The sequence below is a fragment of the Lynx canadensis genome, chromosome B2 (assembly GCF_007474595.2).
Source record: "Lynx canadensis isolate LIC74 chromosome B2, mLynCan4.pri.v2, whole genome shotgun sequence".
In the NCBI taxonomy this organism is placed as follows: domain Eukaryota; kingdom Metazoa; phylum Chordata; class Mammalia; order Carnivora; family Felidae; genus Lynx; species Lynx canadensis.
Window position 1 is genome coordinate 115,346,046 of NC_044307.1, and position 144,179 is coordinate 115,490,224.

The 144,179-nt window shown below is 37.3% G+C and overlaps 2 protein-coding genes across 8 annotated transcripts; one reads left to right on the forward strand and one right to left on the reverse strand.

The window, feature by feature from the left end:
* The first annotated feature begins 3,053 nt into the window (after positions 1–3,053).
* On the forward strand, positions 3,054–23,784 carry RNF146 (ring finger protein 146). 3 transcript variants are annotated; one of them, XM_030316289.2, is made up of 3 exons: positions 3,054–3,155; positions 13,006–13,113; positions 21,508–23,784. In XM_030316289.2, coding segments are annotated over exons 2-3 (1,071 nt in total). In that variant the 5' UTR covers positions 3,054–3,155; positions 13,006–13,111; the 3' UTR covers positions 22,577–23,784. The 3 variants fall into 3 exon arrangements, with proteins under 3 accessions (XP_030172149.1, XP_030172151.1, XP_030172150.1); XM_030316291.1 differs by lacking the exon at positions 3,054–3,155 and adding an exon at positions 3,408–3,427; XM_030316290.2 differs by lacking the exon at positions 3,054–3,155 and adding an exon at positions 5,067–5,214.
* Positions 23,785–25,228: 1,444 nt separating this feature from the next.
* On the reverse strand, positions 25,229–78,744 carry ECHDC1 (ethylmalonyl-CoA decarboxylase 1). 5 transcript variants are annotated; one of them, XM_030316292.1, is made up of 7 exons: positions 78,124–78,237; positions 77,401–77,637; positions 70,092–70,313; positions 66,075–66,217; positions 63,599–63,651; positions 61,866–61,946; positions 25,229–25,663 (listed from the first exon to the last, which is right to left on the reverse strand). In XM_030316292.1, exons 2-7 carry the CDS (start codon positions 77,414–77,416, stop codon positions 25,255–25,257), a joined length of 924 nt encoding a protein of 307 aa, XP_030172152.1. In that variant the 5' UTR covers positions 77,417–77,637; positions 78,124–78,237; the 3' UTR covers positions 25,229–25,254. The 5 variants fall into 5 exon arrangements, with proteins under 5 accessions (XP_030172152.1, XP_030172154.1, XP_030172156.1 ...); XM_030316294.1 differs by lacking the exons at positions 77,401–77,637; positions 78,124–78,237 and adding an exon at positions 78,480–78,744; XM_030316296.1 differs by lacking the exons at positions 77,401–77,637; positions 78,124–78,237 and adding an exon at positions 78,251–78,354.
* Positions 78,745–144,179: the final 65,435 nt, after the last annotated feature.

The window sequence follows — 144,179 nt, forward strand, 5'->3', positions numbered from 1 at the left end:
GTACATACAACCAGAGTTAGGAAAGCCATGCCTCACTTTACAATCAAACTGTAAAATTGTGACTCAATGGCTATTTTGTGTTGTGTTATATCCCACGAATACAATTGTCATAATTCAGTTGTAACTTCTGGGGCTGCAGGAGGAACACGGAGAACTAGTCAAAGAGCAAGCACTGATTATCACATTAGGTAAAAGAAAAACACAAGTAAAACTGTCTACTATACTATTACTTACAAAGGAATTTCTACTGGGAGAGTATATATTATTTGATTACTGTAAGTAGGAACAACATCAAATGGTAGGACAGAGACCAAGCTATGTATCAGCTCTTGGAGCAAAATCTCCAATTGAGATGGAAAAGTTTGTGTTCCAAAACTTCCCCTTGGCTTTATTTGTATTCATCTGCTAGCTATAATGCTGCATTTCTGAATCTGGTTTGTCCTGTTTCCAGACATATGAAAGTTGCGTCCACAGATGATTGCTGGCATGTAGGAAGAAATCTAGCTTAGAGTGGGGACATGAAATTGCCCGAGACCAGTGTTCTCAAACTTTTTGGTCTTAGGATCCTTTTATACTCTTAAAAATTATAGAAGACTCAAAATTAGCTGTTGTTTATATGTGTTCCTTAGAAACTAAAATTGACAACTGTTTAAAATATTTATTGATTCATTTAAAAATAATAACCCTCTTAAGTATAAACATAGCACATAAATATTTTCTGAAAAAACAAAAAAACAAAAACCCTCTATTTTCCCAGAAAAGGCTTAGGGCATTATCTTATGTTTTGCAAATCTCTTTTAGCCTGACTTAATTGTTATAGTCAAATTCTAATATTTCCTTCTACATTTAATCTGTTGCTACATCACATATTATGTAACCTCTGGAAAACTTCACTGTACAAGGGGCCAGGGGTATGGGTTGGGGGGCGACTGAGTGAACCAGGCAGCTAGAGTCTTAGTATTATTATCAAAATAATTTTCACCTCTGGAACCCTCTGAGATCTCAAGGGGCCCCAGGGAATACTAGAAAACACTTTGAAAACCACTACCTTAGACTAGTTACATCAATGGTTTTCAACAAATTTTTCATTGTAACACATAATTTTCCCATGTGTGTTTTCATGGATGTCTTTAGATATTAACTAAACAAAATGAGTATTTTTATTATTAAACAAAGCAAATAACATCAAACAACTTTGAGTGTTGGGGCAATACTATGGGATGCCTATGGGGTGCCTGGTATTCATAAAAGTATTTTCTGCGCTCGTGGGAAACAGATAATGCATTAGGAATAATGAGCACTTCCTAACAGTCTGTTGCAACTCCTTTATCTCTGATTCAATGAAGCAAAATAGAATGCTAGTGACAGTAACATTATTACAGAGATACCCTGTATCTGTTAGGCTCTGATTTATTTCTTTAAATCACTTGAAAGTTTGGGTATTTTAACAAATACTGAAAACCAGTCACTTTCAAAACATTTCTGACCACGGTAAGAGGTGCTGTACTGTATTATTCATAGATAGAAACCCACCACTATCTTTCAGGTGGCTGGTGGAAACTGGGTGAATAGTATTGTACACATCCAATTCTCTTTATATGCAATTGCTGACAAATAACAAGTTTGTATTCATTTATATATTATTTGAGATATAAATGTGTATGCACATATTCATTCCTTCAACATATATTTAGAGAGAGTTTCTCTAATGTGTCAGGCTCTATTTTTGGCAGTTAGGATACAAAAGAAAACACAAATTCCTGCCCTGGAGAAATTTATGTTCTAGTGTGCAGAGACACACAATAAAGATGAGTAAGCCAACTAAATCAGACTTTAAGTATTAGAAGGAAAAAAGTAAAGGAGGAGAATAAGAAATACTGGGAATAGGGGGTGCCATGATTTAAAATAGGACAAATAAGAGAGAGGCAAACCATAAGAGACTCTTAAATACAGAGAACAAACTAAGGGTTGAGGGGGGTAGAGGCTGGGTTAAATGGGTGATGGGCATTAAGGAGGGCACTTGTTGGGATGAGCACTGGGTGTTGTACGTAAGTGACGAATCACTGGGTTCTACTCCTGAAGCCAAGACTACAATGTACGTTAACTATTTTGAGAATAAAAAAAATAAAATAGGGTGGCAAGTAGAGGAGTGACTGAAAGGATGGCTTTGGGGAACAGAGAGAGGAAGGAGCACAAACAGGGGAGGGCTAGAGAGAGAGGGAGACACAGAATCTGAGCTGTCAGCACAGAGCCCGACGCGGGGCTCGAACTCACGGACCGCGAGATCATGACCGAAGTTGGCCGCTTAACCGACTGAGCCACCCAGGCGCCCCTAGTTTTAGATTCTTACGCTGCTTAATCTCTCCCTCCAGCTCCCCTATGCTCTAATCTAAGAAAAGTGGGTCCAAAAGGAAATTAAGATCTATTTTTTTCTGATTAAATTGCTCAACCTTTCAGATGGTGAATAAAATAGAACATCTTAGAAGGCCCTTTTTGTTGTTGTTATTGTTAAGAGAACAAGTAGTACTTTGCCAAATACTCTGTACCCCCAAATCCAGCTAGGCGCTCAACCGCTTTTTCTGGATCTTGCAGCGGGGTTTCAGAAAAGCACCACCTGCTGGTCCTACATGCGTCTTACTTCCTCGGCGCCAAACTCGTGGGCCTGCATTCTTTCAATCTTCAGCACCTAATTACAAGTAAAGTACAATACAAAGCAGTTAGAACGGCCAGGGCAGTGAAACTACAGGTCTCCAAAGGCAAGAAAAAGCAGGTATCTAACAGCTCGCTCCACGGTTGGGTCGTGGGGAAACAGGACGCAGAGGGGGTTGACACAGGCTCCCCGGTGCAAGGCGCTACTTCCGCCCCGCGCGGCCCCGCCCCCGCGACGCGACGGGAGGTCACGTGACAGCCGCGCGCGTTCCCGGCCGCTGCGGGCTCCGAGGCCGAAGAGAAAAGACTGCGAGACGGCCGCGGTTGTGGCTAGAGGTGGGAGTCGGGGTGCAGTCCTGGCGGGGAAGGGTGAAAGTCAGCCATTCCGGGATCCTAACCCGAGGAAAGGCATAAAGGCTTGCGGCGTCACCTCCAGCCGCGACGCTGTCTGGGTCGGCCCTTCGCTCCGGGCCTGAGAGGGGCGGCGGCGGCGGGGTCAGGGGCCGGTACGTAGGTGGACGCCCTTGGGCCAGCGCGGCCGCGGGTCTCTGCACCCAGGCGGGATGGAGCAGTTCAGCCTTTCCCGCCGCCCCCACCTTGGCTGCTGTCACAGGCAAGAAGACTGTGACGGGCGCTGCGTAGTCCGCGGCCGTCGCAGCCCCTGCCCAGGGCGACGGCCCAGAGCTGGTCACGGTCCGGGTGCGAGAGGCGGAGCAGCGGCCATTACTGCGCAGCCTCTTCCGCCGGGGACCTCTTCTCCGCCTTTGGTGGCAGCCAGGTTTCTCTTCTCTCCCCTTGGCGGTGGTGTCAGGCCTCTACGGGGGGACCTTTTGGCCTCAAGATTTAGGGGCGGCGATGGTTTGAAGGGTTTCGTGCTCCCTGTTTCCCGTGTGGAGGCCTCTACCCTGGCCCTGGGTCAGATCGCAGCCAGGGCGTAGAGTCCCTGCATTTTGTCTTTTTCCTGAGTGTGTTTTGCGGCTTCCTTCTCTTCCCTCTCTCCTCCTCCTGCTCAGTGTCTGGGTCTTGCCTAATAGGAAGAGCATTCCCTCCACCTTGCCTTGGTTAAACCCAGCGCTGCATAGTTTTCGTTGTTTTGATGGTTATTAAAGCATCAGAACAATGAAGAGATCTCTTGATACCCGTGAAGCCAAAACAACAACAACAACAACAACAACAACAACAACAACAGAAAACCTCAGGGCATCTTAAAAGCGGAGGCTGTTGGCTTTGTTCTGGTTGGTGGGTGCGAGTTCTCTCTCTATCCCCCAACCCGTCTAAGAGTAGGGGTCTTCCATTGTTGTCGCTATTTTATTTGCCGTAGGCGTCTAGAGAAGGTTGCAAAATTGTTTTCAGTTTACACATACATTTTGGCAACTAAAGCTTTCTCTTGTTAACCATTTCGTATATGTTTTTTTTTTCCCTTCCCTGCGTGCCGTTTTAGTGACAGTCTTCAACTTTCGAAAGTACTTACATTTTGTTTAAATAATATTTTTGTAGTATTGGAACAGGGTGGAATTGACGGAAGAAGAAAGCCAAGAAATGATAGAAAAAGCGTTGTCTTTGTAGCTTGACATTTCAGGTGCATCGCCACACTCCTTCCCCTCCAGTGTGTATACTTTTTAAATAGGATGTGAAAGTATAACATTGGCATTGAAAGCAGTGTATAATTACAGAAATTGGAGGAGTTAGGATTTTTTGTCTTTTGAGCAAATGAATCTATATTTAGACTCTTAAAAAGACGTGGAATATAGGACACCTGAAGAAAATGACTCGCAGAAATAACAGGACTTGTAATGTTGGCTTTGCTGTTTTCATGACCAGCAAATATTTTCTTGAGTGTCCGAGTTTCTAAAAACACATGAAAACAGGTCAAGTAATTCTCTTTTTAAAGAGAAAACCAGGAAAGTGAAAGCCATACTAGAAATAGATTTTGGATGTGTTTGTTTCAGCCTTGTGTATCTTAAACTGGAGCATTTTGTTAAGCCTGCTCTTTGATTTAGAATTTATGTTTGAAATGGGCCAATATTAGTTGTGGGCAAAATGAAAATAATAGTAAACATTTGAAGGTTTTTGTTATTTACTGGTTGTTAAAAACTTGGTAGATTATAATAACCAAGGAAACTATCTTTCCAAATAGCTGGTCATTATTAGAAGGAAGAAAAAGGAAATGGCGTTTTTTTTTTTAGGAGACAAGTATTAACTGGTAAGGTATTTTGTTTCAGTTTCCACCAATTTGAATGGTCAGAAGAATACGGGAGATTTTTTTAAAGGATCCAGAAATTATTTTTTGACTGAGTATAAAAGAAAAAGGTTGTATTCCATGTTTGTTTGTTTGTTTGTTTTGCAAATACTAATGTATTTAGAGAATATTATTTTATGTATTAGCACTTGACTAGCATGAAATGCCTTGACACGCTGTCAGGTGGATATTTGAATTTTTTTTTTTCCAGTGTCAGTAACAGAGGGTGCTGACCCTTCTTTCCATTCCCCCTGCTTGGTACCTGGTTGTGGCTAAGGAACCTGCATGTGTGAAACAACAGGCTGGATTAGGAATAATCTTTGTGGGTATGAAAACCATTTTATTAACATTCTACTGCAGCCACCTGTGCTTATTTATGGACTATTGAGTGTGGCTTATTACCTTTTGGATTAATTAAAATAAAACCCGTTAAATGCCTGTTAATTATTTAGAATTACAAAAAAAAAAAAAAAAGATTAGGGTGAAATAACTAAAACAATGGAGTTATGACTTGACCAAGGTCACACGTATAATTAGCAACAGTGCCTTTCTCATTTACAAAATGGCTGCAGGCTATGAAGCTTCTGTTTGCTAAGATTAAAAGAACATATTTGTTCACATTCATATTTCATGTTTTGTTTAAATTAAAATGCAAAGCTCACATTTGGTTGGGGAGGAATATAAAAATTGAATGCTTGACTGTGAAGATTGTGAAGGTCATAGGTTGCCATACAGAGATGTTTTAAGGGAAGTGCTTAACAATAAGGGAAATGATTCTTTAAAATAGTGTAGAGTCAAGTATTAGCCCCCATTTGGTTGAAATGAGTTTTGACGGAAGACTTTTGTTTCCCAGTATGACCTGTGCTTTCTGTAAGCTCAGTTTTAGCAGGCCGATGAGAGGGAAAGCTAAAAATGGAAACATTAGGGCATTTAGTTACCTCTCTCAATTTGAGACTCTTAAATATGAAGATGTAGCTGCTAAATTTCCACACTATTCCTTCTTTTACTGGTTTTTGCTTTTCCTTGCTTTTTTTTAAATTTGTATACCAAAAGTTGGGAGGTTTGAAGTATTTTTTTCTGTCACTGTTAGCTTTTATATAGAACATTTACTGTTTTGTGTATTTTGCATAAAAAGGAGTAAAAATATTTTATTAAACATTAGCTCTTAGTAATTGGAAAAATACAGGAAGTCTTCAAATCTTTGGTTAAAATACCAAATACAGTTAATGTGCTTATCTTTTTCTTTGATTAGTTATTTAAAAAGACAGTCATTTATATGAATCTATTATGTGGGGGAAAAAATGTGTTTTTTTGACTTTGTCACTGACTTGAGAAAATGGAATTGTAATCCTAAAATATTTTCAGAGAAGATAACCGCATATGCAAATAAGGAGTGTGAATTTGTTGAGTGGTCACAAATTATAAATAGTATGGTATTACTTCATTTTCAATTATACTTATTTACTGTCTGGTTGAGTGGGTAAATAATTTAAATTCACTGACAATCCTAAATTCTTACATATTTTTAAATTTAGTGTGTCACCTTTTTTTTTCCAGAATTGTTAAGAGGTGGGAATATGTAACACAGTTTCAAATCTTTTCTTTCTTTATGTTTCCTTCCTAATAATTCTTTTCTGTATAAATTTTCACCTAGAGAAAGAACCTTAACCCATTAACTAATTGGTATTTGCATATTAGAATACTGTGGTAAATTTTACTGTAGTAATTCATAAATTATATTGAGTTTGGCATATAATTTACAAATCATTCATTGCAGTGAGATTTATGTATGTTTGAATTATTTATGTTTGCCAAATTAATTCTGGCGTATAGTTAGAATTAACACTATTCAATCTTACATGTTTAACTGAAAGTAAAATCCTCCCCCGCCCCTCATTTAAAAAAAGTCTTTGGTTTCAAATGTAGAAGTTTTCTGAGGACTACTACACATGACTATTCTGAATATTACATGCTGTGCCCTATGTTGTGCCCATTTGGCATTATAATTCTGAGGTTATAGTGGATGGATCAGTTTGGCAGAATTATTGTCACTGAAACCAGTCAATTTTGATTACAACAAACTATGCAATTTTCTTTTTTATCTGTACCAGCAGAGGTGTGGGTAAACTAATATGGAGTTATTTTCTTTATTCAACGATTCTGATAGTAAATTACCAGTTTTGTATTTTTAAAAATTGTTAAAAAGCAAAACATTCTAAATCGGCATTGCCTAGTTATGGTACCCACTAGCCCCATGGAGCTGTTGAGAACTAGATACATGGTTAGTTTGAGTTGTGCTAGAATTTTAAAATATGCACCAAATTACAAAGAATATACACACACATAACAATGTAAAAAACACATGAATAACTTCTTTATATTGAATACATGTGGAAATGGTAATGTTTTAAATATATTGAGTTAAATAAAATATATTATTTAAATGAATTTTACTTGTTTCCTTTTTCTGTCCTTAATGTAGCTAATAGAAAATTTGTAATCACACAAATGTGGCTTGCATCATATTGTTATCTAACAGCATTATCTAATGCTATTCTAGACCTTTTCTCTGAGATATAGTACACTGAAGAAAAGATTTTTTTAAAGGTACCCTTGGGAATGAATTGCAGCTCCCCAGTATTGATAGCTTTGTGATTTGGGATTAATCCTTACGGGCTTGGGTTTCCTCATGTATAAAATGTGTATAGTCCTATCTCACAGTTGTTTTGAGGCTATCTAGAGCTTCATGAACTTTAGTATGCATATGAGCCACCTGGAGATCTGATTCTGTAGGTATGGAATGGGGCTCCAGATTTTTCATTTTAAGGGACTCCCAGGTAAATGCTAGTATAGTTGGTTGGGAACACAGTTTGCATAGCTAGGATCTAGAATACTACATAGATTTTAGTTTATTTTCCTTCTCCCAAGCATTATTATCCATTTAGAGTCCACCTGGAAAATTATCCATGGGATATAGGAATTGGAAAAGTCACTGTAGCTTGCAAGATTTACTTAAACCGGTTTTATTCTTGGGTTTTTATCTGCATTCTGGAGATTCATTGACAGTGAACAAAGCCTAGGTAAACGGTGTGCTTGGCAAAAGATATAAAGATGATTCTAATCTTAAATTTGTAAATGTAACTTCCCTGTGTTATGTTTTAAGTTCTTGAAAGAAATGATTAGAACTTGGGTATCTTTATATTTTTTGTGGCTGGATGCCTTGTTCACAGAATTGAAATGTTGTGTTACGTGAATTAATTTAGTTTTTCAATATTTTATTTCTCTCAGTGGTTATTTTAGGAAGTTTTTCCTTCATCCAAGAAATAATCACTTCAAGTCAACAAAAACTGATTGGCAGATTACTAGCCATTCAGAGATAGAAAACAGTCTTTATCATTAGGGGGCTCATGGTTTAATAGAACAGTCGAAAGCAAACAAATAATTTCAGTGTATATATGATAAGTTTGGTAATAGAAGAATGTACAAAATATCGTGGAGGGAACCATTTTGGGGACGTAGTCAGAAAAAATGGTAGTAGCATTCATAAGCTATAGAAGAGATAGATTATACCAGAGGAGGAAGTACACAACTACAAAGGGAGGTTTAGAGAAATATGAATAATTTGGTGTAACTATATTTTTAATCTGTGAGAGTGGTGGTGAGAGAGAAGACTAGAGAGAGATTGAGGTTTCAGGTCATTAAAGCCTTTGAATGCTGTTCTTAGGAGCTTTGCCTTTATGGTATAGGCTGGAGAGCTAGTATAGGGTTTTGTGTATGGGAGGCCCATTTTGCCTTTTTAGTATATCATTCAGAGGCTTAGTGAATACATTTGAGGGGTTTTACTGAAGCAAAATAATCAGGCTGAACAGTCGTTCAAGTAAGAGATGATATATGTCTAAACCAGGGCACTAGCAATGGCAAGAGAGTAGAGGATTCCGAAGGTGTTTGGGATAGAAGTTGACAGAATTTGGTGCAGTTAGTTGGATAGAGGATGAGGAAAAGAATTTTCTGTTTTTCTTCCTCCCATCAGCATTTGTTGGTTAAAGCATGGAAGCTGAGATGTCACTTTAAGATTCATTCAGAAAAGGGGTTTGTAGAGAATGTGCAGATGAGAGATGTGAGAGAGCCAAGGATTCTGTTAATAAGTTAAAATGGTGGAGCTCCAGAATGGGCAGGAAAGGAATTGAGACTGGCACCTGGATAAAGAAAAGGAGGCTGGCAAGAAACTGGAGGTCCTTGTGAAATTAAAGAACAGGTGTGGGAATGAGAGCATAAGTTAGCTGGGAACACGTGAGTTTGTGATCCAAGAGTGAGATTAAGATTTTAGAGAGGCAGCAGTTTAGGTGGCATCCAGTTCCAAATGTTACACATCATACTTCGTTGCTGGAGGGACAAGGAGGTGAAGTTCATTGAATGTAAGATTTTAGGATTTGAAAACAGAACAGTGTTTCTCACTGTTCTACCTGTATTCGAGGGACTACCTGCATCACTGTCACTTGACATGGGATTCTTGGGCTTAAACCCTTCCATGTCTACTGGCAAAGAGGATGATGAACAGTGAAAATTAAGTCAGTGCCTTAAAGGTTAAGGAGAACTGCTGTTAGGGGATTGTATAGTCAGTGGTAGAGACTTCAAAGAGATAATGTTTTCATTAAGAGTGATGATGTTAGAATGTTAGAATGTTTCTTCCTGTCCTGTGTGTGCAAATGGGCAGTTTCTGTTTTTAGTAGCCTGCAAGAGAGACACGGAGTCTCCTGTGGTGCCATGAAAGTTGTAGGCACCTGGAAAGTAAAGTGAAAGGGTTGGGGGGTAGGAGTGGTGATCAGGACAATGGAGTCTATTTAATGTAAAGACTCAGTTTCCAAAGTCTGTAAAACAAAAAGTCAGGTAATTTAGGAACTCTTTTTTAACAGTTGAAAATCCTCTGGTTCTGAAAAGATTATTGTTTGTTCTGTTAAACATTTGGTGGGACAAGCTGGCTTGTATTTAAAGGCTATGTATTAAAAATATTTGTCTTCAAACACTTAAACTCCTGTGTATTATGAAAGGCACATGGAACTGAAAGAATTCAATTCTTTATTGTGAGGTTTACCTAACTCTTTCGTCATCATGTATACTTGATTCTGAGTTCTGTGTAGTATGATGTGCCTCCTGCACTGGGTATTGTGAAGTGGAATGAACACTTACTAAATGAGAAGAAAGAGGATTAATAGCTGAGATGATGTTTTGTTTGTTTCTTCTGGATTCCCTGCATAAGTTTGGCTTAATGTTTGTAAAGTTGGATATACATAGAAGCAGCAGGAGGTCCTGGTTAATGTGATGGCCTAGTCTCTTCACACATGACTTCCTTGGAAAAAGGCAATGGCTATGGAATAAATTCCATATGGACTTTTTTGTCCACATAGAACTTGTCTCCCTTTAAAAATTTTTTTATTGTGGTAAAATATAAATAACGTATACAAGTCAGTACACTTTTAAGTGTACAAGTCAGTGCCATTAATTACATTTACAGTGTTGTACAACCATGACCACTGTATATTTCCACAACTTTGTCATCATTTCAAACAAATTCTGTATCTATTAAGCAATAACTCTCCCATTTGTAGCCCCTAGTAACTTCTCTACTTTCTGTGTCTGACTAATTTCAATATTTCATGTTAGTGGAATCACAGCATTTGTCCTTTTGTGTCTGGCTTATTTCACTTAACATAATATTTTCAAGGCTTATCCATATTGTAGTATGTATGAGAACTTCATTTCTTTCTGTAGTTGAATAATATTCCATTGTATTTGTACCACATTTTGTTTATCCATTCTTCTGTTGTTGGGCACTTGGGTTGTGTCCAGCTTTTGACTTTTGTGAATAATTCTGCAGTGAACGTTGGTGTACAAGTATGTGTTTCAGTCCCTGTTTTCAATTATTTGGGGTATATGCCTGGGAGTGGAATTGCTGAATTATATGGTAATTCTGTTATATGGTAAAACTTTTTTGAGGAACCAGCAAACTTCACAGTGGCTCCACTATTTCCCATTCCCATCAACAATGTACAAGGGTTCCTGTTTCTTCATATTCTCACCAATGTTTATTATTTCCTTTTTTTTAAATTTGTAGCCATCCTCATGCATGTGAAGTGGCAATACTTGTGGTTTTGATTTACATTTCCCTAATAACTAATGCTGAGCATCTTTTCATGTATTCATTGGCCATTTCGATATCTTCTTTGATGAAATGTCTGTTCAAGTCTTTTGTCCATTAAAAATATTTTTTTCTTTGTTGAGTTGTAGGCATTTTTTTTATATATTGTGGATATTAAACCCTTATCAGTATATGATTTGTAAAGATTCTCTCCCATTCTGTAGGTTGAATTTTAACTTGCTTGACAATGTCCTTGTATGCCCCAAAGTTTTAATTTTGATGAAGTCCACAATTTATCTTTCATTTATGTATCTGTTTTTTTTATTGCTCATGCTTTTGGTGTCATTCATATCTAGGAATCCATTATCAAACCCAGGTCATAGATATATATCACTCTATTTTCTTCTAAGGGTTGTATGGTTTCACCTCGTATATTTAGATTGTTGGTCCATTTTGAGGCAGTTTGTGTATATGGTGTGAAGTAGGGGTCCAACTTCCTTCTTTTGCATGTGGTAAATCACTTGTCCTAGCATGTGTTAAAGAGACCGTTCTTTCCCCCCTTGAATGGACTTGGCACCTCTTTAAAAATCAGTTAGGCATAGGTGTGCCTGGGTGGCTCAGTCAGTTAAGGGTCTGACTTCAGCTCAGGTCATGATCTCACAGTCTGAGTTTGAGCCCCACATCAGGCTCTGTGCTGACAGCTCAGAGCCTGGAGCCTGCTTCAGATTCTGTGTCTCCCTCTCTCTCTGCACCTCCCCTGTTCACATTCTTATCTCTCTGTCTCCGTCTCTCTCAAAAATAAACATTAAAAAAAATTTTTTTTTTTTTAAATCAATTAGCCATAGAAGTATGAGTTTGTTCTGGACTGTCTCTTCTATTGGTGTATTTGCCTTGTTCTTATGCCAATACCACATGGACTTTGTTACTGTTAGCTTTGTAGTAAGTTTTGAAATTGGCATGTGTGAGTTCTCCAACTTTGTTCTTTTTTAAGATTGTTTTGGGTTATTTTAGGCCTCTCACAATTTCATATAAATTTGAGGATTGGCTTTTCCATTTCTGCAAAAAAGGCTGTTCGAATTGCCATAAGAATTATGTTGAATCTCTGGGCACCTGGGTGGCTCAGTCAGTTAAGTGTCAAACTTTGGCTCAGGTCATGATCTCACAGTCTGTGAGTTCAAGCCCCACGGCGGGCTCTGTGCTAACAGCTCAGAAGAGCCTGGAGCTTGCTTTCGATTCTGTGTCTCCCTCTCTGCACCTCCCCTGCTGGCTTGCACACACGTTTCTCCCCCCCCCCCAAACTAAATATTTTTTTAAAATTTAAAAAAAAAGAATTATGTTGAATCTATAGATCAGTTTGGACAGTACTGTCATCTTCAATCTTCCAATCTGTTATAGTTGTCTTTCCATTTATTTAGCTCTCCTTTAATTTCTTTCTGCAGTGTTTTGTAGTTTTCAGTGTACAAATCTTTCCCCTCCTTGGTTAAGTTGATGCCTAGGCATTTTATTCTTTTAGATGCTTATAAATGGAAGTCTTGAGCATTCTGTAAAATGCTTTTTTGATTTCCTTTTTGGATTGTTGACTGCTAGATACAGAAACACAGCTGACTTGTATGTTGAAGTTGTAACCTGCAGCTTTGCTAAATTTTTTATTAACTCTAGTAGTTTTCTTGAGGATTCTTTGGAATTTTCTATATAGGAAATAGAAATAGTTTTATTATCTCTGCAAATAGAAATAATTTTACTTCTTCCTTACCAATTTGTTTGCCTTGCATATCTTTTTCTGGTCTTAATTGCTCTGTCTAGCACTTCCAATGCTGTGTTGAATAGCAGTGGTAAAAGCAGGCATCCTTGTCTTGAAATTTTTTTCATTTTTAAGATAAGATTTGCCACTGAATTTTGTTAAATGAAAGGATCATATGTAAGTGACTAATTTTATTGATCTTAATCTTTATAGAAGTTGACGAAATAATTTCTTTTGCAGCACAGAATGAACCCACAGTGGAAGAGAAAATACTGCAAACTGTTTGACTGCTGGTGAAGATGGTCTTTTATTTTTGTGACAGACAACTGTGGGATCTGTAATAGAAATGTAAGTGTGGCATCGTGGTTTTTCCCAAGGATGCAGTAAATTAAATGGACTAATAAAATGCACTAAGCCAAGTATATGTCATATTTAGTTCTAATTATAAAAAAAAAAGAGCATTTTGTATTGACTTTTAGATATTTTATTGAGGTAACAATTTTTTTCTCATTAAATAATTGCTAATGTAGATATCCAGAAATCTCATCAGGAAAAATTTCTGTAAAAGTGAATGAAACTGAAGACAAAAGAATTTGCTTATAGAATGCTAAAAAAATTTGGAAAGATCTCCAGGTCTTTTAGGTTCTACTTCTTTACATAGTACAGTATAAAACCTTGGTTTGCGAGCATAATTTGTTCTGGAAACATGTTTGTAATCCAAAGCACTTGTATATCAAAGCGAATTTCCCCATAAGAAATAATGGAAACTCAAGATGATTGGTTCCACAAGCCAAAAATATTCATATAAAAATGATCACAATACTGTAATATAATACAAAATAATAAAATACAAAATATAAAGAAAAATAAATTAACCTGCACTTACCTTTGAAAACTTCCATGTCTGGTGTGAGAGAGACAAGAGAGAGGAGGGCTATTGTGTAGGATGACTTTCACTGTCACTGATGGAATATCACTGCTATCTATTGGCTCAGTGGAATCTTTTTACAGTACAGTATTAATACACTCTTGTCATATACTGTGTTTAATGTAACTGGCAATAAGGCAGCAGAGGAAAGGGTCTATATCTGCAGGCAGCCTGACCTAGAATGAGGCAAAGCATTCCTAAGCTTACTCTTGTATGGAAAAGCAAAAGGACTGTCCATAGATGCTTTGAAGTGACAAAAAATACACTAGTGCTAGTTGTGGTCACCTTCTAATGTTCTGAAAAATCACTTACTTCTGCCAAACACCACAGCCTGGGACCAAGCATGGGAGATGATCACCCACAATCCTGCAGTGAGAGAGAACTATTGGCTCAGTTGTGATCATGTGACATTAGGCATCACGTACTAATATTGCAAGACATTGTTCATTTATAATGATTTATTAGAAATGTTTGCTTGTCTTTTATATCTTTTTATATTTTTTATTTAATCCTGTTTATATGTTATCTGTCTATATACATATAATATTGTTTAATCTTGTAGGTCAAATATTGTAGGTGCTGGCCATCAAGGAACTAGACTATGGTCTAATAAGTGAGACATAATTTTATAATTATTAATTATAATTTATAATTATTAATTAAACAGTGAGAAAAATGCCATATTGAGGTAACAATAAAATGCTTTTGGAACTTAGAGGATTTAGTCCACCTGAAGGGCTCAGAGTAAGCAAAAGAACTTTTGGCTTGGTCTTAAAGAATAAATAGAATTTTAACAAGCTGAGAAAATTAGGAAGTATTTTTCAAGCCAAGGGAATGAGGGAGGGGCACAGTTGCCCAAATATCAGGGCATCTTAGGAGAGTCAGGAAGCAATCCTGTGTGGCAAAGTGGGGTGGGGTGGGGAGAAAGAGACTTCAAAGTTAGTAAAGGGAGTGAATGTTTGTTTAGTCCCTACTATTTTGCTAGGCGCTTATTGGGTATTTTACTTGGATTATTAGATTTAATCATTATGAAAAATGGTAGTAGCTCATTTACTGGTGAAGACGTAGAATTAGAGAGATGAAGTCATTTGCCATGGCTTGGCATTTTCCAAATTTCTCTGAGAATTATCTCCTGGAGCACTTGTTAAACACACAGATTTTTAGGCTTTAACTCAAATCTGTACTCATCAGCTAATTCTTACTTTCACGGAAGAGTTTGAGATATGCTCTTCTAGGTTAGTGTAGTGAGAAGAAATGACGGAGCCAGGATTTTAACTAAGTCTGTTTTACTCTAAAGGTTATGTCAATGTATTTGAAAGCCAGTGCTTAGGAATTTGGAATAGATTATGTAGGCAGTAGAAAACTATTGAAGATTGGAAAGAAGACTAATTTGACATGGTTGAACTGAGAAAAGAGAAGGAGAAAGGATTGAAGTCTGAGAGACCACTTGAAAGGTTAATATTTTGTACAAGCGTGTGTCCAAGAGGCCAGAATTAGGGTTATAGGCTTTGGGAATGAAGGGGACACTTTTTTTTTTTTTTTTTTTTAATATACAGTGCAATGTTGTTCTCATCACCACAAGGGCCCTCCTTAATACCCATCACCCATCTAGTCCATCTCCACCTGCCTCCCTCAGTTTGTTCTCTATCGTTGAGTCTCTTGTGGTTTGTGTCCGTCTCTTCTCTCCCCCCCACTTTTCCATATGTTCATCTGTTTTGTTTACTTAAATTCCACACAGGAGTGAAATCGTATGGTACGTTTTCTCCGATTGACTTACATCACTTAGCATAATACATTCTAGCTCCAACCATGTCATTGCAAATGGCAAGATGTCATTCTTTTTGATGGCTGGGTAATTACTCCATTGTATGTATATGTACACCACATCTTTATCTTTTCATCAGTTGATGGACATTTGGGCTCTCAGTAGTTTGGCTATGGTTGATAATGCTGCCGTAAGCACTGTGGCGCATGTATTCCTTCAAATCTGTATTTTTGTATACTTTGTGTAAACACCTAGTACAATTGCTGGATTGTAGGGCAGTTCTATTTTTAGTTTTTTGAGAAACCTCCATACTGTTCCCCAGAGTAGTTGCACCAGTTTGCATTTGAAGGGGACACATTCTAAATAAGTTTCTGTCATGGAGAAGTGAAGTGGCCAAGGAATAAGGGAGCATTGAGGATGGATCTAAGTTTTGTCCAAGATCGAAAACAAAGGACAAGGACGCAGGTTTGGGTGAACAGATAACTTTGGTTTTAGTCATGTTTGATATCAGGTCCTTGGAGAATATTGAGGTAGATTTTTTGAATACAGATTGGAAATATAGTTGGAATGGTTCTGGATATTAGATTTTGAGAATCATGGTGGTATATCTATAATTTTGAAATCTTAAGTAGATTGTCTAGATATAGAATGCAATGGGGAAATGGGGCCACCCATAGAACCTTTGTGAAGAATACTGGTACTTAAGGGCAGCTGGAGAAGATAGAAAACAATGAAACAGAAAGGAGAATTGGGAGAGAGTACCATCAAGGAAATGAATAGTATAAAGTTTTAGAAAAATAGTTGCTGGTCATTATCGTTCAGTGCAATGGAATCAAATACATTGAGACCAAAAGAGACCATTAGACTAAAAGCATGGTAGTTGATTTTGAAATTTAAGGATAGAGAATATTAACCAAAATCTTGAGGGAATTGGGATGGTATTAACAGAAGTTGAGGAGTCAACTTTGAAAACAACTAACTATACCCCAACCTGAGCCAAGAGGAATGATGACAAGGTAGAGTGAAGATAAAGATAAACTGTAAGGATTCACTCTTACCTAATTTCTTAATGATAAAGGAATCTGGGACATTTCTTAAGAGATTGGAGAAAATTGTCTACAGTCTTTGGGAATAGGGGAAATAAAGTTGTTTTGACTGAGTAAAAAATTATTGATAGGAGGCTTGATAGTCTCTGGGAAATCAAAATAGCTAATTGTGTGTGGTGCTCACAACTTTTGCACCATACATTTCACTATAAAAGTAGATATATGCCATGAGTTTAATAGTTAACTTTTTTTAAGTCCTCTCCTTGGTTGACCCTTGTTTTAGACAAGTGTCTCCCTTGTGGCTTTTGTGGTGGTGGTGGTCTCTTTATTCCCCATCTCTCTCTGACATTTCTTAACATCTTTTGCAGGCTCTTTTGCCTCACTTGTAAATCCTGAAATACTCCAAGGTTCTGTGGTTGGCCCTTCTGTCTGCTCTCCCTACAAGTTTAATTTGGGTGTTCATTCATTTTCATGTCTTCAAGAATATATACTTTTTTTTTTCCTAAGTAGTGATGAGTATTAGCCCATTTCTCCATTTTGTCTTATGAATAGAATCAAAATGGATGGATGACTTTCTTTTTTGTTGGGTTTTGGGGGGTTTTTTGTTTTGTTTTTGTTTGTTTTGAGAGAAAGCCTGTGTGTGCATGAGCAGGAGATGAGCAGAAGGAGAGAGAATCTTACAGAACCCAAGCCTGACACTGGACTTGCTCCCATGAACCATGAGTTCATAACCTGAGCCAAAATCAAGAGTCAGACGCTCAACTGACTGAGCCACCCAGACACCCCTGTTTTCTTTTTCTTAATGAGGCTTTAAATAAATATGGAAATATAAAAAAAAAAAAAATTCAAGAATTTCATTGACAACTAGGGCGCCTGGGTGGCTCAGTCAGTTAAGTGTCTGACTTTGGCTCAGTTCACGATCTCACAGTTCGTGAGTTCGAGCCCCATATCGGGCTCTGTGCTGACAGCTGAGAGCCTGGAGCCTGCTTTGGATTCTGTGTCTCCCTCTCTCTCCGCCCCTCCATCACTCATACACACTCTCTCTCTCCCTCTCTCCCCCCTCTCTCCCCCTCCCCCCTCCCTCCCCCCTCTCTCTCTGTCTCAAATAAACATTTAAAAATTTAAAAAAAGAATTTCACTGACAACTAATTTCTTTAACCTAAATTGAAAGGGATGTAAGAAGATACATATTATTTGTTCTTCCATTCTGTAGCTAATTTTAATTCTTTTTGTTACCAAAAAGTTAAGTGTAGCAATAGGACCTGATGAATTAAAAGAGGTTTTCAAATACAGTTTTATACTTTCATTTAATGTATTCACTTTACAATAATTTTGAATTGAACATGAATTATCCCCGTTTTACTAAGGAGAAAGCTGAAGATTCAGAAGCATAGCGTATGATTTTTTAAAAACCTCTTACAGGTACATTAGGTGCAGGTTATATTTGGCAGAATTGAAAGTAATGTACATAGACTCTTACCAAAGTGTAAGGTTACCTGGAGCAGATAAAAGTATTCTCATTCTTTTGCCAAATGTAATTGAAATATGTGGTACTCTGTCTCTCACTACTTTGGGAAGTACTAAGATATTTTGTATTTAAGAAATACATATGAGTTGTGGAGAGCCTAACAAGATGTGGTATGCACAGTCAGTTCTTTTTAGGGGAAATAGGTGAGGAGCATTAATTGACCAGTTGAGAAGCAGGAGCTTTCACTTACAGTTTAGATTGTTAAGTTACAAGGTCTTTGAAGGTGAGAGTTTATCTCAAAATACTTTGAAGCTTCTATAAGTGCCTAACATATATGAAGAGTTCATATTTGGTAGAACTTACCATAGGTTGGGAAAAAGTTGTACTTTATGTAACTAGAGTTTCTGGTAAAGGAGTTGATTGGAAATGTAATTAAAAGTTGAAACAAAGTTTGGAAATCAGATATTTCATAGTGATCGTTTCTTTCTGTTGAGCTTATGCGTTGCTTCCTTTTCTATTTAAGTACGGTCTTTTCAACAACTTGCCGTCATTTTGAACCTTGCCTGTTGAGGAACCAAGGACACAGAAAAGCAATAAGAGAATGGATTTTTGGACAGATAGGATGTGATGAAAGTCTAGGAGCATTGTTTTTGAAGTTTTGATGAGCATAAACATTTTTAATGACTACTCTTGTAACCACTGTGCCCTTTTTTGAATGCTTGATTTTGGAAAAAAGCGTAGATCCATATAGTGATAAAATTTGAAATATTCCTTGTTTAAAACACAGAATCAAATGGTAGAGATTGTCACTCATTTTAAGCAGCAGTTAATTAATGGTTGCCAATCACTGTGAGATCTTTTACCTCTATTTCTGTTTACTAACTACTGGTCTACTCCCTCTATCATTTTCTCTCGTCTTTGAAATATCTATGGTTTCCTAGTACCATGGGATAAAATAAAATCAGATGTTTCCTTAGCAGGGCACAAAAAGATTTTCATGTTTGGCTTCTGATTACTTTTACAGCTTCATTTTACTCTTCAGTTGCTTATTTGACTCGGTGTTGTGCACATGTCTCTGCCTTTAATCTTTTCCACTGCTCTGCACTCCAAACTTTCTGGCCTATATCCATCTTCTCATCTGCCTCTCATTATTACTTTTAATAAGTATCTAACACTTTACTGCAAGAATTAGGCCATATTGTGATTATTGCTTGCTTGCATTAATGTTTTTTTTATTTAACAAAGTAGGTGTGTTTCTTTAGATCCATCAAATACTCAGCATTATAAATGGACTATAATAGTTTTTAAAAAAATGCTCATCTGAATAAGGCAGAAATTAACAAATTTTACGTCAGTATTTAAGCCCTATACATCCAGTTTGAAAAATGTCCCTTTTTCCCCCCTCTCCTGCTTTAGGACAACAATATTCAAGTCGTTTTCTCTTGGCTTTAACATTTGTGGAGCTTTAGTGAATGAAGCTTTAGTGAACACTTAGTAAAGTGTTTTGTGGGGTCTTTTTGGAGTTTTTTTTAGCTATTCTCACCTAATTTTTATAAACTGATTTGTAGGTAAGGAAATTTAGACTGTGGGTTTAACTGAGTGCTGAAGAGTACAAAATAAGGGAGAGGGAGACTCTGGTTTTTGGAGTTCTTATCTAGGTTGGTTTCATTGTATAACAGTTGCCTTAATTCAAGTTATCCTTTCTCCCTTGGCCATCTGCAATTTTTCATTATAGTTTTCAGTATGCTGCTTCAGGGCTGATCTTTAAGTGTACTAACAGAATTTTTATACATTCCCAAGGTATACACAAGTAAATGCTTTAAAAAAAAGTTTATCAATCAGATGGTTTAACTTAATGTTATTTAAAGTAAAATAAAACCCAAAAACATGTTTTATAATATGGTGTATTATATTCTTCTTTGAAAAACCTGTTCATTTCCTTAGCTAATATTTGAGTGTTCTCTATCTGCCTGGTCTTGTATGAGAATACAGAGACGAGCCAACAGTGACCTGTTTCCTGCCCTTAAAAAGCCCACCTGCTTATGGGGAAGACTGACATTAACAAAATAGTCACACACATAAATGTAACATTGCAATTCTGATAAGCGCTAGGAATGAGAAATACATGCTAGTAAGCAGTTAAAAAGAAATAGGGTGATTTGACCTAGTCATGGAGGGTTTCTCAGGAGGGCTATAAGATGAGTAGTAGTTGGTCCATGGGGGATATGGGAGGCAGGAAGTGAAGAAATGTTCATACAGAGAAAAAAACCTTTTATTGGAGGGAGTAGCCATTGTGGCTAGAAGCTTGATCAAGGAGAAGTTTAATATATGAGGCTGGTGGTGGGGTGGGGACCATTGCACATAGATCCTGGTCTTTATCCTAAAATCAGCTTTTTAAGCAAAAGAGGTAAGGCTGGACCAATTACAAGGCATATTCAGTAATTTCATAAACAGTGTTTACTGGGTGGCGAGGGAAGGGTAGAAATGTATAGTAGATGGATTCAGGAGATGCTTAGGATAAAATTGATAAGACCTGCTGATGTTTTGGATGAGAAGACGTGGCGAAGGGCAGTTTGAATGATGAATTTCTGGCTTAAAAAAGCAGATGAATAATGGTGTCATCAGGAGTGGGGAGCTTTTAGGGAGTAAATAAGCAAGGAACAGATCATGTGTTCAGGGGTTTTTGCCCTCAAAACTTCCAGGAAGAATTCTAAAATAGACAATTAGAAATCTAGATCTAGGGCTGAAAGGAGACCTGGGCTGGTGATACCAATTACTGAGTCATTTGTTTATAAGTAACTGTTGAAGCCATGGGTGTAGATGAGATCATCTTGAACGAGTAAGCAAGAGCATATGGTTTAGAAAAAGGCAACAAGGACAGGCCATCACAAGAAGAGTGCTTCATGGAGGGGAAATGAAATGACTGGTTTACCAGTGTTTTTAAATATACAGCAGGAGTAGAGAAGTTCTAGGATTTCAGTTTTAATCTTTATTTCATATGGTCTACTTGTCAGGTACCAAAGTATGTTAATATATGGCAGCATTTGCAAAGCTACCACTTAGTAATATTGTAAAGGGCTACAAAATTGTCACCATCTGTAATTGTAATCTAAATTACTTTTAGCCACTTTCTCTGTGCTTTCTACACTGGTTGGAAAAGTCAGTCTAGAATGGAATTTACATTTTTAAATCTTTGCATTTACTTATATCTCATAAGTTCTGTGACTGAATAGAAATGGTATATTTATTTAAAATCTATACTTTGGTTGTATTTATTTTTGGCTTAACATTCCCTTTGTGCCCCTTGCCCCCCCCCCCCCCCCCGCCAGTGTAAAAATTAATGACCTAACAAAATCAAAAAGTTTTTTTCTACACAAGTTAGATTTTTTTCTCTTTTATTTTGTTCCTCATTGTCTGGTATGTAGTACACATATACAGTAGGTGTTTAATAAGTGTTTTTCTGAATTGTTGAATTACAATATTAGAAGAGTTGAAACAGTTTTAATATCACATGTATTTTCTCTCATTTTCTTAGGATGGCTGGCTGTGGTGAAATTGATCACTCAATAAACATGCTTCCTACGAACAGGAAAGCGAATGAGTCCTGTTCTAATACTGCACCTTCTCTAACTGTCCCTGAATGTGCCATTTGTCTGCAAACATGTGTTCACCCAGTCAGTCTGCCTTGTAAGCATGTTTTCTGCTATCTGTGCGTAAAGGGAGCTTCATGGCTTGGAAAGCGATGTGCCCTCTGTCGACAAGAAATTCCCGAAGATTTCCTTGACAAGCCAACCTTATTGTCACCAGAAGAACTCAAGGCAGCGAGTAGAGGAAATGGTGAATATGCATGGTATTATGAAGGAAGAAATGGGTGGTGGCAGTATGATGAGCGCACTAGTAGAGAGTTGGAAGATGCTTTTTCCAAAGGTAAAAAGAGCACTGAAATGTTAATTGCCGGGTTTCTGTATGTTGCTGATCTTGAAAATATGGTTCAATACAGGAGAAATGAACATGGACGTCGCAGGAAGATTAAGCGGGATATAATAGATATACCAAAGAAGGGAGTAGCCGGACTTAGGCTGGACTGTGACGCTAATACTGTAAACCTAGCGAGAGAGAGCTCTGCAGATGGAGCGGACAGTCTATCAGCACAGAGTGGAGCTTCTGTTCAGCCTCTAGTGTCTTCTGTAAGGCCCCTAACATCAGTAGATGGTCAGTTAACAAGCCCTGCAACACCATCCCCTGATGCAAGCACTTCTCTGGAAGACTCTTTTGCTCATTTACAACTCAGTGGAGACAGCATAGCTGAAAGGAGTCATAGGGGGGAAGGAGAAGAAGATCATGAATCACCATCTTCAGGCAGGGTACCAGCACCAGACACCTCCATTGAAGAAACTGAATCAGATGCCAGTAGTGATAGTGAGGATGTATCTGCGCTTGTTGCACAACACTCCTTGACCCAACAGAGACTTTTGGTTCCTAATGCAAACCAGACAGTATCTGATCGATCAGGAACTGATCTGTCAGTAGTAGGGGGTGGAACAGTGAGTGCTGGTGTCAGATCTAGAAGGCCTGATGGACAGTGCACAGTAACTGAAGTTTAAATAAAAAACTCTTCAAGGTTAAAATGGTTATCTGTAAATTTATGCCCACATAACATTATACTCATCCCTAGTAGTGCATTTTGGGAGTTGGGGTGGGAAGGGGTATGGGGAGGACAGACCTGTAATAAAAATGTTTAACATGTCTCTGTTGAGGAATTTATTTAATATAAGGAACTCGGGCGTTAATAGTTGAGAGTTGTTTAGTAATAACCCAGTTTTTTTGAGGTCTGTTTTATAGGTTTTTAAAATTTCTTCAGTTCTTTTGGCCAGTGTGTGTGTATTATCTGTGCATTAACAGTCCTCATCTTATTCTTGCATTGTGTCTTATTTTCCTGCATGGATTGACGTAAAACCATTACTAAAATTTGGCACCTATGAGATGTCTGGTATCAGTATGAACAGGAAGCTTAATTAATATGAAAATAGATGTGAATTTGGAATTTTAAAATAGATGAATAACAACTATTAAATAGTAAAGTTACTGAAATGGAAATGTAAAGAAAACAGTTAACTTATGTTTCAGAATCTTGTAACATACTTCATGGCGTTTCCCATAGGCTTTGCTGTCTAGTCCTTGTAGTTTGAGGTTCCTCTTGATCTGCATTTTTCTTTTTGATTACAGAATTTATAATTTAATAAATACTAGAGTTTATCAAAAATAATTTGTCTGTTGTTTGAGTCTGGAAAGAGGATGGAAACATTTTGACATTAGTGGCCAAAGGTTAATAAACAGGTGATGGTTTGGAGTGGTGGTATTCAGCTTAGTCACCTGCTTGAAGTTTGATTTATTCATAAAGAATAATTAAACAGAATCTACAAGCAATTGCACGGTATAAGTGTGTATGGAATTAAATCTACAGCCCGTGAGACTTAAATTTCTTACATAACTGGTAGTGGAGACCATACTAGATTTTCCTTGCCAGTCTTCATTAGTGGCCTGACACTAATGGATTAAATTGTATTATTTGTAAACAGCCTTAGTAGACACAAATTCACTTCACACAAAATGTAGACTCTATGGCAAGATAGGAAGTCCTGGGTTAACTTGGAAATCCAGAATTTGGTTCTGAAAAAAGGTAGTGTGAGTTTTAGTGTTGTAACTCAAAACAGTAGGATCATGTTGAAGCCTATGCACGTTACTTTTAATATGTTTTTCAAGTATGAATTGAATGTTACAAGAGCAAATAAAAACTGCCACTACTTTGAAATTATCTTTTATCCCTTGCTGTGATAGAACTGGGACTTCATTCCTCGACTTACTTTTAAAGCCTGTGTCATTGAGATCATAAAAGTTTGAGCTGTGCATTTTTATTAAGTGTACTTTCAAAATAGAGCTAGTTCTAAAAAAGAAAGGTTAGCCACTTTTCAGAAAAAAATAGAAATCTGATATAAAATGCGAATGTAACAGTGATGCATCATGTGTCCTTTTGATGTCAGGACGTTTTGATGTAAAGTTAAATTGTATTACTGTGTAAACTAAACAGTACTACTTACTAGTTCGGAAATCCCAGGGCATACAAATGCATGGCCAATTTTGTAGAGTCAGTAGACTTTCCACATGATGGCTATGGTTGTTTAGTAGATCATTTAAAATAGAAACTACTAAAATATGCAGTAAGGCTCCAAATTTTGTAGGGTGGTAAGGTGGGGAGCATTTTTATTTAAAAGAACCATAGAAAAAAAAAGCCATTCCCCAAATTTTATTATTTAAAAAAAAATTTAACGTTTATTTATTATTGAGAGACAGATCGTGAACAGGGGAGGGGCAGAGAGAGAGAGGGAGACACAGAATCAGAAGCAGGCTCCAGGCTCTAAGCTGTCAGCACCAGAGCCTGACGCAGGGCTTGAACTCACAAACTGCAAGATCATGACCTGAGCCAAAGTCGGACGCTTAACCGAGTGAGCCACCCAGGTGCCCCAATTCCCCAAAATTTTTAAGTTTATTTATTTATTTTGAAAGAGGGAGAGAGAATCCCAAGCAGGCTCTTTGTGGACAGGGGGCTCAACCTCAAGAACTATGAGATCATGGCCTGAGCTGAAATCAAGAGTTGGATGCTCAACCAACTGAGCTACCCAGGCATTCCTCCAGTTTTTAAACATTCTTTTATTTTTTAAGTAATCTCTATATCCAACATGGGGCTCAAACTCACAACTCCAAGATCAAGAGTCACATGCTTCACTAACAGAGCCAGCCAAGCACCTCTCCCCAATTCTTTACCTATTACCGCTGATAAAGGCAGAAGAAAATGATCATACCTTTTCTTATCTTGTTCCCTGACCCCTCTTCCACTTTTGTTCTTTAGTGCAAATTTCACTGTTATTTTTGTAAATTATTTCCAGATAAGACTGAACAGACACCATGAAAAATAACCCAGGAATAGGTTCTGTGGAGAGGTTTTTCCTCTCAAAAACTGGTCTTTTGTTACAGGCTAAGAACTACTATGGAATTGATAATTTTTAAGCCAAAAGTGTTGTATATTTTAACCAAATGTTCTACATTACTTGATAATTACCCAAATATACTGAAAACTAGGTCAATGAGTTCAGATATTAAAAAATTATTAAATCAAATACTAAGTGTAGCCTTCGAAGTAATTCTGGTATTCCTAGTTAATATTTAACTTTATAATTATTAATTTATTGGAGTTTTTCTTGTAGTACGTCATATTTTAAAAAAATTATTTATCAAATTTTTGTCTCCTAGCAATAGCCTCTTTATTTGCAGGTCCCCCCCAAACTGTTCCTAAAAGGTCTCTTTCATTCTGTAATGCGTCCTCAAAACAAAGCTCTTTACCTGAAGAAACAGATTTTTTCAAAGCTCTAATTACTTCTGGTGGCCCTTTGATAAACTGCTTTAGCCACTCTTGTGCCTCTTCTAGACATTCAGTTTCATCTGAAGACTGCAAGACCTCGTCAACCATTCCTATGTTTAAAGCTTTTTTTGAATCCAGTTTGAGGGCCCCACTTAATACTTTGAGAGCTTGTCTACTGCCGATTATTTCAACTAGTCGGGTAGCACCGCCCCAGCTTGGTATTATACCCATCTCTTTGTGGACAAATCTTATCTCACTCTCTGGCGTCATTAATCTGCAAAAGAAAAAAGAAAAACTTAATTGTAACTAAGTATATGTAACTGTAAGTATATGTGCTTTACTCAAAGTATTATTCATTATCTGATCTGAAATGTCCATGGATCTTTATAGGTCGGTAGATCTGTTATATTAAAAACTAAAAGTTCAAACTATCTGGATAAGTATACAGTTCAATTTACTACATAGTACTGAATATTTCCCTTTGAAAATAGTATCAGCAGTTTCACTGTGCTTGCTTATCCTTTACTTTGCAAAATAAGAATTTAGTTTTTATTTCTAAAAGCCCAGATTATCTTTTAAAAGTGAATAGTGGCCTAATGAGAAAACCTGGATTAAGTAAAAATACTGGAGTAGGAAATGTCAGGGTCATACCATGGGAAAAAGAAAAAAAAAAAAAGGTGCATAATAAAAGTAAGGTCAGTAGTTGTCAGGAAAACATTGGTTCTTAACCCAGCATCTGTATACAGCCTTTGAGCAAGTATTTACTAAGCACCACCTATGCCAGGTTGTCTAGGTGTGGGACTACAACAATGACCAAAATAAAACCCTGTGCTGAGTTTACATTTCTGTTAGGAGAGAAAGATACTGAACGATATAGAACCAGTGGGGATAAGTGCTATAAGGAAAAAATGGGGCAAGGGACTACACAATGAGGATATGGATGGAAAAAGCATATGAGGTACGGTAATATCCATTTTACAGAGGGAAACTGAAGCCACCTAGAGATGAAATAAATAGCTCACTCAAGGCCATGCCACTGTAACAGCCAAAATTTAAACACAGGAAGGTTAGCTCACTATGTGTGCTCTTAACCTCACAGTACACAGGGAAGCGAGACTAGGATGGAAACAGATGCCATTAAGAACGCTGACAGTGGCTTGGGTTGAGTAGTGAATTCCTATAGCAGGGATGCATTTTCCCCAAATGGGGTTTTTATGAATTGGGTGATTAAGAAACAAAGTGGAACAAGAAAGGGAAGTATTAACACAAATCAGTGGACACAGTAAAAGGCTTCATGTTTGCCAATTAAATATGTGTACATTAGCAGAATGCACAAAGCTATACTACATAGGAAATGCTGTATGTGAGTTTTATTTTGACTGCATACTTCAATGAGCTTTCACTGTTAAAACCTCTAATTTGGAACAAAGATCATGTCTGAATTGTAATTTTTTAAGAAAAATTATTGCTTTCAAACTACTCCCTACATAAAAGAAGACCTTACATTAGTTCTGCTTTCCAAAGTGTAAATGCTCAGCTGCAGGTGTTCTGGTTCTATTAGCACCAAGAACAACAGACTCTTAGTCTTTGACTCTTTCATCAGGAAAAATATTCCAGTAAATTCTCACAAAAGCCTATTTAGTAACCCACTGGGAAAGAGAACTTTCTCTTCACAGCTGTGAATTCCTACAAGGGAAAATCTGCCTCAATTATGAACAATTGCTTTTAGAGGCAAACAGCCCTGAAAATAGTTTTCAATGAATTTAAATGGGAAGAAGGAACAAATCTCCTAAGAATCTGAATCTAACCCCAAAACTGAGAGTACTTGCCTTGTTGTAATAAACAGAAAACAATGTCAAAAATTAAAATGGAATAGAAATCATAGGAATAATGTCTAATAGTCTTAGAGATAGGAATGCTGTTAATCCTGAACACAACTCGGGGCACTTGGATGGCTCAGTCGGTTGGGCATCTGACTTCAGCTCAGGTCATGATCTCACAGCTTGTGAGTTCGATCCCCTCATCGGGCTCTGTGCTGACAGCCTGCAGCCTGCTTTGGATCCTGTGTCTCCCTCTCTCTGCCCCTCCCCCGCTTATGCTCTGTCTCTTTCCTTCAAAAATAAACATTAAATTAAAAAATTTTTTTAAAAATACTGAACACAACTCGATAAAACTTTTCACAGCATAAATTGAGTACGTCATGGTTCTAAATTATATCCTAGAATTGACACGGATGTTGGCTCAACTGTGCCTACAATACAGAAAAGGATTATGTCGGAAATAAATTCATTTAGATTCAGCTGAACATATAAAAGTTGGTTAAAGCCTGAATGTTAGGAAAATGTAGATGAGTTTATGACAATAAAAGTTATTATCTATGTAAGCTTGCTTATATTTGGAATTCTCTGCTTCTAAAGAAGAATCCAACTTTATACCATGTATTTTTTTTTCCTTTGCCGTATCTTCTTACAAGGTGAGGTATGCCATTTTGAATCATATTTTACAACTCTTAACAAATCTTGAGGTAATCTTTGTAAAACCTACCTGTTGTGATCAAACTCTGACATCCACTTAAAAAAAATTTTTTTTAATGGTTATTTTTTGAGAGAGACACAGTGTGAACGGGGTAGGGGCAGAAAGCAGGAGACACAGAATCCGAAAATAGGCTCCAGCCTCTGAGCTGTCAGCACAGAGGCTGAGGCGGGGCTCAAACTCACAAACCATGAGATAATGACCTGAGCCAAAGTCGGAGGCTTAACCGACTAAGCCACCCAGGCGCCCCAATATCCATTTTTTACACATGCCTAGGATGTGTTTGTGTACTGATATACATTTGAAGTTTATTTATTTAGAGAAAGCACAAGAGCATGTGCAAGCAGGGTAGGGACAGAGAGAGAGAGGGAGAGAGAGAATTTCAAGTGGGCTCTAACAGCACAGAACCCAAGGTGTGGCTTAAACTCATGAGCAGTAGGATCATGACCAGAGCAGAGATCAAGAGTTGGATGATTAACCAACTGAGCCACCCAGGTGCCCCAACATTTAATATACATTAGTAAATACTACCAAAAAAACTATTGGCAAAAGAACACAAGGTAGTTTAACAGAAAGAGAAATACGGAACATTCAGATGATAACCTACACAAGACCATTAATCCAAAAATTAATGTTTAAACATAAAACTTTAAATGTTGATAACCATAACCTACAAAGAAAATGTCCAATCAACAAGATATATCCAAAAATAGAAACAGCTTCCTAATCAACCTTACAGGATTATACACTAATTAATTACTTCTAGAATGTAGATGCAGTTATTCCACCTGTTAATGTAATTTACTGCAGGGAATAATCTACATGGAAAACTGGAAGACCTAAATCTTAAAATTCTGATGAATTACAGCAGACTCAATTTATAAAATGACATTAAACTCCTTTATTTTGACAAAAGAATTAAAAATATCTTCTATTAGTATAATTATTATTGTCAGTGTTCAAAATCTCCTGTGACACAGACAGGAGATGAGGAAATTAATCAAATGTAGATACACTCCTCATTACTGTATGGCTGCAACAGTAAACTACCCGTAACGAGAAAAACTAACACCGGTGGCAGGTGTTACAAAGTCAGTCTTGACACCTGAAAGGACTGTTCAATGTGCTAGTACTTTCTAATAAGTTGCCTGTTAAGTTCCAGGCCTTTGAACAAATGTATTCAAGAAAAACAATTTTAAAACAATTAAATTTTTCTTAAGTTTTTTAGTAAAAGTTATACATTTTAAGAACTGTTTGTTTCTAAATAACGGTACTTTTAATGAACTCTGCAATAAAGAATTGAGAAACAAATAATTGTGTTGGGAGACAATTAGGCTTTGATGTGAAGTGCATAGACTTGAGCCAGACTGCAGGCTTTACCAATAGACTGGTTGCATACTACACCCTGTAAAATACAGCACAGAAGTCACAGTATAAAAAGGATGAGGAAGATTAAATTACTTAAAATCCCTAGGCTTTGGTATGCTTGTTTATAAAATAGATATGATAATAGTACTTATGCCATAGAATTATTATGAATATTAAGTTAATATACGAAATGTGTTTACAATATGTATGCCACAATTCATTTAAATAAAGTCCTAGAGGAGTGACTGTGTTTGTGATTTTTTTTTAAGTTTATCCATTTTTTGAGAGCACACAAGCGGGAGGGGGGGGCGGGGGGGGGGCAGGGAAGGGCAGAGAGAGAAGAGAGAAAGAGAGAGAAAGGCTTGATCCCACAAACCATGAGATCATGACCTGAGCCAAAATCAAGAGTCAGAAGCTCAATCAACTGAACCACCCAGGCACCCATATTTGTTTAAAAAAAAAAAAGTGTGACATCGGCCTCAGCCACATCCATAGTAGAGAACAGTATTATTTATACTTTAGAATATAAATGTTGTTTATATTTTGTAGCCTCACAGTGCCTGACATATATTAAACTCTATGTGTACTAGCTTTTATTAAGTTGGTTGCATTGATAGGTCACTACAAATGACAGTAGTGTTTCTGCTAGTAAAGTAGTATCATGTTTCCTGGATGAAAATGACTTGACCCTTAAAGTACTGAAAGTAAAAGAACTATACTATTATACCATGAAGCCCAGCAAATGATGGTATACTATCCTTCCTCAAATCTGTTAACAAGACTACAAAATATATACAATTATTTTAAAGGTTTTATTTTTTTAAGTAATCTCTACACCCAATGTGGTGCTCCAACTCACAACCCCAAGATCAAGAGTCACACACTCCCACTGACCAAGCCAGCCAGGTGCCCCTATATTACAATTTTTATTTCCAGATAAAGGTAGAATAACTGTGTTCTACTATAGATAAGGCTGAAGCAAAAGACTCCAAGTTGATTTTTTTTTTAAATAGACATATATCTAAGATTAGCTTAAGGAATACTGTGTAATATAAGTAAAAGCATAAATATTTTAAAGTTTTAAAGAAAACATTCATATTACAAACTAACATGATGTCATAAATTTAAAGTTTGGAATCATCAATTTAAATAAACTTTGGTCTAGTACCATAAACTGCTAGTCCTTTGACAGTGCATATTAAGAGCCAAAGCCAATAAAGCAAATTGTGGTGACATGTGCAAATGTGGTATGTAAAACGTATATAATTAGCAACAGCACCTCTGATCACAATACTTTAAAGTCCAGGCTTGACCATAAGCACTTGTTTGCACATGTACTTATCTTCCTGGCACCTTCTCCCTCCTACTTTCTACCTGATCTCACATCTCTTGACATATTATGGAAAAGAGAAGGCAAGAACCCAAAGATTCTCCCCTATTTTCAGGATTCCTACCCTCGGGTGACTGGCCTCATGAGGCTCCATTTATTTTATGCAGAGACAGCCTGAATAAGAAAGTATATGGTTGAATGTGTGAATTTCTGTATTCATGTGTGTGAAAATATTTTGGGACATCAACTCTGATTTTAATATTCAGTCAGTAATCTTAGCCTGCTCAGAGGTGAATTTTCTTGATATTACAGGATCTAAAGAATTTCCACATAATAATGTTGGTAACTACAAAACAAGCTAACACAGGCAATGTGACTGCTTCCGGAGGTAGACATCTCATATTCAGAGAACAGGCACTGCCACATCAAAAATGGAGTTTGCTTTGTAATTATTCTGAGATCTGGGATATTGCGTGTGTGTGTGTGTCTATGTGTGCATTTGTCTCTTTGCAAGTGGGTGCATGTTATGTATAAATATTTTGCGTTTTATTTAAGAAGAGGGTTACTACCTACCTAGCTCCCTTGGGACAAGCATGCTTACAGCTCCCTTTCTTTGTAATACGCCTTGAACTAATGGGTAGCAGCTAGAAATGCTAATACTTTGGGTTAAGGTTTATTTACATTCATGAAAACAATGTTAAAGAATGGAAACAAATTAGGCAGACTCTAAACTGCATAGGTGAGAATTTTATTTCACTAGGGAGATATAGGAATAAAAATGTTTTTCATTCTGTATAAACAGCTAAATCTTTGATCTTCCAAAGAACACCAGGAAAAGAAAATGCAGACAATTCACACATACACATACACATACACACACACACACACACACACACACACACACACACACACAAGTGAATGTGAAAATTTATGTATTACCAAAAACCTTTAAAATTGCAAATTCAAATTTAATTTTTGATTATCAAAATTAGAAAAGCTGTTTTAAAAGATTATATTCATGGGGCACCTGGGTGGCTCAGTCAGATAAGCGTCTGACTTAGGATTTCATCTCAGGTCATGATCTCATGGGATCAAGCTCTGCATCATACTCTGCACTGACAACGTGGAGTCTGCTTAGGATTCTCTCTCTCCCTCTCTCTTTGCCCTCCCCTCCTCACTCTCTCTCAAAATAAATAAATAAACTTAAAAAAAATTATGAAAAATTAAAGATTATACTCCTATAAGACAGGATGCTCTCAAACAGACACACATATACAGCTGGTATTAATATAAATTGGCAGAATCTTTCCTGAAGGATAACCTGGCACTTTGGATGAAAAAGTTAGAACATCTTCATATCCTCTGATTAAGTACTTGAACTATTTGCAGGATTTATTCTAAGGAAATAATCTGAAATGTGGAAAAGCATTATTTATAAGGTAATTATCATAGCATGTAATCATAATAGAGAAAAGTTGGAAACAACCAAAGCAGAATATTTTAGTACATCCATATTGATGGAATATTTTATACTTATTAAATTCATGTTTTCAAGCATATTTAATTTAATAATACAGGAACACTACATTTTATAAACTATATACCATGTGATCCTAATTTTTTTAATAGAAAATTAATGTCTATTTTAAAAAGACATGAAGAAATCACACCACAGCATTAATGCTAGTTACCCTTGGATGATGACAACTTTAATTTTTTACTCTACACATTACTATATTTTAAAGATAATCTAGAATCTTGTTATTCAATGTGTGGTTGTGTGGGCCAGCAACATCAGCATCATCTCAAGGCTTAACCTCAGATCTATGAAAACAGAACTGTGTAGTTTAGTAAAATCCCCAGGTGATTCATATTTACTAGAATGAGCACATATCCTGTTATAAACAGAAAGCACATTTTTAAAATATCGCCTGTATTATTTACTATTGATGCTATAACACAAATTCAGTGGCTTAACACTAATTACCTCAATTCTACAGGTCAGAAGTCTGGGTAACCATGGCTCAACGAGGATCCACTGCTTAGTCTCACAAGGCTGAATCAACATGTAGGCAAGACTTGCTTTCCTTTCCGGTGTCTCTAGACACTAATATACTTCCAAACTTTGTCAGACTGTTGGCCAAATTAAGTTCCATGCAATTTTAGAACTAAGGCCCCTATTTCTGTGCTGGTTTTCAGTTGGGGAATTGTTATCTGCTAAACACAACCTGCATTTCCTTGGTTTGAGGTCCCCTTTCTCCATCTTCAAAGACTTTTCATGCCTCTCATCTCTCTGACTTTCCATTCTGCCTCATGTCTTTATTTTTTAAAGGCTCATATGATTAGATTGGGTCCACCCAGATAATCCAGAATAATCTCCTTGTTTTAGAGACTAAAACCTTAATCACAGCCACAAGTTCTCTTCTGTCAAATGTTAATACATGAACAACATGGGTGTTAGGGGTGCTGACTCCACACAGTCAAAACTCTATGTATAACTTTTGACTCCCCCAAAACTTAACTCCTAATAGTCTACTGTTGACCAAAAAGCCTTACCAATGACATAGTCAATTAACAAATATTTTGTATATGTATTATATATTTTCACAATAAAGTAAGCTAGAGAAAAGAAAATATTAAGAAAACCATAAGGAAGAGTACATACATTTACAGTACTGTGAAAAATCCAGGTATAAGTAGACCCATGTAATACAAACCCATGTTGTTCAAGGATCAACGTGTAACAAATTCTGAGGAAAAACAAAATGTGGGCAGACATCTTGCAGGGGGAAGTGCTGCTATTCTGTCCACTACATCACCTAAATGCATAATAGAAGTACTTAGCCTGACTTTCCTTTCATTCCACTGTGCTATTAATTTTCCAGCCCTCACACATTTTTCTTACAGCCCTGCAACAGGTGGCTCCCACCACCATCACCCACTTCTCACCTTTCACCTTCTTTTGCTAACTATCCGAGGATTCTTTTTGTTCCATTGTTCTAGTTGTTAGTGAGTAAAGACTCTATGGGGAAAACAGTCTCCATTAGGAAGAAAAAATAAGGGGTCCCTAGGTAGCTCAGTTGGTTAAACGTCAGACTTCAGCTTAGGTCATGACCTTGCAGTTCATGAGTTCGAGCCCCGCAACGGGCTCTGTGCTGACAGCTCAGAGCCTGGAGCCTGCTCTGGATTCTGTGTCTCTTTTGCTCTCTCTCTCCCCCTCCCCCCCCTCGTTTGCTCGCTCTTTCTCTCTCTCTCAAAAATAAATAAATGTTAAATTCTTCTTTAAAAAAGGAAGAAAAAATGAGGATTTGCTGGAACTATAGCATTACTACTTTTAGGTGAATGTTAAAAGGACTCTAATACCTGTTAAGGAATCCAGATTTCAGAAATGAAGACACTACACCTACAAAGTTCCAGAACCCCAAACAAGACTTTTTTCTCCAATATTAACTTAGTGAAACCAGAATATAAAGGCATGATTGGTTCTCTGCTATCACTTTAAAGAACAACATGTTACAGAAATCTAATTAAGGCCTGACTGAATGTGGGGGAAAAAAAGGTATATATCACAGTTAATGCAATATTAATTCCTGTACTCTGTTAAGAACTTTTTCTAATTACAAAATATTTCAAATACACAGAAAATAACACACTCATGTACCCACCACCCAGATTTTAAGGATGTTAACATTTTGCCACACTTATTTCTGAACTCTATTCTCATCCCTTTGCCTTCTCTTTCTGACTTCTTTCTGTCTCCAGCAGCAGCTAATATCCTGAAATTGGTGAGAATCATTTCCATGCACAATTTAACTTTTTTTTGAGAGAGAGAAAGTGGGCATGTGAGGGAGAGGAGCAGAGAGAGTGGGAGAGAGAGAATCTCAAGCAGGCTCCACACTGTGCAGAGCCCAACATGGGAGCTTGAACCCACAAACCATGAGATCATGACCTGAGCTGAAACCAAGAGTCAGCACTTAACCAACTGAGCCACCCAGGTGCCCCACAATTTAAATTTTAAGAAATACTCTATATATTAATCAAATAGTAAACTTCTGCATGAAGTAATATTTCCATTTTATGTCTAGTATCTCAAAATACAGTGCACCCTGACTACCCAACACTGGTCTTAAATTGGTCAATATCACTTTGGCAGGTAATGTCTATATTGAAAATGAATTCATCAGACTATCACATTGTGATTACATGAACCATTAAGATATTTCAATTAACTCTGTCTACTCTGATTTCTCCCTTCCATTTGATGAAGGATCTTTAGGACTGTTTCCTATTTTTAGCTATTATGAATGGTACTGCTATGAACATTCTAGTATGTGTCTGTAGATAAACAACTGTAGGCATTTCTACTGCATTTATACTACATTAGTTATCTATTGCAGTTCTGTAGGTTAAAGTCCAACAAGACTCACTAGTTTAACATCAAGATATCAGTAGGACTACATTCCTTTTGGAGGCTCTAGGGGAGAGTCCATTTCCTTGCCTTTTCTAGTTTCTAGAGCCTGATCACAATTCTTGGCTCATGGCCATCCTCCTCCATCTTCAAAGGTTGCCCTGATGGGTTAAACCCTTCTCACACTGCATCAACTCTGATCTTGCTTCTGTCAGTAAACCTCCTTTTCTGACTTAGAACTTTTCAGCTTCCCTCTAGCATTTTTAGGAACTTTGTGGTTACACTGGGCCCAGTCCCCCAGGATAATCCCCCTATTTTAAGGTCAGCTGAGTATCAACCTTAAGTCCATAATCCATCAGCAACTTAATTCCCCCTTGACATATAATGTAATATAATCACAGGTTCCAAGGGTTAGGATATAGACATTTAGGGAAGGCCATAATTTCTATCAACCACATATACACAGAAATAGAATTACTGTGACATAGGGTATGTGACATTCAACTTTAGTAGATACTGGGCATTTTCCATTGTACCAACTTACACTCCCATCAGTAGTTTCTGAGAGTTGCAATTGATATATTCCATCTTTTTCATTTTAGCTTTTCTTATGGGAACACAGTGAAAAGTAGTGATTCTAATTCAGTTCTTTAATGGCTAATGAAGTTCAGTGCTTTTTAACCTTTTTTTTTTTTTTTTTCTTTTGGCTATTCAGATATCCTCTGAAAAGTCAGTTCAAGTTTTCTGTCCATTTATTTTAACTGGGTTGTCTTTTTTTTTTTTTAATGTTTATTTATATTTGAAGGGGTGGGAGAGAGAAGACGGAGAGACAGAGACAGAATCTGAAGCAGGCTACAGGCTCTGAGCTGTCAGCACAGAGCCAGACGTGAGGCTTGAACTCACAGCTGTGAGATTATGACCCGAGCTGAATGAAGTAGGACGCTTAACAGACTGAACCCAGGTGCCCCTGGATTGTCTCTCTTATTGCTTTGAAGGGGTTCTTTACATATTCTAGCTATGTCTTTTGTAAGATATAAATATTGAGATAATCTCTCACTCTGCAGGTTGCATTTTCATCCTCTTCGATATGTTTTTGATAGAAGTTATGTTTTTGATTAACCTTAATACAGTCTAATTCATCAATCTTTTTCTTTATGGTTAGTGATTATTGTGTCCTGTTTTAGAAATCTTTGACTACTTCAAGACCAGATATTCTCCTGTATTCTTTCAAATAGCTTCACTGTTTTACCTTTCACTTTTCTACCTGCAATTCATCTTGAATTGATTGTACACATATATATACACTCACTAAAGAGACCATTCCTTCCTTTTTTAAATTTTTTTAATTTTTTTTTTTTTGAGACCATTCTTTCCTAACGCACTAAAAGTGTAACATTCCTCTTTGATTAAATAACCATATATTTTGGATCTGTTTCTGAACTCTACTGGTCAATTTTTCTACCCTTGTATGTACAAATAGCAGACTGTTTAAATTACTTTAGTTTCATAACAGGTAGTTTAAACTTTGCTCTCTGGTATTTTAAACCTTCCAACTTTGTTCTTCATGACCACTTTAGTTCTTTGTACTCTGCATTTCCATATGAATTTTAGAGGCTGTCAATACACATACACACACACACACTCTCTCTCTCTCTCTCTCTCTCTCTCTCACACACTCACACACCAATTTGCTGGAATTTTTACTGGAACTACATTGATTATGTGGATTATTTTGGCAGAGAACTGAATCTTTACAACATTGAGTCTTTTATTCCATGGACATGGTATATTTCTATTTCACTATTTAGGTCTTAATTTCTCTCAGTAATGTTTTCTAGCTCTCAATGCAGAATTCTGACATACCTTTTGTTTTGACTTGTTCCTAGGCGTTAGGTTTTTTTTTTTTCCTAATGCTACTTTGAATGCTATTATTTTTTTAAATTTTGTTGTTTATTTGTTTGCTACTTGGCATATAGAAATGCTTTGATTTTTATTGACCTTGAAGCCAACAAACTTACAAAATTGACTAATTCTAATACATTAGCTATATATTCATTTGGATCACAATGATGTCATATGTGAATAAGATTTTATTTCTTATAATTCAATCCTTACAACTTCTTTAATTTGCCTTAGTGAACCGTCTAGGATACCTAGTATAATGGTGACCAGAAGTGGTGACAGTACTGTCCTTGTTTCTGATGTCAGAGGGAAAGCTTTCAATATTTTTATCATTATGAGATGTTTGCTGTAGGATTTTTGTAAATGTCCTTTATTAGACTAAGAAAGTTCCTACCTAGGGTGCTAAGAGTTTCTATCATGAACAGATGTTGAAATCTGTGAAATGCTTTTTCTGCATCTGTCAGATTGTAATGATCTGTGTCCCTTTGTTGTTGTTGTTAATATGGCATATTAAACCAACCTTGCATTTTAGGAATAAACCCCTTGTAGTCATGATGCATTATCATTTTTATCATTTGACTAAATTTTTTAATACTCTGTTTGGGATTTTTACATTTATGTTTATGAGATTGACCTATAATTTGCTTTCTTATAATGTCATTTCTAGGTTTTGGAATAAATATTACACTCATTAAAAGAGATAGGAATTATAACTTCTTCTTTTCAGTGAAAGAATGTATGTAATATTGATGTTATTTCTTTCCTAAATGTTTGGAAAACTCTACTGATAAATCTGCTAAGTTTTAAAAACTAAAATTTCAGGAGTTGGTCTGGAAGATAAATGGCTGCCAAGTGATTCCTAATCTCTCCACACATCCTCCCCCAAATTACAAAATTAGCAAGGAGTGAAAGAAAACCATGCCAACAGGATTACTCAGAGACAGAGAATACTACATCTTTGATATTATCAGGTACGGAAATAAACACCAAATTACAAAAACGATTTCCTGCTGCCATTGAAAGCCGATGGGCACAAAGTGATAAAGAGGGGGCTTAAGAAATCCATGTAAAACAGGAGAGGGACATGGAAGACTTTGAGGAAGTACAGTCAAAATCACCCCCAGAATGAGAAAATCTAACACTGTGTTCTAAAATACTGAGTACAACTTGGGGATTTGGTGGTTCACAGGACTGGCTATAGAAAAGTGAGAAAGGCTAAAATTGATAGTTTGAATAAGCACAGCTTCCAAAGAAGACCCAGATAAGTAGAGAAGAGGTGAAACCCTCAGAGAAATAAAAGAAAAAAATTAGAGGGGAAAAATAAAGATTCTGTAAAAACAAAAGAGATACAAATCATGCCAACTCCTCTCCCATTTCCACTGTATCACTAATGCATCCATCCAAAACTAAACTGTGAGAAGCTGGCACTCTCAAATTAGGGATCCTAGCCACAAATTATTCAGAAATAGAAAATATCAAGCTAATTGTATAAAAAGCTACTGTAAGAATAAAGCAGAACATGTAAATTCAAACATTTCAGCTGATGAAAAGCACCTCCCTCCCTGAGAAAACCCATGAAAGAAAAATGGTCATTCCAAACTGAATTCAGTATCTTCAAGTAGCACAGTTGCATGAAAAAAGGAAATTTAAAAAACAGGACTAGAAATGGACCCACACACATACCAAAAAAAAAAAAATAGGGGCTGGGAGATAAAATAAATGAAAGTTGACTGAACTCAAAAAAGAAATAAAAGACAAGAATAAGCGTAAATAAAAATTTAATACAGGACATTGAAGAAAAACAGGAAAACAACCAAGAGAATGAAATTCATTAAAAAAAGAAAAAGGAGTCAGAGAAATAGGCAAAGAAGACATAATATATGAATAACTGGAAATGAAACAACAAATATTTACCTATTGAAAGGGTTCATTCAATACCTGGGGAAACTGACTATAAAGAATCAATTCTAAGACTTATCCTAATAAAGCACTAGACTTCATAGACAGAGAAAACTCAGGGCCTCCAAGCAAATAACAAAACTAAAGAACTTACAAGAACAAAAGAATTATAATGCCACTAGACTCATTGAAAGCAAAAAAGTACCAAACCCAGATAGTTTCACAGGAAGATTTTACCAAATCTTTACAAACCATGTAGTTCTGATGCCACATATATTGTTTTTGAGATAGAAAATGAAGAAACACCCCAATTCTTTTAATGAAGTATAACACTGATACCTAAATCTGATATATATAGCACAAAAAATGAAATTAGAGCAATATTATTTAGGTATATTGTAGCAGGCAGTCTCTGTGATGATCCCTAATGATCACTGCTCCCCCCCCCCCCCGCCCCCCGCCCCAGTGTTTACACCCTTGTGTATGTAATCTTCTCCACTTGACTGGACTGGACCTAGTGACTCTCATCTAATAAACAATACAGTAAAGACATGGGATGTTCCTTTCCAGGATTAGGTTACAAAGACTGTGGGTTTCTATCTTATCTATTCTCTTTCTCTCAGAACCCTCAATTTGGAGGAAACAAATTTCCAGGTTGTAAGTAGCCCCATGGCAAGTCCAGGCAAGCCCAAGAAACTGATATCCCCAGCTAATAGTCAGTGAGGACCTGAGGCCTGCCAATAGCCACTTGAGTAAGCTTCAAATCAATCTTGCCTCAGTTGGTTCCTGGGTATCTTGATTATAGCTTCATGAGAGACCCTAAGCCAGAGGCACCCAATCAAGCCACACACATACTCCTGATCCCTAGAAATAATAAATGTTTATGTGTTAAGCTGTAAGTTTTAAGGAGATTTATTACTCAACAATAGATAACAAATACAAATATCAAAGCAAAAATCCTATTATCAAATAGATTTGAACACCATATTAAGAAAATCATACACTCTAAAAGGGGCTTATACTTTAACTGGTTAGAAATCAATTACTATAATTAATCATATTAATAGGTATAAAAAGAACCATTTATCTTCATAGATGCGGAAAAGTCCTTGGATGAAATTCAGTACCTCAAAACTCTTGAAAAACTAAAAACGGAAGGAAAATTCTTCAGCATGAATCTATATACAAATATAAACCTCAATCCTAAAGCTAGCATCTTACTTAAAGGGGATACAATAGAGGTATGTCCACAAAGGTCAGGAACAAAGCAAGGATGGCAAATCTCTCACTACTGTTTAATATTGTACTGTAGGTATTAACCATAACAATAAGAATAAAAAACTATCAGAGAAATAATAATTGGGACAAAGCAAAAGTATCTCTGTAGTGCAATTAGAAAATTAAAGAATCAGGGGCACCTGGGTGGCTCAGTCGGTTGGGTGACTGACTTCACTCAGGTCACGATCGCACAGATTGTGAGTTCGAGCCCCACGTCAGGCTCTTTACTGACAGCTTAGACCCTGGAGCCTGCTTCAGATTCTCTGTCTCCCTCTCTCTCTGCCCCTCTCACATTCTATCTCTCTCCTTCAAAAATAAGCATTAAAAAAAAAAAAAGAAAATTAAAGAATTGATAAAACCAAGTCAACAGAAAAATTCAGTTTGCAGCATATAAAATTAGCATAAAAATAACCTTCATCCAATAGACAAATAAGAAGTTAGATGACATAAAGGAAGAGAAAACTCAGTTTGCAACGGCAACAAGAGCAAAATACTTTGAAATATACTTACACTTAAATATTTTTTAAAATCTATTAGAAAATTATAAAACTCCCCTAAGAGACATAAAAATGGACTTAAATATTAAGACATCTCCTGTTCTTAGTATGTGTCTCAACATTATCAAGATGTCAGTTCTCTATAAATTAGTTGATAAATTTAATGTTAGTCGAATAAAAATATCAACACCTGTTTTTATTCTGGAGGTAGACAATTGATAGGACATGTCCAACAGAAAAAATAAACATGCAAGAATAGCAAGGAAAATAATGGAAAAAAAAAAAAAAAGCTATGAGCAGGGACCAGCCCTGTTATCAGACATTAAAACATATTAAAAATAATTAAACATACTTAAAAATATATAAAAATAGTACATGAATCCTGGTACATGAATAGTCAAACAGACCAATGGAACAGAACAAATCTATTATCAACAGATGCAACTACAAGTGGAAATCTAGTATATGCTAATATCTAGTATATAGCATAAGATAAATCCAGTATATAATAAGTATATGATATGACAGTTATATCCACAGAAGGCCTTTTTAAAGAAATAGTATTGAGACAAATGGATAGCTATTTGGAAAAAAAGAGAAAATAAGATTCATTACTCACTCCATAAAAACAAACTAAAAAATGGATTAGATATATAAATATAAAACACAAAACTATACAAGTAATAGAAGAAAACATGAGTGAATTCTTCTATAGCCTGAACATACAGAAAGGCTTTTTAAAAAGTACTCAAATCCAAATGGAATAAAAAGATGGATAAACACGATGACAATAAACACTTGCATGGCAAAAACAAACAACAAAACATAAGCAAAGTCAAAAGACACAAAGACAAGCTGGACAACTATATAAAAAATATATCATCAAAAATAACAGATATCCTTAATATTAAAGAACTTAGGAATGCCTGGGTGGCTCAGCTGGTTAAGTGGCCAACTCTTGGTCTTGGCTCAAGTCATGATCTCACAGTTTGTGAGTTCAAGCCCCAGGTTGGGCTCTGTGCTGATGGTGTGGAGCCTGCTCAGGATTGTCTCTCCCTTTCTCTGTCCCTCCCCAGCCTGCTCTCTCAAAAATAAATAAGTAAACTTAAAAAATAAAGAACTTATAAAATTAAGGGAGAAAAAGCCAAATATCCTATAGAGAAATAAGCAAAACATGAATAATTCACAAAAAAGATATAAAAATGGTTCTTAACCATATGAAAATGTGACCAATTTAACTTTAAGAGAATTATGCACGTTAAAACTATGCTGAAATACTACCCTCACTCATTAGACTAACAAAAATTCAAAAGCTGTTTAACAGCAGCCTTTGCTGGCAAGGCTAAGTCAAACAGACTATAGAAAATGTAAGGATGGTCTATTCCCTATGGAAGTGAATTTGGCAATATCTAATGAAACTAAACATTCATTTAACCTTTGATTCAGCAGTACTTCTAGAATCTATCCTTAAGATATAACATTAATAACACCGAAAAAGTACACACAGTTATTCATTACAACAGAGTACATATTAAAAACATAAAATTCAATCAAGAAGGACAGGAAGAAAAAAAAAAAAAAAACACTGAAAACTGAAAACAAAAACTAAATGAACTAACATTTCAAATGAATAACATAACCACATTGAAGAAGGAAAAACATCAGGGAACTAATTTAAGTAACTTCTGAACACAGTGCAGTGCTTTATGTATCTGTGTATCTGTAGTCTAGGGAAAAAAAAAACAAACACAAAGAGGCAAATCTTGAACTCTTTTAGGTAGTTTCACTTTTCATAGTGGTATAGACACAACAATTCTAAAACTACCTCATATAATAAGATCAAGCAAATGAATAAATATGGTGATGTTACTGGGAGCCAGGGGACCAGTGGTGCAGGAGATACAATATGGAATGGGAGAAGACCAAACTTTGTGAGAACAGACTACACTGGGAGATATCAAGGATAAACTCATGATCTCTAATAAATAAATGGATTAATTAATGTATGTCCTAGCTTTGTTTGCTAAAAAAGTCCACAAACAAAGATGCCAGTAGCAATGAGAACACCAGGCATCTAGATCTTGGTTTTTAAAAATTCTATTCCCTACTTTAAAGAACCAGTGCTGGGACGCCTGGGTGGCTCAGTCAGTGATCTCGCAGTCCGTGAGTTCGAGCCCTACATCGGGCTCTGTGCTGAACTCAGAGCCTGCAGCCTGCTTTGGATTCTGTGTCTCCCTCTCTCTCTGCCCCTCCCCTGCTCGCTCTCTCTCTCTCTCTCTCAGAAATAAACACACACACACAAAAGTACCAATGCTAAAAGTAAGGAAAGAAGGAAGGAGGGGAAAGGAGGGGAGGGAAAGAGGAAGGGAGAAAAGTACTCCTATGGGACATGCCTGAATCTAGGGTCAGGTAGAGGAAGATATAAGATGCCTGTACTCAGAAAGTTAAGGAAGTACTCAAACCAATGAATGAATGAATGAATGAATGAATGATGGAGCACATCAAAAGGATATGTGAGCCAGCTTAAAAAGCTCCCCGCTGGCCAAATCCGGGACAATTTAAGCACCAAAACAATCAAGGACAGTAATGAATCATAAACTGCTGAAAATGAGGAAATCTATTATCCCATACTGATGATAAATATACACACACAGACACACAACACACATGTAGAGAATGGGATAAAGGAGAGCTTTTCTTTAGAGTCAAATGACAACTGATACATACCAAGGGAGTGACAGGGTCAGAAAAATACAAATTAGCAACCATCATAGTAAAGATGGCTTGGGAAAGAGTAATCAGAGAACGCTAAATCTAGTGGAGAAAGTCTGGTGAAAAACACAGTATTAGACTTGTCTTAAAGCATCCCTCAAGGATTATTTATTAGTTTGCAAGGCAGGAAAGAGCCATCTATAGTGGAGAAACCAAACACTTTGGACAGTATGATCAAAGTCAGCATCACTAATGATGGGCAGAAAAACCACTTGTATGCATCTAGATGTGATACCCTGAGAATACAACATCACTTTTGCAGAGATAGTATCCAGGGACACATAACCTGAATCAAATGATGAGAAAATATCAGAAATCCTCAAGATGAAAAAACAATCTATTAAAAAACAAGCAAAACCTGGCCTGTTTTCTTTAAAATGTCAATGTCGGGGTAGAGGGAAGATGGCGGCGTAGGAGGACGCTGGGCTCACCGCGCGTCCTGCTGATCACTTAGATTCCACCTACACCTGCCTAAATAACCCAGAAAACCGCCAGAGGATTAGCAGAACGGAGTCACCGGACCCAAGTGCAGATGAGAGGCCCACGGAAGAGGGTAGGAAGGGCGGCGAGGCCATGCGCGCTCCACGGACTGGCGGGAGGGAGCCGGGGCGGAGGGGCGGCCCGCCGGCCAAGCAGAGCCCCCGAGTCTGGCTGGCAAAAGCGGAGGGGCCTGACGGACTGTGTTCCGACAGCAAGCGCGACTTAGCGTCTGGGAGGTTATAAGTTAACAGCTCTGCTCAGAAAGCAGGAAGGCTGGAGGACAAAGGGAGGGAGAGCTGCTGAGCCCCTGGACGACAGAGCTCAGTTTGGTGGGGAACAAAGGCGCTCGCCAGCGCCATCTCCCCCGCCCATCCCCCAGCCAAAATCCCAAAGGGAACCAGATCCTGCCAGGGAACTTGCTCGCTCTGCGCAAACACCCAACTCTGTGCTTCTGCAGAGCCAAACCTCCGACAGCGGATCTGACTCCCTCCCGCTGCCACAGGGCCCCTCCTGAAGTGGATCACCTAAGGAGAAGCGAGCTAAGCCTGCCCCTCCTGCCCCCGTGCACCTTGCCTACCCACCCCAGCTAATACACCACATCCCCAGCACCACAAGCCTGGCAGAGTGCAAGTAGCCCAGATGGGCCACGCCACCCCACAGTGAATCCCGCCCCTAGGAGAGGGGAAGAGAAGGCACACACCAGTCTGACTGTGGCCCCAGCGGTGGGCTGGGGGCAGACATCAGGTCGGACTGCGGCCCCGCCCACCAACTCCAGTTATACACCACAGCACAGGGGAAGTGCCCTGCAGGTCCTCACCACTCCAGGACTACACAAAATGACCAAGCGGAAGAATTCCCCTCAGAAGAATCTCCAGGAAATAACAACAGCTAATGAACTGATCAAAAAGGATTTAAATAATATAACAGAAAGTGAATTTAGAATAATAGTCATAAAATTAATCGCTGGGCTTGAAAACAGTATAGAGGACAGCAGAGAATCTCTTGCTACAGAGATCCAGGGACTAAGAAACAGTCACGAGGAGCTGAAAAGCGCTTTAAATGAAATGCAAAACAAAATGGAAACAACGACAGCTCGGATTGAAGAGGCAGAGGAGAGAATAGGTGAACTAGAAGATAAAGTTATGGAAAAAGAGGAAGCGGAGAGAAAGAGAGATAAAAAAATCCAGGAGTATGAGGGGAAAATTAGAGAACTAAGTGATACACTAAAAAGAAATAATATACGCATAATTGGTATCCCAGAGGAGGAAGAGAGAGGGAAAGGTGCTGAAGGGGTACTTGAAGAAATTATAGCTGAGAACTTCCCTGAACTGGGGAAGGAAAAAGGCATTGAAATCCAAGAGGCACAGAGAACTCCCTTCAGACGTAACTTGAATCGATCTTCTGCACGACATATCATAGTGAAACTGGCAAAATACAAGGATAAAGAGAAAATTCTGAAAGCAGCAAGGGGTAAACGTGCCCTCACATATAAAGGGAGACCTATAAGACTCGTGACTGATCTCTCTTTTGAAACTTGGCAGGCCAGAAAGAATTGGCACGAGATTTTCAGTGTGCTAGACAGAAAAAATATGCAGCCGAGAATCCTTTATCCAGCAAGTCTGTCATTTAGAATAGAAGGAGAGATAAAGGTCTTCCCAAACAAACAAAAACTGAAGGAATTTGTCACCACTAAACCAGCCCTACAAGAGAGCCTAAGGGGGACCCTGTGAGACAAAGTACCAGAGACATCACTACAAGCATAAAACATACAGACATCACAATGACTCTAAACCCGTATCTTTCTATAATAACACTGAATGTAAATGGATTAAATGTGCCAACCAAAAGACATAGGGTATCAGAATGGATAAAAAAAACAAGACCCATCTATTTGCTGTCTACAAGAGACTCATTTTAGACCTGAGGACACCTTCAGATTGAGAGTGAGGGGATGGAGAACTATTTATCATGCTACTGGAAGTCAAAAGAAAGCTGGAGTAGCCATACTTATATCAGACAAACTAGACTTTAAATTAAAGGCTGTAACAAGAGATGAAGAAGGGCATTATATAATAATTACAGGGTCTATCCATCAGGAAGAGCTAACAATTATAAATGTCTATGCGCCAAATACCGGAGCCCCCAAATATATAAAACAATTACTCATAAACATAAGCAACCTTATTGATAAGAATGTGGTAATTGCAGGGGACTTTAACACCCCACTTACAGAAATGGACAGATCATCCAGACACACGGTCAATAAAGAAACAAGGGCCCTGAATGATACACTGGATCAGATGGACTTGACAGATATATTTAGAACTCTGCATCCCAAAGCAACAGAATATACTTTCTTCTCGAGTGCACATGGAACATCTCCAAGATAGATCATATACTGGGTCACAAAACAGCCCTTCATAAGTTTACAAGAATTGAAATTATACCATGCATACTTTCAGACCACAATGCTATGAAGCTTGAAATCAACCACAGGAAAAAGTCTGGAAAACCTCCAAAAGCATGGAGGTTAAAGAACACCCTACTAACGAATGAGTGGGTCAACCAGGCAATTAGAGAAGATATTAAAAAATATATGGAAACAAACGAAAATGAAAATACAACAATCCAAACACTCTGGGACGCAGCGAAGGCAGTCCTGAGAGGAAAATACATTGCAATCCAGGCCTATCTCAAGAAACAAGAAAAATCCCAAATACAAAATCTAACAGCACACCTAAAGGAAATAGAAGCAGAACAGCAAAGGCAGCCTAAACCCAGCAGAAGAAGAGAAATAATAATGATCAGAGCAGAAATAAACAATATAGAGTCTAAAAAAACTGTAGAGCAGATCAACGAAACCAAGAGTTGGTTTTTTGAAAAAATAAACAAAATTGACAAACCTCTAGCCAGGCTTCTCAAAAAGAAAAGGGAGATGACCCAAATAGATAAAATCATGAATGAAAATGGAATTATTACAACCAATCCCTCAGAGATACAAACAATTATCAGGGAATACTATGAAAAATTATATGCCAACAAATTGGACAACCTGGAAGAAATGGACACATTCCTGAACACCCACACTCTTCCAAAACTCAATCAGGAGGAAATAGAAAGCTTGAACAGACCCATAACCAGCGAAGAAATTGAATCGGTTATCAAAAATCTCCCAACAAATAAGAGTCCAGGACCAGATGGCTTCCCAGGGGAGTTCTACCAGACGTTTAAAGCAGAGATAATACCTATCCTTCTCAAGCTATTCCAAGAAATAGAAAGGGAAGGAAAACTTCCAGACTCATTCTATGAAGCCAGTATTACTTTGATTCCTAAACCAGACAGAGACCCAGTAAAAAAAGAGAACTACAGGCCAATATCCCTGATGAATATGGATGCAAAAATTCTCAATAAGATACTAGCAAATCGAATTCAACAGCATATAAAAAGAATTATTCACCATGATCAAGTGGGATTCATTCCTGGGATGCAGGGCTGGTTCAACATTCGCAAATCAATCAACGTGATACATCACATTAACAAAAAAAAAGAGAAGAACCATATGATCCTGTCAATCGATGCAGAAAAGGCCTTTGACAAAATCCAGCACCCTTTCTTAATAAAAACCCTTGAGAAAGTCGGGATAGAAGGAACATACTTAAACATCATAAAAGCCATTTATGAAAAGCCCACAGCTAACATCATCCTCAATGGGGAAAAACTGAGAGCTTTTTCCCTGAGATCAGGAACACGACAGGGATGCCCACTCTCACCGCTGTTGTTTAACATAGTGCTGGAAGTTCTAGCATCAGCAATCAGACAACAAAAGGAAATCAAAGGCATCAAAATTGGCAAAGATGAAGTCAAGCTTTCGCTTTTTTGCAGATGACATGATATTATACATGGAAAATCCGACAGACTCCACCAAAAGTCTGCTAGAACTGATACATGAATTCAGCAAAGTTGCAGGATACAAAATCAATGTACAGAAATCAGTTGCATTCTTATACACTAACAATGAAGCCACAGAAAGACAAATAAAGAAACTGATCCCATTCACAATTGCACCAAGAAGCATAAAATACCTAGGAATCAATCTAACCAAAGATGTAAAGGATCTGTATGCTGAAAACTATAGAAAGCTTATGAAGGTAATTGAAGAAGATTTAAAGAAATGGAAAGACATTCCCTGCTCATGGATTGGAAAAATAAATATTGTCAAAATGTCAATACTACCCAAAGCTATCTACACATTCAATGCAATCCCAATCAAAATTGCACCAGCATTCTTCTCGAAAATAGAACAAGCAATCCTAAAATTCATATGGAACCACAAAAGGCCCCGAATAGCCAAACGAATTTTGAAGAAGAAGACCAAAGCAGGAGGCATCACAATCCCAGACTTTAGCCTCTACTACAAAGCTGTAATCATCAAGACAGCATGGTATTGGCACAAAAACAGACACACAGACCAATGGAATAGAATAGAAACCCCAGAACTAGACCCACAAACGTATGGCCAACTCATCTTTGACAAAGCAGGAAAGAACATCCAATGGAAAAAAGACAGCCTCTTTAACAACTGATGCTGGGAGAACTGGACAGCAACATGCAGAAGGTCGAAACTAGACCACTTTCTCACACCATTTACAAAAATAAACTCAAAATGGATAAAGGACCTAAATGTGAGACAGGAAACAATCAAAACCTTAGAGGAGAAAGCAGGAAAAGACCTCTCTGACCTCAGCCGTAGCAATCTCTTACTCGACACATCCCCAAAGGCAAGGGAATTAAAAGCAAAAGTAAATTACTGGGACCTTATGAAGATAAAAAGCTTCTGCACAGCAAAGGAAACAACCAACAAAACTAAAAGGCAACCAACGGAATGGGAAAAGATATTTGCAAATGACATATCGGACAAAGGGCTAGTATCCAAAATCTGTAAAGAGCTCACCAAACTCCACACCCGAAAAACAAATAACCCAGTGAAGAAATGGGCAGAAAACATGAATAGACACTTCTCTAAAGAAGACATCCAGATGGCCAACAGGCACATGGAAAGATGTTCAGCATCGCTCCTTATCAGGGAAATACAAATCAAAACCACACTCAGGTATCACCTCACGCCAGTCAGAGTGGCCAAAATGAACAAATCAGGAGACTATAGATGCTGGAGAGGATGTGGAGAAACGGGAACCCTCTTGCACTGTTGGTGGGAATGCAAATTGGTGCAGCCACTCTGGAAAGCAGTGTGGTGGTTCCTCAGAAAATTAAAAATAGACCTACCCTATGACCCAGCAATAGCACTGCTAGGAATTTATCCAAGGGATACAGGAGTACTGATGCATAGGGGCACTTGTACCCCAATGTTTATAGCAGCACTCTCAACAATAGCCAAATTATGGAAAGAGCCTAAATGTCCATCAACTGACGAATGGATAAAGAAATTGTGGTTTATATATACAATGGAATACTACATGGCAATGAGAAAGAATGAAATATGGCCTTTTGTAGCAACGTGGATGGAACTGGAGAGTGTGATGCTAAGTGAAATAAGCCATACAGAGAAAGACAGATACCATATGTTTTCACTCTTATGTGGATCCTGAGAAACTTAACAGAAACCCATGGCGGAGGGGAAGAAAAAAAAAAAAAAAGAGGTTAGAGTGGGAGAGAGCCAAAGCATAAGAGACTCTTAAAAACTGAGAACAAACTGAGGGTTGATGGGGGGTGGGAGGGAGGGGAGGGTGGGTGATGGTTATTGAGGAGGGCACCTTTTGGGATGAGCACTGGGTGTTGTATGGAAACCAATTTGACAATAAATTTCATATATTAAAATAAATAAATAAATAAATAAATAAATAAATAAATAAATAAATAAAATGTCAAGTCATGAAAGACAAAGGCACGCTACAGAACTCTTCCAGATTAAAGGAAAGTGATGAGATCTTGACAACTAGCTGCAGTACATGAACCTGCAATGGAGGAAAACAATGCTACACTGGACATTATTGTCAGATTGACAAAATCGGTGTATAGATAGTATATTAGATAAAAGTATTGCATCAAGGTTAAATTTCCTGCCTTTGACAACAGTACTGTTGTTATGTAAGACCGTATTCTTGTTCTTAACAATATATATAGTTATGTGTGTGTCTCTGTGTGTGTATGTGTGTAAAGGATTAAAAGGGCAAGATATTTGTAAACTACTCTCAAATTTCTCAGGAAAAATATGCACACATACATATATATATAAACATACATACTCATATAGGAGAGATAGAAAATAAAAACAAAACATTAAGATGTCAAAAATTGGTAAATCTAAGTGAATGATATAGGGAAATTCTTGGTATCACTCCTGAACTTTTTCTGTAAGTTTGTAATTATTTCCAAACCAGAAAAAACAACAAAAAACCCAATTCTAGTTTCTGTCTTGCACCAAATTCAATAACAAAAATTAAATATTAGACATGTCATTAAAATATTTACATGCTTACTTGATAAAAATTGATGCTAAAAGCCAAGCAGTTGGACTTTGTCATTTTCTCTTTTCTAGGGTAGTTTTGAGGGATTTTTTCTTTTCTCTTTCTCCTTTCCACCCTTTTTTGAATGAGGTGGAATAAGACAGAAAGTAGAATAAAGGAATGAGTGTTCTAAGTACCTCCTAAAACACATTCTGGAATCTTGAGCTTAAAACCAATCTAAGAAACCATATTATAATTACACTTAAAATAATGTTTGTATAAGTGAAACTTTATCAGTTTGTCACACATAGGAACTATCATTATTAAAGTTTTCTAAAAAGTATCTAAACAAAAGTTTAAAAACTAAAAAGTTTACAAAAGTAACTAAGAATAACAAGGTTACCAATTTTCATTGGTCCTCAAAGAGGTGAAAGGTGAGAACTATATTCTCTATTCCAAGCCGATATGTTGTGGGCAGAATGATCCCACAAAGATGTCCATGCCCTAACCCCTGGAACCGGTGCATGTGTACTTTACACAAGAAAAGAGACTTTGCAGATGTAATTAAGATTACATACATTAAAAGAGGGAGGTTATCTGAATGGGCTCTTAATTTAACCACATGAACTCTTTTTTTTTTTTTTTTTTTCCAACGTTTATTTATTTTTGGGACAGAGAGAGACAGAGCATGAACGGCGGGAGGGGCAGAGAGAGAGGGAGACACAGAATCGGAAACAGGCTCCAGGCTCTGAGCCATCAGCCCAGAGCCTGACGCGGGGCTCGAACTCACGGACCGCGAGATCGTGACCTGGCTGAAGTCGGACGCTTAACCGACTGCGCCACCCAGGCGCCCCCCACATGAACTCTTAAAAGCAGAGAACTTTCTCCAACTGGAGTAAGGTAAATGAGAAAAATTCAAAGTATGAGAGAAACTCAACCCTCCACTGCTGCAGGGAGCCACATGGAAAACATGAGAAGGAATGCAGAATGCAGACATCCTTTAGGAGTAAAGACCAGTCCCTGGCTGATAGTCAGCAAGGAAAACAGGGACATGGGTCCTACAAGTGCACAGAACTGAAATCTGCCAGTTGTGATCAGGATGAGCCTGGAAGTGGATTCTCCCAGAGTCTCCAGTCTAGCCAACATCCTGATTTGGGCCTTGTGTGACCAGCTTTACAGAAACCAGTTGAGCCTAGCTGGACTTCAGGCTTCTACATTTGTGAGATGACAAACCGATGCTGTTTTAAGCCACTAAATCAGTAGTAATTTGTTATGGCTGCAATAGAAAACTAATAACGCAAATAAGTATTTTCTTAATTTATATTGCAATGTAAATATTTTAATTAGTCAAGACAGATTAAAAAATTAGAAGCAAATCATTTTATCACAGTTCTAGCTTTTTATTCCCTACATCAATTTTGTAACTAAAAAAGAAATATAATCTCTGATGACCAGATTCCAAGCACTGAGGAATGCCAATTTTTAATTCATAATGCTTTGCTTTTAAAAATGTTTTTAAGGGGTACCTGGGTGGCTCAGTTGGTTAAATGTCTGACTTCTGATTTTGGCTCATGTCATGATATCACAGTTCGTGAGATCAAGCCCCACATCAGGTTCTGTGCTGATAGTGCAGAACCTGCTTAGGATTCTCTCTCCTCCCTCATTGCCCTCCCCCCCTCAAAGTAAATAAATGAACATTTTTTAAAATGCTTTTTAAAAGCCATTTTTTCTAAGAATGTTTTATATGAAAATTATGACTCAGTTGAGTGCAATTTAATATAAGGGTCTACATATGCCAAGTAGACCTGAATGTTTCTGAACTATTCTGAAATATTAATTTGTTATAAGTATCAGCAACGGGTGCTTACAGGGTTGGGAGCAGAGGGCAGGATAATGCTAGAATGCTGCATGAGCTAATTTCTTTGGAGTATTCACATCCAGTGTATCTCTCATCTTCTGAAATATTTCCCATGGTAATAACAGCAACAGGGACGAAAATCTTAGTTGAGTGAATTCTAGGCAATTCTCCAGGGTAAGAAAGTTAAACAAGCTAAACATATAACCCTAAGGAAGGAACTTATCTTTTAAAAGAATGCTATGAAAGCTTTTGGTGTTCTTTTGGAACACATAGATATTTTTAGAATAATAATTAAAGCAATTTGTCATACAGAATAACTGACAAGGGTCTGATAAAGTTGGGAGGAAAATCAGCTATACACTTATACTGACTTACGGCTTCCTTGTAACTGTGGCCAGTAAGGTAATTCAGTATGCAATACTCTCTATTAGCCTCTAACCTTTAAGAACTTTTGTTCTCGGTGTGTAGGTTAAAAGGGGCTGAACAGCTGAAGACCGTGCTTTTCAAAATTCTATTGTGAAGGATCAGTTTCTACCATTTGTTTTTTAACTCCTTGTCAACTGTGAATCAACAATTTTGTAAAATGAGGTAAAACTACATTACTAGAAAAATGAAACAAAATCCTAAGGCATACAAGTTTCTTGGGTGCTAAACATGTTTAATGAATGGCTCAAATGAATGCAATTTAATATGAGGGCCTGTATATACCAAGTAGTTGATCCACAAATGAACATGTCTTCATTGGCAAGGTGAATGTAGCAGGTATATTACTAGATTTATCTGATGAGGCCAAGACCCCAGGACACAGAACACTTCCTTCATTTAGGGGACAGTAAACAAGGCAAACTAGCAGTACTAAAGGACTAAGTAGTCTGTGATTGTTTTCCCTGTGATTTTGCCTTTTGTCCTAAACCCTAACTACACCCAAACACAGATCAGGAATGACTATGAAGGATAATGCAAAAGTCTAAAAAATGCTTAAAGATGAACACCAGGCTCTACATGAAAGAGTGCACTATTTCCAGAGGACATCTATAAAGTTTAATTTGTACTTACTTTTACGTAAAGGCTTTTTAAGTATAATAATGCACATTCACATATAGCTTAGAATTCCTTAAATGTATTAAATTATATAAACATGTACTTTTAAATATGTTACATATATTATATAATTACATATTTGAATTATGTATTACACAAATACCTGTATTTCAGGATAAAGTGAGAAAAGTATTTAATCCTTTCACACATAGAACATTTTAAATTAATCTCACATTGTCCTTTATAAAGCCAAGACCCTTCCTCCTACAGAATCAAATGTAGTATCCTAATGCAATCTGCACTGATGACAGCAGAGGGCACTGTCATACGAAATGGCCATTTTTCACAGTACACACGATTCCTCCCCAAACAATTGCTAGTTTTCAAAGAGGCTAAGATCTTTATAAATTGTCTTATACACCAAAACTATTTTAATATATATATTTATGTGAATACAAAGTGATCTATTTCAACTGATAAATTGGAACCTGAGTCATGAATTATAAAAAAGAAGAAAAACTAAATAATTTAATACTTTACATAAATAAACTTACTCTTTCCTAATACTATTTCTATTACTATACGATGCCATTTATACTAAGTTCAAGAAAAAAATAAAATAGAACATATCAGCTACAGAAGAGTTAATTTCCTTAGGAAATAAGGAAGGTATGAAGTAATTTGATTAAAAAAGAGAAAATAATTATAATAAATATAAATAAAATATATATTTATTTATATTTTTATATATTTATATATAATATATATTATATAATATATTATTGATTGATTGATATATTAATTATATATTTATTTATTTATTTATTTTTATTTATATAAATATATAAATAAAACTTAGGGTAACTGTTGCCCCTACATGGAAATGAGGGGGCTGTAACTTAGAAGGGGCATGCAGGAGAGTTCAGGAGTGCTGACAATGTTCCCATTCTTGACCTATATCATGGTTACATAGTTTTCCATTTTATAATAAGTCATTAAACTCAATATTATGTTTTATATAAACAAACTCAAAATATGTGAAGGCCATGGGGCGCCTGGGTGGCGCAGTCGGTTAAGCGTCCGACTTCAGCCAGGTCACGATCTCGCGGTCCGTGAGTTCGAGCCCCGCGTCGGGCTCTGGGCTGATGGCTCAGAGCCTGGAGCCTGTTTCCAACTCTGTGTCTCCCTCTCTCTCTGCCCCTCGCCCGTTCATGCTCTGTCTCTCTCTGTCCCAAAAATAAATAAGCGTTGAAAAAAAATTAAAAAAAAAAAAAAAATATGTGAAGGCCTTACCAAAATTACATCAGTAGTCAGAAGAAATATACAACACAGGTAATGATAAAGTGAACAGCATACCTGTAGAAATATATACTTCAAAAACAGGGGTTCTAAACCAAGGATCCATGGATGAGATTTTATGCAAAATTTCCTCAAAGATAGGGTTCCTGGCTTTCATTACATTCTCAAAAAACTAGAAGAACAATGTGCAATGTGTAAATATCATCTGGGTATGAATACAGATCCAGTTATTTTATAAGCAATTAAGTTCTGAAACTATTCAAATGACACAGAATAAAATATATCTAATATAGGAGAATTTCTGGTTAAAGAAACAATTTTCTTCATTCATGAAGTTAAAAATTCAGATGTGCTTAAACGCATAATAATTTGTGAAGTTATGATACGTAGAAGCAAAATGCATGAAACAATAGCGTGAGGACAGGAGAAGGAAATAGGAGTATATTAGTATTCTAGTATTTGATGTAAGGTAGCATAATACTATTTGAAGGTGGACTATAAGTTCAAAATGCATCATATTAACTCTAAGCCAACCAGTAAAAAAAATGTATATATGTATGCACATGTATTTGTGTGCATATACAAAAAGAGAAAATATTTTTCAGTATTTTAGAAATATATATATTCCTATATATGACAGACACTACAATTCAAGAAATTCATATGTCTTGGTTTTCTGTTTCATTTTTCTAATAATATATTTTACTAGGTATTTATATTTATATATATTTGTATAGGTATATGTTTATATATAGGCATATCTTATTTTATTATGTTTTAACTGCACCTTGCAGATACTGTGACCTTTACAATTTGAAGCTTTATAGCAAACTTGCCATCCAGCAAGTCTATCAGCTCTGTTTTTCCAACAGCTTTGCTGACTTTACATCTCTGTGTTGCATTCTGGTAATTCTTGCAGTATTTCAACTTTTTATTCATTACTGTATTTGTTATGGCAATCTGTGATCAGTGATTTATGTTGCTACCGTAATTATTTTGGGGTGCCACGAATCATGCCCATATAAGACCGCAAACTAATTGATAAATACTATGTGATCTGACTACCCACGGGCCATTCCCCCAACTCTCTCCGTCTCCTTGGGCCTCCCCATTCCCAGAGAGACAATTGCTAATTAATAATCCTGCAATGGCCTCTAAGTGTTCAAGTGAAAAGAAAGAGTCTCATGTCTTTCATTTTATATCAAAAGTTAGAAAGCTTAGTAAGAAAGGCATATCAAAATCTGAGATAAGATGACAGCCTTTTACAGCAGTTAGCCAAGTTATGAATGCAAAGGAAAAGTTCTGCAAGGAAATTAAAAGTGCTACTTACTGAAAACACAAAGATAAGAAAGCAAAACAGCCTTATTGTTGATATAGACAAAGGGTTTTTTTTTTTTTTAATTTTTAATTTTATCTGAGAGTGAGCCCAAGCAGGGGAGAGGGGCAGAAGGTGAGGGGACAGAGGGAGAGAGAGGCAGAGAGGCAAAGAGAGAGAGAGAGAGAGAGAGAGAGAGAGAGAGAGAGAGAGAGAGGAAAGAAAGAGAGAGAGAGAGAGAGAGAGAGAATGAATCTCAAGCAGGCTCCACACTCAGCACAGAGCCTGACACAGGGCTCGATCCCACAACCCTGGGATCATGACCTGAGCTGACATCAAGAGTCCAACGCTCAACCAACTGAGCGACCCAGGCACCCCAAGATAGATAAAGCTTTAGTAGTCAGGATAAAGATCAAACCAAACACAACACTCCCTTAATCCAAAGCCTAACCCAGAGCAAGGCCCTAACTCTCTTCAATTCTAAGAGGTTTGACAGAAGGGAGAAAGCTACAGAGGAAAAGTCTGAAACTAGCAGCAATTGGTTCATGAGGTTTAAGGATAAGCCATCTCCATAGCATACAAATGTAAGATGAAGCATCAAGAGCTGATGTAAAAACTGAAGCAAGTTAGAAGATCTAGCTAAGATAATTAATGGAGGTGGCTACATTAAAACAATTTTCAATGTAGACGAAACAGCCTTTTATTGGAAGAAGATGCCATATAGGGCTTTCGAACCTAAAGAGCTTCAGAACTTCAAAGCTTCGAAGGACAGGCTGACTCACTTGTTAGGAGTTAATGGAGCTGGTGACTCTAATCTGAAGCCAATGCTCATTTACCACACCAAAAATCCTAGGGCCCTTAAGAATTATGCTAAATCTACTCTGCCTGTGCTCTATGAATGGAGTAACGAAGCTTGGCTGATGGCACATCTATTTACACCACAGTTTAATGAATATTTTAAAACCCACTGTTGAGACCTACTTCTCAGGAAAGAAGATCCCTCTCAAAACATTACTGCTCATTGACAAATACAGCCGGTCATCCAAGAACTCTGATGGAAATTATGGGATTAATGATTTCATGCCTACTAACACAACATCAATTCTGCAGCCTATGGATCAAGAAGTCATTTTGACTTTCAAGTCTTATTATTTAAGAAATACATTTCATACATAAATCTAATGCTGCCATAGACAGTGATTCTTCTGATAGAGCGTGGCAGAGTAAATTGAAAACCTGGAAAGCATTCACCATTCTACATGCCATAAAGAACATTAATGATTCATGGGAAGAGGTCAAAATGCCAACATTAACAGGCTTTTGGAAGACATTAATTCCAAACTTCATGGATGACTTCAGTGGACGAAGTCACTGCAGATGTAGTGCAAACAGCAAGAAGACTAGAATTAGAAGTGAAGCCTAAAGATGAATTGCTGCAACTCATGATAAAAAAAAACTTGAACAGATGAGGAGCTGATTCTTACAGATAAGCAGAGAAAGTGGTTTCTTGAGATTGAACCTATTCCTGGTGAAGATGCTTTGAAGACTGCTGAAATGGTATAGTGATTATTAGAGATAAAATACGAATATAAAAAATAATCTAGAATGAGGCAGAAAAGTAAGAAAGACGGGACAAACAGAAAACAAACACCAAAATGATAGATTTAAACCCAATTATATCAATAACAATGAATATATATGGTGTAAACACTCCAATTAAAAGACAGAGATTGTCAGACTGGTTAAAAAAAAAAAAACAACACTCAAATATATAATGTCTACTAACTACATATAGCATAGGTTAAAACGAAAGGAAACTGGGGGGTACGCCTGGGTGGCTCAGTGGGTTAAATGTCTTGAATTCTGCTCAGGTCATGATCTCACAGTCCATGAGATTGAGTCCTGTGTCAGGCTCTGTGTTGACAGCTCAGAGCCTAGAGCCTGCTTCAGATTGTGTTTCCCTTTCTTTCTGCCCCTCCCCTACTTGTGTGCACACTCTCTCTCTCAAAAATAAACATTAAAAAAAAATAATAATAAATAAATAAATAAATAAATACAATACAATACAATACAATACAATACAATACAATACAATACAATACAGGAAAGCCTGGGTGGCTCAGTTGGTTAAGTATCAGACTCTTGGTTTCAGCTCAGGTTGTGATTTCACAGTTCATGGGTTTGAGTCCCACATCGGGCTCCACACTGGCAGTGCAAAGCCTGTTTTAAGATTCTGTCTCCCTCTCTCTCTGCCCCCCCCCACTTGTTCTCTATCTCTTTCTCTCAAAATAAATAAACATTTAAAAGTAAATGAACAGGGGCGCTTGGGTGGCTCAGTCAGTTAAGCATCCAACTTCGACTCAGGTCATGATCTCACGGTATGTGAGTTCGAGCCCCGCATTGGGCTCTGTACTAAGCCTGGAGGCTGCTTCGGATTCTGTGTCTCCCTCTCTCTCTGCCCTTCCCCCACTCATGCTCTGTCTGTCTCTCAAAAATAAATAAATGTTAAAAAATAAATAAATAGATAGATAAAATGAAACGACAGAAAAAGATATACCACAGAAATGTTAATCATAAGAAAGCTGGGATGACTATATTTACATCAAACAAAATAGATGCCTGATTAGATCCTGGACTTGAAAAAAGACATTAGTACAACAATTGAAAAACTTCCAATGAGGTCTATAGATGAGTTAAAAGTTTTGTAACAATATCAATTTCCTGGTTTAATAATTGTACTGTGGTTATGTATGATATTAACATCTGGAAAAACTGAGTCAAAGTTATATAGGAATTATCTATGTAAATTTTGCAACTTTTACATAAGTCTGTAATTATTACAAACTGAGAGTTAAAAATATTTTAAAAATTAAAAATCTCAGCTCTTTGAAAAACACTAACAAAATAAAAAGGCTGAAAGAATATTCACAATACATCTATTTGACAAAAATATGCTATATATTTGACTTATGTAGACTTTTACCTATAATATATAGTAATAATATTACATAATATGCATAGAAAGCCATACTACTGAGCAACAAAATGAATAAACCACCAATAATATGGAATAACACAGATGAATCTTGAAAACAAACTGTAGTGGGCGCCTGAGTGGCTCAGTTGGTTAAGTGTCAGACTCTTGGTTTTGGCTCAGGTCATGATCTCACGGTTTTGTGAGTTCAGGCTCCGTGTCGGGCTCTGCACTGGCAGCATGGAGCTTGCTTGGGATTCTCTGTCTCTCCTTCTCTCTCTGCCCCTCCCTGACTCATACTGTCTCTGTCTCTCTCAAAATAAATATATAAGCTTAAAAAAAAAAAAAGAAAAGAAAAGAAAACAAGCTGTAGTATATCCATGCAATAAAAAGCTTTTCAACATTAAAAAGGAATGATGTAGGGGCGCCTGGGTGGCTCAGTCGGTTAAACGTCTGACTTTGGCTCAGGTCATGATCTCACGGTCTGTGAGTTCGAGCCCCGCATTGGGCTCTGTGCTGACAGCTCAGAGCCTGGAGCCTGTTTCAGATTCTGTGTCTCCCTCTTTCTCTGACCCTCCCCCATTCATGCTCTGTCTCTGTCTCAAAAATAAAGGTTAAAAAAAAAATTAAAAAAAAAAGGAATGATGTAGTGATACATGATACATAACTGATAAATCTCAAGATAATTACGCTGAATGAAGGAAGCCTGACACACACGCAAGCATACTAAATGAACCTATTTATATAAAATGCTAAAAATAAACCAAAAAAACAAATCTAATTTAGAGTAAAAAGGTGATCAGTGTTTGCCTTGGACTAAGGTGCTAACTTCCTGGGAAATGGTACATGCAAACACGTGGGGTTGGTAAAAATGTTCTATATCTGGATTGTAGAGATGGTTACACAGTATAGAATGGAAATTATGCCACAACAAAAGTGATTTAAAACTTCTTAAAATGAAGGCTAAAAAAGTCTTTGATTAAAAAATATACATCTTTAGGTATTTTTAATTATAGGTTTTTTCTTTTTGATGAGTATCTTTTATATTACCATGACTATTTTCATAGCATTTTAGTACAGTAGATAGATTATAAGATTTAGCTTATATACTTTAAGAATCTGAACTTTGAAAAAAAAAATAATTAAAAATATATTTTTTTTAATTTTTTAAAAAATCTGAACTTTAGGGGCACCTAGATGGCTCAGTCAGTTATGTTTCCAACTTCAGCTCAGGTCACAATCTCGTGCCCTGCGTCGGGCTCTGTGCTGACAGCTCAGAGCCTGGAGCCTGCTTCAGATTGTGTGTCTCCCTCAGTTCTGCCCATCCCCTGCTCACACTCTGTTTCTCTCACTCTCTCAAAAATAAATAAACATTTAAAAAAACTTAAAAAAAAAAAAGGAATCTGAACTATGAAAACATGAAAATTTGTGATTCAAAGAAACAGAACTGAAATGGAACAAAAGATCTGAATTAGTCACCTCAACAATTTTTCCTCTAGTCTACCACACCACGTGCCAGGGGACAATGCTTTTTCTTTAGTATCTGAAAGGGAAGTAAAAATTTTAAACAATGAAAGTCTCCTCTTAGTGTATGCTCCAAAATTTTCCTTCCAGCATCAAGTGTATAATGAATAAGAAAAAAGGAGTAAGGCCAGGATTAGCCTTACGGCTGAAAAGCATCCCTAGTGAAAAGAGAATTAGTAAGTTTAAAACTATGCCAAAATATTCCTACACTGGCATTTCTGTAAAAGTATAAGAGTAGTAAGGTAATCTTATCTATAATCTAATCAATATCATGTGTACATCAATGTGTACCTAGGTTAAGTTTATGCTAAACATCTACATATTAAATCATTTATAGATATTTAGCAGAGATTATTTGTATTTTATAAAGAAACTGAGACTTAGACAAACTAGTTATTTATTTAAAGTCAAATACAGTTGAACCTTGAACAATGTGAGGGTTAGGAGCATTTACTCCCCATGCAGTCAAAAATCTGTGTAGAACTTTAACTCCCCCAAAACTTAACTACTAATAGCCTACTGTTGACCAAAAGCCTTATCAATAACATAAGCAGTCAACTGACATATACTTTGAATGTTATATGTATGATATACTGTATTGTTACAATAAAGTAGGCCAGAGAATAGAAAATGCTACTAAGAAAATCATAAGGAAGAGAAAATACATTTACAATACTGTTCTGTATTTATTGAAAAAAAACCCTGTATAAGTGGACCCGTGCATCAAACTCAGGTTATTCAAGGGTCAACTATAGAAAAAAGTGGGAAACTGGGATTGAACCTAAGTCTATCTGACTCCAGTGCTCGGGCTCTTTACTGTTTTGCCATTTTATCCCCAATTATGCTTGCTATATAAGCTATATATACTGCCTTCCATATTTGTACAGATCAAAGAACACTATAATGGTTCTCCTTATAGCTCAGCTAGCAGGTCTTAGGAATAGTAACTAAGAACATAGTTTCAAGCACAAGTAAAGCATTAGATTCTACAGAACATCATTCCTATAAAATATAGCTATCCAATATTAAAAAAGAATTCTGGAAACTGAGGGCTATTGGTCCCAAATAATTCTCTCTAATTTCATTCCCTAACCAGTCCAAAAGTTCCACAAAGTTACTACACATCACCAAAAGGAGAACCTCCCTCTACTGGTAAGAGGACTATTGGAAAAAGCAGTGTCTCTTTCTCCATTCTGTTTTCTCTTTTTTAGTGTTTTATTTTTCTCTGTATAATTCTTTTGAATCTTAAAGTTTCATACATTTCATTGACTTCCTTCCCTAGGAATTTTGCTAACATGGATTTCATTTGCTCAAAATCATTTGTTAACTTTTTGAAATGTATAGTAATAAAGTAATGATAGAGTTATTATTATACTAGATTGACTAAAATTATCTACTTTAATAATAGACAAAAGAAAATATTCACTAACTGATCATCTTGTTTAAGAATATATACAATATTTATATTCAAGCAAAATATAAATTTGAGCATGTTGATTATATTTGTGGAGGGAGTAAAGCAATTTTCACCTTACCTGAAATCACATGCTGTAGTAAATTCTGCTCCTCCACCCAATGCCCAACCTTGAACCAGCGCAACACTTATTAAAGGGAGTCTGTTTATTGAAGGAAAAAGGAAAAATGGATGTTAATATTTTTCATTTCAATATTAATTTACAAATATTATTTTTGAAAAACTTGAACTACAGTAGAAACAAATTATTGAACTATGTTTGTAACACACCTCAAAGGATAGTGGAACCTTGAGCCTGTATATCATGACAAATAAAGCAGTCTAATTCTTAAGATATAATAATTCATACTAAATGCTATGTAAGTTTATCATACTACCTCCCTGAATCATTATATAGTTTAAGCTATTAACTATATTTTATACATATTACACATATATAATATGTAATATAAATAAAATTTATAAAGTATAATATATACTATACATGATATATATACTTTATATTTTTTGTACATTACTGTATTTTGTAACTATATATCATGACTTCCTTCCAAATGAATTTTTTAAATATAATATACAGTTTCTACAACTTCTCAGCAGCTGGCAATCAGGAGTAATTCAATGGGACCTTATCTTACTGCATTTGTATTGATGTCAAGTTTTAGATGGCAAAATTTAAGGCTATATCCAAAGGGAGGAAATGTGGTAGAGAAGACTGAGCTCCAAAACTGTATTATAAAGATTCTTACCAAAAGTCTTTTTATTACTCAGTGAAATGATTAATATCTAATCCTATGGAAAGGAATGGGTCTGTGGTAAAAAGAAATCTCTTCACCTTTTCTCTTTGCAAAGAACCACTCCTGGAGGAATATATATTACAACATAAATCTAAAATGCCTTGAAAGAAAAAAAAAATTTAAAAAATAAATAAATAAATAAATAAATAAAGTGCCTTGAAAGTATGGAATATTCTGTAGGTTCTAACCAAAACGCAAATCTGCAGGCCTAAAGTAATGGGAAATTTATTAACAGATTATGTTTCTAAATACAAAGGATTAAAAACATTTTTAAGATTTCTCTAAGAAAAATTCAAATCATAGCGAAGGGAAGGTGAAGTGGTACAAAAACTATGAAAAAACCAAATATAGACTGATGCCCCACTAGTAAATATGCTAAATAACATGAATTTCCTTATTTTTTATAATTTTTAAATTAGTTACATTTGGAATACAGAAGTAGAAAGCTAATTAGCCAAAACGTCATAGTTTGTAACCCCAAATGCATAGTGATAAGCCAAGAAGAATTTTCTGCCTTTTCTTCTTCATCTAGATGCAAAGTGAATCCATTTTCCTCAGGAATCGGTAAAAGCCATCACCAATCCATAGGGCTTTTCCTCTCTCTTCTGGATATACACCACTTCACCATACGTTCTACTAATTTTGAATATGAGGTAATCTTTATGTGTCATCTCCTGAACAGTGTCCTTATTCTGCTCCAATATCAGTATTTAACTTTCCCATGGCTATGCCTAAATATAGCTAGTAATATAAGCTCTTCAGGAAAAGTGCTATGTCTTAAATTCTTTTTATCTCTCCCTTCTCTTATCTTTTAAGTAACTGTGCATACTTCACCAACATTTAATTAAATGGCTCTCCTTGATGGCACAAATAAATAGTTCATCATTAAAATAAATATAATTTAAAAATCAAGTATTTTTTAACTGGTGCAAAACAGAACAAATAAGAGCTATTTTTGTTTTTTTTTTTTTAGAAATCATAAAGAAAGATACGTTACCTCATAAATCTTGTTAAGGTGTTCTGCATGAACATACATAAGGTCATTCCATCCTTTAAATAAGAATAAGCATAAACACATTATAATGTAAATGTATTATATATGAAATACTTAGCAACAAAGCCAAAAATATACCCAACTTTTTTTATGAGGTTTTCATTTAAAATTCTTTGATGCTGTTAGAAATGCAAATGATGTAGTATTTGATTTTGTTGACTTTCTAGGGCTCCTTGAGCTCTGCATGAGATATTAGCAAAGACTTGGACATGAGAGTCATATTACATACACCAGAAGAGTGTGAAGTTCTACTCAAGGTAATTTGGGGGAAAGAAGTATAAGATACACCACCTGTTATCCCAAATTCTGATCTCCTAAGAATATATAAAAAACAAATTTCTGGGGCGCCTGGGTGGCTCAGTCAGTTGAGCATCCAACTTCAGCTCAGGTCACAATCTCGCGTCAGGCTCTGGGCTGATGGCTCAGAGCCTGGAGCCTGCTTCCGATTCTGTGTCTCCCTCTCTCTCTGCCCCTCCCCCATTCATGCTCTGTCTCTCTCTGTCTCAAAAATAAACAAACATTAAAAAAAATTAAAAAAAAAACCAAATTTCTTAAAAGTACAGTTGACCCTTGAACAACACAGGTTTGAATAGCATGGGTCCACTTATATGTGGATTTTTTATAGTCCAGTACTGTAAATATGTATTCTCTTATGATTTTATTTTTTTTACCCTAGAGAGAGACAGCATGCCCAAGCAGGGTGAGGTGGAAGGGGCAAAGGGAGAGAGAGACAGAATCTCAAGCACAATCCACACTCAATTCAAGCAGGCTCCACACTCAGCACGGAGCCCAACACAGGGCTCAATCTCACAACCCTAGGATCGTGACCTGAGTCAAAAGCTAAAGTCGGATGCTCAACCAATTGAGCCACCACCCAGGTGCCCCATTATGATTTTCCTAATAACGCTTTTTTTCTGTAACTTACTTTATTGTAAGAATACAGTATATAATAACTATAACATAGAAAACATGTTAATCTACTGTTTGTTATTGGTAAAGCTTCCCATTCAACAATAAGCTATTAGAAGTTAAGTTATTGGAGTCAAGTTATATGCAGATTATCAACTGCACAGAGGTTGATGGCCCTAACCTCTCAAAAGACTCCCCTCAAAAGTTTCTAATAATCTTCTATTTGTGAAATGGCTTTTTCCTTATCCTTATGTTCCTGTCTCCATTAACACATGGTAGCTTGCTTTGACCAAATTCTGTATTTTGAAATCCTTTTAGTTTCTAGCAATATTTCCCACTCCTGATTCTCTTCCTATTTCTTTGATTTTTCCTTTTCAGTTTTCTTTTCTCATTCAGCTAATCCAGTAAATGCATGTATTCCCCAAAATCAAATCCATGATTCTCTTTCTCTTCTTTATCTAATATTTCTTCCTTGAAAGTTTCATTTATCCCCAATGCTTCAGCTAAAATAAGATTTAGAAAGATTGAGTGATTTTTCTAATCACTTACCCAGAAAGTGTTGAAACCAGCATTCAAATCCAAGTCTTATAAAAATTACCAAAAGAGAGCTCTTTCCTCACATTTTTATGCAAATACAGATCATATACTACACAGAGCAGTATGAGTTGTAGAACACCATTAAAACATCATTACAGGGACGCCTGGGTGGCTCAGTGGGTTAAGCGTCCGACTTCAACTCAGGTCAATCTCGCGGTCCGTGAGTTCAAGCCCTGCATCAGGCTCCGGGATAATGGCTCAGAGCCTGGAGCCTGCTTCCAGTTCTGTGTCTCCCTCTCTCTCTGCCCCTCCCCCGTTCATGCTCTGTCTCTCTCTGCCTCAAAAATAAATTAAACGTTAAAATAAAAAATAAAAAATGAATAAATAAAAATAAAACATCATTACCTATATACAGCCCAAACCTATAATTAAATGGCAATGATTAAATTTTTCCTTTTCCTTCCTCCCCCCCACACCTTTTTTTTTTTTTTTTTTTTAACCTAGGAGATATGAGTGGAAGTTCCTAGGTTCCTTGAAAGATGATGAAAGATGATTAGGATTCCTTTTCTATCAGCGCAGTTCAAAAGCAAATGTTTTAATCATTACCATTTGTTGAAGCCTATTACATGCCAAAGCATTGCTGGGTACTTTATATATGTACCTCATATAAAATTCCTCATCATGAGATGCTAAGGGTCTTCCACTTAAAAGAATTCAAATTCCTGCTGGTTTTAATGGGCTTTAGTGATTGCTAATCTTCTTGCCCTTCCTTTTCTTCCCCTCCATTACTTTACAATATTGCAACCTAATCTATAAGAAGAAAACTAAAACCTCTGACCCTTGGAAGCCTCTTAATATTATCCTGATTATTATGATGATAGCTATCATAATAACCAATGTAAAACATCAATGTCTCAGTGATAAATATCTGACACGCATGTGGAATCTAGTGCACAATTCATAGAATACTTGCCTCTGGAGTCCCTAGTGCTTTCACAGCATTCAAATCAGATCCTGAGGAGAAAGTATTTTTTGCCCCACGGACAATGAGACCTTTCCCCTCTGTCCAACTTTCCAATTCAATCACTTTTTCCAGAAGTTGTAGAATCATAACTCCTGCCACAGAGAAGAAGACAAATCAAAGTACATAAGATACCAAAAAAACAGAAATAATTTAAAGCCATCAGGCATCAAACATGACTCTTAGATCCTACATTTGATAGATATTTACTAAATATCTATCAAATGCCTATTGTGTTAGTACCATGGGGTATACACAAAAGAGGTATACATGACAGCCCCTGCTTTCAAAGTTTACAATGTTAGTAATCTTTCTCTGTCTGAATTAAGAAATCACACAAATACATAGCTAGGTAGAAAATGAGAATATATCATACATGTCCTAGGAATAAGAAAATTAAATAAATAAGGGTATGGTGGTAAGAAAAAATTATTCCTTAGGTAAAAATCAAATATAGTCCTGGGGCAACTGGGTGGTTCAGTCGGTTGAGCCTCCGACTTTGGCTCAGGTCACGATCTCACGGTCTGTGAGTTCAAGCCCCGCGTTGGGCTCTGTGCTGACAGCTCAGAGCCTGGAGCCTGCTTCAGATTCTGTGTCTCCCTCTCTCTCTGGCCCTTCCCCATTCATGCTCTGTCTCTCTGTCTCAAAAATAAATAAACATTAAAAAAAATTTTTTTTTTTTAAATCAAATATAGTCCTGACTTCACAATAGTACACGTTGTCTTAGGCAACAAGCTCAACAAGCATTATTAAAATCAACAAGCTCATAACAAGAGTTATGCCTGTATTCCTAACTCAAATATAGTTCTGCCCAGAAGACTGAGATCTTACAATCTATTGGGTATATGGTATACAAAACAAAGTATAATATTCCTACTCTACTCACATGAGAACTATTACAATAGATGTTAGTTCAGGAAAGGGATAGTACAGAGCATCTTGTTCCACAGCTGACAGACTATGCTCTGAGTAGCCCAAGGCATACTCTGAAAGTACTTCATAGGCTGCCAATAAGATGCCTACCAACCATCAATGCTATGATTTATAGATTACATTTTTACCTTGATATCATTCCGAAATTCTACTGGAGTTTCTTTATAATGAACAAATTTTAAATGGGAATAGGAAGGACTATAATTCTTTTTTTTTTTTTTTCAACGTTTTTTATTTATTTTTTGGGACAGAGAGAGACAGAGCATGAACGGGGGAGGGGCAGAGAGAGAGGGAGACACAGAATAGGAAGCAGGCTCCAGGCTCTGAGCCATCAGCCCAGAGCCTGACACGGGGCTCAAACTCACGGACCACGAGATCGTGACCTGGCTGAAGTCGGACGCTTAACCGACTGCGCCACCCAGGCGCCCCAGGACTATAATTCTTATCTGTGGTGGTCTTCCAAGTTCATAAAGTTCATAATGCTGTCAACATGATTAAGTTTACTCTTTGTAAGAAAATATTTTAGAAGCCAATATAAAGATCATAACAGACGGTTAAAACTGGCAAAGACTCTCTGTATCACAAGGTTCCAAAACTTACTATACAGGCCCCATTAAACTATGTATACTATTCTGGAACATAAACCCCAGGATATCAAGAACTATTATTTTCTTTGCCATTTTCTGAAGTAACCAGTAAGGAAGTAGTTCCACAATAAATGTTAATGTTATTGATTCACAAGTAGATTCCACATGTATAGAAAGTTAGAATCCTTTCCAACTGCTAATTATGACCTAACTAAAATAGTAGCCCTTCCCAAGGATGTTCTAGGTGTTTTATAAATATAGTTCTTGCTCTCAAAATTTATACAGTCCAGTAGCATTTAACAAAAAAATAAAAATAAAAATAAATAATTTAAAAAACACAGTCATTTAGCACAAGAATAAATCTATATAGATAAATATGGACCTTCAATCATCCCTAATATTTAAGCTTCCAAAAAAATGGCCTTAAGTATGAGACATCTATACCAGTAGTTAATCTTGAACTCATCTTTTTCTACTCTGGTAAACTAAGCATTAAGTGTTAGAAGAAACCTTAAAGAGTAGCTGGTTGGGTAATTTTTCAAACCAGAGCCTTGAGGTTTGAAAATTGTGTGGTGTGGGACTCACTCAACTTCTCCCAGACCAAGTCAACCAAACACCATTACCCAAGTCAAAGCATCTCTGCTTGTATTCATTTTAAACATCAGCCATCAAATTAGTATTTGTTTCCATTTGAATAAAAATCTTCACTAATATAAATTATTTGTACCTATTCAATAGTAAATTAGACTATTAATCTAGTCTAATTTTCTAGAGCAGTCTTTTCTAATTTTATTTTTCTTAGGTTAATATTAAAATTGGCTTTTAGGGGCGCCTGGGTGGCGCAGTCGGTTAAGCGTCCGACTTCAGCCAGGTCACGATCTCGCGGTCCGTGAGTTCGAGCCCCGCGTCAGGCTCTGGGCTGATGGCTCAGAGCCTGGAGCCTGTTTCCGATTCTGTGTCTCCCTCTCTCTCTGCCCCTCGCCCGTTCATGCTCTGTCTCTCTCTGTCCCAAAAATAAATAAACGTTGAAAAAAAAAAAATTAAAAAAAAAAATAAATAAAATTGGCTTTTATTCTCTGAACCAATTGAGGGTATGGAGTTGCATGGTCCAATAAAGTACCCACCATCCATATCTAGCTACTGAGCACTTGAAATGTGGCTAGTCTAAACTGAGATGTGCGTTTATGTGTAAAGTACACACCACATTCAAAAAGTTGGTATAAAAAAAGGGAAAACAACATATAAATAATTTCTCATGAGTCACATGTTGAACTATTAATATACTGGGATAATAAAGTACTTTATTAAAACTAATTTCACCTGTTTCCTTTTACTTTTTAAAAATATGGCTACCGTGGGGCGCCTGGGTGGCTCAGTCGGTTAAGCGTCCGACTTCGGCTCAGGTCATGATCTCACGTTCCATGAGTTCAAACCCCACGTCGGGCTCTGTGCTGACAGCTCAGAGCCCGGAGCCTGTTTCAGATTCTGTGTCTCCCTCTCTCTGACCCTCCCCCGTTCATGCTCTGTCTCTCTCTGTCTCAAAAATAAATGAACGTTAAAAAAAATTAAAAAAAAAATAAAAATATGGCTACCAGAAAATTTAAATTTACATATGTGGTTCACATCTGTGTATACTTCTACTGGATAGCACTGAGAGAGAGACATCTCTGAATTATGATAAGAGAAAAGAAAAGTTATCTTGCGTTTTAAAGACCCACCATGACTAACTTACAAAGTTTACAGTCTACTAAATTAGGTCTCAAGGTATGAAAATTTACAGAGGTATTTTTAAGCTCAGTATTTCAAATACTACAGAATATAATTTACCCTCCATGACGGGCATAACAGGCAAATTGCCAAAGTCACCTTGACTGGGCAGTCAGCAAGGTTATTTATTAGCTCTTGTACAACATCATTAACAACCAACAAGGTACACAAGGTACATCACTCACAGACAGAAATCGCCAAAATCATCTTGAAGCAGGGAGAAATGCTAGAGAGTCAGCAATGTTACTCACTCAGCTCTTGTATAACATCACAATAGCATAGTTCAAATTTGAGCTTTGGCACAAAATTACAAATTACCACATGTCCTGGACTTTCAGGTCCCTTAAACAGGAAATTCTTACATGCCCAAGAATGCTGCTGGGCAAACAGAAGGTATTTACCAGTATCTAAGAGTCAGGAAATGCTGCAATACATTGGCAAGTGCAAGATTAATTTCCAAGTTTCCTTTTTATCAACAACGGTATTCATGGATTTTTTAAAAAGATTAAAATATTCACAATTAATAAAAAATGTTCCTGGTTCAAATGATGGTTTGGGTTTTCAGTGTGAGTGTATGTGTTCCAAGAGTACCACAACATTCAAGAATTGTCACTAGAGATAAAAATATGTGATAGCAGCTTAGATTTAGTGTCATTCTTTAGCAAAAGAAAGATCTCTATACCTGAGAAGGCATTCATTTTACTTGGATTGTTCAGGGTAAGAATGCCAATACCACTATCTTCCTTCTGAAGGTCAATGGATCCACCAGGAAACTGCTCAAGTTTTTTTTTTACTTCTTCTTCATGGAAGCCATGGGATGTATTATAAAGTGACAATCCCGTTTGATGTAGTAATTTTGTCCTCACAGATAAAGATGATGTCTTCAAAAGACTTCTTGCCATTTCTGGAAAACAGAAAGAAGTACACAGTGGTCCAGATGAACACTTTTCGAATATTGTATGTTAATAGGTTTTAGTGATAGACCTTTCTGTTTAATTGGGAGTACTTTCCCACTCGTAAAAGCACTCTGAGGAGATGGTCGGTATGGAAATCCTTCTGTTTTGCCTCCTCAAACCAAATAATTCACAAAGTATATCATTTCAGTATATCACTGAGAGATGATGATATAGTTACAGTGCACTGACTGGGATCCAATACACTAGGAAGATTTAGAAAAATGTTGCTGTTCTGTGTTTAGCACCATCTCCTGCTTCCTGGTAAGTCTTTCTCATGATAGTAGTTCTTCCTCCAACTCTTTGACTTTTGCAAAATCTAAGAATAAATTGTCCAATGTCTCCTTGGAAACAGTCTCTATGCAGAAATACTACAAGGGCAATCCCATTCTCTAACAGAAGTTTCATTCTTAGCATTATCCTTACCTTATGCAAAGCTTTCATAGGAAAAACTGAGGAAAATGGGGAAAGAAATAGGAATATGTGCATGGTTTCTTTGTTCCTCAGCATTCTGTCACTCTTCTCACTTTATATATACATCCTGGGCAATCTCACCTTAGCCCATAGGTTTTTTTGCCCTATGTAAGCATTTTTGTTGACCTAAAACATACATTCAGAACAGTAAACAAGTCATAGGATACAGCTCAAATCATAAATTTCATAAGGTAAAAACACTTAAGTCAATAATACCCAGACCAAGAAACAGAACATGAAACTCAAGTCTGTTGTGTCCTCTCTCAGTCACAACTCCAAAGATAACAACTATCCTGACTTCTAATACCCTAGATTCGTTTTTCTATTTTTGAATTTTATATATATTCAATAGTATATATTATTTTGTGCCTTTTCAACTATGTTTGTGACATCCATTATTATGTGTATTTACAGTCTAAACAGTCCATTACTCTTTGTATTTTATATGAATACACCTCAATCTATCTATTCTAATGTATGCATTCTGTTGGCTCTATCTAAAAATGGAATTATTTGGTTGGGCTGCAGCTGACTTATACTGATTGCTAAACACTGCAATAAAATTATTGGGCAAATAGCCTGGGTGGCTCAGTCAGTTAAGCTTCCAACTTGGGCTCAGGTCATGATCTTGATCAGGTCATGATCTCACAGCTTGTAGGTTCGAGCCTCGCATCGGGCTCTGTGCTGACAGCTCAGAGCCTGGAGACTGCTTCCAATTCTGTGTCTCCCTCTCTCTCTCTGTCCCTCTCCCCTTCACGCTCTGTCTCCTCTCAAAAGTAAATAAACATTAGAAAAAAATTTTTTTAAAGAAAAGAACACCGCAATCCAGGTATAAGTCTAGAGGCCAGTGGTACTTGTAGAAAAACCAAATTCTGGGTCACCTGGGTGGCTCAGTCGGTTAAGTGTCCAACTTTGGCTTAAGTCATGATCTTGTGGCTCATGAGTTCAAGACTGGCATCAGGCTGAGTGCTGACAGCTCAGAGCCTGGAGCCTGCTTCTGATTCTGTGTCTCCCTCTTTCTCTGCCCCTCCCCCACTCATGCTCTCTCTCTGCCTCAGAAATAAAAATTTAAAAAAAAAAAAAAAAAGCCAAAATAACTTCCTAAAGCATGTGTAGGAAAATGATCAGAAAAAGAAGGAAGCCAAAGGGAAAGGTACTTGGGTTCAACTCAAGGGCTAGCCTGCTCCACCCAGAGAAGCACATTTGGTGAGAACCAATGAAAAGGAGCCTGAGCTGCTGGAACCTATTCTCTATGAATTTAGGGCATGGTAAGTATAAAAGAAAAGAAAGAAAAAAAAAATCTCAAGAATGCAAAAGAAAAAAAGTTGTGAGGCATTCTCTGCTTTTCTAAAGACAAGTTTTGACAAGATTAGCAATTAAGATATTTTAAACCAAGATAGTATTCTTTTCCAGATTTAAAGTAGATAAAAAATAAAAAAGGGTTAGGGGCACATAAAGCATGTAACTCTGAATCTCAGGGTCATGAGTTCAAGCCCCACAATGAGCATGGAGCCTACTCTAAAAAAAAAAAGAAAAAGAAAAAAAAAAGGCTGGAGTGGGGGTGGGGGTGGGCAGTAGTTGAATAGTTTCGTTGCAATGAGGGCCATTAAGGAAACCACACTCATTTGAAGGTTTTAATGGCCAAGAAGTTCACAGATTGGTGGGGGTGGGGAGGGTACCTGGCTGGCTTAGTCAGAACAGCATGCAACTCTTGACCTCCAAGTTTCAGGGTCATGAGTTCAAGCCCTATTGTTGGGTGTAGAGATTACTTAAATAAAAACCTAAGGGACACCTGGGTAGCTTAGTCAGTTGAGCATCCAATTCTTGATTTCGGCTCAGGTCATGGTCTCAGTTCATGGGATTGAGCCCCACGTCAGGCACTGCACAGACAGCATGGGGCCTGCTTGAGGTTCTCACTCTCTCCCTCTTTCTCTGCCCCTCCCCCCTGAACATGCACAGAACTCTCTTTCTCTCTCAAAATAAATAAATAAACTTAAAAAAAAAAAAAAAACTTAAAAATTAAAATGAAACAAAAAGAAATTCATAGACTGGAATCCTAATGTATAAACACATACATATGATAAAAGCATTTGGTAAAGTATAATTAGTAATGATTAAATGGGTATTTACTGAGTTACTAATGATCTCCCCTTTGCTAACTGTTTCAAAGAGAAAAAAAAGTAACTTTACCCTCAAAAATTTTTTAGTTTTATCAAGGAAACAAAATATGCACATAAAAAGCAAAAATAATTCAACTAATTGAAAACAGAACAAAGTCCCTCTTTTCATTAAGCTCTATTAGAGATTTACATCAAACTTAAAATATAGTCTTAACTTCATAAAAGCGTTTTTCTTCTTCACCAGTAAACTTTTAGTATGAAATATAAGGATTTTCTATAGGCAAAAATGGATCAAAAAATATTAAATATAAATAAAATATTACGATATTTTATTTCACTTCATTCTAAGTTTTAAAATTCTAAGCAGAAGCACAACAGAAATCAGGCAATATCCCAATTTTGCTGGGGAGTAACCAAAAGAAAATATAAACCAGCTTTTCTTTGCAGTGTCTTATGGCCAAAATATTGGCAGATGGAGCCACCTTTAAAATACTCTCATTTTACATATTTTCAGAGTATCATTTCTTCAGAAGATTATGTTACTACTAAACTGTTAGCATAAAAATTGTATAGTTCCACTTCTCTCCGCAAAACAAATCTAGAAAAAAGCAAAACAGGGCCCACGTTTCCTTTTCACAATTAAAGTTTACCTTTTGTCAAATTTTGAAAACAACACAAAAGTTCTCAAAGTTCTCACTCTCTACTTTTGTTTCAAATACATATACATTTTTTAATGAATTGTCAATTTATAAAAACCTTTAAAACTTGAGACATTATTTCATGTAACTCCATAGATAGAAACACAAGCCTTTTGAATGGACAAGAACATATTTTATATATAGGCTATCTGATTAAATCAAATATTTATGAGATGGTTATGAAATTGTGCAGCAATTTTGTTCATATGTTATTTCCATAAAAGATTATTTTTGTTTCATGATTTGAAATTCAAGTTGTATTATAGTTGGTAAGAGTAAAAATAAATGAAAACATTAAAAATGAAGAAAGCTATTGCCTGAGTCACCTAACACATACTAAAAAAGTTAGGTCTCAGAACATGTTTTTTTTTTTTTTTTTTTCTTAACCTAGGTAATGGGTACATAGGTATCCATCTTCTGTTGTTGTTCTTTAAACTCTTTTTATGTATTTTTCACTATATGCATGTATGCTACATTTCTCAATAAACTTTTTTAACTGAAGGATATCATTCCAAACTTTGGGGCTGTCTCTGGTTTTACCAGTAATTTCTCCCAATCTTCTAAACTGCCAATTTCAAAACTAGTTTCTTAAATACTCTAGTTCTTTACATAGAAGATACTACACAAAGAACACAAGTTATTGCATCAGCGACCACATAGGTGTGTCTGGTCTCTGGCCGGTTTGGCAATTAATAAAGAGTCCTTATTAAAGACAGTGATATTTCTTAAAAATCAGTGTATAACCAGAAACTACATAATAAAGAGTTAGAAATGCAGCCCCTGCCTCCAGTAAATAAAAAAATTCTTATGGGCAGGACTGCATATTATTCATAGCCTTTAGCACACAGAGGCTTACATTTAATATTTGTAGAACTAAATGACCCCTAATGTGGTTATTACTGTGAAGGGATGACAGTACCTAACCATCATTTTCTAAACTAAATATAAGATCTCTGTCTGCAAAATAGAAAAAGTTTATTTCACTGTTGGTTTTCTAGGAAATGCCAAGTCCAGGATATGTAGTTACAAATGTGCAAAGGTATGATTTTCTTTTCATGTTTACAAAATGGGTTTGCACACAACACAATTTCTATTGTTTCATTAATAAAAATATTAACACTTTTTAATAAGTGAAGTAATAAATAGTAAGACATTACCCTACCTATCAATAATATGTGCAGTTGGTAATACATATCTTACAAGGAGCTCGTTAGTAACAGTCTTCGTTCTTTAACTATGTAACAAGATTTCTCTCACAAGAGGAATCTTAAGGCAGGCTTGGCCTGTTACATTCTCTTTCTCAGGATGAGAGGCAATTTACCCAGTGATACTGAAGTGAATACTTACTAACTATTTGTGGCAAACTTAAATGGGGAACCTGAGATTTGACCTATTTTGCCTCACCTTCCCTTCTCACCTTCCAAAGGAGGATATTGGTTTTCAGTGTTCTATAGCTCTGTGTACCAGGCAACAAAGTGAAACTATCTGCCCTGGGACTGCTATTTTGGATTTGCTTAGTTCTTTCTATTCTCCCTTCTTTTGCACACACACGCACCCTGTGCCCTCTCGCTCTCTCTCTCTCTCTCTGAGGTTTACGTGATAAAAGGAACCTGGGATTTTGCCTTTATCTTGTCCCATTTGAAGAAGATCAAATACAGTAGGGCTCAGGGTTCCTTGGGCCTGTCTCCAGTCTAGGGAAAATAAGCTCATAAGATCACTTGTCAGGTCAGTTCACAAAACTGAAAGGCCTACATAAGACAGTCAGAGTCAAATACAATATATCCAGTTTGCTCTATGCATGCTTTGCTCCTGGGGATGTCAGATACAGAACAGAAACCCAATGGCAAATTCAACTGAGGCAAAGGTCCTGATCTTTTCCATATTTACCATGACTTCAACATTTAAAAAAGTGCCCCCCAAAACTTGATAAGGACTTCAATGGCTATTTTCAAAAACTAAATTTGCCTGTATTTTCCACAATATTCTGTTTAGGGAAAAGAACAAAGAGTTAAACTAGAAAATAAGGAATAAGGCTTACAAAATCATTAGCATTTTAAATTATTCTTGTGGGATAATAAAATCAATAAACAATATATCTTCTCTCTTGTAAGGAGCCTGTTCTATCCTCATCTATTACCTCTCCAATATCTAACAACACAAAGGCAATTGACATAGATGCCATGAGATCTATTATCTCCTTACTTTAAATCATTACAAAATTAAACATACATATGACTAACATTTTTTTCTCTCCTTCCCCATTCCTATCCTTCTTCCACTACTAACTCTCCCTTCTTTTCTCTCCTCTCTTCACATTTCCTTGTCTGTGCCACAGAAGAGTACCACAAAAACTGGAGGGCACTGCTTAAGCCTACTAGATTTGCTGACCTCAAGTTTAGAAGTCATATTCTAGAAATTTGGTAATAGCCTATTATGTATCCGTCATCCCAATTCTAAATTCTAAGACCAAATTAGACAAGAGTTCAGTGCTAAGGACTGAACTATTAAAATACTATAGTGTCTGAAAGTTTATGTGTACGAACAAGGGTTGAGATTCAGGTTCTGTGTAAGGATGTAGTTAAACAGTCAGCATTTTGGATCTGTTCCAGAATCGTAAGGCAATGGAAAAGTTCTGAGGAATTTACGATTTTATAAACTTTATTCATGACAAAACGTATGTTTAAAACTTGTTGTAGGGGCGCCTGGGTGGCGCAGTCGGTTAAGCGTCCGACTTCAGCCAGGTCACGATCTCGCGGTCCGTGAGTTCGAGCCCCGAGTCAGGCTCTGGGCTGATGGCTCGGAGCCTGGAGCCTGTTTCCGATTCTGTGTCTCCCTCTCTCTCTCTGCCCCTCCCCCGTTCATGCTCTGTGTCTCTCTGTCCCAAAAATAAACGTTGAAAAAAAAAAAAAAAAAAAAACTTGTTGTAAAGTTTTGCTGTCCTGCCAGAGTTAGACCAGTGGAATGAGCTCACAACCAAGCCACTGGAAAAGGGAAAGAGAAGAAAGGTCCTGACATCCAAGATCAAATGTGTTACTCTAATTGTTTTTTTAAAGTTCTGCAAAGGATCAAATAGTTCCCCTCCCTGCACAGGAAATAAGCTAGCTTTTCTCTTAAAAGCCATCTGTAACCCGTTTTACCATCTGCTGGATTTATTTAATACAGAAAATTAATACAAATGCATACTTAATAAGAAAACAATTAGCCCGAGGGAGGTGGTAAACAACAAAAAAGTCTGAAAGATTCTATTTAAGACTGTCCAAACATGACTTGTTTTTCAAGTTTTGGTTTCACTTGAGACTCATTATATAACCTACCTTTCGAGCTTTATCACATGCCACCATACACACACCTCTTCATACAGCCAAAATGAACTTTTAGTTTCTCAAATCCTTCAGGTTTTTCTCTTTGTTCCTCACGTCTGTATATGTGATCCCTCACCTGTTACACTTTTTTCTTCCTCAGAGTAACTCCTAGTCATCTCCTTTAATACTTAGGCTACATAAAATACTCTTACTGTTTGCTTGCACAGCATTTATATTCTTTTTTCCCCCACGTAATTACTCGTTTAACCGACGTTGCCACGGGATTTTGGAAAGCAAGGCCTTTGCAACGCTTAGAATGGTGCTTGACAAATAATGTAAGACAATAATAATTTGGCAAACAAGTATTAAGAATCCATAATGCCTTAGGAGGTTTAAGAATCTGTCCACAAAAGAACTATCCACTTTATTATTCCCGTCACTCACCCTGTTTCAACTCCATTCTTGCAAGCTGGTTTCTCTTCCTGAAATGCAACTATTAACTACTTCTCTTTCAGATCCGGCAAGGGGAGATCAAGAAAGGATCAGCTGTTTTCTTGCTATGCTCCTCCCTCTCCCAGTAGACTTCACGATTACATCTTCCCCCCCCCCCCCCCCGAAGCTTATTTCCTCCAATAGAGTGCAAAGTCTTGCCCAGGCCATTTATCTCTATATCTCTAGCACCTAGAGCCAACAGTTGGTAAACAGGAGGTTCTCAGAGTTGGAAAAGAAAGGGAGTTGGGGGGGTTGATACACTTTTTTTCTCAAGGTCCCATAAGCCCTTTAAATACGTAATTTAAGTAACCAGTGGTTTTAATCCCCTACATTTGTGACCCTGGTGTGTGGTGTAGCATTAAAAGGATTCTCGAGGCTCAAAAGTATTTTAGAATTAAAGAACCCTTACCAAAAATGATTTGGACATTTTTCTGTTGTTACTGAAAAGTCGGCTGGACGAAACAAATGTCTTAATTAAGCAAAATAATTTAATACACAGGACAAATCCAGAAGTCCTAGGGAACATCACCCACCCTGTCTATGCCTGAAAAGTATTTAGAATTTAAACTAGTGCGTTGAAATCATGTCTCCCCGTTCTTTTGAAAATGCTAATGTAGGCTATTTTGCCACAACCCTTAGAAAAGTTTTACTCTTTTCCCAAGTACCCTCCTTCACCTCGCAAAGTCCGTCAGCGGCGCTCGGCACTGCGTCCCCACGCCCAGCAGAGGGCAATGGACCTCCGCGATGGCGTCACTAGGAACGCGCCAGTGAGCCCGGGGGGGTCCCCGCTTGTAATTCGTACCGAGAAGCGTTAAAGCCCATGACACAGCGACAAGCTAGAGTCCTGTCCTAGATGACACTTAAAGGGCAGCCCCTACAGCCACGCAGTCCAGTGCGCCTCGAAGCACACAACCTCCTTTTCCGCTCCCCCACGACCCTCTTCCGCTTTCCGCCCCCTTTATCCGCTCCCCCGCGACCCTTTCCCTCTTGCCGGAACCTCCCCTTGGTTCCGCCTCAGGCCCTCCCTTTACCGCCGTCCTTCCTCTTCTCGTTTTCTTTAGGCTCTTCCGCATCCCTTCTCTCTCACGCGCGCCTTTTTCCATTTTCCTGCGGGAGAATCCCGGAAATCCTGCCCCTCCAGGAAGCGCCCCATTTTCCCGGCGTGGTGGCGGGCTTGAGTGGGCCCTCTCTTAGGTCCTGAGCGAGCCGGAGGCTAATGGACCTGCTACGCGCTCTCGGTTCCGAGACACAGCGTTAAGAGTTGGTGCAGCTGAAGGGCGCCCGGTGGCTCAGTCGGTTAAGCGACCGACTTCAGCTCGGGTCATGATCTCGCCATCTGTGAGTTCGAGTCCCGCGTCGGGCCTTGTGCTGACCGCTCAGAGCCTGGATCCTGTTTCAGATTCTGTCTCCCTTTTCTGCTCCTCCCCTGCTCACGTTCTGTCTTTGAAAAATAATAAACCTTGAAAAAAGATTAAAAAAAAAAAAAGTTGGTGCAGCCCAGCCCACAAACTCCACATTTTCAGTCTCCCCATAGGCATGGGAAGAGTGGAAGAGAGAGAAAGCCGGTTTAGGGAATTTGGAAAGAAGGGGAGAGAGAGGAAGGTACCAAAAGGTGTTACTTCTTAAACATCTTTTATGGGTTATTGAGCGGGGAAAACGTTTCTGTTCTTTTTTTTTAATGAATACTCAGCATATGCCCTGCTCGTGACATCGCCTTCATAAAGCCCAACAAATTTAGCATTCTGTGCTATTACCTGTCATATGGCCCAGACAGGATGTTCTTTGGAAGACACCTTAAAAGGAAAGTCATTTTTCACCCGGATAGGGATCATTTTGTCAAACAGGAGGAACTGAAGGTAGATCTTAGTAAATAAGGGAACAGTCTGGTGAACGGAACAGAATGTACGAAGAAGCCGAGAAGATAAGCAAGTTTTAAGGTATGGAGATGTGGAGGTAGGGAAGAAGTGGGAACCCAGGTTTGGACTGATGGGAAGAAGTCCAAATATTGAAAGTATTTAATTCCAGTTTAATATGAAATGAGCAACTTAAGCCATTGCACTTTGTCCAACAGGAGATTTGCTTGATTAAATGGTGATTTGGAAGAAATAGTTTGTAGAGTGGGGATAATTAGATATTAGATATAGGTGCTGCTTATGCCATAAATGTGCATGTGGGTATGTGGTACTGCCCAAGTTCTGTATATGGATGCATGGTACTGCAGCCTTGCAAGGCTGGCAGCTGTGGCTAAGAGGTTTGGCCTCTGGACATTTCTGTATAGATTCACTGATGGTATCTTTCTTAAGTTAAAACAAATTTAGTCACTTGCCATTTCTCAGAATTTACCAACAAGTTGAGATAAGAATGATTTAAAGTTTTTAAACCTTGGGAATTTGGAGGAGGGAAAAAAGGTTGGCAACTAGTGAAGATTCAAGGAAGTTGGCATAAAAAGATGGCATCTATGCACTTTCAGTACCAATGACTAATATGCTAACAAGTAAAACAGCCTGTTTTCTGACTGTGCTTAGCTAGTGTTTTTTTACCCACAGCTACAGGAGTGTAATAGAAGAAAATGGGAATTTGCAGCCAGGTGTCCAGTGTTGTTTGGTAGTGTAATTGAGCCAATAGGAGTTTGCTCTTTGGTGAGTCAGAACCTGCACCAGGTTGAGTTGTGGCACAAAGAAAGCTTTTATTTGCAGGGAATCAAGAGATCGTGGGGAATGGCTTCCAAAGCTGTACCTCCCCAAGATAGAGTGAACGGATTCCTTTTGTTTAGGGTTAAAATGAATATTTAGATAGGGAAGCCTAAGGTCAAACTTGTGCCTTAAGGAAAGGAGGCTTACATTACAAGGATCCTTGTATGTTATGTAAATGAAGTTAAGACTCTTCCTTGGGTGGAGATTTTAGTATTATAATGAGGTAAAGGCAATTGTGGGTCATTCCAGAGAGATCATCTCACGGTCCTTCTGAGCAGGCATGAGTCAGGTTTAGCTTAAATGGTCTGGGTGGTCTGGGCCAGTGGGAGGTCTTGTCAGGGCAGTCGCCATCACCTGGGGGTGGTTTCATGTTTCATTTGCCTGAGTAAAGAGGAAAGCTGCAAAGAAGAGCTTAGGGGAAAATATAAAACAAAGGTTAGTGAGTACAATCAGGTGAGCAGTAAAGGCCAGGTCTTGGGGTGTAGCTGGTGACAGTAATAGGTACATACCCGTATGTGTACATTTGTGATTGGCCCTGATAAATTGGAATCTACTTTGAGGCTAAACTACAAAAAAAGAAGTTATTTCAGTGTCCTGAGAGGACAGGAAGGTGGGAGCTGGAAGAGCTGAGACCAAAATATCTGGTACTTGCTTCCCATATCCTATAAAAAAGGGAAAGTTTTCTACCTCAAGGTTTAGTCTTCCTCATTTTTTTTTTTTTATTTTCCAGTAGTATTCTGATTGCTCATCAGTATGTATAGCATTTCAATGTACTTGCATGTACAACTTAGTGTTAAAATACATTTCACTACAATGGTTTTGCCAAACCACTAACAAAAATGTAGTGTCCTGTAATATTAGCATGTTGGTACCTAGTTATTTTTCTAACTGCTGGCTCAACCAACAAATATTGGATGATAATTTCTTTAGTCATCTGTTTTCATAAAATACATATCCAGTTATTCTTCCCCTCCACTTGACTGTTAAACTGTTTTCTTCCCTTTGCCCCATATCATGTTTTACAATCAATACTTTTAGTACAGATAATTACCCACTATCTAAAAACACCTTTACCATGGTGCCTGGGTGGCTCAGTGGGTTAAGCCTCTGACTCTTCATTTAGGCTCAAGTCACAATCTCAAGGTTCATGAGTTTGAGCCCTGTGTTGGGCTCAGAACAGAGCCTGCTTGGAATTCTCTCTCTCCCTCTCTCTCTGTCCCTCCTCTGCTCATGCTTTCTGTCTCAAAATAAAACTTTTAAATAACAACAACAAAAAAAAAAATAGAGCTTTATCATGAAACCTTTCATAAGCCAAAATGACAATACCATTAATTTGTGAAAAAAGTTTTAGCATCCCCAGACCCCAAAAATAACCTCTTTTATAGGCTTTTCTGATACCTAGAACACATCTTGTTAACAGATGCACAAAATAAATTGAAATTAAGCACCTAGATTTTTGTTCCCTCTCTCTCTCCCCTCTATCTGCCTAGAAAGCTAAAGCTTCTGTGTTTTGTCTTTTCAGGTCTTTGGTTACTTAAGAAAGTTAAAACTTCTCAGTGTTAAAGGAGCTAAGTTTTGCTAACAACTATATAACTCTCTGTAGAATCCCTTATTGCCACCATTGTTAAAAATATAAATATTAAATTTATAATGATCTGTAATCCTATTTAGGCATGTGCTTTAAAACTTTGAGTTTTTTAACAAACTTCCTAAGATTTAAATGGTAAATAGAGTCTTTTTGACTAATTAGTCTTACTTGGTGTGTTAAGCACTATCAAGCCAATGATGATAAACCATTGGTTATATTGTAGAGGTAAATGCTATAACTATTCAAGAAAATATATAAAATTCCTGAAGTTTTAATATGTCCTAACATAAGGTCATCACTTGATATTCTGATTATTGAAGTCTTATGTATCACAGAACCATATTTCTGTCAGCTGCATTATAATGAACTCTTCATATCAGTCTTTAGCCATGTCCATTTCTGACGTTCTTTTGTCATTTATAGTTAATGCTCTGATGCTCTTGCCCAGTGAGTTTTGTCTTCAAGGAGACTCATGTAAATGACTTTTTTTTTTTTTTTTTAGTATAGGTATTTGATATGTTTAACATAATAAAACTGAACTGGGTTAAATTTCTTGAACTAATGGGACAGCTACATGTGACCTGAACAAAAATTACTAACATAAGACTAAATGAATTGAGAAAGATGATTATAGTTTTTATGACTCTTGTTTGAAACATTGCTGGTTCTCTAATGTATTCTCTTCCAGAATAAGGAAATTTTCTCTTATGATACCTGTGACGTATAGAAATATGATAAAATATTCCTTTGCAAACAAATTGAAATCTCTAACTTGTCTCCCTACATGAACCCTCCAGAATTCAGAAACTCTCAGTGAGTATTCTTTCTTCTGTAGCAATTACAATTATTTGCATAAGTTCAGTGAGAATCTACTCTCCTAGTAACAGGACACCATTTGGAAACATTGGTTATATTACCGAGGCTTTGACAGGAATGTCATATTTGAGAGAGGTGTGCGTAGACTCAGATATGACCAGACAGCCTTAAGGAACTAAGGTTGACGTTGTGGAGCCAATAGAACCCCCTTTGAAATGTCAGCCCGATACCTTACTTACAGAGTTCCTAGGAGCCTTACCAGGTGAGTAAAGAATGGCACTTCCTGGCAGGTGCAGAAACCTCAAGATATTTAGGGGACCTCAAGAAAAGGAATGAATACACCCAAATCTATAGGTATTGCAGACAAGTCTGACAAGTATTTGGCTTGGCTCCGGCCTTAGGAGTCTATTGAAAGTTCAATCTAGAGATTCCTTATAAAAGATTCCCAGCAATACATATTTTAAAGGATCTGTCTGATCAACCACTATTCTTGCTGAGCTTATGTAAATAATTAGGTCAAGTTTGTTAAAAGTGGACTTGTTTTGGGGTGCCTGGGTGGCTCAGTTGGTTGAGCATCCGACTTGGGCTCAGATCATGATCTTGCAGCTTGGGGGTTCGAGCCCCGCATCAGGCTCTGTGCTGACAGCTCGGAGCCTGGAGCCTGCTTCAGATTCTGTCTCCCTTTCTCTCTGCCCATCCCCCACTTGTGCTTTCTCTGTCTCTGTCTCTGAAATATAAATAAACATTTAAAAAATTTAAAGTGGATTTGTTTTACAAATTAGTTTTGATTTGGTTATCTCTGGAAATAAGGGTAAATTTAGAGAAAAGTGTTTCAATAACACATCCTTATGAATGTTAGATTCTAGTTTTGATTAAATAGCGTAAGCTAGACAACTTGAGGTAAACTTCAGAGATTGCCATAATAGCTCATATATAGATAGTCTTCCTGCTTGTTACTCTGTGGGGATAATAAAAGGGACCCTATGGGCATGTGGTTATTTAAATAGCTGGACAATGGGATGGACTCTCCAATAATTGTGTAACTTCGCTGTCACCTTGATTAATTCTATGTGGCTGGGATAACAAAATCGCTCCTTAAAAGCCAGAGCATACCCCACTCCACTGCGTTAACTATGGACTTTGGAAAAAATAGATGACCCCAGCCTCCTAATATTTGGATTGGATAATACACTTGGGGATGTCCTTATCTCCTGGAACAGATCATCTCCCACTTGCCCGTGATTCCTCATAATTAGAATATTGTTAAGATTAGACATCAGAGAAAGAAGGCTTCTTACTGGTTTTATCCTTTAATCATATCTGTCCTGAGAGCCACCTCTGTTGATGTAAAATTACAAGTAGAGGTTAAAGCCAAACATATAGCGGCCACCTTTATCCAAACCCAAAATGAAGTCAGCCACAAATTCGAAAAGTGGCCCCCCCAAAACTTAATGGCCCTTGATATCCTGAATGCAAGTCAAAGAAAAAGTTATTATGCTAATATTGAGACTAAATGTGTATATATCCCGGATGACTCTGCTAATGTATCCAAAGTTTTAGCCCACATGTATACCATAAATAAATGGTAACTCTTTACAGTGGACACATCGTGGTAAGCTACAAAACCAGTCTTCATGCTAGATTTGTGGCTTATTGCACACATCAAGCACTTCAGACCTCCCTTGGTGGGTTTCTCCATTACAAGGTACAGATTGGCCTTATTTATATCAGTACATAGCCAATATGACAGATCACTCCAATACCAGGACATAAAAGGGTATTTCTATTACTAAAAAAAAAAAAAAAAAAAAAAAAATGTTTCTTGCTGACCTATGATAAATGTTACATGGGACTCTCCAGGCCATAAGAGTCCTTTTTCTTATCCTCAAACTATCAAAATTTTAACTGAAAATGCCAACCCACAGATGGGCTCACGACAATGCTGGACAAGATCCACGTTCCATTGGTGTGACATCTGACATCTATTTTTCTTCCATCACTACATTTAGAAGATGTCATACGGCACATGGAGGCCCTTGATAAATACACATTAAGGCCTTAAATGACTCCCAATATAGCATTATGTTATTAAACACTAAAGTAACTCTAATGCATAAATCGATTCTACAAAATAGAATGACATCAGATATCTTAACAGCAGCACGAGGAGGAACGTCTGCCATTGTTAAAGAAGAATATTGTGTCTGTATTCTAGATTATAACTAAAATGTAACAGGTTTACTTACTGATACAAAGAATCAAATTGGTGCTCCTAATGACTGCATTGCCACTTGATAATTGGTTACATTCCTGGTCAGGAGGTGGGCTATCATCCACCTCATTGCTCCTCTTATTTTTCATTTTAATAATAATTCTAATGTGTTGTCTCTTTTGCTTGGTTCTCTCGTATTGCCAAGCAAGCAGTTCCTGACTCCTTCGATCCTACTCAAAACAAATTCATCCCGATGTCCCCTCTGGGCTCTACAGTAATGGCCCACCATAACAGTTTCTTGTAGGGTAAGAGAGTAACTAATTTCAGTCCCTGAGTAGGGACATCTCTACGACCCCTATCAACTTGAGGAAGTTACAGAAGATGAACCCTTTGCCTTTCAACAATCTTAAAGATGTAAGGACTGAAAAATTGGTCAGGGAGGAAATGATGAAGAACAGAAGCAGAAAAATGTTCACCTGTAGCATAGAAGACTGACCTATATAGCCTGACAATATAGGTCCAATAAGAGTCAATTATGTACTGGTTGTTACATTCTCTCATGACTACCTGTACATCTCACCAATAGTTAATATCGAGCTGAATGATAAAGCACCAGAGAAATCTTGCAAAAGTAGTTTTATGAGTAGAAATTCGAACAAGATATCTATTATCTAATACTCCCTGCACATGTCCCCTGCCCCTTCAGCACTGCGTATATAACCATCAGATTCATACAGCAAAAATGCAGCTTTCTCTGCTCACGGGTCCTGTCCCTGTGCTGTAATAAAAGCACCTTTTTATTTTGCACCAAAAAGTCTCAATAATTCTGTCTTGACCGTTTGCTCATGCCCCACATCAGCACAGGTATTCACAGATATGGTTCAAAGATAGCAATTTGACGCTAAGATGCTGAGTGTGGTTCCCAGGGACAGAGCTTGGCAGTGTGACTCTCACTGCTCAGACCGCATGCTTCCTCTAGGAGGCTCGCTGTAAAACCAATGCTGAATGCCATTTTTACCTTTCACCCTTTTTTGGTAAAAGCAAAAATCCTCTTAATTTTTTGGTTTGTTTGTTTTGGGGTTATTTCCTTAGTAGTTGCTCTAGGGTTTGCCATATATATTTTAACTTATCAGAGTCTATTGCAGATTTATACAAACTTAATTCCAGTACCATATAGATATATTACTCTTATATAGTTCTTTTTCCTGCCTTGTGGTGCCATTATTATACATATTACATCTATAAATGTTACAAACCCAACAATACATTGTTATAAGTGTTAATTTACATAATTGTATGCCTTTTAGAGAAGCTGGGAGAAGAAAAGTCATAACCTTACTCCAATACAACTTTATTCCCCAATCTCCTCTTTGCTGTTATCAGCAAATGTATTACATTTCTATATGTAATAGGCCTAACAATACACACACACACACACACACACACACACACTTAAATATAATTTTATATAACTACCTTTTAAATCAATTAAGAGAAAGGAGAAGTAATATACATGTATGCAAAGTTTTATAATTACATAATTATTTCACCAGTACTCTACTTCTTTGCTATTTTTCATATGGTTTCGAATTACTGTCTGAGGTCACTTGTTTTCAGCCTGAAGAATTTCTTTAAGTATTTCTTGATAGTTGGGTTCTCTTACAGTGAATTCTTTTAATCTCTATTTATCTGACATTGCCTTTATTTAAGCTTCATTGTGCTACTTCATATTTCCTCTTTAGATAAATATGTCTTTTAGACAAAAACGTCTTTCAGCGTTTGACTCTGGTGTTTCTGGGTATACCTCTCTTTGTGTTTTCCCTACTTGGAGTTTGTTGAGCCTTTTGGATGTGTTGATTAATGTTCTTCATCAGATATGGGAAATTTGGGCATTATTTTTTAGAACAAGTTTTTGTGGTTTTGTTTGTTTGCTTGCTTTTTCCTCTCCCCTCTCCTGGTAATTCCAATACAAGTATGTTGGTGAGATTAATGTGTCATACATTACTCTGAGGCTCTGTTCACTTTTCCTTCATTCTTTTTGTTCTCTCATTTTTTTTTAAATTTGTTTTTTTCAACGTTTATTTATTTTTGGGACAGAGAGAGACAGAGCATGAACGGGGGAGGGGCAGAGAGAGAAGGAGACACAGAATCGGAAACAGGCTCCAGGCTCCCAGCCATCAGCCCAGAGCCTGACGCGGGGCTCGAACTCACAGACCGCGAGATCGTGACCTGGCTGAAGTCGGACGCTTAACTGACTGCGCCACCCAGGCGCCCCCTCTCATTTTTTTTTAATTGTGTAATCTATCAGCTTTTCTTTATATTTGCTGATTCTTTCTTCTACCAGTTCAGCTGGTTGAGCTCTGTAGTGATTTTTTTTTCTTGGTTATTTTACTTGCAACTTTAGAATTTCCATCTTTTTTTTTTTTTTTTTAAATAATGTCTTTCTCCTTTTTGATATTGTCTCTTTGATGAGACATTATCATCATGCTTTCTTTAAATTTTTAAACATAGTTTCCTTTCGTTCTTTGGATATATTTATGATAGCTGCTTTGAAGTCTTTGTCTGCTATGGTCAACATCTGGGCCCCCTCAAAGTTCTATTGCTTGCTTTTTTTTTTTTTTTTTTTTAACTGTGTGTGGGCAACTTTCTTATTTCTTTGCATATCATATGTATAATTTTTTTTTAATTTTAGATAATATATTGTAGCAACTCTGGATATGATTCTCCCCTACCCATTTGGTGCTAATTTTTGTAGTTTGCTTGTTTATTTAACTACTGGTCGCACTATTTTAGTTTAAATAGTGCGATGTTGCTGATGTTGCTCCTGAGAGGTCACATCTTTTGTGGTTACCTGGAATGAAAATGGTTTTACAAGGGCTTTCTTTGACTGCCTCTTTCTTTGATCACACTCAGATGTTTGACTCCTTTCATTGCTAGCTGATCCACTTTATTGTTTTTACCATTCCCTCGGACATAAATTGCTACACAGTTTTGACACGATTAAAGCTGGGCCTCATTTTAGAGGTGGTTCTGAAGGCAGTTTATGATGATTGCTCTGACCCCAGATTGATTTTCTTAGGTATCTCTTTCCTTGTTTCTCTCTGGCATCAACAATGCCTACCACACAAGGGAGTTTTTCAAACCAGTTCACCTGTGCTCTTCTCTCCTCAGCCACTACCGCAAATTCTGATCACCTCTGTATACGGCAGTATTGAGAAAAGTCGCATATAGACATGTCATAAAGATGCCCCAGGAATTAATAGACTCAGTGTGTTAAAGACCACAGAAGTTAAATGAGATAAAGTTTCCACTGAGGCCATTGTGGGACTGGGAGACTAGGGAGGGAGAGAAAAACACTTTTTAAGGTTTCTATAGGGAACATGATTATGTGTCCACAAGAAATGAATTAAAAGTTTCCTGAAATTGAGATGAAAATTACAAGTATTTGAATAGATCCAGTCAGCACAATCTTGGCATCCAGTAACATTAGATGTTGTAAGGAAAAGAAGTGAAGAGTGCAAGTATGACAATAATCAAGGGTTATGAATTGATTTTGTAAGTCAGTGGAAAAGAGCCTAGGGACTCAAAGATGCTAGACAGAAGAGCAGAGCTGAAAGGAGCATGGGATTAGGCTAACCAGAGAGATTAAAAAAAAAAAGCCAAAGTACACCCCAATGTGTTGAAAGACACCAAAAGGGAAAGGGAAACCAGTGTTTATCTGATGGCAAGGCTTAAGTGCAACAAATGTGGAAGGAAACAGAGCTGGAAGAAAGAATCTACATAGAGGTAAAGCCTTGAGATTTAGTCTTCAGGGTGGAGAAATTCAGAGCTATCAGACAGACTGAAATAAAATGGAGATAAAAGGTTTTGGAAATATGGAGCTTGAGAAATTATAAAACAAGGCTTTCTGATGAGTCATTTTTGATCTTATGAAATTCTTGTAATGGCAAGAGATCAAAGACAAAATTCTCAGCCTAGTATTAGAGTTACAAAAAGATGATGTGGGATGCTTTGTAACTGGGAGGTCTGGAAAGGAAGACATAATTTTCAAAATTATGCATTACATGTAGAAATTGTTTCAACATTTGACACAAAGATATAATGTTTCATTTAGTATTAAAATTTTAGTCTTTCTGATTCACACAGAAGAAACATAGCCAAAAAGAAATTCTTATTTAGTGTCAACCGTTATTTTAAGATTTGCCTATTGGAATGATAACTTTTTGAATTTTATAGTAAGCTCCCATTCAGTAGAATTAGACTGTCACCTGAGGAATTCAGTTGAGAGTTGACCAGTCACCCAGTGAACATTCTGTTTGCATAAAGCCTTTGCTCTAATATGGAGATGGTAGCTTCAGTCTTCCGTCTATAAAGGCATGTTGGGAAGCAATTGTTAAATTTTGAACTGTAGCTATCAGCAACTTAATTATTTCAGAATTATCTGTTGAGCAATCAATTACTAAAGTGAAGTCAGTATCTCAACATGATTTTAGCGCCTTTCATGTCCTAGGAGGCTCTGTCCTGACCACTGAGAATCCAGTGGTGAAAAAAGACATGATTGCAATTGTCTAGGAGGAGGATATGACAAACTGAACCAAGCTGTCTAGAAGGAGGACGTGACAGACTAAACCAAGGAGTCAGGGATTTTTTTCCTACGTAACTTTTTAGTTTAATAGTAAATAGATGAATGCAAAGATTAAGATGACAATACAAATAATTTTCCTTTCAACATCTACCTTAATTCCAAATGAATAAACTACACACAAAGGTTTACTTAATGATTTATAAACATAAGAAAAGTAACTGTTCACTGAGCACCTACTGTGTCCCCAAGTGGTTAACATACATTAATTCTAATTGGTGACAGTAGCAAAGTGGGCAATGGCTGCTTCTCTTGCAAACTTGAGTATAAGCCCCCCCCCCCCCCCCCCCCATAACCTCTAAGTCTCTTTGGAAATCCTCACAACACATCTCAAGGGAGATATTACTGACTTCATTTTATAGATAAGGAAACTGAGGTCAGATTGATTAAATAAATTGCCTATGGCCTCCCAGCTTCTAAATGTAAAAGTTATCATTTGAACCAAAATCTTGTGGGTTGTTTTCTACACAGTGCTTCAGTAAAGCCTATGTTTCTTCTTCGTATCTGTATGGAATACTAAGATATACTTTAAAAAAAATTCTTTATTTGATTTCTTATACCACTTTGAGAGTTTCTTCTACCTCACTTTATTTTCTTTGCTCAGATTTATGTCTGAGTAAAAAGAAGAAAGGGTATTTTAAGACTGCCAGCAAACATTTCTGACTGTGTGGCTAGATAGCCAGGCTGATGAAGAGGTAGGAAGTGAGTGGAGGTTTCAAAACTGATATTCCCAGCATTACTTTAGATACTCTTAATTCCTATTTTATATTCCTTATAAAGGTCCTGGGCCAATTTGTCCTCAAATTCCTTTCTTGGTCTGGCTCTAGTTTACAGAAGAAAGAATACCCCTGCCAGTTGTTTTATTGCCAGGGTCAAATCCTGGGGAGAACTGAAGGGTGAGGGGAAGATGGAAGGCAAACTTTGTGCCATCCCCTCAACAGCAGTGCCTTGACTGGTAGCCTGATGTGGTTCCACACTGGCCCCTGTGCTCTGATAATGCTGCCTTCTGCTTTTGTCCCTTCAGGCTGGGATAAGGGAGATAATGGTTTGCTATTGTTGCTAGCCTCTGGATGCCCTGGGTGTCCTGTTGGGGTTCTCAGTCTTTCAGCACCTGTGTAACCGTGCCCCCGCAACAAAATCCTGCTGTTTTAGGGGAGCCTGGGTGGCTCAGCTGGTTGAGTATCTGGCTTCAGATCAGGTCATGATCTCATAGTTTGTGAGTTTGAGCCCCGCATTGGACTTGCCACTGTCAGTGCAGAGCCCGCTTGGGATTCTCTTTGCCCTTCTGCTGTGTGCTCTTTCTCTCTCTCAAAAATAAACGTTTTTTTTTAATCCTGATGTTTTAAAAACTCAGGTGGTTTTTCATATGATTTCACTTACATGTGGAGCCTTAAAAAAAAGCAAATGAATAAGCAAACCAAAAGCAGAAATGGACTCATAAATACAGAGAACCAACTGATGGTTGCTAGAGGGGAGAGCTGTGGGGGCATGGGTAAAATGGGTGAGGGGAGTGGGAGACACAGGCTTCTAGTTCTGCAAGGAATAAGTCAAGGAGATAAAATGCACAGAATAAGGAGTAGAGCCCATGGTATTATAACAACATTGTATTATGGTGTCCAATGGTAGCTACCACACTTGCGGTACGCATAGCATAACATATAGAGTTGTTGAATCACTCCCTGTGTTGTACACCTGGAACTAAGGTAACACTGAGCATGAACTGTAGTAAGTTGAAAAAGAATTCAGGTGGTTTTTGTTTTCCTGATTAGATCTTGACACACACCCAAAATACTTTAGACTTCCTTATGAAGCTCAGTGCACTTGGGAATGTATATTTAATAATTGTCTTCTTAGCCAAAGTCTAAGTCTCATAAGGGCAGAGACCATGTCTGTCTCCTTCACCCCTATATTGCAGTAATTGCCAGATAAAAAGGGTTTAATAATTATATGTTGAATTAATGAATGAATGAATGAATGAATGAATAAGATGTGCCATCAAGTTTTTCTCTCCTCAAAGCATCTGTCACCTCCTCACTTTTTATTCTTGCCCATCGGATCTGGGCATCTTGAGGGCAGAATAAATATTTATCACATGAATAAAAAAGCTGTTTCAAAATTCGTTACTTTCCAGACTAACCAACTTTGATACCCACAGCCAAAATGAACAGCAGAATATAATGGACATTTAGTTATCTCAAAAACTCTGACTAAACATTTTGTTTTCTTTTAAAACAGCATAATGCTTGATACAGGCAAAAACATGATTTACATATATAGTCCTTGGCCTTGAGGAACTATAAATGTAGTAAAGGAAGTAGATTTATAATTACAAATTATCCCAAGGTAGGAAATCATGGAATACTTAAATTTGGGGGTATCATGTGAGTCTGAGTCTTGAAGGGTAGTCATATTTTACTAGGTTAAGGAGTGGAGAGAAAGGCATTTCAGATAGGGAAGAGAATGTACAAAGTATCATACTATGAAGTATCCCGTAGTATGGTTCATGCAGAGAAGTGGAAATGAAGCTCTATAGCTGAAGCAGGGAGAATTAAAAGACACTTCAATGCCTACCGAACTGCATGCATTTCTCTGTTTTTCTTGATGGCGACTGTAAGGATTTTAGAGTGTGGTAGATTGAATTTCTGACCCTAGGGGCGCCTGGGTGGCGCAGTCGGTTAAGCGTCCGACTTCAGCCAGGTCATGATCTCGCGGTCCGTGAGTTCGAGCCCCGCGTCGGGCTCTGGGCTGATGGCTCAGAGCCTGGAGCCTGTTTCCGATTCTGTGTCTCCCTCTCTCTCTGCCCCTCCCCCGTTCATGCTCTGTCTCTCTCTGTCCCAAAAATAAATAAACGTTGAATTTCTGACCCTATTCTTTATCTCTCCCTGCACCCACCTCCTTGCTATTTCCTTGAATATATATATACATGCATATATACGTTTATATATATGTATATACGTATATATGTGTATATATATACGTATATACATACATATATGTGTGTATTATATATATGTATATGTGTGTGTGTGTATATATATATATATATATATATATATATATATATTCAAGGGATGCCTGGGTGGCTCAGTCAGTTAAGCACTGACAGTCACACACTGACAGTGGGGAGCCTGCTTGGGATTCTCCTTCTCTCCCTCTCTCTCTGCCCCTCCCCTGCTCATTACGCCTTTCCCCCCAGCTCCTTTACCTTGACCAATGGGATGAGAGTAGATGTAAAGCAGGCAGGAACTTGAAATGTACTTGAGAAGGAGGGTTTGCCCTTTTGAGTCTCAAAAGGCATGGGATAAGATCTTCCTGTGGGCAGCTGCTGACTCTTTTGCCTAGACTTCAAAATGAACGCAGGGAGCAGAGCCATACCATCTGACCAATGAATCCAGGAGTGAAATAACTGCTCATTGCTGTATGCCACTGAGATTTTGTGGTTCTTTTTTATGCAGTGTTGTTGCAGTAGTAGCTGACACAGAGCAATCCATCCATAACACCTCTTTTTTGCAGCCTCATTTCAGAATCAATTGAGAGAGAAGGAATACGGTAGTGCCCGGGAAGGGAGTGAGAAAGTGAAGGAGGACAGAAGAGCAATCATTCAGATAGAGAGAGCAAATATCTCCTTTATTATGAAAATTCTACTTTGAAGGATGAGGCTTACGAGTATTTGAACACTGGCTTCATGATACAGACCTCAGAATCACATGGTTCTGATTCAGCTACAGCACATTTGGTACACAGAGGCTGAGCCTTTTTCTTGAAACTCTGCCAGACCCAGAAGAGCAGAATGGCTGTCTTTGGTGGGCAGATCCCAAAGGCAGAAGGATGGGGAGGGTGAAATATCCATATCTAGATCCCATTCTCAACTTTACCCATAAGATCATTTCTATCTATAAAAGTGCCTAATTAATAATGCCCACTTCTCAGGGTTCTCTGAGGGTTACATTAAAACAAATAAAGCACCAATAGAGTGCCTGATTTAGACAGCTCAACAAAATACTTGCCCTCATTCTTTCCCTACCCTATCCCGCCTCCGTTTCTGTTTTTGTTTATCTAGTATTCTTTTTCTCCTCTTCTTTTTGCTTTTCTTCCTGTCCATCTCCACTCCATCTCCTGCTCCATCTTTCCACTTCTACTCTAATGATAATGTATAGTGTATTGATTTTGCCAACTCTATGCTCCTTAATTTACACATCCAATGTATGAAGCATTTATTTCCTTCTATAAACATAGATCAAACTAAATTAAATTCCTTTCAAAAATTGGTTTGGACGTTCAATTGGTCTTCACTTATGAAGTCATTGCATCTTAACCTAAAAACTTTCATCCCCTCAATATGTCACTGTCAAATTTCTCATAGGTTTTCTATTTTTACTTGTGGTTAGATTTTATGAAGAACAAGCTATCCTAATTTATTTTTTTTTTTTAATTTTTTTTTCAACGTTTATTTATTTTTGGGACAGAGAGAGAAAGAGCATGAATGGGGGAGGGGCAGAGAGAGAGGGAGACACAGAACCGAAAACAGGCTCCAGGCTCTGAGCCATCAGCCCAGAGCCCGACGCGGGGCTCGAACTCACGGACCGCGAGATCGTGACCTGGCTGAAGTCGGACGCTTAACCGACTGCGCCACCCAGGTGCCCCACAAGCTATCCTAATTTAATATGTGCTTGAGCTTATTATGCTTTTAATTTCAAGTCTCTTCAGATCACATACTGGAGCAATATGTAGGCCATTAAACAACACTGCTGTGTCTCCATTTTCAATGCTCATCTTTTTTTTTTTTTCTTTTTTTTTTGGTGGAATTTAAACAATGATGTTGAGGAATTGACACAAAAGAAAAAAAAAAAAAGCTCAGCACTGGGCCCAGGTGATATAGTTAATGGCAGGAAGGAAAGAAGGAAGGAGAAGGAAGGAAGGAAGGATGGAAGCAGGAAGGGAAAGAAAGGAGGGAAGGGGAGAAAGAAGGAGGGAAGAAGAAAAAGATATAAATCTAAAAGCTGTTACTTATCAGGATGATGTAAACATGAAAGAAGTGAATAAGGACTGTTACAAGAAAACAAGGAGGCCCCAGTCCCATTTGCCTCAGAACCATGAGACAGAAACAGGAACACAGGTAAGGACAGCCTACAATGCAGTGGGGATGGGGGTACAAACAGCATTTGGGTTCATCAAGTAGGCAGTCCGTGTGAAGATGACAAATATAAAACTTCTGAATCCACGTACACTCGTTATTTCCAACTTATTTATGGCTTTTGGACATGAAAGATGATGTGGGGAAAAACAGAAATGACTTAAAAACTTTACATACCAGAATGGTTTAGGAAGACAAAAGACACACAGTTGAACAGTATGAAAATTTCAGTCTACCATCGCCACATACTTTGAGATTTTTTTTTTAAGTTTATTTATTTTGAGAGAGCAAGAGAGAGCATGTGTGTGCAAGCAGGGGGAGGGGCAGAGAAAAAGGGAAAGAGAAAATCTCAAGCAGGCTCTGCACTGTCAGTGTGTGGCGCCTGATGGGGGCTCGATCTCACGGTTCATGAGATCATGACCTGAACTGAAATTAACAGACAGTTAACCGACTGAGCCACCCAGGCTCCCCAAGAGCTCTTGATTAGGGTAAAATGTTTCCTAAAATTTGGAGAAAGTTTTTGTATTGTTTTGTTTGTTCTGTACATTGGTTTTTTGAACATTCAATGGGCCTAGCTCTTGTTTGTTTCTTTCTTTCTTTTGCACATATTCCTCTGTGGAAAGCCTGTGGCACCCGCCGCATTAGGAAAGGGAAAGGCAGAACTGTTCATCCTTCAGCAGTAACATTTGCTTCTTTTAAAGACCTGCTTCTCTGATCTTCCCATATTTAGTAAAGCAAGGAATAACAGAGGGAGATGCATTAATAACACTGGCAGTTTTATGCAGCAATGCCTAAAAGTAAAAAAAAAAGAAAGAAATTTAGATATAGCATGCATTTTACAGATCAGAGGAAACTTTCCAGATGTTCTATCTGGAATATTTAGGTAATTTTTTTAAATGTACTGCTGACAGTGGTGAATATCAGTTTCCATTGTACGAGACTTGTGACTCGATCTGTCTCAGATCTGTGTGGCAGGCTTGGGTTTATTCTGGCATCTTGAAATGTCTTCAGATTATGGGGTGAACATTTTTCTTGCCCCTCTCTTGAGCACGGTGGGCGGAGGGGAGTATGCGCTGCTTTAGTTCAGTGAAGTACATGCCTTACATTTCCTCTTATCTGAGTGGAGAGACTTGTGGCCATCATGCAGAGTGTCCAGGTGGGATTCAGAAGGGAACTCAGGTGAGCTCACCTCACAACCCAGAGCCAAATAACTCAGCAGTATCATTGTACCGCATATCTCTCATGTACTTTGTATTTTTAACCAGCTTTTCTAGCTGTTCTTGGTAAGGGGGCTAGTCTACAATAAAATACTTTGCTAATACCAGATATGGGAATGCTATATAGATACTAATAAATATATACAGAAAATAACTTTTTATTTTATTGTGAAGAGTTTCATCAGAATGGGTATTGAACTTTACTGAATTTTGTTAGATTTGTAGTGAGATAATTATATATTTTTGGCTTTGATTTATTGATTGAATTAATTATATGAATATACATTCTAATATTAATCTAGTATTTCTTAATTACAGCCACTTAAAATAATAAGTGTATTACTTTTGGCATGTGACTGAATTCATTTTGCGTAATTTTTATTTAAGGGTTTAAGAATGTATGTTCATAAAGAATCACAACTTTTAATTTTAATTTTATTCTTAAATTTTTATTTAAATTCTAGTTAGTTAACATACATGGCAATATTAGCTTCAGAAGTAGAATTCAGTGACTCATCACTTACATACAACACCCAGTGCTCATTATAACAAGTGCCTTCCTTAATACCCATCATCCATCTAGCCCATCCCCCACCCACCACCCTCCATCGACCCTCAGTTTGCTCTCTATTGTTAATTTTTAAGTGCAAGTTTTGTTTCTTCTTGGATGAAAAATGTTATGAATATTCAGAGTTTACAATTTTTAAGTGATATTTTTTGTTCATATTTTTATTATTACATTGGTTTTATTGCATCGTATTCAGAGAATATGGCCTATGCCATTTATGTTTTTTGTAATTTGAAACTTCCTTTGTGGCCCAGTAACCAATTTTTCTAAATTTTCCATGGTTATTAAAAAATGAGTAGTATTATTGGTAGGGTACAAATTTGGGGAAATTAATAAATTTTATTAGTTATATTATCAGAATATCTACAGTTCTAATTTCTGTCTACTTCATCCAACAAAGACTGAAAAGTATGTTTATATTTTCTTAGTATAGTGTTTGGGTAATTTTTCCTTTCAATTAAAATAGTTTTTTTAAATCTTTAAAAAATTTTTTAAAGTTTATCCATTTGTTTTGAGAGAGATAGAATGAGCATGAGCAGGGGAGAGACAAGGAGAGAGGGGGAAGAGAGAATCCCAAGCAGGCTCCGTACTGTCAGCACAAAGCCCAAAAGGGCTTGAACTCACAAACCGTGAGATTATAACCTGAGCCAAAATCAAGAGTCAGATGGTTAATCAACTGAGCCACCTAAGTGCCCCTCAATTAAAATAGTTTTGATATCATATATTTTGATGCAATATTTTTTAGTACATGCAGATTACTCCATAACTGATAAACACACACACTGTTCATTGTGAATTTCATCAACAAAGAATGACTGTCTTCATCCCACTAAATGCAATTTCCTTTAATTTCTTCCTCCTTGCTAATTATGCAATCAATTCTGCTTAAGAAATTATATTCATTTAACATATCATTTATGAAAAACCCATCTGGGTGTTTATAGAAAAATTTGGAAAAACTCTGATATAGATTCTTTGTAGCTCAAACTTCCTTCTATTCAGTAGGAATTCAAGTATTTTTTATTAAATTTTTAATGCTCATTCCTACACTTTGAAACCTGGAACACTGAAAGTTAGATGATAATACATTGATAATCAAATTTGAAATCCATATCCAAGAAGCATCTCTTTATGATGAATTAAGTAAACTAATGGCAATAGCAAATGCTTAGGTGATTATAGGATGATCTTTGTTGAAAGATAAAGAGTTCTGAGCAATAATTTTAGGTTACTTTAATAAAATTACAATGAAAAGTAAAAAGTCTCTGATTACCCCTCCTTAGACTTAAACCAAATTAAGCATAGTAACATTAATTGTATTTTATAGCAAATTAAACTGATAACCACAATGCCTTAAGTGGAGGAGAAAAAAGAAAATAAACCAAACAAACAAGGATTGATGAGATTTCCTGGCAGCGCAAACTTAGCATTTGTGAGGTTTTCTTTTGATTAATCATAAATTACTTCTTCAAATTGCCATGTAACTGAGAGTGCACTATTTACAAGATTTGTGATGTTGGTTGGTGCTTATGTTGTACCTTGGACCACCTAGGATTCTTGTCCTCCAAAGTCTTAGTACATATTTACACTTCTACCATCAGCATATTGGCTTCCTACTTATCCACATCCTTGCCAACACTTTATATTATCAAATTCTGACTTTTGTGTATCTCATAGTTGTGAAAATTTTAAATATCTTTAATATGTTTACAGCCCATTCTTCTTTCTGTCAACTGTTTTGTATTCTTTCCCCATTTCCTAATTTTTTCTTTTACTGCTTTGTAGGAAAGCATTTTATATTCTGGGTACTAACCATTTATCAGTTATGTATTGTCAGGAGCTCAGCTGAGCTCGGTGAGCTGAGCTATCAGATGTCAGAGTAGCCAATTAAAACAAGAACCCCAAAATGAGAAAGATGGGCATTTAGTGACTTACTGCTGTGATATAAGCAAGAAATTACAACTGGAGAAAGCACTGACTCCTCACTCACCTTCTATTTTTTCCCAGACAAAAGTGCATCAGTTAAGGGTCAGGTAGATCCACCTAGACATGGGTGTTGTCCTCCTGTGGAGAGAGAATCAAACAAAGGCTCCAGCAGTTTTATGAATCTTGGGATGGACAGAGGCTTATGGGGAAGAGCTAGAACAAGTGTCTTCTTGGTTTCCCCTCCTCTCCCTGACAAGGTGACTCAGCAGAAGCACGTGAAGAAGTCCTCCACCCAGTGCCTCGGATACTGAGACCTAGGAATGAAGGCAGATATTCAGGGAGCTCCACTCAGTGGGGCCTGAGTGCTTGACTGCAGCTCCCTTCAGAGGCCACAATGAGCTAGGTGCACACATCTTGTATGGGAAGGCAGGTTTCTCCATGAGGTGTGTCAGGAAAAGTCTTGGTGATTGCCTGTGGTCAGGCCTGAATAATCACACATAGGGTTTTAACCAGGACCTGGGCTCCTCTTAGCTGAAAAAGTCTTGTCCCTGTGTGTGGTTTATTTTTTCATTCCTTAAATAAGTCAAACTTCTTTAAACATTCTTTTTTGTCCCAAAGTCATAAAGTAGTCTCTTATCATTCTTAAAATCCTTATGCTTTTCCTTATCATATTTAGGAGTTTATATGACATGTGGACATAACTTATTTTTCCATATTTGTAACCAATTGTATAGCACCATTTATTGAATTGTCTATATTGTCTCTATTGATTAACAATGACATTTGTCTTATGTGAAGTTTGTGTTTATGTGTGGTTCTGTTTCTAGGCTTACTCTTCTGTTCCTCTGGTCTTTTGTTTCCTTCTGAGGCCACACAATATTGTCTCAATTATTATTGCTTTATAATAAGCATTGTTTATAATTGGGCAAATCCTTCCATCCTGTTTTTGTTGTTTTGTTTTTTTTTTTTTTTTTCAAATTTATCTTGGCTGTTCTTGCCATTAGCTGCTACATGTACATTTTCACACCAGTTTGTGAAGTTGCATAACAAACTTGGGTATGATTTTGAAAGGAGTTCACATTAAATGTATAGGTTAGGATATGCACTAATCATCTATGCTGAAACACCTGGCTGGCTTAGTTGGTAGAGCATCCAACTCCTAATATCAAGGTCGTAAGTTCAAGCTCCATGTTATGGGTAGAGTTCACTTAAAAATAAACAGCTTTAGTATATCAGAGTCTCTTCCTCGTGTACTTGATTTATTTCTTTAATATCTTCCAATAAAGTGTTCTTAATTAATATTAAATTTAATATTAATGTATATTAAATATATATTTATAATAATATATAATAATTATATATTAAAGACTATATATACTCTCATATCCAGTTACTGTGCTTTTATCTGATTAAATCAAATAATTTTCAGTGGATTCTTTTTTTTATACAAACATTTTCAAATATGATTTGGTTCATTTTTTTAATGTTTATTTTGAGACCGAGAGTGCACGCACAAATGGGGGAGGAGCAGAGCGAGAAGAAGAGAGAGAATCCCAAGCAGGCTCCATGCTGTCAGTGCCAAGCCCAACGGAGGGCTCAGTCCTATGAACCATGACATCATGGCCTGAGCCAGAAATCAAGAGTTGGACACCCAACCGACTGAGCCACCCAGGTGCCCCACAATTTGTTTAATTTTCCCTTTATTTCTTTCATTTGTCTAACTGCACTACTATGGTTTTCTTTATGTTATTCAATATAGTAATGATAGTGAGCATAGTTGTCTCAATCCTGATTTTAATGTGAATTAACCTGACATTTCACTATCAGGTGTGGTAAATTTCTGTAAGCTTATGGTAGATTCCTTTTATCAGGAAAGAAGTTTTCTTCTATTCCTAAGTTGCTATGAATTGTGATAGTAAATGTTGGATTTCCCTAATGCTTTTTTCTCCATTTAAAGAGATGATCAGATAACTTTTTTCCTTCAATATATTAACATGCTAAACTCTATTAGTAAATTTCCCAATGCTAAAGTGTTCTTGCATTCTTGTCTGGGATTAATTCAATTAGATCATGACATATAAATTTTTAAATACATTGCTTATTCAGTTTCCTGATACTTCCACAGTGATTTTTGCATCTATGATTCATGAAAGGCCAGATTTCCATTCTTATTCTGTCCTTCACTGGTTTTCATATGCAATTTTTCCTATATTCTGCTTTCTGTATGTCTTGATTTTTATGTTTCTCTTTTTTTCACCATTCTGAATTTCTTTTGGATTACTGTAGTTTTTAAAAAACTTCTATTGTTTTTCCCTCCCCACTGACTTGGAAATTCTAAATTCTATTTCTCTTTTTTTTATTATAATAAATGTTACATATAGCTAGCTCTGATAAACTTTTACTATATAATTGTCCACTTATTTTGCTATATCATCTTTTCTTGCTCCAAGTTAGACGTTATCGTTTTATTCAATTTTTTTTAAGAAAGATTTATCCTCTCCTTTATTTTTATCAGTTTCTTCATCATGACTCCTTCCCTTATCTGGAACCATTTTTGTGAGACTGTTTTCCTTTTTTTGAAATATACTTTGGAATTTCCTTTATTGAGGGTTTATTGGTTGTTGTTCTAAAATGCTTTTATTTTGTTCACATTCCTGAATAGTAGTTTATCTATGTATATAATTACAGGTTGAAATTAATCTGTGGCAGTACTTTGAAAATTTTCTGGTTTCCATTGTTGAAATTGAGAAGTCCGCGGTGAATCTAATTGTTATTTCTTTGTAGGTAATCTTTTTCTTCTCACTGTTTCCAATATCATCTCTTTGTTTTTGCTTTTCTTTATTTTTACTATTATATAGTGTGGAAGAATATTCCTTTATTCTGATTATGAGGTTTGTCTTTTATTAATTATAAAATTTTGTTAACTATTATCTCTTCAAATATTTCCTGTTCCTTTTTCTATTTGCTTCTTTCTTCTAGAACACCATATAAATCCATATATATATAAATGTGTATATGTATATATGTATGTATATAATATACGTAACACACATATACATGTACATGTGTATATATTCTTACATACATATATTTTTTTCATTTGATTCTTCATGTGCCTTAATCTCTCTCATATTCATTCTTTTGTGTGAAATTTTAGTGTAAAATCTTTTAGAAAATTAATTTGAATCTGTCTTCCAGTTCCCCAATTTTTCTTATTAGTTACATCTAATCTGTTATTCAAACCACATTGAATGCTTAAATTCAATGATTACATGTTTTCTACAACTTCTGTTGGTTTACTTTTCAAATCTGCCAATATTTGGAAGCAAAATATCTTGTTAATTGCTTAGTTTTTATTTCTTTCTATTACTTCAAGCATTTAAACATTCTAATTTTGTGAGTTTTATAATTCTGAGATGTAAGTTCCCATGTTTGGCCTGGTTTGATATGCTTGTTTTTTAGGCTTCAGAGAGCTTAAAGTTAAGCCCTTTAGGGAGAATACTCTGCCAGGTACCCGGAACTCTGCTAGTGGGGACAGCTGTAATTTATTTCTCAGCTTGGCACTTCCTATGCCACATAAGTGGTTTAACTTAAATTCCTAAGACTACTCAAATCATGCCTGTGTTTACAAATTCTCAAGGGAGAATTTTTCCTGACTCATAGCACAGTTAAGATAGATACAGTTTCTGACTGTACAAATTTGGCCTCATTTATCATTTTACAGAAAGCATTGCCCTCCAAAGACCACAGTTTTGTGTGAGAGAGGGAGGGCAGGACTCCAATTTAATTTTCTACCTGAAACGATTCCAGGTGTTATTTATTTTTTCTGTCCTGTCCTTAAAACCCAAACCTCTTGATAACCCAGACCACCAAATACTTTAGGGGCTGTTTCAACTCACCATTGTAAAGCACAAACAACAGGCCTGCAGATAGCAAACATTAAATGTAAATACACATTAAATAAATAATAGAATATGTCACATAGGAAATGACTAGTGGGACCAGGAATGTTTAACTTGGAGAAGATTGACATTTTGATAGGGTTGAGGATGAATAGGCAGATCATCTGGTAGCTCTCTCTACTCATTTCAAATATTTGAATGGCAGAGAAGTTCAAATAGATTTGCTCTGTGTGACCTAAATGAATAGTATTAATGTTGATCCATCAATAAATATAGAAGCCATTGTTGTCTGGCAGTGGAAAATTTAAAGAACTGCAATACTATCATTTGATTTGTTTTGTTTTTTACAAACCGCAATGGTCACATATGTAAAATACTCATTTTTCAAAAATTTAACATTAAATCATAACCTTTAAAAATAATATTTAAAAGTTTTCAAAACATGATTGTTGGCCTCACAATATTTTATAATGTGAAAATGGCATGATTTATTTAATCATTCTCTTGTAGAGTGAGCTTTTGCTCTTAAGAGTAAAATTAAAATCTTAAGAGTAAAAAACATCCATACTATCTTTTTAAAAGATCTCTAATAAGTTCCTTAGATTGCTAAAAGTGTCCAAAGGTCATGAATAAGCTTTAAAGGCATATGATATTTGTTACTTAAACTACAAGTGTTGCCCATAAAATATACACTATATGTGTGTTAAATGTGTTAAATATGATAAATAGTTGCCAAATTGATTAATATACAGGTATTATTGTTATCATAACTTATCATATCCTCCTTCTGCTACTTCTATTGAACTGTCCCCTGATTTCTTTTGCCTAAAGGAGTCTACTAATGGTTCCATATGGGATATGTTTGAAACCTGTGTGGTTTTAGATACCACCTATAATTAACTTTTGCAGCAGTAGACATCGAATCTAAAAGTCAATCCATTTTAGATTCTTTCTTATATGACGTTTCCTCTTCCTACACAGCCTGAAGTCCTTGATATCTAAGAAATGATGCTTATTAAAGGCCAGAGACTATAATCTTGAGAATTTGAGTGATCCTGTGATTTATTGCTATTCCACACTGACATATACTATGCAGACTTTCCCTGGGCAAAGAGAGTATTAACTGGCATGGCTGAATCAACCTCATTCATTTATACCTTGAAGTAAACTTAAACCAACTCCGTATGTTGCACAAAGCATCTTCATTTAAATTCTTTCTTTCTTTTTCTTTCTTTCTTTCTTTCTTTCTTTCTTTCTTTCTTTCTTTTATTTTTTTTTTATTTTTTAAAAAAATTTTTTTTTTCAACGTTTATTTATTTTTGGGACAGAGAGAGAGACAGAGCATGAACGGGGGAGGGCCAGAGAGAGAGGGAGACACAGAATCGGAAACAGGCTCCAGGCTCTGAGCCATCAGCCCAGAGCCTGACGCGGGGCTCGAACTCACGGACCACGAGATCGTGACCTGGCTGAAGTCGGACGCTTAACCGACTGCGCCACCCAGGCGCCCCTCTTTCTTTCTTTTAAAATAAAAGTCTCCTTCCTCTGTCAGGGTATCAGGAGTCAGTCTAGATAAAGGAGTTGATTTAGGTGACAGGCATCCTTCCTGTTATCCCTGAAGGAACATTGCATAAGCAGCTACTGACTCCTCACGCGAGTACTACATGGTCTCTTGACCTTGTGGCTAGATCATATTTGGACACACAAGCCATAAGCAACTAGAACTCATTTACTTTTAGAATAGAGCTCAGAGATCAATATGATGAAACATGGGTGTTTTATTTCTCATCATTTATATTTTAGAAATGCTTCTTGTGAAATCTTCAAAAATTTAATTTCAGAAAAGAAAATATCATACCCGGAAAAAAGCCATATTTATAGGGAAAATATGTCTGCCATCTGCCTTTAAATTAATCACCAAGTGCTTTTGTCTAGGTAAATGTAGTAAAAACTTATGTGTTAGACAGCAGGACAGAAACAGAAAATATAACTGCCACCCTCTTTGAAAATTAATTAAGTGAAATATTATCCTTTATGATCTTTCAGAAGCCTGAAGTTCAGGGTCTTTTTTTTTTTTTTAGCCTCCAAGACTTTAACTTAAGTTACATGGCTGCAGAACTGAGGCTGTTAACCACTGTGTAATGCTAGTACCCACTCTCCTCCATCCCTCTTGCCTGGTTTATAGTGCCTCATGATTTCTCATTCCATGATATACTTCTCAGGGAGACCACTCCCTTTCTTTCCTGCACTCTTTCCTGCACAATCTCTGCTCATCCTGTTCTTCCACACAGAGAAGTCTGCCATCTTTTCACTATCCATTGAAATGCTACACTGTCAGACTAATGCCAAGTTGTGCCCTGAAATTTTACTTAATATGTACGCAGAAACTTCTCTATCTTGCGTCTATCACAGACCATTGCATGTAGAATGATATTCAAATTGTGCATTTTGTTTGCTTTTCATCTTGACTGTTTTGAACATATTTATTAATCACTTTGTTAAATACATAATATCTAGTACAAATTTGGATATCGTAGGCTCTTAATAAATACTTGTTGCCTAGAAATAAATCATCATAGTTCATTGTAAAATAGGTACATTTTGCAATGATGAAGGAGTGGAGCCATTATCAAGATAAAAAGTTACAAATGGGATAATAATGACCACAAAAACACAATTTTCTCTCTTGGCTATTGGTAACCTTTTATAATTCTTTTTTAACAAAGACTAATAAAAGATACTAATGTACACTTTTTGGGTATAATTTTCCCAAGGATGGATAAGTGTAGAAATACAAGTGGGAATGGTAGACAGAGAAAGGAGAGTTTCTTGCTACCTGTAGTGTTTAATATATATGTGTAAGAAAAACACAACAGAGCATACCTCCACCGGGAAGCCAGTTGACCATATAAGTATCTGCAAACTCTTCAGAGACTGAGCCTCTGTCACAGTGAACTTTGTAGCCCCAGGGCTGAAGATGGCTTCTCTATAACAAAGTACTTATTTTTGATTGAACTAAACTGATCTTGCCCGTAGCGTTGAGGCAACAACTATTTCTCCTATCTGGCACATTAATTTGAGGGTTTTTTTTAAAAAGTCTTTGTTTAAATTCCAGTCAGTGAACATACAGTGTAATATTAGTTTCCAGTGCACAATAAAGTGATTCAACACTTCCACACATCACCCAGTGCTCATCATCACAAGTACACTCCCAATCCCCACCATCTATTTCACTCATCCTCCACCTCCTCCCCTTTGGTAACCACCAGTTTGTTCTCCATAGTTAAGAGTCTGTTTCTTGGTTTGCCTCTCTCTGTCTCTTTTTTCCCCTTTGCTTATGTGTTTTGTTTCTTAAATCCCACATATGAGTGAAATCATATGGTATTTTTCTTTCTCTGACTGACTTATTTCACTTAGCATTATATTTCAAAGCTGTAGTAATCAAAACATTATGGTACTGGCACAACAAAATTGACATATAGATCAACAGAATACAATAGAAAACCCATAATCGACCCATAATTTATGGTCAATTAATCTTCGACAAAGCAGGAAAGAATATGCATTGGGAAAAAGACAATCTCTTCAACAAATGGTGTTGGGAAAATTGGACAGCAACATGCAAGAGAATGAAACTGGATAACTTTCTTACACCATCCCCCCAGATGAATTCAAAATGTATTAGAGGCCTAAATATGAGAACTGAGACCATAAAAATCCTAAAAGAGAACACAGGCAGTAATTTCTTTGACATTGGCCATATCAATATTTTTCTAGATGTATTGCTTGAAGCAAGGGAAAGAAAAAAAAAATAAGCTATTGGGACTGCACCAAAATGAAAATCTTCTGCACAGAGAAGGAAACAATCAACAAAACAAAATTCAACCTATGGAATGGGAGAAGATATTTGAAAATGATATATCCAATAAAGGGTTAGTATCCAAAATATATAAAGAATATAGAACTCACTGCCCAAAACTCAATCCAATTAAAATATGGGCAGAAGGCATGGGCAGACATCTTTCTAAAGAAGACATACAAATGGCCAACAGACACATGAAAAGATGTTCAACATCACTCATTATCAGGGAAATGCAAATCAAATATGTGAAATGCCACCTCATACTTGTCCGAATGGCTAAAATAAAAAACACAAGAAACAACAGGTAATGGCAAGGATGTAGAGAAAGGGGAATGCACTGTTGGTGGGAATGCAAACTGGTACAGTCACTCTGGAAAACAGAATGGAGGATCCTCAAAATATTAAAAATAGGATTACCATATAATCCAGTAATTCTACTACTGGGTATTTACCTAAAGAATATGAAAATGATAACTTAAAAATATATATGCACCCCTATATTTATTGCAATATTATTTATAATAGCCAAATTATGGAAGCAAACTAAGTGTTCATTGATAGATAAATAGATACAGAAGTGATATCTATCTATGTCTGTATCCAGATATATAATGGAATATTACTCAGCCATAAAAAAGAATGAACTCTTGCCATTTGCAATGACATGGATAGATCCAGAGTATATAACACTAAGGGAAATAAGTCAATCAGACAAATATTGTTTTGCTCATATTCACTCAAACAATGTATTGTTTCACTCCCTGTGCAATTTAAGAAACAAAATAAACAAACAAAAGAGAGACAAACAAAAAAACCCAAACCAAATATAGAGAAGAAACTGGTGGTCACCAGATGGGAGGTGGGGGGGGATGGGTGAAATAGGTGAAGGGGATTAAGAGTACACTTATCATAATGAGCACAGAGTAATATATAGAACTGTTAAATCAATATATTGTACACCTGAAACTAATATATCACTGTATGTTTTTTTGTTGTTGCATTGTTGAATTTATTTATTTTTTTTTATATGAAATTTACTGTCAAATTAGTTTCCATACAACACCCAATGCTCATCCCAAAAGATGCCCTCTTCAATGCCCATCACCTATCCTCCCCTCCCTCCCACACCCCCATCAACCCTCAGTTCTCAGTTTTTAAGAGTCTTTTATGCTTTGGCTCGCTCTCCCACTCTAACCTCTTTTTTTTCTTTTTTTTTTCCTTCCCCTCCCCCATGGGTTTCTGTTAAGTTTCTCAGGATCCACATAAGAGATATCACTGTATGTTAATTATACTGCAATTAAACACACACACACATACCCACAAAATATGTCTCTGTTAGAATATTAATCTTTATTTTTTAATGCATCGTTTTTCCCCTTTTTATTTTATTTTATTTATTTATTTATTTTTAATTTATATCCAAGTTAGTTAGCATATAGTGCAACAATGATTTCAGGAGTAGATTCCTTAATGCCCCTTACCCATTTAGCCCATCTCCCCCACCCACAACCCCTCCAGTAGCCCTCTGTTCTCCATATTTAAGAGTCTCTTGTGTTTTGTCCCCCTCCCTGTTTTTATATTATTTTTCCTTCCATTCCCTTATGTTCACCTGTTTTGTATCTTTAAGTCCTCATATGAGTGAAGTCATATGATACTTGTCTTTCTCTGACTAATTTTGCTTAGCATAATACCCTCCAGTTCCATCCACGTAGTTGCAAATGGCAAGATTTCATTCTTTTGGATTGCCAAGTAATACTCCATTGTAATACATATACCACATCTTCTTTATCCATTCATCCATCGATGGACATCTGGGCTCTTTCCATACTTTGGCTATTGTTGATAGTGCTGCTATAAATATTGGGGTGTGTGTGTCCCCTCAAAACAGCATACCTGTATCCCTTGGATAAATACCAACTGGTGCAATTGCTGGGTCATAGGGTAGTTTTATTTTTTAATTTTTGAAGAACCCCTATACTGTTTTCCAGAGTGGCTGCACCAGTTTGCATTGCCACCAGCAGTGCAAAAGAGCTCCTCTTTCTCTGCATCCTCGCCAACATCTGTTGTTGCCTGAGTTGTTAATATTAGCCATTCTGACAGGTGTGAGGTGGTATCTCATTGTGGTTTTGATTTATATTTCCCTGATGATGAGTGATGTTGAGCCTTTTTTCATGTGTCGGTTGGCCATCTGGATGTCTTCTTTGGAGAAGGTTCTATTCATGTCTTTTGTCCATTTCTTCACTGGATTATTTGTTTTCTGCGTGTTGAGTTTGAAAAGCGCTTTATAGATTTTGGATATTAACCCTTTATCTGATATGTCATTTGCAAATATCTTCTCCCATTCCAATGTTGCCTTTAAGTTTTGCTGATTATTTCCTTCACTGTGCAGAGAAGCTTTTTATTTTGATGAGGTCCCAATAGTTCATTTTTGCTTTTGTTTCCCTTGCCTTTGGAGACGTGTTGAGTAAGAAGTTGCTGTGGCCAAGGTCAAAGAGATTTTTGCCTGCTTTTTCCTCAAGGATTTTGAAGGCTTCCTGTCTTACATTCAGGTCTTTCATCCATTTTGAGTTTATTTTTATGTATGGTGTAAGAAAGTGATCCAGGTTCATTCTTCTGCATGTCGCTGTCCAGTTTTCCCAGCACCACTTGCTGAAGAGATGGTCTTTATTCCATTGGATATTCTTTCCTGCTTTGTCAAAGATTAGTTTGCCATACGTTTATGGGTCCATTTCTGGGTTCTCTATTCTGTTCCATTGATCTGAGTGTCTGTTTTTGTTCCAGTACCATAGTGTCTTGATGATGACAGCTTTGTAATACAGCTTGAAGTCTGGGGTTGTGATGCCTCCAGCTTTGGTTTTCTTTTTCCAAATTGCTTTGGCTATTCTGGGTCTTTTCTGGTTCCATGCAAATTCTAGGATTGTTTGTTCTAGCTCTGTGAAGAGTGCTGGTGTTATTTTATAGGTATGGCATAGAATATGTAGATTGCCTTGGGTAGTATTGACATTTTAAAAATAGTTTTTCTTCCTATGCGAGAGCATGGGATATTTTTCCATTTTTTAGACTATTAACCTTTAGAGGGTAGGGTTAATCTTTTTGTGTCCAATTTGTGTCACAAGACACTTCATAAATGTTAGTTTTATAAATGGATAGAAGTATGCATGTGTTGGTAAATGAAACCAAACTCCATAATGGGCTGAGATATGTGATAAACACTCTGTGAGGAGAATCAGTGGTGTGCTGGAGTTTATGAGAGCTAATTGATTAATAGTCAGTAGTTTTATGAGCTAGTTGATATCATATTGATATCTGGAAAATGTCCATGATTGAAGCAATGTACAAAATGGAAATCAGCAAATATTATAATCAGGGTGTTCATTTTTGTCTCTTCATTCACCAACCAAAAAGCAGTTGTAAACATTTACCATCACTCACATTCAGAACCCTTATCCTTAGTTCCGATATTTACATATGTTATATCTTGGAAGGAAAGAGACATTTATACATAAGCAAAGAAGGATCCAGTCACTCCACAGCTGTTGTAATACAGACCCACATCACTCACCAGACAAAAACCTCACTGATGCCTTTCAGCCAAGCCCATGATGATGTGAGATTACTGATTCTAATACTTTGCGAACTGCATTAATTATACTAGATGCCTTCCAACAGACAACTGGTTTCCCACTGACTGAGAGGTTCAGATGCAGAGGGTCCTCCCTTCTTTTTCACACGGAGGAATAGACCAGAGGGAATAATTTGTTGGATTGGCTGTAGTTCAAGTTACATTTTCGTTATTTTTGTTAGTCTACACTTTATTTTCTTCATTTTTCATGTTTGAAACTCAGCTTCTGAGTAAAGTCCTGATCTTATGCTCACAATAATGGGTTCAGAATGAATTTAGCCTTATGAAACAAAGGAGTTGGCTTAGGTTTAAGATTTATTAGAAGAAAATTGTAAGACGATATAAATGGAAGCCCTAAAATAAATAAAGATAAAATAGGGGCGCCTGGGTGGCTTAGTCAGTTAGTTAAGCATCTGACTTCGTCTCAGGTCATGATCTCACGGCTCAGGAATTCGAGCCTTGCTTGCATTGGGTTCTGTGCTGACAGCTCAGAGCCTGGAGCCTGCTTTAGATTCTGTGTCTCCCTCTCTCTCTGCCACTCCCCAGCTCCTGCTCTGTCTGTCTGTCTGTCTCTCTCTCTCTCAAAAATAAATAAACATTAAAAAATTTTTAATAAAGATAAAATAGTAGTTATATGGTGCAATATAAAATGAACTTAGCCCAATGTAATATGGTAAGGACGACAAGGTATCTAGCTTATTAACTGCTTTATTCAACAAGATTGGCACAGCTAGTAAATGTCAGGCCTCATGCTAAGTGCATGGGATTTATTGGTGTGCAAATCAGTAATGTTCCATTTCTTTTTTTTTTTATTTTTTTTTTAAATTTTTTTTTTCAACGTTTATTTATTTTTGGGACAGAGAGAGACAGAGCATGAACGGGGGAGGGGCAGAGAGAGAGGGAGACACAGAATCGGAAACAGGCTCCAGGCTCTGAGCCATCAGCCCAGAGCCTGACGCGGGGCTCGAACTCACGGACCGCGAGATCGTGACCTGGCTGAAGTCGGACGCTTAACCTACTGCGCCACCCAGGCGCCCCAGTAATGTTCCATTTCTTCATGAGGCTACTGGTCTAGTGAGGGATCTGATAGTGAAACAATCAAAATATTCCAATAGAATAGTATACAATGACTGGCTCAAGCTTCCACTGAAAAATAGAGAATGTTAATTCTACCGTGCAACCTCCAAGGAATGTATCTTTCTTTTACATCAAGTTATCTCAATTGTAACATCATACATAAGTTTCTTTTGGCTGGGAGCAGCAGGAACCAATTCTGACTAGAATAAGCAAACCAGAGAGTTTGTTGGAAGACAATGAACATATCTGAGAAAATCAAACGGAAAAATCAGAATACAAGAAAGGAGGGAAGAAGGCAGCTCCAGGAATCCAGTAGCAGTGGACTATTAAAGATTTTGTCCAAATCCTCTCTGCCATTTAAAGCATTCAGCTGGGGGTGCTTCAGTGGCTCACTGGATTAAGAATCTGACTCTTTATTTCGGCTCAGGTCATGACCTCATGGTTTGTGGATTCGAGCCCTATGTCAGTCTCTGTGCTAATACCATGGAGTCTGCTTGGAATTCTCTCTCTCTCTTTCTCTCTACCCATTCTTGCTTGTGCACATGCACGTGCACACTCTCTCTCTCTCTCTGTCTCTCTCTTTCTCTCTCTCGTAAATAAACTCAAATACATACATACATACATGCATACAGCATTCAGTGCAACTCCTAGGCTTCTCTCCCCTCTTCTGATTAACCAGTTGTCTTGTGCCAGTCCCAGCCTATCAATAACCAATGTGTGGCTGGACCAGCCCTGTATTTCTTACTACGATTGCAAGATGCCCTTCAATAATAACTGTCAGGAAACTTTGGGGGGGAAAAGTTTATTACTCATAAGTCCTGGATAGCACATGGCATGCCTGGGGACACATGGTGAGGTTGTGGGGAAGGAGGGAGAGAGAGAGAGAGATTGGGTGGGGGGCGGCGGGGACGGAAAGAAGTCACAGGCCTGGGGTTATAGTTTTACTGGGATCAAGGATGGAGACCTAGGGGTTTCACTGGATCACTCCTTATTGGTGAAAAAAAAGTTAAGAGAGAATTTAAAGCATGGGAAAAGAAAAGAAAAAAACAAAAGCAAGAGGCCCACATGGTCAGTTATTGAAATCAACCAAGATCTCTACTAAAAGAAAGGAGGTTCAGTGGGGGTAGGGGGCCTGATGTATTACCTAGTTGTCTAGCTAGAGGTATCCCTACTTGAAGTGGATGCTTCCTCAATCAAAGCTTAGGTCAGGCACTTACATTACAAAAAAGAAAAATAAAACACAACTATCAGGGTTTACCCTACAACCTACTTTGTGATGCCATAGCTTCAGAGTTCATGATAAGGAGGCTAACTGCCTGGATAGTTAATATACTAAATGACACGGGTAGGGCTCTACCAGAAATTATCTGCAACATCTGTTGCAAACCAGAAATTGCACATCTAATCCAGATTAAAGTAGCAAATCCTGTAATAATTCTGTAGGCCTGAAATCCAGTCCATAGCTGTAAAAAGGTGTCAGTGATCTCAGGGACCTTGGGAAACCTGTTCAAGAATTTGGGTAATATTACGAAATATTTTAACACCTTGGGACTCCCAGCATAAGCAGGTTTGAACCTCTCCTGAGTTGGTAGATTGCTCATCTAAGGAGCAACAAAGGGAACCAATCTCTTAGTCCTGAGAATAGGCCAGTTCAGTTCAAGAATTGTGTCTGATTTCAGGAGGTGACAATGCAAGTGACTTTCCCAAATTAGGCGTATGTGTTGCAAGGACTTGTATCAGATATTTAATAAGAGGCATCATGTATTAACAAGAATTTCTATGGAGGGGGGTCTAGATGGCTCAGTAGGTTGAGTATCTGATTTCAGCTCAGGCCATGATCTTATGGTTGGTGAGTTTGAGCCCCACATAAGGCTCACAGCTGTCAGCACAGAACCTACTTTGGATCATCTGTCTCCTTCTCTCTCTCCCTCTCTCTCTCTCTCTCTCCCTCTCTCTCTCTGTCCCTCCCCCGCTGGTTCTCTTTCTCTCTCTATCAAAATAGGTAAATAAACTTTAAAAAAAGAAAAGAGTTTCTGTGGAAACAAACAAAAAACAAAGGTTGGTGATTGGAGCACATTGTAATCCCAGTTTCTACGTTCTGAAGGCAGCCTGTTTATAAGATTTCTAGATGTGACAAAGTGGCCTAGGTCAAAGTGGCACATTTTAGAGCAGCCTGACCTTGGCCACTGAGGAAGTTTTGGTGTGATGGTGGGGTGGTCTGGAGCCAACAGCCAGGAAAGAATTCTTACAGATGTCTTTGGTGCAAAAGGTGATTTTGCTAAAGTATGGGGACAAGACCCGTGGGCAGAAGAGCTGCACTGAGGTTATGAAGAGTGACTGGTTTTATACTATGAAGTTGGGGAGGTAAAGTCAAATGGGAGGCCTCCAGAGGGAATTTGATATGCCAAAGAGGACTCCTAAGATACCTGAGGCCTTGTTGTTGTCAAGCTAAGGTTGTTTTTCACCTCTAGCAAAGCATTAACATTAGGACGGTGGGAGGTTTCTGGAGAAATGTTATACTCTGTATTTGCCTCAAGTATTTGTCAATGGGCTGCAGGTTATAAGGAAATTTAATTTTACCTGCCATTTCCTTCTTGCCTTTGTTCCCCATATCATTATGGAGAGATGATGTTGGGGCTCTAGGAAACTGAGTCTATGTGTTTCTGGAGCTTAGGCTATTGATAAGATTGCCTTTTTCTTGTAATTTATTAAGATATTTGTAAACTGATGGAGACCCATGTCCTGTATAACTGTGATCTGTATCAGTTGCTCATTTGTTTTCTTTCCTTTCCTTTGTCCTTGGGCAGCCTGAAGTGCCTGAGAAATATCAGACATAACTCACCAGGGGAGGGGGAGGTGTGCTCTAGCTTGCATTTTGTACTCAGCCCGCCCCCTCCCCCATCATACATAACATATATCTTCAGACATACATAAACACACAGACACAGAGACTCTATAACTTCCAGATTTTAGCCAGGAATCAGGTACAACAATATATAAGTCACTAGTTTATAAATAACAGTTGAATTCAAATTTTGTCTCTGGCAGATGGAACTCGTTAAGCTTACCTACTCCACTGGCTAAAGCTTTTTAAAATATAACTGAGGGGCAGACTTTCGTATCTGTCACTGACAAGTAACCTTACAGAGTCTGTGGACTAGATTTTGGGCAAGAGCTTTTACAGCACTTTGTATTTTAAGAGTCCTCTTCCCACCCTCCCCACCCCCCTTTTCTCTTTAGTCTCAGGTGATTGAGGGCAGTGTTTAGTTTCTTGCTGGTGTGTTTACATTTTGAAGACATGGTAAGATTTACATATTCAAAAGTCAGAAAAAGAATGTGAGTTTTCGCCAAGAGCTTTAGTGCCTCTGGGTTCGTTTAGACAGTTCCCATAAAATGTAGTTGTGCTGCCCTGTAATTAGGAAAAACACTCTGTAAAACTAATTTTTTGGACTCAGGGTCAAATGGGGCCTCTTCAGGGTTGGAAATGAAGAAGGTGTCATTCGGGTCACTGTGGTCATGGAAGTGATAAACCCACTGGACTGTGCCAATTTTGTGCAGCAAGAAATGGGTCTCATCCTAATGTTTTCCATGCACTGTGAACCTAGCAGTGACCGTGATGGAGGAATGGACACAGTGCCAGGCATTAAATATCCAAGTGAGGAAAGGGAAGGCCCTGGTACAAATATTGTCCTAGGTGCTTTTGCCTTTCCATTTCCCTTGTCTTCCCCACTGGAGATCCTCAATAACCCTGTCGGCTTTTCCTTGGTGACTGAGACACTTCTTAAGGCATGTTTCTTAGCTCTGCCCCTTTCAGAAGAAAGTGGAAGCAACTGAGGAGCTCTGGTATCTTGGAGGCAACAAACATCTTGCCTGGGAGGATCTATAAGAAAGTTATGGATTTGAGGTGCCTGGGTGCTCAGTCTGTTATGCGTCCGACTTCGGCTCAAGTCATGATCTTGTGGTTCATGAATTCCAGCCCCGTATTAGGCTCTGTGCTGACAGCTCAGAGCCTGGAGCCTGCTTTGAATTTTGTGTCTCCCTTTCTCTGCCCCTCCCTTGCTCATGCTCTGTCTCTCTTTCTCTCAAAAATAAACAAATATTAAAAAAAATTTTTAAAAAAAGAAAATTATGGATTTGAAGGTCTGTAGAGATACTGGCCAGTTGACATTTTGGCAGCCATGTGCAACAGTTCAGAGCCTTTTCCAAACCAACCAAGTGAAACCCTACAAGGCATGAGCCCAAGGCATGAGGTAAAAAACATGAGCCCACTTTGGGTGAGCCTTGCTTCTCTCTCTCTCTCTTTCTCTCTACCCCTCCTGGGATTCTCACACTCTCTCTCTCTCTCTCTCTGCCCTTCCCATTGCACAGAGCTAGTAAGGAACAAACCTAGAGATACCTGATTTTAAAAGTCATGTTCTTTCTACCATGTACCTTTCTTATAAGATTTGTGTCTTAGTTTTCATTTCAGTTTCTTTTTTATTGTATTATTATTTTTTTAAGTAGGCTCTACACACAATGTGGGGCTTAAACTCTTGACCCCGAGATCAAGAGCCACTTGCTCAGCTGACTGAGCTTCCAGGTCCCTCATTCTTGGTTTCTTTTCAAAACTGAAAACTCACTTAAAATTAATCCTCAGAGTTTGTAAATTACCAACTAACTAGGAATTTCCTACATGAGGTAAATGAAAATTAAGAAAGCAGTGTTTATAAGAGCTGCATTCTAATATCATCAGTGGCATAATTTATTAAAAATGGGGAGAAAACTTGAACCTATCAGTTTTTTAAGATGTTGAAGAAAGAAATATATGGCAGAACATATTCCTGTAATATTTCCATCCTCTAAGAATGTACTAACAACACTTCTCTTAGAATTTAATTCAGTGTGTCAGACAGATTTCAATACTCTGTCTCCACTAGAACTAATAAAATAAATTAACTTGAAATACCTTTTGTGAGAAGAGAGCAGAGACAAGCCAGAAATCATCTTTCAATGAGAACACACACTTTATAGGGCCAAGAAATCTCTGGACACTTTAACGTGACTGAATAAGGAATAGAAGGCACTAACTATAGTGTGCGGTAGAGCATATCACACATTTTTGCAATGCTGTAGCTATTTCCATGCCTAAGAATGTGATGTCTCAGAGCCATCGCACAGCCAGGAACCCCTCATGTACAGTCTAATTGGCAGGACAAGGGTGCACTGCATCCCAGTGACCGCCCGCTATGTTAGGTGAAAACTCCATAGCAGGAGGGTAATGACAATGCAATCCCCACTCACAGACAACCTGTTGACTACCCTGTCTCCCAGAGCTCATACTTACCTATGAGTGGGTTCATCTCTGAAAAAGCCTGAGACCACATCTGTGTAATGGCCAGAATGCTCTGTGTCGATGTGCAACTTTCTGTCAAATGTATAGCTATTTGCCTGTATAACATCAAGTGACTAGGCATTCATTAATTTTCCCATTCGTTTATCACAAAGTTTTCTTTTCTCATTTGGATGCTTAATATCCTTTAAATATGATCCAGAACTCATTTAGAAATTAAAAATTCTCCTTTCTTATACAGCTCCAATAACCAGCATGATATCACCACCACCTGGCTATAAATAACAGAGTGTCAATGATCCTGCGGCCTCCCTCACACAGGGCGGATGACAAACTCCTACCTCTTTTCTCCAGAGGAAGCTCATGTTTTGTTATTTCCAGTTTATGGTTTATAAAAGATCTAATCCACAATGTTCTTCTATTTTTACATCTGCAAAAACTGAGTCTGGGAGACATAGGAGCTATTTAGGATATTTTAGTTCTGCTGGCCATGTTGACTCAAGGGCATTTGAGAGGCCCAGTCTCCAGCAGAAAAGCTAGGCTCACTGCTTGTTTCTGACACTGCTGCCTGCATAAGCCAGGTGGCTCACTAGTGTGGCTTCTCTCAGCTCAACCACTATAAAAGTCATCTTGAGGGGTGCCTGGGTGGCTCAGTCAGTTAAGCGTCCGGCTTCCACTCAGGTCATGATCTTCTGATTTGTGAGTTCGGGGCCACGTGGGGCTCTGTGCTGACAGCTCAGAGCCTGGAGCCTGCTTCGGATTCTGTGTCTCCCTCTCTCTCTGCCCCTCCCCTGTCACACTCTGTCTCTCTCTCTCTCAAATATAAATAAACATTTAAAAAAAATTTTAAAGTCATCTTGAGTTATGTCGCTATCAATCTCAAGAGACCTTCATCCATGGTACAGGCTAGTAATTTTCAGTGGCAACTCACCAGATAATCTGTGTTATTGGTATCATCTCATATTACCATTATCAATATTAGAATCACAGACTTCTAGAGCTAGAAAGATACTTCTAGATCATTGGTTCTTCTCCCTAATTTTAGATAGAAGAAAAAAGAGGTCTGATCAGGTGTTGGTGGAGACACAAGGCTCTCCCATGAACCAAGGTGAGGTTGTAGGATTTCATACATGAAAGGCCATGAAATTCTTGGGTACATGACATGAAGTGCTAGGCAAGGAATGATAGAGACAGGTGGTCTGCACCATAAAAATGCATGAAAACTAAGAATTGTCATAGGCCAAAAGGTAGCTCACAGTGAGTTGCTGAGCAAGAGGGGTGTCATCTTTGAGGGCAGGCTTTTCCTGGCAGGACCTGGCTAGGTGATTTCACCTGGTAAACCAAGACTTTCAGGCCTTCTTTCTGACATTGATTTGATACATTCCTAAGTTTGCTCTCAGAACTTTCTTCTAGACCCCAGGGAACTTCTATTCAAAAACAAGAAGAGTATAAGTATATACACTGATATTCTGTAAATAGGGACTTAATTAGAAGTGTGGTCCACCTTTCTAGTATTGTCCATTTTTTAATTAATTGAAGCAGTTACACACATAACTTGAAATACTAGTTATTAAAATAATTGAAATTAGAATGGAATCAGATTTATAAGGCCTGAAGAAAGTAGGAAAATACATATTACAAATACATTAGATCACGATTGAGGAAATAAAGCCAACATATTTTTTGAAGGTAACTGATCTATATCAGTAAACAATTTGATTTTCTGCTAATTTGGTTCAAATGTCTATTGTTCTATGAATGTATCTATGTAATCTATTATAAAGTTCTATGAGGGGCACCTGGGTAACTCAGTCGGTTAAGCCTCCAACTTCAGCTCAGGTCATGATCTCGCAGTTTGTGAGATCAAGCCCCATGTCGGGCTCTGTTCTCTGTGCTGACAGCTCAGAGCCTAGAGCCCCCTTCAGATTCTATGTCTCCCTCTCTTTCTGTTCCTCCCCCACTCACGCTGTCTCTCCCTCTCTCAAAAATAAAGATTAAAAAAAATTTCTATGAATTATTGGAATAGAATAGCATAGTATTTTCTTATATGTTCTTTTCTAACTTTTTATTTTAAAATATTTCCAAATTTGTACAAAAGTTGCAGGAAAAATGTAAATAACTTACATTACCACGGTATAGTTAACAAAGTCAGTAAATTCAGCTCTGATACAATAGTTTTATCAAATCCACAATCTGTATTACAATTTTGATAATTTTCCCATAAAATTCATGGTATTTTTTCCCTTTAGTATAAGACCAGTCTAGGATCATATATTGTAGGAAGTTGTCATGTTTCTGTGTTCTATCATCTGGAATAGTTCTCTGCTTATGACATTGGTATTTTGAAGAACACAGGCAGGTTATTTCATAGAATATTCTGGAATTTTTAATTGTTTGATATTTTCTGATAGTCAGATTCAGGTAATGGCTTCCTGACCAGAGTGCTACAGAAGTGATATTATGTCCTTTTCAGAGTTTCGTACCTGGAGGCACATGAAGCCTGCCTACCCCTCCTTGCTCCTTGGTGACTTCTGATCCCTGGTCAGTGTGTTGTATGGTTTCCCCACTATGTAGTTATTAGTCTCCCCCTGGAAACTAATAAACAATCTGTGGAGGGACACTCTGAAATCAAATCATCCCCTACCCCTGGCTTCATATCTGTGCATTGATTATTTTTGTCCAAGCCAGTATATACTACAATGGAAGCAAAATGATGATTTTACAACTCCTGCATTCCGTTCAAGTTTATTAGTTCTTATTTGGCTCTAAGGAAGAGCCCTTTACTCTCCTCAACTTCTCTCTCCATGTGGACCCATAGATTTCCATTTCATTTGATGATATTACTGTCTTTATTTACTTAGATAATTAGAATAGCTCAGGTTGCCAAAGAGGCAGCTTAATTTGTGGCACAGCAGTGGGTTCCAGGCACATCTTGTTCCTTCCTTGCTGCAACCCTGGAATCCGTCATCTCATCTAATTAGCTTTATGGAGCCATTTTAAAGAGTTTACATTTTAACATTTAACACAAAATGCAAAGACTTATTCTGGCATTCTGGATATAGTCCTTGTTATTGCTTGCTGTGCTAATGAGAAAAAATATTAAAGCGTTCTCTTTTTAACAAATGTGCAGCTCTTTAAAAAAAAGTTAATCATACTTCTATGGATTAAAAATAATCAACATGAGGAAATTTGTAATAGAACTTGTAAATTAGAGAATACTATGCTGGATGAGAGCATTTCCCTTGGTCTCTAGGGCATGTTCATAAGGAATGATGTGCTAACTATACAATTAAGTATTGCTGAACTGCTGGAACAACAATAAAATCTGTACTTACCTGCCCAATATCTACTGCTCATTACACCTATCGCTTCTGGGGACAGCTCTTTGCATTCTGCCACAACCTGTCAGCAATACAAGTTTGCTTTCATCACTGATTCTTAAGCAATCTGAAGTACTGCATTTTATCTTTCTTAATTAAACCTTTTAATCCTATGATCCAATAATGAATTTCTGTTTCTCCAAATAAAACACTATATATTCATCAATCAAGACTATCTTGTTAAGTTATATTACAATACAAAGATGGGACAAGTTTAGGAATAGATTAAATGGATCTCGATTCTGAGACAGGCTATTATTACCCAATGAAATGAAATTGCCGTCAGACCAATTTTATTTCTTTAGTGCATTTGCAAGTTATAGAAATCACTGTAGTACTTTAAGTACTTTAAGTAATGCAAATAGCCTGAGAGGCACATCTGAATAAAATCCCATGGTGAAAAAGGAGCAATTTTGAAATGAGTGTTGGGTTTTTCTGTGAGTAGTATTTTTCTTTCTAGAAGAACTTTTGTCTTTCTGGACCTGTTTCAGAGAAAGCAAAGGCCAAGAATTCTCTTATTTCCTTTGTAGTATTTTAACCAGTATTTCTAAGGAAGCAAGTATGACATGGTATGGTATGGTGTGATATGGTAAATATTGTATACTCTTCAAAGCCTTTTCCAAGCTTTTGATGTGGCATCAGCATCTCTGGAGCTAGTTTAGGAGACCCAGGGCCTCTACCTCACCGGTTGAGTTATAAGGTGAGTGAGGGTTGACTGACTGTATATATAATGGTTTTCAGGGTTACCTTCCAGATTATTCCAACATGTGAGAACTTGTTTTGTGATAGAGCATGTCTCAGCATGCTATTGGGCAGAGAGCACAGGATTAGGAACCAAATGGATCTCTATTTGAGTTTTGATCACTCCAAAGCTGTGTGAATTTAGGACACTTAAACTTACAAATTTCACTCTTCTAGAGTATTAAGTGGGGACTGAGAGTAACCACCTCATAAGATTATTTTGAGGTTTAACTGAGATAAAATAATAAAAGTGCTTTGAATATTTTGAAGTGTTACATATGCTGCTTCTTTTTACTATAATAATAATTGTTATTAATGTTAACATTATAGGTGTGTCTTCATCTTTTCTGGATGGTCAATAAATAACTTGGAATCAACGCACTTGGACAAATACTGAACAAATGAAAACCGCAATAAAACACCTCGACTAAGAACCTTATTACATCAAGCACTATCAACATACTTTTATAAATATCCATTTATTGTTAACGATCCTATAAATTATAAGTTATTCCCATTTTGCAAATGAGAAAAATTGGGAGTGGACATATTCAATAATGTGCCCAAAGTCTTTAAGTGACAAAGCTAGGATTTGAAGTTACATCTGCTGGACTATGTCTTCATCAAATGTTGTGTTCAATATTAACTTTGTTATGTGTCTTGCTAACTTACGTTGACAACAGGAAGAAAGCTGAGATGTTATAAGAGGAAAGAATTTTCCGTGGGCTATAATAAACTCTGAGTGGGGTTGGGAGTGCTCATCAGGTGAACATGATTGTGAACAACTGAGAATATCATCAAAGATGATCACCATGAAAGAAGAAGGGCAAAGGAGAGGCTGAAAGAGAGTTTGCTTTTTGCTTTATCAGATGGAGGACTGTGCCCTAGAAAGAATTGTGGGAGGAAGTTCTGGAAAGTATTTTTTCTTTTAAAGATCAGTGAGGTAGTGCAGCTTTTCTTTTTTCATCTTGTAAATTAAAACAAAAAAAAAAAAAGCACCAACCAACAGTATACCCTAGAACCAAACAGGTACAACTTATTCTGAAAACAAAAGAGTTGGATTACCTGAAATCTAGGATATTATGACGCTTATTAAGGGAATGAAACACAGGGGTGCCTGGCTAGTTCAGTTGTTTAAGTGTTCAACTCTCGATTTTGGCTCAGGTCATGATCTCACAGTTCAAGCCCCATGTCGGGTTCTGCACTGACAGCACTGAGCCTGCTTGAAATTCTCTGTCTCTCTCTCTCTCTGCCCCTCCCCTGCTTGCTCTCTCTCTCTCTCTTTCTCTCATAAATAAAAATAAAAATAAAAATATGTAAGTAAATAAATATGTGAAAAACAAAATGAGATTAATACGTTAATTTAGAATTTTATTACTGTTGCATACTATGATGACTTAAAGACACTTATCAGGGTCAGACAAGGAATAGAGCAACACACATGGTTATGGTGGGATTTGCCTTACTTGCTTTTGTTCATTTTTTTCCCTTACGTGTAAAATTTTAATTTATTGACTATATGTGTTGGATTTTGCTTCATGGCCAATTGCACCCAAACTTAGTGTCTTAAAGCAACAAATGCTTATTTGGCTCCTGAAATTTTGTTCGGCTTTCACTGGTTGGAGGTGAGGCCTTCCTTACTCAGGTGTCTGCAGGGAACCCAGGTTGGCCTCAGCTGGCATGGCTTACCTCTTGTCTGTGCCATCTGTCATGTTTGACCTGACCAGCCACATGAGCTTGTTCACCGGGGCAAGCTACAATCCACAAGTGCCTGTCAAGCTTCTTCTCCTCATCTCTCCTTCACTAAAGCTCAAATCAAAGGTGAAAAAATAGATTACACCCTTTGATAGGAGGATCTGTAAAGCCAAATTGCAATGACATGGGTTTAGGGAGAGAAAGAATTTGTAGCCAGTTTTAGAATCCATCCCATTGATCTACACTTAAATATAAATAATATAAAATTAGAAATAAATGATTAATCATAAATACTTATTCTTTGGCATAAATATAGATAATAGTCTCCCCACAGTTCGAAGTTTCTTGAAGCGAAGCCTACATATGCCTGTATCTTGTAGTCTAATATACCGCTTAACTAAAGAAACACTCTGCATCATGGTAAAGTGAAGGTGTTGGACATCTGTTATTTTTTGCAAATGTCCCCTCGTCAATTTTTCTGATGTCTGTTAATGGAGCTTGCTCTTCTTTTTGGAAATTGTTCCTTCCTCATTCCAAATTCAAAGGGGTAGACAGGCAAGCAATACATGTTTTTCAAACTGTACCAATTACCATCTCTTAAAATCTAAATCTGAATTTAAATCACACAAGCACAAAAAGCAGGGCCCTACCTAAAAAGACTTGAGGGTTTCTGCAGCTGACACCCCCAGAGATATCCTAGTTCCTGTATTTCTTGGAATCTGATTGTTTAGCATTTAGCATCTGATTGTAAAGCATTTTGCTTTAAATAAATACATTTACATATTTAAAGTATATATATAATTTGCTCCATTATATGTAAATATATATAAATTATATGTAAAGTAGAACATTTATGAAAAGATAAACATTTATATATTAAAGAAATATACTTAAGTTTGCTGGAAATTTTGACTTTTTTCAGCCACTGTATGCTTAATAATAAATTAACATAACTCATTCTAAAAAGGGATGTTACAAGCCCTGAATCCCAAAACCTCCCTAAGGGGCAGTACATTCCTTCATTCAACAAATATCTACTGATTACAAACCATGCCAGGCCCTGTTATGTGATTAGGATATATCAGTGGACATAGCAGACAGGAATCCCTAACCCCCTAGAGCTAATATTCTGAAAGGAGACGATATGGTTGCAATGACTCTAAAAATTCATGGGATGTAGGTCACTGAACCTTAAAATGCTCAAGGAAGTCTTCATTGAGGAAGTAATGGTGACCTGTGCATTCAACTAAGATTTAGATAACCAGAAGGAAGAAACAACACTATAGTAAATGTATGCCTGGAATTTGGTGTGCATTTTTATGAATTAAAACACTAGTGTGTTAGTTGGTATTGGTAACAAAAAAATCTAAAATCTGCATTTAAAAAAATGTAAATAAGGTCGATCTCAATTTAAATTCTTCAGATGGTTTTCCAGTGCTTACAGGGTAAGATCTAATATCCTCAATAGGCTTCCTCAAGATCTGGTTCAAGCATACCTATAAAGCTCCTTCTTTAACCTTTCTTCTCCTTGGTTAATAAAACTCTAGACACACTGACCTACTTTAACTCTTATAGCTTATTAATCTTCATGCCAAGCTTTGCCTATGAAGCCCTTTACCCACCAATTTTGCTTAACTAACTCCTACTCATCCTTTACTTCTCAAACATTTTCTCAGAAAGCCTTTAGTGATGTCCCAATTACATAAGATTCCTTGTTACATACTCTCAACATTCTGTATTTTTCCTTCAGAGCAGTTAATAGAATATAATTAAATAATTATCTGTGTAATTATGGTTTAATATGTGTTCTCCCACTTGATCATAAACATTTTTGAGGACTTTCAATATTTGTTAAATAAGTTAATGAATACCATGAAGGTGTTGTGCCTGTTGAGACCCTTTCTTGTCCCAGGAGTGTTTACTGTAGGGATTACTCTTGTCTGGGAACAAATGACACTAGATAGTCTCACAATGAGATTTGCCAACAAGGGACTTCCCAGCAGAGAGTATAATCTTTTCAATCTCCCTGTCTAGGTTAGAGACTGCAAGAGAGGTTGCTTTTTTAGGGTGAAAATTCTCCTTCCTCCTTACATCTGTCCCTTCTCATAGGATGACTACCCACCCACCCAGTTGGATGCTTGCTGAGTTGCAGGATCTGCTGTCCCATCCTGTGCCTCTGGGGTGTGCAGAAATATCTTTACAGTGAGGTGGCATTGTGAATATATAGGGAGCAATCAAAAAAATTAACCGATTTAAAATATTAATCAAATTCACAGTGGTGAGTGAGATTCCCTGGAAAATTATAAAAAAGTATAAAAAGAAGAGAACTAAAAATCTCAGGGCATTTACATTTAAGGGAAGATTTGAGGAAGAGAAACAGCATACTGAATGGGAGAAGCCAGCGGTCTGGAAAGAAAACATGGAAGCTGTATGTCATGGAGGCCAGGAAAGAGAATCATTCAAGATGAAGGGCAGCCAGTGCTTTAAATGCTGCAAGAACAGGGCAGGGGTGCCTGGGTGGCTCAGTTGGTTGAGTGTCTGACTTCGGTTCAGGTCATGATCTCACGGTTGTGAGTTCGAGCCCTGCATCCAGTTCACTGCTGTCAGTGCAGAGCCTGCTTTGGATCCTCTCTCCCCCCCACCCCCCGAATCCCCATCAAAAATAAATAAAACATTAAAAAAAATTTTTTTAATAAAATAAATGCTGCAAGAGGGGTGGAGTATAATTTTAGAACTTTTCAAATTATTTCCAAAAAGGAGATCATTGATGACCCTGGGAAAAGATACTTTTATGGAGCTAATATGGCTTGGAGGCATGGGGCATATTGAGTTGGGATGTGTTTTAGAGTGAGTATATTTAAAGACTTGTGGGACAGAGATTATAAAGATGGAAAGATTTCAGATATATCAACAGGGAAGGAAAAGTCCCTAAGGGAGTAGGAGGAGATAGCATCTAGGACTCAGGAAAAAGTCAACATTTGAGGTAGGAGGGAATTAAGGTTGAGTGTCTGGCATGAGCATGGAGGGGAAACATGACCCTGTTCTTGCCAAATGATGTTTTTTTGTTTGTTTGTTTTCATTTATAAATGAGGTGAGGTAAATTGTCAAAAACTAGGAGAGGGTGCGAAGTAGAGTGCTTGGGAAAAGTGGAGGACTGAAATTCATAGTGTAATGGAAGGGACATAACAGAAAAACCAGAGTAGTGCCTCAGTAGAAAAACTGAGACCCAGGTGAACTTGATGATTGCCCCATGTGGCAATATACAGACCAGCCTGGACTGGTGTAGGATTTCCTTTCATTTGTTCAGCAGTCCCAATAGATGAGAGGAAAGAAACTACTGGATTGGTATAGATGTGGATTTTTCTAGGTGAATGGCTAGGTGCCATGACCAGGATACTTCTCTCTCCTATGATCTCTGCTATGTTATTTAAATTATAGAAGAAAATCCAAAATTTAGAAAACAGAGGAAAGAACATACCACATCAAAGAAACAAACACACCAGTGGCACTTTGATATGTCTTTTTGTCTTTTTATGTCTTTTTACTATGTGTTTTTATTTTTTATATAATGAAAATCAATACTATATAATGAGGACTTTTTTTAAAATTTAAAATAACCTTTTACAATGACAAAGTTATGTCTCAGGCATGGAAAATTCAAGTTGAAGAATTCAAGTTATGGGAATGGTGGGTAGGTGAACTCTCTCTTTTTTTTTTTTTTTTCATAATGTGCAGAGTAGCCTATATTCTCAATTACATATCTCTCTTATGGCTACTTGGATAATTATCAAGTATCTTTTGCCCAAACATGACCTTGTAAATGTTTTTAGTAGTTTTCCAAATTGTTCTGTTAGACTGGAATTTAAAAGCAAAATAAATAATCTCCATATTCAAAAACTACTCATGCAAATATCATCTCTTTTAGAAATGTTTGATTAGAATTATTTTTACATGATATGGTAAGAAGATGAGTGGAAATTAGAAAGTTTGGTGTTTTAGTTTTTCATTGTGATCTAGTGAGAAGAAAAAGGCCAATGAACATCTGTTGATGTTTTTGTTACATTTAACTCAACTTTGGATAAGGTTCTTAAATCCCTCCTAATCTGATCTTTTTCCTCTCAATTGTCTCTACCTGCCTAGAGCTGCATATTGAATTTAATAGCTCAGGAAGAGGAGTCCTGCATCCCACCTGTTCAAAGGCCAATTGTATTATTCTTTTGTCTCCCACTTAGGCAAACAACATTCTCTTATACAGTTGGTCAGCAACTCACTGCCAGTAGGATTTCTCTCTCTCTGTTACTTCTTTGGCTGCTTGACCTCCTGGGCTCTGACCTGGCCTGTTACAAAATCCCTGCCTGACTCCACTGAGCCCTGAATCTGATAACTCTGCTTTCAACATCTCTAGTCACCTCTTGTGGACTCCACCATGAGCTTTTCTTTAAGTACCTCATTACCACTGGGGCGCTTGGCTTAGTCGGTTGAGGGACTGACTTCAGCTCAGGTCATGATCTCACGGTTGGTGAGTTCAAGCCCTGCGTCAGGCTCTGTGCTGACAGCTCAGAGCCTGGAGCCTGCTTCACATTCTGTGTCCCCCCTCCCCCGCTTGCAGTCTGTCTCTCTTTCAAAAATAAATAAACATTAAAAAATAATAAGTACCTCATTACACTTTTGTAAGGGCAAGGGGAAGTCCTCTCACCTATATCCTTTAGGGGAAAATAAAATTGTGTCTTGGATACAGTCCTGGCATTTAAACTCTCAGGAAGTACTTCTCCCATGAACTGGGTGTGTTTATGGATTGGAAGCAGGGGAGGGAAGACATTGAGAAAGAAAGTAGATTTCCCGCCTTTTCTCTTGTTATGACTTTACCTTCTCCCACTCAATGCTAATCTTACTCTGCTCTGAGGCCATGCAGACATGGAGAGAAGAGAACTTTATTTATATATTTATTTTTAATTGTTAAGTTAGCTAACATATAGCGTAGTCTTGGCTTCAGGAGTAGACTCCCATGATTCATCACTCACGTACAACACCCAGTACTCATCCTAACAAGTGCCTTCCTCAATGTCCATCACCCATTCTCCCCACCCCCCCCCAACCGCACACCCCCATCAACCTTCAACCTTTCTTCTTTCTGCTTCTCAACCTTCTCCATGAGAAAAACAGATGCCACACAGATTCCTCAGCATGTTTCCCTAAAGCCCTCTATTTCTGGCAGGGAGGCTTCACCTGCCTCTGTGATCAAACCTGAATATTCTAAGTCCCTGGGTTGTTTCCATACTCTAAATAACCCAGATTTTAAAGAGAGATTTACCTTTTCAAAGCTATATTTACTGAATCTGCTATTTTTACTTGAATTAGCGAGATAATAATTCATATCAGTGCTATGCTTACAGATATAGAATCTATCTGACAGACAATAAATCACTTACAATTACATTTCAATTCTAAGGGTATTTCTTCGAACTTTTAAGTCCTTGATTTCACAAGTTGCTCATTGACTCTTGTAAAACCTGAAATACAGGTTTTTTTTTAATATGAAATTTATCATCAATTTGGTTTCCATGCAAAACCCAGTGCTCCTCCCATCAGGGGCCTTCCTCAATGCCCATCACCCATGAAATACAGTTTTATGGGAGGTGGTTTGGATGCGGTTCCTTTCCTCCTGTGACTTTAGAAAGCAATTCTTTTTTTTTAATATAATTTATTGTCAAATGGTTTCCATACGACACCCAGTGGTCCTCCCAACAGGTGCCTTCCTCAGTGCCCATCACCCACTTTCCCCTCTCCCCCCCCCCCAACCCCCATCAACCCTCAGTTTATTATCAATATTTAAGAGTCTCTTATGGTTTGCCTCCCTCCCTCTCTGTAACTTTTTTCCCCCTCCCCCTCCCCCTTGGTCTTCTGTTAAGTTAGAAAGCAATTCTTTCCAGGATCTCAAATTTCTGTGAGGAAGGAAGTATTTCTGGGGCTCTGGGGTCATGCCACGTTCAGGTGCTGTGGCCTCTTCCTGTTCACAAAGCCAATGTTGATTCAGATTCCTCCCCACCTCCCATTTACACAGTCTAAAAATCAAGCTCATGGTAACTGAGAGGGAGAAATCATGGCACAGCAAGCAAAGGGTGGACTTTGACTCACCTAACCCTCCTGATCATCAACCAGGATCTTCTTGACCTCTAGGCTCATTCTTCTTATGTCTGTTCAAGAAAAAGATTGAAGGAGCAATGATCACTAAGAATGTTCTATTATCTGTCCTGCTGCAGAAATAAAATGAAAAGCGGTTGTCCCACATTAGCTTTAGACTACCTAGTACCCAGGTTTATCTGAAACCTGTGAAAGTAAATGGGAGCTATATATATTTTTTAAATTTCAGTACTGTTTTACTTAATCCAATATATATTATAATATCAATAAGTAATCAGTGCCAACATGATTAATGAGATATTTAACATTCTTTTTTTGGTAACAAATCTTCAAATTCTGTGTGTATTCTGTGTGCACATTAGTGGTTTTGTCAAAATGAAGGCAAGAAAAGTATGTGTAATGGAATCTATGATGATTTATTAATTGTGTTTGTCTGTATTTGTAATTATTTTTATTTTTAATTTCTTAAAGTTTATATATCTATTTTTGAGAGACAGGGAGCAAGCAAGAGAGAGTGTGAGTGGGGGAGGGGCAGAGAGAGAGAGCGAGAGAGTCCCAAAGGCTCCCTGCACTTGGGGCCTGATCTCTTGCCCCCAAGCCCCATAAATGTTAGGGTTAGGTTTGATTACTCTCACCCTATAACCAGAATCCATGAGTATCATGGACTCCTTCTGTGATAGCACTTACCACTGCGCTTCTCATTGCTAACTACCTTCCCACATTCCCCCTATTCTCCCTAACCTTTCCCTTGCAATGAAAGAAGTATTTACTGACTATGTGAATTAATGTGGTGTTTTTATAGATGCAATCTATAAGGACTTTCACATGCATCATCTAGGTGATACATAACATACTCTGGAAAGTAGGTAATAGCAGATAAAGAAATGGGCTGAGCAAGTTTAAGTGACATGACCAAAGTTTAGCAACTAGTCACCCACGTTTTGATTTTTCTACTTCATTCTGTTGCTTCATTTTGAGTATCTTTTAGGAAACAGGAGAAAGGGGAATTCTGGAAGCATTTTAGGTAGAGCAAACAGCACAAGCAAAGAACAGCTGCTCAGTTTGGCTAAAGTTCACTGTCCATGTTCAGGAAAAATAGAAAATGTGGTAAAGAACAGTGCTGTGTGGATGAAGCATTAGATGTCAGGTTTGGGAGTTTGCATTTTACTCTGATGAGGATGTGCTGTATATTTTTGTAAAGTACATTCTACACCCAATGTGGGGCTTGAACTTATAACCCCAAGATCAAGAGTCACTTAGTATGTGCTATATTTTTTAAAGAAAGTAATTGAAGTAAAGAAGTCTTACTTTTTATTAATAAATTCACTGTTTATTTGCTGTTGAGAGCAAATTGACTTTCCTCTTAGCAGGAGCAGGAGGAGAAATAAGAAATGCAATTTGCATGTGCCAGTAATAAGTTCCTGAGGCCCACATCTTCCTCTCATTCCACAGTGTGGGCAGGAGGCACATAATCTGCCAGCTGGCTCCTTGGTGTGCACAACCGGTCACAAGGGTGGCAAAGTTAGAGAGGGTGGATGGACCAGTTCCAACTTCACCACCATTTTTTAGCCATATACTTAAATGAGGATGAATCAGCCACATCTTTGTACAAAAGACACGACATTTTCCTTTTCAATTCATGTATAATACTTTTATGGATTCTCTATTTCCAAGGCAAAGGAGAATTACATGTTTAGACTTGTAATTCGCAGCACAGCAGTGAGAGAAACCCCTTGAAAACATGTGTAATATCATGTTGTTCTTTTGCCTAAAACTCTATAATAGCTCTCTGTTCTACTTGGAGTGAAAGCATAATTTTTTAAAACATCTCAGAGGGTTTACACAACCTGGTTCTTCATTACCCTCCTAGTCTCTTCTCTCTCCCTCGCTCTCTCTCTCTCTCACACACACACTCTCACTCTTCTCTAGCCACATTGGACTTTTTCCTGTGCCTCCATCACACTAGACACACTGCTGTCTCAGGACATTTGCACGTGCTGTTCCCTTTGCCTAGACAATTCTTCCAAATGCCTATAAGCTCACCTCCAAACCTCCTTATGATCTTTGCTCAAGTATCTTCTTCTCAAAGAGGCCTCAATGGTCACTCTATTCTAATAGAATCCCCTTTCCTCTTTCCGTTTCATTTTTCAATATACTACTCATCACCACGTAGCATCTTATGTCTTTTGTGTATATGTTTCTTTTTGGTCTCTCTTCAGCCACTAGACTGTTAGTACCAAGGGAAGAGACTTCATCACTTGTGCTTATGGTTATATTTTACAGGACCTATAACAGTGCCTGATACGTACATGTGCCCAACAAATATTTGTTGAGTGAAAAAAATGAAGTCTTTTATTCTCCGGTGATTGAGCATAGAATTTCTTTGGATGTTTTCATTTGTTAAAGAAATTATAATCTTCTGATTAATCTCTATAAATCTCGATAAATTTCTTCATTCCCCTGAGCATTTTGGGTTGCAATATTAGAGGCTTCACTTATTTATTTATTTATTTTTTTCCTTTTCAGGACTGGCAATATCAACAGGGTTTTAGTCTGACTAAATAAAAATGACTTATTACTTCTAGGTCATAGAATGGGCTTGTCAAAGCCTAAGGCTTTGAAAATAATTTCCATCTGCTGAATGAGACATAGATACTGTCTGCAGTCAGAAATATTATTCCCCAATCTGTCTAGTTTGTTATTTCTGCTCTGATTCTATTTTATGTGTGTGTATTGAATTTGTGCTATTGAATATTGAATATTGTTTTATGCTCACTGACTGCTAACTTTGGAAATGCTTCAAAGCATGTATGTTTTTGTTTATAACTAAGTTTTAATATTTGAGGATCAAAGATCAGGATTTTAGACAATCCCTTATGTCTAAAATGGTGGTGTGCATAGAGGTTCAGTAAATATAGGTTGACTTGGTACAGTAATGATAGTCTTTTAACTATGAGAGTCAAATAATGCCATAGAAATTATAATCATCATCCATGAGTATCAATTATAGCAAGCTTTTCAAGATCTGTATAACAAATAAATCCTGTATGTCCTTAAAGTATCATGATATGTGACATCAGAGAATGGAAAGAAAGGAATAGACAAAAAGATAACTTTCTATTTTATTGCTTCAATGTTTATCTTCAATTATTTAAACATTGAGAGCATTTTGAAAATGCTCACTAATTTTATTCATCCTGGTATGTCATGCTTCCATATATTGTTATAAAATTGATTGGTATAATGCTCATAAGAACAATTTTAGTGAATCCTCCAAACCCATAGATTCCATGCTTCACCAACAAAGAATTTTATGAGAAGGGCAAAGTTCTATTAGAGAAAGTACCAGTGGTGAAAGCCTCTATTCTGTTGCCTCAGCAAAATGTAAGCTAACTGTTCAGCTCTGATCTGGAAGGGAAAGACATAGAAGCAATGTTCCCTACTCTAAATCTGAATCTATACTTAGGTTTTAAAACCTCACTGCATGGACTCCACACCAGTGTCACCGTGATGTCATTCACTCCCTTTCTGCCATGCCTTTCCTGTTTCTAGAAAATCTCAAGGCTTTTAAGAAACAACATTGTGCCTCAAAAAATGTTCTAAGTCCTTGAATCAAAGGCTATTTATTAGAGATGATAATGGCCCCAGTTTTCTCTTCAAAAAAAATGATACTTAGAATATCTGGGCATTGTTACAAAGAAACAGTTGACCTACATGGGCATCTTTTAGCTAGTATCAAACAGACTGAAAGTATCTGTGAAGGGATTTTGACAGCCCAATGATATCTGCACAATTTTTGCCAATATTAAGTGGTCTGAAAATTTATTCTGTCATAGTATGGCAGTCCTGAGTTCCTAGAAATAATTCAATTTAAAAAAAGGAAACACCTTTAAACTCATGTACCTTAGGGGCGCCTGGGTGGCGCAGTCGGTTAAGCGTCCGATTTCAGCCAGGTCACGATCTCGCGGTCCGGGAGTTCAAGCCCCGCGTCAGGCTCTGGGTGATGGCTCGGAGCCTGGAGCCTGTTTCCGATTCTGTGTCTCCCTCTCTCTGTGCCCCTCCCCCGTTCATGCTCTGTCTCTCTCTGTCCCAAAAATAAATAAACGTTGAAAAAAAAATTAAAAAAAAAAAACAACTCATGTACCTTATTGATGCCTATTGTCATTTTCTTCAAAGATAAAAGTCAATCCCTTATTCTAAAATTTTCATTTTCATTAGTTACCCATTGGTATACCTAATAAAGCATAGCCTTTATTTATAATAAAGTTTATAATAACTTTAGCCTTACCACTCCAGCCTCACCTGAAGCATCCCTCCAGCCAAGCTGTTTTACTCACTTTTCTCCAAATTCCAATGTAGGCCTCTAGAATTCCCATTGCCAGACCTTTGCAACAAACGTGTTTTGGACTTAACACAACCTATGTGCTTAGGTCCAGTCAAATCCAGCATCCATCATAAATGTTCCCCTGATAGGGCCATGCTCCAGTTTTGATCTTGTAGATATTTAATTGCCTTCAGAATCATGAATTATCTTTTATTGAAGTGGAATGATGGGCATGTCTCCCTAAATCCCATTTCTTCATCTGTTGAATGGCATAATAATACCAAACTCACAGAGTTGTGAAGGTTAAAGTTTCTAAACCCTACGAGGTTATAAAAATATTAGGTCTATCATAATTTCTGTTCAGTATCATATATCATTTTTAGTTATCATTCTATGTGTAATTATCTTATTTATCCATCTAAAGCCTGAAATCTTTGAGAGTGCTGTATAGTTCTCATACTTTGTGTCCCTAACATGTCTGGCCAGGTATCCTTTTTGCTCTACATGAACATAAACATTTGTCAACTGGTGGCCTGGATTTGATACGGTGTGGTATCTTATTCATTATATAGGGCTTAATTTATTTTTGTAATTGTTAATTACAGTGGATTTGGGATAATTTAGAACAATCCTTGTGACAAAGAAAAGCTATGTTGTATACATTAGTAAAAATATTACATTCCCCTCCTTTTCATTTCTACTAGAAAACCAGGGCTGAATTTTATCAAATGTCACCTGTTGTTCACTGTTTTAGTTTTTTTTTTTGGTTTTTTTTTTTTAAGTTTTTATTTATTTTTGAGACAGGGAGAGACAGAGCATGAACAGGGGAGGGTCAGAGAGAGGGAGACACAGAATCCGAAACAGGCTCCAGGCTCTGAGCTGTCAGCACAGAGCCCGACGCAGGGCTCGAACTCACGGACCTCTAGATCATGACCTGAGAGGAAGTTGGCCGCCTAACCTACTGAGCCACCCAGGCACCCCAACTGTTTTAGTTTTTAAAAGCCAGGACCCAGCCTTGAGTCTCTGTAGAACGACTTGTAATTCAGTCTTTTAGGGGCTGGCTATGTATAAAAACACAATGGCTTTAATTAGAGCTTTTAAGCAGCTGATAAAAGTAGAAAAGCTTGGGGTGCCTGGGTGGCTCAGTTGGTTAAGTGTCTGACTTGCTTTTGGTTCAGGTCATGATCTCATGGTTCGTGGGTTAGTGTGGAGGAGCCTGTTTGGGATTTTTTTTCTCTCTCTCTCTCCCTCTCTCCCCCTCCCTCCCTCTCTCTCTGCCCCTCCCCCACTCTCTCATTCAAAGTAAATAAATAAACATTAAAAAAAATTGGAAAAGCTTGAGATGGGGTAGAGAAAAAGAGAAAAGATACTTTGTTTTAGGGATCTATTTTTCTTTTAATTTTAAATGTTTATTTTTGAGAGAAAGAGAGACTGAGTGCTATCAAGCAGGGAAGGGGTAGAGAAAGAGAGGGAGACACAGAATCTGAAGCAGGCTCAAGGCTCCAAGCTGTCAGCACAGAGGCCAACGGGGTTCAGGGTTCAAAGTTACAAACAGCAAGATCATGACCTGAGACAAAGCCAGATGCTTAACTGATTGAGCCACCCAGGCGCCCCCATATATATATTTTTTTTTAATCCATTGCTTACAGGATATCAGTGGCTGCTTCAGAGACTCAGGTTACTGGAGTTGCCAGGATTTAATTTAGCAGGTCTCTAGGGGAAATGTGACAGTCTGGAGCAGAGCGAGAAAAATATGTAACACAGCCAATATATTACTTAAAAGGCTACCTTTTGGTTATTAACACAAAGTTGAACAATCTGTTTCTCTATACATTATCACAGGTGTCCATTAAGGCTTTAAAGTTGAAGGCAGCCACAGATTCACCAAGTATTCCTTCTCCTCTTATGTTTGATGGCTTCTATTGGGTCATTGGTGATGGCTCACTGTGCTTCCAATGATGGCAAAGAGGGTTGGGCTCTCCCTAAAAGGAGGGGAAAAAATAACAGGGACATCCTTATCCATGACTCCCAATGATTTTGAATGTTTCGGACTATTTAATCGAACGAGAAGAAGGAATTTTAAAAAATTACTTAAAAAAATCATAGGAACTTGGGGCGCCTGGGTGGCGCAGTCGGTTAAAGCGTCCGACTTCAGCCAGGTCACGATCTCGCGGTCCGTGAGTTCGAGCCCCGCGTCGGGCTCTGGGCTGATGGCTCAGAGCCTGGAGCCTGTTTCCGATTCTGTGTCTCCCTCTCTCTCTGCCCCTCCCCCGTTCATGCTCTGTCTCTCTCTGTCCCAAAAATAAAAAAATAAAAAAAAAAAAAAAACGTTGAAAAAAAAAAATCATAGGAACCTACAATAGCTTGAGGAACAAGGGGAAGACAAACTATTGAATAAAAACATTTTGTGCTCTTCAAATTGTTCATTATTCAAATTTCATCTTCAAATTTCATTATTAATGCACAGAAATGTAATTAGAAAACTAACTTTTAACAATTCAGCAACATCAAAACTTTTAAAATATTTATTTGTATTTACTTAGAAATCCAGTTCTTCATAATCTTTCCAAAGGAAATAATAAGAATTAGAGGTTTATTCACCAAGATATTACCTAACATAAATGAACTATAATGTGGCTCTTATAATACTGACATTAAATGTGATATTTATAATAACATGTGATAATGTTAAGAGGAAAAGAAGACATAAAATTATGTTTATATTGTATGATTAAAGCTCTAAAATATAAACAAAATGATATATTATAAGAAAATATACCAAAATGCTAATTGGGTTATATCTAGGTATAGACAGTATCAAGTTAGCTCCTTAACTTTCCTGTGTATCATATCAGGACAAATACAATTTTAAAACGAGAGGCCTAATTATTCCTGTTGAAATTAAGGGAAGAAATTTCCCTCCCCTCCTTTTTCTCAGAACATTTCCTTTAGAAAATTTGTAATTGTAAATACTTTGTCTTCTCTTTGAAAGGCCTTTTGTCAGCTCTGTGACCCTGGAACATCTCTCTCAGGGATCTGAGAACCATCACTTTGAAATGTAAACATCAAACATTGCTACCAAGTGAGGACACAGTGGGGATGAACCTGGCTGTCTATGAACCTGCAAGTGTGTTGTCAACAGACTGGAAATCTGTCAGGCTACTTGATTTTGGACTTCCCAATCTCTATACTCTTGAACTGTGAGAAATACATGATTGTTTTTAAACCACACCTCCCTTCCCCCTTCACCCACCCCCATCCGTGCAGGCTAAAGAAAATGTAAACATCAAAGAAGATAGCACCCCAGTGGGAAGGCAGGAAACTCACTTTTAGTGGGCACCTTGTTCCAAGTTGCAAGAATACCTTCTGTTATTAAAATATAAGAGGTTTGCTTTTGCTCTGGATAAGGCTGGTTAACTAGTACATATGGCCACTCCATTACCAGGTGAATTTAGGACAAAATAACGTGTGACAAATGGTGCTATCCAGTTCTCTTACTAAGGACTAGTTATTGTCACCTTGGTAACTACTGTTATTTTACATAACATCTATGAAATGAGTTGAATCAGTTTTGCTATAGAAGAGAGTGAGATTCCTTTCTGTTTCTACAGTCTCTTAGCAGATTACCTCTGATGTGCATTGCATTCTGGTTTAAGACCTATTCAGTAATAAAAGTGCCTTCTTTCTCTGTTAGTGTTTTGGGTTGGGAAAACATCGTGTTTTAAATTATATTTCTTCAACAATGTCAATTTTTTTTTTTTTTTTTTTTTTTGTAGGCTTCACACCTAGCTAGGAGCCCAATCTGGGGCTTGAACTCGTGACCCTGAGATCAAGATCTGAGCTGAGATTAAGAGCCAGATACTTAACCTGAGCTACCCAGGTGTCCCAACAATGTCAAATTTTATGTGATGAGCTTTATTATGCTTGCAATGGAAAAATATTTTATTTTATAATTAGCTTTCATTTTCCTAAAGGATGATTTCTTTATCTTTTTGTTCTTAGTTTGCAACTACTTTGATGATTTACCCTACTCTAAGCTATAAGCTCCTCTCTGCTCAAAATCTTTTGACTTGGACACTGTTCCATTTTTTCTGAGCTGCAGGTTGTAGAATTTTTAGCCTGCAAAATATATATCAGTACCATCTTGCTACAACTAGGAGCTCCATTAGTCTCCCATGGAGATCAACTTTTCAAAGTATCCAATGTCCACTCTTATCATTCCCATTCACTATTATACCGGATGATTTCCAAGTCAATTAGTGAAGAAAAGGAAAGAAAAGACACCCAGATAAGAAAAGAAAGTAGAACTATGTCTATTTGCAGATGCTATGATCTTGTATGTAGAAAATCCTACCTCCCCCCACATACAAATACTAGCACTAACAAATGGATCAGCAAGATTACAGAATAAAAGAAAAATATACACAAATAAATTACATTTCTGTGCATTAATAATGAACAATTTGAAGATGAAAACAATCCCATGCACAACAGCATCAAAAAGAATAAAATACTTAGAACTGGTTTTAACACAAGAAGTACAAGACTTATACACTGAAAACTATAAAAAATTATTGAAAGAAATTAAATAAATTGAAAGACATCACATGTTTATGGATTAGAAGATGTAATATTGTTAAGATGGCAATAGTCTCCAAATTGATTTAGTACAGATTTAGTATAATCCTTACCAAAAACCCAGCTGCATTCTTCTGCAGAAATTGCTAAGGTGATCTTAAAATTAATCTGGAAATGTAAGGGACTCAAAAGCTTACTATATAAAGCTACAGTAATCAAGGGAGTGTGGTACTGACACAAAGACATACAGATCAATGGAATAAAATTGATAATCCAGAAATTAATTAATGTTTATCAGGGATACTGGGGAAATTGTGTATTCTCATGCAAAATCATGTACTTTTTCACCCCATCTCACATCATATGCAAAAATTAACTAAAAATCAATAATAAACCTAAATGTAAGAGCTAAAACAACAACGTGTATAAGGAAATATAGAATTAAATCTTTATGACCTTGCATTAGGCAATCGTTTTTTAGATATGACACCAAGCACAAGTGTTAAAAGACAATAATCTCTTAATGGACATTTGCATCAAAATTAAGAACTTTTGTGTTTCAAAGTGAAGAGGGAGCATAAGGCAAGCTGACACCCTGAAAACCACTGCCCCTCGGTGGGATACCTATGACATTCCTCAGGCACTTTTGGCTGCAGAAGAACAAAGGAAAGGGAAAAACCTGTGGCTTGAGTCTCCATCAGTTTAATACTGTAAATTACAAGAAAAAGTCACTCTTACCAATAGCCTAGCCTCCAGAAACCCATAGACTCAGTTTCCTGGGGCCCTGGAAACTGTGGCCTGGGGGCCACTCCATGGTGATGTGGGAAACAAAGGCAAGAAGGCAATGGTAGATAGAATTAAATTTCTTATAACCCGCAGTCCATTGACAAATACCTAAGATGGAGGCGTATAACTCCCTACTGTCTTAATGGTAATGCTTTGCTAGACAGAAAAACCACCTTAGCTTGACAATAGCTAGGCCTCTATCTTTTGAGTCTGCTTTAGCATATGAAAGTCCTTTTGAAAACTTCCCTTTTGCCTTTATCTCCCCCAACTCAGTAGCATATAATCAGCCATTCCTCACAACACCAGTGCAGCTCTTTCAGCCCACTATCCTGTCCCTGTGCTTTAGTAAAATCATCTTTTGCACCAAAGATGTCTCAAGAATTCTCAGCCGTCAGCTCTGGGCTTCCACCACCACTCCAAAACCACATCAAAAGGACACCATTAAGAAAATAAAAAGGCGACACACAGAATAAGAGAAAATATTTGCAAATCATATATCTAATGAGGCACTTATATCCAGCCTATTTAAAGAATTCTTAGAAGTCAACAATAAAAGACAGCACAATTATAAACTGGGAGAAATTTGAATAGACAGGTCTCCAATGAAGACATACCAATAGCCAATAAGCACATGAAAAATGCTCAAATTTTTTGGTCATTAGAAACATAAAAATCAAAACCACAATGAGATACCACTCCACATCCAGTGATGTGAATTCAAAACGAATTGCTAAAATAAAAAAGCCTGATAATTTCTAGTGTTTGCCAAAGATGTGAAGAAATTTTAGCCTTTGCACATTGTTGGAGGGATCATTGTACAATGATGAAGCCATGTTGGAAAAATATCAGGCAGCTCCACAGAATGTTAAACAGATTTACCTATGACCCAGAAACTCCACTCCTAGGTATCTATCCAAGAGACATGAAGCACATATTTTCATGAAATCTTGTTTCTGAATGTTCTTAGCAACATTATTCATAATAACCCCCAAATAGAAACAACCCAAAAGTCTATCAACTAATAAATGGAAAAAAGATATATCCATATAATGAAATATTATTTGGCAATAAAAGAAGTGAAGTACTGATGTGTGCTACAATGTGAATGAACTTTGAAAACATTATGTAAGTAAAAAAAAAAAAAAAAAAGCCAGTTACAAAAAGGCACATAGCATATAACTCCATGTATATGAAACCTCCAGAATAGCCAAATCTATGAAGACAGAAAGTAGATTAAAGTTGCTGAGGCATGTATGTTTGTGTGTGTTGGGGGTGAGGTGTAGACTGCTATTTGCCTATGATTTCTTTTGGGGATGATGAAAATGTTCTAAAATTAGATAGTAGTTATGGTGGTACAACTCTGTTAATAAACTAAAAACCATTGAACTTTACATTTTACAATGATGAATTGTCTGGCATATGAATTACATCTCAATAAAGCTATTATAAAAAAGAAATCGTTTGGGAAAGACTGCTTGTTCTGGCCAAGATGAAATAGCCCAATTCTTTCCAGGTCTTTCTTCTTTAAAAACCGTGGACATAATACTATAAATAAATATCTGAAGTCTCTGAAAACTGGGATGAAGACAGAAAAGTGACCAGTTACTGGGACTTGAGACACAATACAAGGTTGAGTTCCCTGGATTTTCTTTCTGCCTTCCATACATCCCAGACAGGGCACTGGGGAAGCCTGCAACCTGAACCATCAATCGGCATGAACAAAAATAACTGCAAGAAAAGACTATTTACCCTGGTCAAAGAACCAGGGAAAAAAAACAACAGAACAGAAAACCTTTTTGACAATACCTACTGCACTCAAGCAAAAAATCAACATTCAATACTCTGTCCACCTCACCCACAGCACACACTCCATGGTTTTGGCAGCGATGAGTGGGGAGCCAATTCTACCTCCTACTCAATGGATACAGATGGCAATGATCTGCTAGTCCTGCCACAGTAGTGTTATTGGGGTCCAGCTGAGAGGAGGCCTCCATCCTAACCTGGCATCAGTGAAGTAGAATGAGGAGGAGCCAGCTGGGCTGGTCTTTACTCTGTATTCCCACTCACCCTGTGGTCATCAGGACCCAGTGGGAGCCGAGCCTCCACCCTCACCTGACATCAAGGTAGACCAAGGTGGTATAAGGTGGGCTGGATGCCACTCTGGTTTCCTCAATTCTGGTGCAGCAAGGAAATGCAAACTAGAACCACAATGAGATATCGTTGCATACCTATAAGACCACCTAAAATAAAAAACATTAATAATAAATATTGGTGAGAATGTGGAGAAACTGGAATTCTCATACATTGCTGTTGGGAATATAAAATGGCACAGCCACTCTGGAAAATAGTCTTCCGGATTTTACAAAACTAAATATGCACTTACCATACGACCCCACCAATTGTACTCTTTTGAGGCATTTACCCCAGAGAAAACCTATGTTCACACAAAAACTTGTACATGAATGGGCAGGGTGGTTTATATAGTAAAATACTGGCAACTACTGAAATGTCTTTAAGTGGCTGTGTGTATCCACACAATGGAATACCATTCAGCAATAACAAGTAATGAAATAATGATATATGCAACAAACTGGGTGGGTCTCAAAGACATGGTGTTTAGTGAAAAAAGTTAATTTCACAATGTTACATATTGATGATTCCATTCATATAACATACTGGAAATGACACAACTACAGAGATGAATAGTTTAGCAGTTGCTAGCACACAGGGACAGGTGTAGTGTGGGAGGTAGATACAAACACAAAGAGGGAACACAGGGAGTTCTTTGGTGATAATAGAAAAAAAAATCTGTATTTTGACTGTGATGACAATTACACACATTTATACATGGAAAATGCATGCAGTTATACACACAAACACACACAAATGAATGCAGATTTTAAAGCAGTAATGTATCAATGTCAATGACTATGCTACAGCTTTATTATATAAGATGTCATCATCGAGGGCACTGGATAAAGCATGCGTGGGACTCATTCTATTTTCTCAACTTCCCATAAGTCTATTATTATTTCAAAATAAAAAATATAAAAAAACTGTGTTTTCTACTTGCCAAAAAAATGAAAATAAGAAAAATCTACATTTTTTTTGTTGGTGAATATTTTGTCAATTTTCTGTAAGCCCAGAAAGCATAACACTTTTATGCACAATTATTGACTGAAAAATGTGATACCTCTGTGCTTGGGGAAAAAAGTAATGTCAATATTGCAGCTCCAATAAATTGGTCCGGACCTGCGACTAGAACAGAACATGCTAAGGTTGCTCATGGCACTAGCTGCTAGATTGAAAAAGCTGAAAAGTGTGATTTCCCCATGTGTCCTCAGAGACCTGCACAGTCAATTGCAGGAATCAGTGTTTGGTTTTTAAACTTTAGATTATACCACCACACCCCACAACCCCAGCCCGGAAAGTCACTGATTCCAAAATGTAGTTTAAGAATTTGTATCCATTACTCTCATTATATATTTTGTTTTACAAATGCTTGATTTCTTTTAGTTCTTCTTCCTGCCAATAGCAAATAAGTACCCCAAAGGTCTGTACTATGTGTGTGATGTTACCATTTTTTTCACTGATACATTTAAAGTGTAATAATTTTAAAATTAGATTTCCAACAAGAAATATATGATTTAATACAGGAAGTTTGGACCACAAGCTGGATATTGGGTAAAATAGGAAAGGTTATTTCAAATTTTTAGTACAGCCAGTAGTCAGCAGTCAGCCTTACCAGTGACATTGATGGTAAAAAAAAAAAAGATCATAGACCACTAGTGAATGGGTAGTAGGTAGCTGTCAACTAAAAAATGGGTAGTAGTGGGATACCTTTAGAAGCATATTTAAAATATGAGCTGTGATATTGTAGCACTGCCAAAGGGTCTAATCCTTTATATCTTTCAGTGGATACAACCCTGGAATAATTGCAATAAGCCATCGTTGCTCTTTTAGGTAACATTAAAAATGAACTATTCAGGGCGCCTGGGTGGCGCAGTCGGTTAAGCGTTCGACTTCAGCCAGGTCACGATCTCGCGGTCCGTGAGTTCGAGCCCCGCGTCAGGCTCTGGGCTGATGGCTCAGAGCCAGGAGCCTGTTTCCGATTCTGTGTCTCCCTCTCTCTCTGCCCCTCCCCCGTTCATGCTCTGTCTCTCTCTGTCCCAAAAATAAATAAACGTTGAAAAAAAAAATTAAAAAAAAAAAAAAAAGAACTATTCAAACAACCAGAAAATGTTGCACCAATAAAGGAAACAACAATATTGGCTAGGTATGGAAAGCACAACTAAAAAGACAAAATTGCTTGATGGTCAATTTAGAGTCTATTTAAAGAAAAAAGAAAAAACTTGCTAAAACTCCATGTTATAGTTATGGTCAAATCTGTTGGGAGCTTAAAAAGAGATGGAAAAGATGTCCTTACTGGCTGTTGCTCAATAGGTTTGTTTTGCTTTTGTTTTTGTTTTTAAAGGTTTTATTTTGGGGGCGCCTGGGTGGCTCAGTCGGTTAAGTGGCCGACTTCAGCTCAGGTCATGATCTCACGGTCCGTGAGTTCGAGCCCCGCGTCGGGCTCTGTGCAGACAGCTAAGAGCCTGGAGCCTGTTTCAGACTCTGTGTCTCCCTCTCTCTGACCCTCCCCGTTCATGCTCTGTCTCTCTCTGTCTCAAAAATAAATAAATGTTAAAAAAAAATTAAAAAAAATAAAAATAAAGGTTTTATTTTTTAAGTAATCTTTACCCAACATGGGGCTCAAACCCACAACCCCAAGATGAAGAGTCCAGACTCCACTGACTGAGCCAGGGCAGGTGCCCCAAAGTCTATTTAAATAAAAAAAAAAAAATCTTCATTAGACTCCATGCCATAGTTATGGTCAAATCTATTGGGAGCTTAAAAAGAGGTGAAAATGATACCCTTATTGACTGGTGCTCGATAGTTCTAACACTTCAGAAGGGTATCTTAGAATGTGCTGGTTGAGAGATGAATGCTAACTTTGCTCTTTATCTTAAGTTGGAAAGATGGACACTAATAATCTAGCAATTTGATCAGCTATTGACTTTTTCCCCTAATTTTAAAAGGATACTTTATAGTATAATAGCCAGTACAAGTAATTTTTAAAAGATATAGGATATTTACTTTTAATGAAGGTAAAAACACATATTGATAGATGCATGCAGAGAAAAAAAAAACTATGATGCTGACATTGGTAGAAAAGTCACCCTTTTGTATTTTGCAGGAGTCATCAGCCCTGGACCAGCGCATCAATAATATCTCCTTTCAAAGAGTTTGTTTCTTGATTTTCCTTGTGTATTAATGGGTTGCCAAAAAAAAAAAAAAAAAAAATGCTGGCTTTTGTTGTAAATTTGCAGAAATAATTATTTAGATGCTTATATTTTTAGATAAATTTGTAAAGAAATGGGAAGTGAGTTTGAAACTTGCTCTTTGACATATATATGTGCTGACTTAGGCAGAGAAAAATGCTGATTGAATTTTCAATTTAGTGAAATTATACTTTTCTTAATGGAGAATTAAAAACATTGTAATAGTGGCTAAAACATGGGTTAGAAGGCTGAATTACATTTTTGCCTAATGGTAAACAATTCTCAGAGTTGGCTTGCTCAGCAAAAACACTTCAAAGGTAAATTGTTTGTAGATGGGAAATCACGAAAGTTGTCACTGGGTGTGACAAGACACAGCAGAATTAAAGTGTGAGAGCAATAATGAGTTGATTTTATTGACAATGAAATTTTGGAAACTTAATTCAATTACATTGATAAAAGTTATTTTGTTTTTCCTTTGAAAAGGGCCTTCAGGATGTGTGGGTGACATCCATTACCCCATGGATAACCAGGGTTTGTTTGGCTCATCTGACTGGTTAGGCAGCTGTCCCCTTCCACCCTCAGCACTCCTGGGTGTCCCTCCCAAGGCAGCATGCTGGGTCAAAGAGGAGGAACTTCCATGATAGAGGAGGATGGCTCTTCCATAAATGGGATAGAAGTAGTTGTGCTCCCCTGTTGAAACCTTCCAGCAAGCTCTCAAGGTCCATTTGTAGGAGAATGTAGGGTAGTCAAGCTTCCAAGACTCCAGACACATGCAAATGAGGCACTGCATGAAGCAGTCGGCCTTTCCCAGAAAAAAATAAAAAGAAATAAAGAAAAAAAAGAAAAGAAAAAAGAGGCCCTTCAACTATTCTTCCTTTAAGACAAGAAAAGAGACATCCTTACAATATTTTCTATGACATGAGTCGCTTGACTTTTCAGTTAAAAGATACTTAAATTATTCATCAGTAATCATGTCAAATATTCCAGTGTACTATCACTTTAATAGTGTTCTGGTCATCATACTTATTATGCTTATAAAGTTTGCAAAACAACAAAAAGGATTATTCTTTTTTTTTTTTTTTTTTTTTTTTTGAGAGAGTGTGCACTCATGCGCATGTGTGAGGTAAGGGGCAGAGTGAAAGGAAAGAGAATCCACCACCAGCACAGAACCCCCCCAGGG

What these genes read in the sequence shown, in the direction of transcription:
- ECHDC1 (XM_030316292.1), bottom strand. An exon ending in ACCTTAACAAGATTTATGAG is followed by an intron (nt 61,947 to 63,598) that starts GTAACGTATCTT and finishes TTCAATAAACAG; the next exon opens with ACTCCCTTTAATAAGTGTTG. An exon ending in ACTACAGCATGTGATTTCAG is followed by an intron (nt 25,664 to 61,865) that starts GTAAGGTGAAAA and finishes TTTCTTTTGCAG; the next exon opens with ATTAATGACGCCAGAGAGTG.